At 46.7% G+C, this 128758-nt stretch overlaps 3 protein-coding genes and 1 long non-coding RNA gene across 13 annotated transcripts; 1 reads left to right on the top strand and 3 right to left on the bottom strand.

The window, feature by feature from the left end:
- Positions 1-19907: 19907 nt before the first annotated feature.
- On the bottom strand, positions 19908-40076 carry uckl1b (uridine-cytidine kinase 1-like 1b). Of its 5 annotated transcripts, none has more exons than XM_072701798.1 (15): positions 39955-40076; positions 35076-35269; positions 34646-34752; positions 33533-33703; positions 33111-33182; positions 32828-33017; positions 32359-32420; positions 30863-30879; positions 26974-27072; positions 24572-24665; positions 24136-24198; positions 23529-23651; positions 23138-23245; positions 22240-22396; positions 19908-21286 (listed from the first exon to the last, which is right to left on the bottom strand). In XM_072701798.1, exons 1-15 carry the CDS (start codon positions 40029-40031, stop codon positions 21207-21209), a joined length of 1614 nt encoding a protein of 537 aa, XP_072557899.1. In that variant the 5' UTR covers positions 40032-40076; the 3' UTR covers positions 19908-21206. The 5 variants fall into 5 exon arrangements, with proteins under 5 accessions (XP_072557899.1, XP_072557898.1, XP_072557901.1 ...); XM_072701797.1 differs by lacking the exon at positions 30863-30879 and adding an exon at positions 29479-29498; XM_072701800.1 differs by lacking the exon at positions 39955-40076 and adding an exon at positions 37133-39929.
- Positions 40077-40591: 515 nt separating this feature from the next.
- On the bottom strand, positions 40592-68835 carry znf512b (zinc finger protein 512B). 5 transcript variants are annotated; one of them, XM_023798904.2, is made up of 18 exons: positions 68544-68834; positions 67849-67993; positions 63838-63960; positions 56022-56101; positions 55628-55756; positions 55171-55343; positions 54866-55074; positions 54196-54267; positions 52273-52404; positions 51519-51643; positions 50979-51071; positions 47657-47758; positions 46603-46791; positions 45851-46147; positions 45671-45772; positions 45499-45561; positions 45300-45398; positions 40592-44566 (listed from the first exon to the last, which is right to left on the bottom strand). In XM_023798904.2, the coding sequence occupies exons 3-18, from the start codon at positions 63956-63958 to the stop codon at positions 44282-44284; spliced, it is 2271 nt and encodes a 756-aa protein (XP_023654672.2). In that variant the 5' UTR covers positions 63959-63960; positions 67849-67993; positions 68544-68834; the 3' UTR covers positions 40592-44281. The 5 variants fall into 5 exon arrangements, with proteins under 5 accessions (XP_023654672.2, XP_023654675.2, XP_023654670.2 ...); XM_023798907.2 differs by having other exon boundaries at positions 47657-47755; XM_023798902.2 differs by having other exon boundaries at positions 45671-46147; positions 68544-68835.
- A 5897-nt stretch (positions 68836-74732) lies between these two features.
- Positions 74733-116936, bottom strand: samd10b (sterile alpha motif domain containing 10b). 2 transcript variants are annotated; one of them, XM_023798787.2, is made up of 5 exons: positions 116748-116936; positions 97994-98178; positions 87543-87676; positions 83675-83815; positions 74733-77106 (listed from the first exon to the last, which is right to left on the bottom strand). In XM_023798787.2, the coding sequence occupies exons 1-4, from the start codon at positions 116758-116760 to the stop codon at positions 83695-83697; spliced, it is 453 nt and encodes a 150-aa protein (XP_023654555.1). In that variant the 5' UTR covers positions 116761-116936; the 3' UTR covers positions 74733-77106; positions 83675-83694. The 2 variants fall into 2 exon arrangements, with proteins under 2 accessions (XP_023654555.1, XP_023654554.1); XM_023798786.2 differs by having other exon boundaries at positions 87508-87676; positions 116748-116933.
- Positions 95642-114373, top strand: LOC111837038 (uncharacterized). The gene is made up of 4 exons (XR_002836553.2): positions 95642-95766; positions 112077-112154; positions 113843-113952; positions 114105-114373. It is a non-coding gene; the product is annotated as an uncharacterized lncRNA (long non-coding RNA).
- Positions 116937-128758: the final 11822 nt, after the last annotated feature.

Raw genomic sequence — 128758 nt, 5'->3', positions numbered from 1 at the left:
AATGCTGTTCAGCCCCCAACCTTTAATCTTATTAAGACTTTTCAAGGTTTTGTTCTGCAGCTGCAGATAAAAAACGGACCTTGTGTTTTCGTTTTATTTTATTTTCGTCCCAACTGGCCGAGGTCTCTGTCCCTGGCTGCCTCATCTAGCGCGAACTCCTGAAAAACTGGAAAGGACACCGGCTTGGTACCCAGCGTGGGGTAAGATGTGAGCTCAGGGGAGGGAAGACTGGGGAAGGGGGTGGGTGGGGGCTTGTGTGGCGTGCTCACGAGATGAACTGCTTTTCCTGATAAATTGAGGTCCGCATGCAGGTGGCACTGAAAAATTAGCTATTTAGGACGATGCAAAAATAAATTACAGGCAGGCAGTACTGTATACATGTGGTTAAGAAGGGAAACAGCCGCTGGCGGGGGTTTGAGCATGACGACTGCTTCCACTTGCAGGGTGACGTTCTGCAAGTGCATCATGGGGGCGGAGCCTCGTACACGACCAGGAAGAGCAGCCGACACAAGCAGTCAGACGTTAATAAAGAGGGCAGCTTTCTGTCATTGTGTCTCCTTCTCAGCATCCGGCCGCGGTGCACGTGGATGTCGGACGGGGGGGGGGGGGGGGGGGGGGCGACGTACGGTAATGATAGCGGGCGCGATGAAGGCCGATGTCCCTTTTCCACTGTAACCCAGGCGACCTGAGTCATCATTTTTCTTGAAAAAGGAAAAAGAAAGAGAGAAAAGGAGATGGACTTGGGAGCCCCCCCCCCCTCCCCCACACAGCATTACACACCTCTGATAAGCTCGGACCCACAGCAATTCAGCTTGGGCTGGACGTGCAGAGTCGCTGTCTTACTCCCCAGGTCTGTGACGTGAAACTTTTGTACTGCTGGCATTTTGTTGAACAAATCTGGTATTATGTAGCGGAGTGGGGGGTTTGGGGAGCGGGGGGTAGTCGTCGCCCCCTTCTTGGCCTCAGAGAGAGCTCCCCTGTCACATGCTGTTTTATCGTCACGCCCACCGCTACTGCCGCTCCCATCCCACGATGCCTTGCGGCCTTCTGGAGAATTCCCACAGACTGCTTCCTCCGTACAGGCAGGGCCCCTCTTGCAAAACTCTGCGGGATGATTCTCCTGGCGTCGATTTGCCCATAAACCCTGTTTCCTCACCCGAAACAACGTAATTTACTGTATAAGGTTTAAAAAAGGGAAAAAAAAAAAAAGTTCCCCTATAGTTGTGATGGAAAACACCCCAAAGCGTGCTAACAGACCGCCCCGCCCCTGAGGCCTAAACCTTGCGTTTGAGGGTCAGCCCCCTCCATTCTGCACTCCGGGTCGGAACACTATGCCTCTTGTTTTAACGACGTGTTGGGAAAACCACCGGGATGCCAACTCAAAATAACGCTTTATATTCTGCGTGACTTATGGCAGGGGGCCTCTCCCGGTGTGGTATTAAATGGGGAAGAGGAGGTCCTCTCGGCCGATTTACCCTGTGGTGACAATGGGGAACCAAAAGTATTACACGGCTGTGGCCTTCACCCCCCCCATCAGCTGATATCAAACGCTGCACTGGGGAGGAGAACCAGAGCTCAGCCGTAACGCTTCTGACCGGAGAAATGCTTCTTGCTTTGAATTCTCCAGCACTGTGTGTGAGAGAACCTCCTACCCCAGAAAAGAGCAGCACAGCACAGGCACAAGAACGGCTGCTACCTGCTCGGTACTGAATGTGCAGCCAGATGCTTGATCTGTAAAGACGGCATCGCGGGGTGATCTCTGGACAGCTACGAAAAGGCCCCACAACTTGCACAAGGATGCCCAGGAAATGGGTCTTAAAGTACACAGAGAAAGGGCTTATAATCTGAAGGAATCTATTTCCCCATTTTGGTATTTTGATATCATACACAAGAGAACAGCAGAATGGCATTATGGGACATAGAAATTCAGCATCTGCCCTAGAAGGCCAGCTGCAAGAAAAATCAGTGCATTAAGACACGAAGAGCACAAAGAGACTAAAAGATGGTAAAGATCCATAATTATATACCCATATAGTCAGAAGTGAGGGTTTTCTTATAATCAGCTTCAGCTATATGATGCATGTGGCGAAACACTAAGGTGAAAAATTGTTTTCGTATACAGACTTTCCTTGGGTTACGATGGGGTTACGTTCCGATAAACCTGTCGTAAGGAGAAAAAATTCCATACCGACCCTAACAAACATCATAGCCTAGCCTAGCCTAACTTAAACCTGCTTAGAACACTTACATTAGCCTACAGCTGGACAAAACCATTAACACAAAGGGAGAATATTTTATTAAATAAGGTATAATGAACTGAAAATGAAAACCATCGTAAGACAAGTGTATGTGTATATATATATACAGTATATGTGTGTACATATATATATATATATAAATGTGTGTGTGTGTATATATATACATGCATATATATATATATAAATGTGTGTGTGTGTGTGTATATATATATATATATATATATATATAGAGAGAGAGAGAGAGGGAGAGAGTGTTATGGTCATTGGCAGCAAGGCTGCACAGGCCTTAAGGAAATGTATAATACATACATATATGTGTATATATGTATGTATGTGTGTGGGCATATGTAAATATATATACATATACAAGCACACACACAGAAATTTGCATAGAAAATTGCCATCTATTCTATTTGCCATCTCAAACCTTATTTGGCACATAAGCATCTGCAGGAGAGCATGTGCACAGGGGAGTAGGAGATGGATAATGTGAGTGGAACAGTGTGTCCTTGTGGATGGCGTGTCACCTGTGGAAGGGGCAGCTCACGCGCATCCAGTGGACTGGGAGTCGAGGCCGCATTCGGCCCCACGATGAAACGAGGGAGATTCTGGACCGAGGGCGCGGAAGATTCCGGGACGCTTGTCGTCGGTGGTGCGCCTGTCCGCCTTTGCTCTCGAACCTCCGAGGCCCAGGGGCGAACCAGCCAGAAATACCCCCGAGTGTACCTCGGGGGGGGGGGGGGTGTGGCAGACAGCGGGAGCTGAGGCACCCCTGCATGGCAGAGTCAGTAGGGGTTGGACGTTAGTCGTCCAATAGAGTTATGGTCACTGGCAGTGAGCTGCAGAAGCCTTAAGGAAAATAAACGCGGATTGTCACAATTCAGCTCTGGTATGGCACATTAAAAATAACTACCCAGCTAGGAAATTTACACCTTCCAATGTTTCCATGACAGTGAACACAGGGGGTAGAAGCTAGTGCAGCACAGCTTGGTAGGGCAGTCTTGAACGGACCGTACCTACAAAGCCTAGTAGGGTTCGGTAGCTACCCAACACTTGTCAAGGCAGGTCAGGCTGGGACATGAGGCAGAAACGCTGTCACAGCGGTTAATTTCTCTCGCATTTATGGGGCGGATAGACAACGGACACGTGAGTCGGTTTCTGCAAGCTGTCGGATTCATGGATTAACCTTCACGAGCTCCCGTTTTTAACCAGCTAGTAATCCTCGCCTTGCAGTCGGAGACGGCACAGCGGCGACTAGAACTCTGGTGTCGACAAACGCGATAATTTCTTTGACGAAGCAGCGCTTCCCGTCCTTCTGATAATCTGCCCGAGACAAAGAATCGAGCGTAGGAGGCAGAGACGCGGGCGGATAGTCAGGCAGCGCTGCGAGCCAGCTTCGACCAACCCACAGCCAGACGCCGAGCTAGAAATGGCAGAAAGCAAAGCCGATGGTTAGTAGATGCAAAAAAGCTTCGCTAAAGCCAAATGTTTGAGAGAGAAGCTCTGTCACGCACGAGGTGAGACTGTGAGGTCGTCGCTGGCCAGATGTCCGAGGCGGTGCAGAAAAAACGTACAAGAGCCGCTAGCTTTTACAGTTCAAACGTACAGCGCAGAGCATTTGTTAGGATTTATCCAGTTTGACAGCTAGAACCAACCATGGGGTTGCAGCAGAGCTGTTCCTTCAGCTGAGAGGCTGAGCACGCTTCCACAGATTTGGTGAGAAACGGGAAAGAAGCGAAACTCGCAGGATTAGCCTGTGATTACTCCCCATGTACCTCTTGGGCAGGGCTGTTCAACTCACGGTCCTCGAGGTCCGAGTCCTGCTGATTTTCCAGCCCCCCTTCACCTGTCAGCCAGGTGTGAAGCCTCTGACCAATCAGAATCAGTAATTATTGAACTAACTACCTGGGAGAACTGAAAACAAGGCCTGGATTTGGAATCGAGGGCCTGAGTTGAATAGCCCGACTCTAGGGTGTCACCTCTGTAAAAGGTTCCGCCAGCCTACTCCAGGGTACCAACTTTTGGTCACAACATCTGAGGAAGATCTTCTATAACACAGTGATGCCGCCGGAGTATCTTGCATATATATGAACGAGATGAGTTATCGTTAAATTTAGCAGCTGCCGTATAGAAATCCCAAGCATGTCAGATTTCACTTGGCATTGTTAAGTCACCGTTTCTGATAATCGTCTGACTGACTGTCTTGTGACTCAGTCGCCCTGTTTTGTGTTCGCCGCTGGGGAGACACAGCCAAGGTGTCAACGTGCTTCTCAGATTTCTCACCATTTGAACTAGAGGCCTACTGAGATGGGCGAGAAGATGATGGACCTTTAATAGCACAGCAGATGCCAGATATGATGGAAGCATGGGGAGGGAAAGGTGAAGCTGGAGCACGACGCTTCATGGCTGGTCAACTGGTAGTGCTGGTACTCGTTGGTTATAAGCTGAATTATCCATCCATCTATCTATCTATCATCCATCTACCTATCCATCCATCCATCCATGCAGAATCCACAGTACCCAGGGGTGGGTTTGTTGTTTTTTGGGCCCCCATTAATAAAGGCCCCTTTGCTCCTGTTGTGCAGTGACCATTAGTGGCCAACAGGGGGCCCCCACGTAAATGTGTGTTTTGAGTGGTGGAAAGCACCCCCACTGGGAGTAGCTGGAAAAAAAACCTGTGCAATGCAGGGGGGAGGGGGGGGGACACGGAATATATGCAAAGTGGGGGCAAGGTTCGAACTGGTGACCTTTGATCTGCATGGAGCTGGGTGGGAGCCTCAGCGTGCGGTGGAGTGAGACGCGCGGCGGAGTGAGACGCGCGGCGTCACGCCTGCATATGGAGTGATATCTCGGGCGTGGGCCAGGTTCTGAGTTTCAGGACTGGGCCGCCTGGCCATCTGTGGAGCGTGTTTGTAGCTGTGAATCCTACAAATTGTCTATGGAATAAAAGGCATGTTGTGGACGACACCTGTTCACATGCATCTTCACGCAGAATAAATTCAGCAAAAAACCCAGAGACACATTGCTGCTCGACTTTTTAAAATCGCCGTATCATTAAAATGTGACCTTTTTTTTTTCCTTTCGATTTAGCAATTAATAAAAACCAATAGCCAACTTCCAGCTCTTCAGTGGGTTCTGCCCAGGTCCATCTACCTCTGGATTCTGCAGAAGCTCCTTCTGAAGGTGTGTCATGTGACTCCAAGTCCATCTGCAAGGCGACGTACCCAAAAACGATCGCCGGCAGCCGATGTTATTTTGGAACATCGTGAGGACTCATTCTGAAGGACGAACTCTGCCAGGATTTGAGAAATTCGCAAAAGTTTACCTGAACAACATTGCGATTTTCCGGAAGTGATGCAAGTGGCGTTTTTCCAGTTAGCAGCCGTGGTGGCTGGTGATTTTTAAAATGAAGGAAGCACACGAGTCGGCATTTAGCAGTATGACAGTAAAAGGTCTTATTTAATCGGCCAACTACTTTTATGTAAATTCTACTTTTCTGTAAGAAATTATCTATAATCCTGTTACACGTCCTTCTCAAGCAATTTGACCATTTTAAGCATACAAACAGCTTAGTTAGTGAGCTGACTGCTAAAAATCACTGAAATTTCACTGAAAATTAAACAAGGAATCAAACTCAAAAGTCACTGATAACGATAAATCACAATGATAACAATATTTGCAAATGGCAGTGGCCAAAGTTGACATATGAAATGTTGAACTATCACTCTGGGCTGCAGTGAAATGCTTCTGTGGCCCCTGCGTGCGACAGAATGACTGAATGACGCGAGGCAACAGCGTGTGTTACGTGTCAGTCATGAGCATTAATGTTATTGGTGGTTTATCCTGTCATGCCGAGACGTCTCCCAATCACTATGGCGGGAAGGATGGCTTCCACGCGGGTTTAAAATATCTACTGTCCAATCAACATTGGCTAAAAAAAAAAAGGCTATGGATGAAGCTGTCATAGACTCCCAGTGAAGCTCGGCATTCATGCGGGTTCTGCCTAACCGTCATTGGGGCATATTCACCAATAGGCTTTTGTCTTATTCTCCATAGAAACAAAGCATATGTGAATCTTCTATAGACTTCCAGAGAAGCGGCGTGTCAGTGGGGGTCCTTGGGCTTCATTCATCCAAGGTTTTAGGGGGAAATTAACGCATATTAACGTTTTCGAAAGCTACTCCCGGTGAAATGATCAGTGCTGTGGTTCAATTAGTGAGCTAGATTACACTTTTAATCACAAAATAAAATGCATTTACCTTGACACATTGACTAATTAAATTCTTTTTGGCAATTTTGTGGGGGGAAGCCCAGTGTCCCATGTAGTCTTATAGCAATGGCTTGTGGGTAGCGAAACAGAACGGAGAAGGGGGGGGGGGAGGTTGTTTCTTGGGGCCCCACTCATAAAGTCACTTTGGGCATGGCTGTAAATTACAGAGGGGATGGAAGGGTTGTAACCCCCCCCCCCAGTAATCAAAACCAGCCAGTACAACCCCCCCCAAAAAAAACATGTTTCCCCCTAAATGGGTGGAGACTTTTGTTAGTTACGCCCTTGACTCTGGGCCCCCTGTCCCACCTCATATGTTTCAGAAAGTAAACAAATACCTTGCGAGTGCAGTCAGTAGATGGTAGCATCTCTCAAATAAGGAAGGTGTTTATTTAACGTGTTTAGCGTAGTGACTTTGTGGCAAATGCGCGGTACTAATGACCAACGCTGCAGTGAATCAGCAACGAGGGAGCACCACTCTCACATCCTAGGCACTGGTCAGCCCGCACCGGCGAGGTGGAACCCATGTCACCCTCTCTGTCACACCAATGGCCGGCAAGCCAGCGAGTGCTTCCCACACCTAGACTGCGTGGTGCCACGAGCCGCCTCGGACCCGTTACCGTGCGCGGCGGCATCGGCGGCAGGAGGCTCGGACAAAAGCACAGATCTCAGGACTAAAAGGACAAGAACATTTGCTGTGAAGCTCAGAAAGTTTGCTTCACCTTATAGTCAAGAGCGATGCCTGAGGAGCAGGCCTACAGGAGAGGGAGGAGCAGGCCTACAGGAGAGGAGGAGCAGGCCTACAGGAGAGGAGGAGCAGGCCTACAGGAGAGGGAGGAGCAGGCCTACAGCAGAGGAGGAGCAGGCCTACAGCAGAGGGAGGAGCAGGCCTACAGGAGAGGAGGAGCAGGACTACAGCAGAGGGAGGAGCAGGCCTACAGCAGAGAGAGGAGCAGGCCTACAGCACTCTCGCCGTCAGGGGCAGCAGAACGTCTTGTTTTGATCTCAGGAATTGTTGAGACTATTTTTAAGATAGTGAGAGAATTTGCTAATCTGGTGCTAACTGCCAACTAAGACTGAACTAGGACTGTATTGTTGCTGCGGGAACCAGGGTGTGATCAGTAGGTTGTTAACTATATCCAGAAGGAAGGGAATGTTCTGTAACAAAAACCCCTTCACCACCTTAATCAATAAAGCTTGGGTCAAATACAGGGGCGGGGCCAAAGGCTCCAGCCGAAAGCTGATTGGTCCACACAGTGTCGCCTGTCATTCACTTATTCAAATCATATCATTGGATAATGACAAGGTTGGTTCCTTTATATCAGTGTTTCCCAATCCAGTCCTCGGGGACTCACAGACATTCCACGTTTTTGCTCCCTCCCAGGGAGCTCGGAAGGAGCAAAAACGTGGACCGGCTGTGGGTCCCCAAGGACCGGATTGGGAAACACTGTTGTATATGAATTAAGGCTCCTCTTATGCCCCCAACCTTAAAAATTCAATCGCCCTTGAATGAGGTACCTTTGGTAACCGGACCAAGATATAAGGGACAAACTCCGAAAACACAAAGTAGTGCTCACTTTACACACCAGGTGTTACAACATCCTCGGTGCTGCTCCAGACACGGCTAAACGGTTCCAGAAATCGTGTGTGAGCAGATGCAAGCAAACGTGATATTTAGCTCATGTCATGGCTAAAAACGAACGGCGGCGGCACCGTAATGAGAGAGTGCCCGGAATGTTCTCGGGTGACAAATCCACTGAGGGGCAGGAGCACGTGACGTTTTAGGAGCTGATCATTTAAGCATTTCCTGCGCGGTGTGAGCCGCTCGATCTGGAACACAGAGGCTGATATGCCTCACGCATAATTGGGGGCTTATTTGTCTTTACGGGGAGCAATTGGCCTGGAAGATCCATCCATTCCTGCCCTGGCGGCTGCAGAGAGGCCACCCTTCATCTAACTCAGGGTCATGGTGAGTCTGGCACCAATACCAGGGGACACGTGAGGAGTGGGGACGCCCAGAATGGGGTGCCCATCCATCGCAGGACGCGGACTCGCACGCCAGATGCAATTTGACTGATTTAGAGGCATTGTTTCACACACACATACACACACAGACACAGACACAGACACAGACACAGAGCTGGCAGGGGGTGGGCATTGAACCCACAGCCCTGGAGGTGTTAGGCTACTGCGCTACCCACTGTGCACCCCCCCCCCCCCACCGCCGCCGCCTGGCGAAAGATCAGATCCCAAAAATAACATTTCTCTGCTCCTTCAGCCAGTCCCAAGGAAGAAAAACTGGGTGATAAAAATCTCTACTTATTTATTCATCTTACTGTACGTCTCCATGGAGATTAACAATCAAATATATATATATAAGCGTAGATCTGTTTATATCTGACTGCAACAATCGTCAGCTGTAGCTGCAGGGTAATTTCCATGTGAAATCGGAGGGACTTTTTCATTTACTACTGATGGTGGTAAATAATTAACGGCACAATGGGCACGTTTGGCTATAGACAAAATTCCGCCGAATTTCACCAGCTATTGTTGCACAAGGCCACAGACGCCACTTCGTGAGTAAGAATCACAAAATCACATGTGAATAAAAGCGGAGTGCGGATGACAGTATTATGGAAGTCACCCTGTTATCTTGTCTTTGTTGTTTGTTAAAAATCCCAGGAAACCCTACGCTGTCTGAAAAGTCCCCATCGTGACCGGCACCCCTCCGTACCTCGCTCCCAGACGGCCTGGAGTGTGTGTTCTCTCTGGGGTCATCTCGCCAACGGCTCCACTCATAATCACCACTGGGATTTGGTGAACTTTACACCAGAAGCTGACCAGAATAGCTAAAACAGCACTTTTTTTTAAAAAATGTATTATAATTCTTCATCACATTTACCTAGTTTAAGATCAATAAAATGCTTATCCCAACTCATCAGTGACAGACTGTCATGGTGAAGTGTCCGGAAATGACAGCGATAAACGATTTCGGCTGGGCACCCCGGGTGCTGTGGAATCACGGGTGTGAGACTTGGGCTCACCACCAGCAGTCAGAGTGTGTGGTACTTTCTAACACGTATCGGGCCGGGGGGGGTTGGCACAAGGCCAGGATATCACAGGGGGTGTGAGAGAGAGTGCGTCCATGGCAGGGCCATCACCACAATCACACCACAGCTGAGTGTCTGAAGGGGGGGCTTGGAGGGGTAGAGGAACTGGGAGAGCGACTTTGGGTAAGAATGGGGGCTGGTGTGAGTAGGGTTAGGGTAGCCCAGCTGCAGGAGGGTTGGGGGGGCTCTAATGGCTGCGGCGGCTGGGGTTGGGGGGCTAATGAGAGAGCACCAGGAGCAGCAGTTATCGTCGGGGGGATGAGACCAGGCAGACACATTGCCATCATAGAGCAGTGCATTCTGGGACATGGTGTTTGCCAGGAACGGCTTCCGATGATTTACAAACACAAACTGTGACCACGATCAGTCGTGGTCTGACTGACAACCTACGCATAGCTCGTTAACCCTGGGCAATTAGCTTAACCGGAAAATGGCACAAGCATCAGTCATGGTCCCACCCCGACCTAGACTACCATCCCAGTGTTCGGGCCTGACGTACTTCCCGCTATGGGTCACCAAGTATCCCCCCTCCCTTCTCTTCACCTCCCCCGCTGGCCCACCGTACTGCCCGTAACTCCTGCCTCTCCTTCCTCGGAGCATTGGGGAGTTACTCAAACAATGGAGCCGCAAAAAACCAGACCCTTACCGCCATCCGCATGCTCTCTGCCTCTTTTGTTTCTTACATGCTCTACATTATAATAGTTTAAATATATGAAATGTATTTATATAAATTACAATATTTGAACATGGTCTCTGTACCTCTGGGGCAGTGTTTCCTAATCCAGTCCTTGGGGACCCACAGTCAGTGCATGTTTTTGCTCCCACCCAGGAAGTCCACATTTTTGCTCCTACTAGGAGCTGGAAGGGGGCAAAAATGTGGACCGATTGTGGGTAACCGAGGACTGGATTGGGAAACACTGCTCTATGGTGACGATACCAAGGTGGGAGGTAAAGCCCAACACTCACAGCCCCCGTACTGTTTGTCCAACGTGACCTCTCTGGGGTCAGAGGTCAGACACAGAGAGTGGTAAACATTCAATTTCCTGAAGTCTCTTTTGCTGTTAAACTGATGAATAGTCTGCCGTGTCTTTGTCAACCTTCGAATACCACACCTCTCACAAGGTGAATGAGACACAGGCATGCGGGGAGAACTGCTTTTTGTTCCATTTTCTAAAGGTGTTTTTTTTTTTGTACAAAACTTGATCCGCAAGCTACAGTCAGTCTTCAGGCCCCCTTTATCGCTGCCCGTTTTCTGACGGTGGCAATTTGTTTGTTTTTTTTTTCAGGGTGAGATTTGAAAGAGACGGGGGCCCAAGGACACAGGAGAAGTGAAGAAACAGAAGCAGAACTGGTGGTTAAACTGCCCGCCCCCCAGTCTCGAGCGTCATCCAGATGGCCTTTGGTCCTGTACGGCAGCCGAGCCCCCCCTGTCCTCGAAGGCCGGAGTCAGTGCTCATCATTAAAACCAAACCTCCTCCACACCCTTCTGCCCATTCCCCACAACCCCCCCCCCCCCCTGCTAAACGGCCACTTGCTTTCAAAACGTTTTTTTTTTCTCTCTGCCAAACCTCACCGTGAAGGGGCCGATTCGCCACGTGAAGTTACATGTGGACGGTGGTCTTGTCTGGAAGATGACCACGACTCGAAAATAAAGAGAACTGTGTGGGACTGTGTAGGACTTACCCCCCCACAAAGGGGCTTTCTGAACCTACTTTCTCATTTCCTTTATTTTTTTAAATGTTATAAAAACACATTTTTTCGGTACTGATGACCCGCAGCATGTTTTGGGGAGCAGGGGGCGGCGAGGCCTGAAAGAGGGGTGGCTAACAGCTAAGGAACGTTTGTAAACATGCGACTCCACACTGCCTCCCACTGGCTGGTAATGCGCTAATGCTCTTTTTTTCCCCCCCTATCTGAGGACAGCTAAGCTTCCTGATCCAGCCCCCCTCTCCAGCAATCCCACAGTTACTATAAAAGGTGCTGTACATCAGCTAGAGTCAAAACCTATATTTCAGTGGCCTTAGACTCAGAAAGAAAAGTGTGTGTGGGGGGGGGGGAGGACTCCCTCTAGACCTCCAGATCGGAGAGGAATTGAAGATTATAATTAGCTGGAAGGAGGAGGAGGCACGGCAGAAGGCTGAGAGATTCATTAGAGCTGTGTGGGGGTGCGCTGGCGCCGGGGAGGGGGGGCAGGGTGTGGCATACAGTCAGCACATAGACAGGAAACGAGAAAATGGGGAAGTTACCCACCCCCACTGAGTCCTGCACATCTCAGGAACGGCCTCACGATCGTGGAGTGAACCCCCCGGGTGTGGTGACCTCAGCAAGGCAGATGATCACAAAGCTCCAGGCAGTGCGGGTGGGCAGCCTAGCTGACCCCCCCCCCCCCCCCCACTCTCTAGAAGCATGCTCCTGCCCTCCTGCACCCCGCAATAGCCGCTGCGCTCTTTTGTTCAGGGTTTGCGTGAGCGCGTGCGAGGGAGGGAGGGAGGACACTGAACCAGCCTGCTGCTCTGATGTGCCCCCCCCCACCCCGCCCCCCAGAAGCCAAGGTCTGCTCTCTGTCCTATTATCTGTCATTCAGCGCCGAGTCTCGCTTACGGACTGCGTTTCGAACAGCTTGGGCAGAAATCTTTAGGGATATGGCAGAGGTCAAATGTTATTTCTGTTCTCTTCAGGCTCTGAACTGGTTCCACTTCTATGCTTCCCTGAAATATGATATTCATTCCATAGTTGTATGCAAACACACACACACACACGCGCGCACACACACACAACGTTGTAATGTATGGTATACACACAGATCGTTTTGTGAAATACGATGGTTACATGTTCATTAAGAAATAACGCTTGAGATAAAAGGTTTCAGATGGCGTTAAGAAATTGTGACATGTACAAATGAACACCAAGAAGTACGAAAACGCTTTAATTTCTCACGGACTTTTCATGCGCAGGTCCGATGGCTTTGATTCGGCTGTTTTGCCAGCAAAGTGGGACATGGCGGCGCTGGTCGGAACCGCACTGTAACCCAGCGTTACCCGCTGTGATGATCATCAACTGCCGACCGCAGGAATAAGATCCACCCGGGGGAAGATGCAAATCCATCACAGCTCCGGCAATTTAGAGAAGCAAAATGCATGTCTTTGGATACAGAATTCCGGTAGTAACTCCCCATTCCTGCAAGGTTGAGACACAGCATTTGCCATTGACATATTTACATGTAAACATAAATGGCGAATTCTTAGACAACGTGCCGCCGATGTGCGTAACATTATTGCGCAAATGATTACTCTTAATTCTAGGCGCCTTCAATCACGGGAATTTGTGAACAAGCACAACTTCCTTAGTTACACTTGAGATTACACTACAGAGATGTACTAAAAGTGCGCTTGACAACCAAAGGAGCTGTAAAAAAAAAACGACGTAACATTATGCAAGCAATACAGAACACAAATTAACACGTTATGAATGAATTACCGCAAGTGTTTAAAACTGCACCTCGTCTACAGTTCGTGTAACAAAATCGGTAACGTAACATGCACTGTATTTCTCAACGATGAACATTCGAACGGCCTGTTGCTTCCCAGAACTCGTCATACTTTTCTTTGGAAGCTGCGCCCTCTAGTGGTGAAAATTATAGGGCGCTCCCAAGCGGGAGTAGGCGCAGTGGCTAAAGCGTTCTAAGTTCAATGCTCCATACGTCATGCAACTTGAACCCTGCACCACTGTTACGCCCCCTCTAAATACAATTTTTTAAAAATCAATCTATAATATTGTTACCTAATTCATATGTTTAGCTTTAACTTTGCCCGGTAAAATGGCAATTACATATTTATCTATCTCCCAACCTCTTTTACTGTCTAGGGGAGCAGAGCATATTCCAGGCGGCATAGGGCACAAGACTGGGGTAAAGCGCGTACTGGATGCCAGTCCAACGTAAGGCCCACACAGTCTGTGGGCAAATACCAAGGAGTCGAGCTGCATGTCTTTGGATTGGGGGTAGAAACCGGAGTAGGCCTACCCAGAGGAACGCCGGGCGTTATGGAAGGATGATGCACATGGAATGGAGGCTTAAATCAAACCCCCCCACAGTAGGGGGGTGAGGTTACACCGCCAGCGATTAAATATTGATAAATTAAACACAGGTTAATGCCGGACCCCTGTACTGCATAAGCAGGCGTAGAAGGTGATTGGATGAGATGTAGATTAAAATTCGGTTTGTTCCGTCAGCCTAAATCATTTTGAGAAATAGTTGTGTTAATTGTTCACTTTTGTCTTTTGATCAACCCTCCTGTTTAGTAATCATTGACGACTTCAGTCCAATCTCACAGGGAAGAGTAGCTGTGCGACTGCAGCAGGCAGTAAAGGCTTAACATCAAACGGTGAAACGTGCACTACTAAGGTACGTTATATGAAAGAAGAAAAATCCCCCCCCCCCACACTTAAAATAGATATGTAGGGTTACCTTCTGAAAAGCAGGTAGCCAGTTGCAAGTGTGACACATTTTTTTGTGGACTATTTCCGTGTTCAGTTCAAGAGCGGTTTTAGCATGGTTAACACATTAAGTGAGACAATGAAATGTTTATTAAAGTCACTGAAATGCTTTAACATCAGCGGAAGTAGGAGTAACAGCAGCATTACTAATACTATTACTACTAATCATAATAATAACAGCTATGTATTAAAACAAGTGCTTGTTAAGGATTTGCATCATAATGTCATACGTGCAGGATTCCTATACCAAGCCGTTGTCTTGGAAACTGATTTTCTCCAGTGGCACATTGCGGATTATAAAGGGCTTGCGTCTGCCCGGCGTCTGCGTGCTTCCGCCTGTGATTATGCGCTTCGTCGCTGTAAAATACAACCTGCAGCAGCACACCACGCAATTCCGACGTGCCCCCCTCCCTACCGCGTAACAGGTTCTTGTACAGATTTACAGTTGTGTACATAAGTCATCGAAAAAGTGATGACTGGGGGAGGATCTGAGAACCCAAGGCCTGTTCAGTTGGACTCGGACACATCAGACGTATTCACACATTCCTCAGTGTCTTGCCTATGATCATCTACTTGTCAGGTTAGCACTTGAGTCATGTGTGATATTACTTAGATTGGTGCTCGTCTCCTAGGTAACATTGCCTTTCCCTCTCTTAGACAATGACAGACCATCCGGTACTGACTGCTAATGGTCTATGGGGGGAGGCAAAATTCCAGATGAAAAATGCAGACCAATAAATGACCTTATTTAGCACTCATAGGACAAATATTTAGCAGTCTTGAGGTCAAGTGTCATTTTGCCTCTTTGTCACCAGATCACTGACCACAAACTAGACGCTCAAACTGAAGCAAAACGGCAACAGTCCACTGGTTATCTTTTGCGGAAATGATTTTGACAATTGGGACATTTGAAGGTGTAAAGCCTTTTAATGGTGTTTTTGAGAAGTTCAACAAACACAGATGAAAATCTTGCTGCTCCTGACTTACGCAAGTTTTTTTCCTCCCCAATTATTCCCGTGTATATCTCCAGAACCATCTGTCAGTATGATCCCGAGGCCAACCTCAATGCAGCATTTGCCAGAACAGCGACAGCAAGCCTAACAATGCGACAGAGCACAGCAAACGGCGCCTAGGAGCCAAAATGGCAGCCATACGGCTACCATGTTACAGTCACAAAAATATACTTCACTACACAGATACATTTTATATAATACATTTTTAATAACAAACACACAACTGGCTTCACTTGGGGAATGGTCAAAATCCTTCCAGTCGCTTGTCAGGCAGTCGGGAGATGGTTACCCTTTGGTTTGAACGAGACAGCGATTCTTGGGCTGACGAACCTGAGATTGACCTCCTATTGTACCATTCTCAGGATGGACAGTCCTGAAATCGCTGCTCAGAGGCGCCAAAACAAACCGCATCTGGTAGCTACTTCTCGTGGTGATTAAAGATAGTATCGCGGTATTAAACAGGTATCACTGCAGAGCGCGTTCGAACACGCGTGCCGGACATTTCCTGTGGCAGATGATTAACGGCAAAATATGAGAGCCGTCAAACATTACAAGAGAAGACCGTTAAAAAAACCAGCATCAAAAACGAACAAAATGCCAAATGCAGGCCTATATTAATTTGGATAAGATGCCGTAGTTCAGATATTGAGGTTTATGTAAAAATTTTATTAAAACTGTGTTGCCATGGTTTCTAATAATACCTCTGTTTTCTTAATTACAATATTTTTATATGATTTTATTTGTAGTAACATATGTATAGCAGAGCGTGATTTACTGCATCACTCCATGGTGTGTTCCTGAGGTTTTATATTACCTCTAAGATGATTTTCTTAGATTCTTAGATTGACAATATGAAACGGTGTATTAAAAGATAAACACTACGGGGCTATAATTATGAATCACCATGAAATAAGAGCATACTCTTTCCGGTTTAATTAATTGCATTTGGGTTTGTAGCACAATGGAGAAAACACAATGCAATTTTTTACCGGTCATCTTACAATCGCTGCTTCTCTTAGGAGACACAGGCACACTCCTAAAACTATTGTTTATGTAACCATAATAGCCAATATTTGTTCAATTATAATAACAAACATATTTTGTTATTGTGAAAAGTGGGATTACTATTTTGATTAAAAATACAATCATGTGAGTCATGCAAGTTTCTGTTCGATGTGTGTACTATAATTAAGATTTTGGAATAGTGGAATAATGTGATTATTTTATGTGACTTACAAGTATATTTTAATTGACATAAATAGACCGGATGACTGTTCAAAAATAAAAGCAAAAAAAAAAAAATTTGTACTCTGGGTTTTTTTTTTTTTTTGCAAAGTTCTGTCTTACTTAAAATTTTGTGATGAAACACGTGTATTTAAGACAAATATCCTAAAAGGGATTTTCAGTGCTTACTTTTATGTGACCTGAAAAACAGACAACCAGTTAACATCACACAACATCTTAGTGCTTTTATGAATATCCAGGCCGTTGGAGATTGTCAGAGCCGAGACTTGGTCCATGGTTAAGGAGAACATTCCGGCGACTGAAAATCAATCCGAGGCACGTTACATCATGAGGTTTGCATATTGTAGCCAGTGCTGTTGTTCATTTTAATCTATACATACTGTTTTGTTTTATCCCATTCAAATAGCTGGAAGTTTTAAATCATTACTTTGTAGGAAACAGCATTTTGCATGAAGTGATTCCTTCAACATCTTTGCCGAAAGCCAGGTTCCTTTTTCTAATACGCAAACCCGTTAAAACCCGTTATGTAAATATGCTTCCTTTAACAATACAGGTGTAAAGATATTGGCGGTAAAGACATACAGTGTCTGTCTGTAAGTGTGCAACACTGTAACTGTGTGACGGTGATGTAGTGTGACTCGTGACAGTCTAAGTCTGTACACATGCTGATGATGTGTTCTGGACACGTTGCAGGAAGAACTAAAGCAAAGATGAAATATCCTTACTCTTAAAAATATACAACCACTAACCCTCATGAACTTTAAAAAGAGACCATTAACTTATTTTAAATGATAAATAGTTAAAAAAATACTCTCCCACAAGCATCGCAGCCTACCTCAGGACATCAGAAGGACTGGGAGGGACTGCAGCCTGGTCTTCAGGAGAGACGTCTACGTCTGGGAGTAGGGTGGACAGCCAGGATAGTGCTCTCGCCCGCGGCGGCCCCTTGTCGACAGAGCGCCACAGAGTGCGTGCGGCGTCAGTCAACGCCTCTCCTCGTCCGTGTGCCTCCGGCTCGCGCGCTCTGCTCTTCCTGTTTGTCAGTTGTACTGGCTTGTGGTAAACTTTCCATGACACCCTAGATTTACCCACCAGAGTATCACGCTCATTCATGGCTGGACCAATCACAGGCCTTGGAGTTACTATATTGCTCTCCTACTTGGCCACACGGCGCTCCGAGGGTACCTTCGAGGACGGTGACAAATGGCCGAGAGATTGCGTTCTTTTGAGTTATTAAGCTACCTTAATTAAATTTCTGAAAATCTGAAGATTATAGACCTTTATGGAGTTATGGGTTTGCCCTTTAAAATCAATACAACAGTAAATGTTCATACTGGTAATCTATGTTACTGGATGTAAATTAGCGATTTCAAATTATTACATAAAAATGAAGACCAAGGAATAAGAACTCGTAGGCTTCAGATGATTTCCTCACAAAATTATAGTTAGTATGTCACACCATAAACACGAACCATTTAGAGTCACGAGTTTTTAAATCCATAATTAGCCAGCCAGGGTACCATATACTTTCTGAATTCTGAGATTTTATTTTTTGTAGATCCACAGCAATGTCCAAGCGTGTTTTCAGGTAGCCAGATGTCTTGCACAGGCATGCAGAAGTCTTACTGCAGGAATCGGCAGCCTCATTGGATAAAAAGAAAAACTTCCTCAGACTCCTAGAAAATCTCTGCATAAAAGACAGCAATGGGGAGGGGGGGAGGGGGGGGGTTAATGTTTCTATGATCCTCTCAATCATGAACCAGGTCAAAGCAGCCTGACAAAGTTTGTTAATAATGGAAAAATGATCAAAGATGTCAGAGCCGGTTTCCATGCTATGAGAACCACAATATCCTTCCTGTAGTCTTTAGCTGTGTTGAGCATGTGTGATGGCAGCATCGCCACCAAAGAACTGACAGATAAGATCTGCCTGCAGTGGTGTCGAGAAACAGGCTTTGGTGGAATTTGCTGTGCTTTGGCTATCGTGACCTCGGAGCGCAGTCTGCCTGACACAGCAGAGCGTGTGTGGAAAGGCTGGTCACTAAGCCTTACGAACCCCCTCCATGTTCATGCTCTTCCTTCCAATAACAACTTGTAAACCCATCATCCTTTACTGGATAAGCTGTTGGAAAACGGACGGATAGATGGAGGATCTGTAAGGAGAAATTTACTACTGACGGTATTTGCTGACGGTCATCTGCTTGCTGTGGAAACAGACTTGTCTGGCATACAGAGTGCCCATCAACCCGAAAGATCAGCGCCAGCCACGAGAGGGGTAGTCACAAGCTGGGTTTCGGGCCGTGGTGACACAAGAGCCGCTATCTGGGTCGGTGAGGTTGGGGCCAGCAGCAGTGGGTGACGCCCGATAATGCGGACACCCTGCCGTTAGCTATGGAAGCAGCCGCTAGTGTGAAAACCGGGGGATGGGTTTAAGCTGGACGGGCACAGTTACAGGGCAGGGTTCAATGAATCTTATTTAAAAATTAAAAACACAAGGCAAAAGTGAAGGAGTGAGACAGCCATTGACGTTATTTGCCAGTCCATCTTCTTGGGACTTGATCATTTTCCATTATAGTCACAAAGGTCCTGCGTTTGTGATATTAGCGATTTGCTAACGCAACGTCGACGTACAGAACGTGCTCGGTGTGAGGGTTTCTCGTTGCAGGAAATAGAACCTCCCGCCATTCAAAATGAAAGTGATGATGGAAAATATCAAGGCTAAATCAGAAAAAAAAAACGTAGAACAGATGTAATGATTATTACACGGCACAGCGTCCAGCTGACGCATGTTTTAATAATTCTGCAGATCTCGTGCATGAAGCATTGCACGAGACGCTGAAACCCAGGTGCAATTCTGCACACTTACAGAATATTTAATGCAATTATTTTGTCAGATTGGCAGTGAGATCACATTTCTGGTCAAAACAAAACGAGGTAAGATTGGGGGGGGCTCCCCAGAAGTCCCATAATTATTGAAATATCATTAAGCGTCGGAAGTGCTGGGGCACGTCTGTTGAATTTCCTCTCCGGCACTTTTTCCGCCTGTTCGTTTATTGTGCAGTTATTTCCATTAAGCGGTTTAGAGTATATAAAAACGGGAGGGAATAAATGATAAAACATGCTACAAACATGGCAGAGCTCCTCCTGCAACACGGCAAATTAAATAGCGTGATGTTAAAGATCTAATACATTACAATACATAGGCCTACAGTATATCATCACAAATACGTGTGACATTAGGGGACTACAACGTGTCAGAGACTATCCGGTAATTTCTGGTACGATTAAGACCCACCCCTGCACCCTCATTATTTAATTAGCAAAACCAACTGCTTAAGAGAGTTGTCTGGTTTTTCCGAGTAGGATTTCTGCTGGGTCCAGGCCATTGCTTCCCGGTGTTTAATTGTTATTTGGAGTGAACCGAAATACGTCCGTAAGACAGGACTGTGGCTTGACACATATGAATGGAAAATCAGAGGACCTTCACTAAAGGTCCTTTACAAACAAACAAACAGCCATAGACAACTGTGTGATCATTTTAATGCAAAATAATTCGCAAGCAACAAATAAATAAACACGCATCAATAAATATGCACTTGAGCATCAGAAACGCAGACATGAAAGGATGCGAGACATAAAAAGAGATTCCGTGAAGTAGTACGCAAATCCGTGGGCAGCATCTAGATAAAAGAATTTTCCGATTGACCTTACAAGCCCACCCCATATTTGGTAAATATAGTGCAACAGAGATTTGAGAAGAACAGGTTCAGGTCAGCTATCTGCATGCAGAGAAAGAATAATGCACAACAGAAAAGAAAAAAAAAAGCTTTTTCTTAATATAACATAAGCAAACCAATGGTGCTTTTGGGGAAAATCACAAAAGCAAAGCTTTTTTGCATGAGTGATTGTCTTTATATTTTATGCACTGAAGCAGAACAGGACCAGCAAAACGCAACCCGACAGTTCGGTTGTCGATTGACCGTCGGCGTGTCGCCGGGATCGAGACTCTGAGGTAGCAAGGCGACCTTGTCTTCCTCACTCCAGATCACAAAACCCACGGCAGATCAACAAAAGCGAACATTCACACACCATTCAAAACAGACTTGTGTAAGATAAACAGAACTATCCAATGAAGGGTACCTGGAGTCATTCCCGCGGTTCGATTCCTTAAACACTGACATGTTTTAGGCGGATTGATTTTGTATGTGTCCGGGGAAATTGCAATAAATATGTTTGATCTTCCCGAGAAAAACTGTTAAAAAAAGATGACTACCTCTGATCCAAGTACTAGTTTGGTCAGTTTAGTAAACAAAAAGGTTTAAAACACACTCACACCCACGTACTTTCCGAAGCGGTGGTCCTTGAACGCAGTAGTAGTTGCAACTTTCAGCATTTGTTATAAGGTTTTTTTTTTTTCCTTTTTAACCTAAGCACATCTTTCACACAATGGCACAATAAAACGAAACTAAATACGAAAGTGAGACCTGTCAGATGTCAAGGTGTCAGGAAAGGGGATTAATAAATGATTCTTCCTTATAAGGCCGTATTTCTCAGCTTTAAGGAGGACATTTCAACCAGTTGAAAACATTTTAACAAAGCATACATATTTCAGAAATATGTACCCAAAAACAATTCTTCACAATTTTTTGTAATAAAACCAAAATATATGTACGTTTGCCATATTTATATAATGTACAGTTTAAGCAGTAACACTGCCCATGTGTTGCCTTGAATCGAAACCAAGGGTCTGGTCCTTCACACAGTTCCCACTAGTACCAGTGAAGGCAGGCTGTCCCAGTCTGTCCCTGTCCTGCTCCTCTTTTCAGGAACTGGGCTCCTCCATCTCCTCGTCGCTCCAGTTCAGCGGGGCGTCTGTGCCGAAGTAACGGTCCCCAAAATTTCCTTTTGGAATAATAAAAAAAAAAGACAATGTATATGAGAAAATGAATATTTCCGGCCATAGCTAGGCAGTTCGCTGCCACGCGCGTGTGGGAGTTAAGCCCTGCAGCTCCCAGCGTGAAGCTCCTGTCCGCACAATCCTCCTGATGGTCAACGCTGTACTTTGCTGTGCCATCCTGTGTCCCGCTGTGACCCCCCTCCCATGTTGGGGGGGTTTAAAATCGAACGCACACCCAACACGCCCATAAAAGCATTAGGAAGTGTTACAACTGCTGAAGGCAAGAGAGAAAATAAAACAAAGCAGCGAATAAGTTTGTTTTATGTCTTTCCAAATCGCAACCTTGTATGCTGTTTTAAAGAAAAACACGGCGCTCACACAGTACTGTGCAAAAGTCTCAACCACCTGGGAACATTAGAAATGGAAGATTAGGTTTGGTACCATGACTGTGCAGCTCTAGTCATCCAACAAGATACCAGAAACAATGAGAAATTGCTATTATTCTATTACTATTTACTATTATTTTTGATTTATTTACTATTTATTTATTAACTATTTATTATTAATATTTATTTATTACTACTTACTATTTATTATTTATTTACTTACTAATATTAATGGTTTTAAATCAAATATTTTCCTTTACTTATATATTAAGCAGATACTTCTGTCCAAAACAAATGTACGAACGAGGCAGGTTGTACGTCTTAGGGGTCCACGTACCGCCCAGATAGTTTTATGACTTTTGCACAGTATAAAAAGGAAAAAAAAAAGTAAAACACATAGAAGAATCCGGTCCTCAGGGACCCACAGACGGTCCATGTTTTTGCTCCCTCCCAGGTCCCGGTAGGCAAAAATCTAGCAGGGAGGGAGCAAAAATGTGGACTGTCTGCGAGTCCCTGTGGACCGGATTGGGAAACACTGATTCAAAGATATGAATCCTCTGGGCCACACTCACCGATACCGGGGATTATGTGGAAGAGGTCGTTGACCTTCTTGTCGACGGCGGTGGTGATGATCTTGACCGAAGGGAAGGCGTAGGCCACCGAATGCACCCCCATCTCCGCCATCAGCAGAGAGACCAGCTGGATCTTATCCTCCTGCACGTCGTGGTCCTGCAGAGAAGACCGGGGATGCAGATAAAGCCAGATCATGTGTCTATGGAACTTTCTCACTCTCACGGGCCTAGCAAGCACTCAGAAGAGAGCTCCAGTGAGAAGGCACCATTAGAATCGTAGGCTGTCTGTTACTAATCAGGTAATTTAAGATGAGCGATAAGGTCACTGCTTTGCCTCTGTTTTCCATTAGTCAGTGATCTACTCTGCTTTGCCGAATACTAACCAGCTACACAGCTAACTGGCTGAGTCTCACAGAACCAGTGGTAAAACAAGCGCCTGATTTAGCAACATTTTTCACCAGCTCTTCCACCGTAAAGCCTGTTCCATAGCCTGCTGCTACGATCTTCTTGTAGTATGCTAGCTCTGTAATGCCAGGCAGACACAGATTATTCTGCAGGGTCTGCATAGGAGCAATAGGAGCTGGGCTGTGAGAGAAATTTTATAATTTTATGAACAACATAGAGCTACGGGTGTGATAGTATTATTATTGTTATAGTATTGCTAGTATTGCATAAATTCTTAGTAAAATACATAAATAAATAATATATATGATAATATATATGTGAGGCAGATAATGTTGCGTTATAATCAATTTAATGGATACTGATATGTATACATTGAGAAAACTTCCCTGAATCTTCATAAAACTTCAAGCGGCGTTGTGAGTTGAGAAAAAAAAAAAGAAGACAGGAGAGAGAGAGAGAGAGAGAGAAAGAGAGAGAGAGAGAGAGAGCCTACCAGCAGGACGCGTACAGCCATCATGGCCGCCGCTCCCGTGGACACGGTGCAGTCCATCAGGATCACGTGGTCCTCGCTGATGTCTTTGGGAAGGCGGAGGTAGTGTAGCTGGGGGGGGGGGAGAAGGGGGGAGGGGTCAGTGGCACAGGTGGGGACCGGAACTACAGTTTGGCTTTTGCGGCCCAATCAGACGTGTTCATCACCCCATTGGAGGAGGACTGACACCAAGCTTTCCAGCTGGAGCTGATTTTGTCTCCAGTCTCAGCTTCTTAGGAAATAACGTAACAGTCAAATAGCTAAATTTTCATATTTAAAATGAGCAACGCAGCATTTGGGCCGGTGATCCAGAAACACTCCCGAGTTCAGTTTCCGGGTGGGTTCAGCTAGGCACCTCTGGTTCTCCTGTGTCTTGGTTGGTCTGGATGAGGATCTTGCCGATGCGGACGTCCTTGCACACCGCCCGGAGCGCGGGCTCCATAGTCTCTCCCGCACGCAGGATGGAGACTCCTGTGATCTGGAGAACGGAGAGAGAGAGAGGATGGAGCGGAATCAGACAAGAGCACCAATACACGCCGTCCAGGGTGCGAGGGGGACGTAGAGGGCGTGGTGACGGGGAGAGGCCGACGCTTCCTACATGATTTCAGGTCCAGCTCCAGATTTATTACCACAATCACAGAATTATTCAGCAGGCTAAGTCTCTGTTCGAGCCTCGGCTGTGGAAGAACAATCACACTCCCCTGGGCCTTGAGCAAAGGCCCCTAATCCCCAGCTCCAGAGACACCGCATGATGGTTGACCCTGTGCTGTGACCCCCCAGCTATGGAGAGCAAGATGGGCCAGGTGAAGAGAAGCATTCCGGTGAACCTGAACCTGCACTCGTACTTGTGCAAACGGCAAATAAAGGATTTATCAATTTTTATTTTGTTTCTCATTCAGCTATCCGGAGTCCGAACGACATAAATGAAAAGCGAGGGGATGTGTGATGCTCAGGACACTCACCCTCTTCCCGTGGAAAGTCTTCCCTTCGTAGTCGTGTCCCTGGGGGGTCTTGACGACGTGGGGCTGGAGGGTGCAGAGGTAGGGATGCCGTAACACAATGGGGGCAGCCGTATTGATGCACGCGGGCCACAGGTCAGAGGAAAATAAAACACAAACCTTTCCATTAAATTGCAGAAGGTCATGCCTGCAACCCAATTTACACCCTACTTTGAATGTAACCTAGAAGCGCAGCGTCGTGGAGCAGGATATTCAGACCTCCACGCCAGCGCCGGTTTCTATAATAAGATCTCACACCGCAATGAGTGTCTGGGCCCAATCTCTTTCGGCGGGTTACAAAGTTTCCATGCCGGCGGATGGGCTGCAGTTTACAGCCTTACTCTCACGCCAGCTCACACGCACACACTCACACCCACGCACACAACCACGCACGGCCTACCTGGGAAGGCAGGAAGGACAGGGCGTGTTCGATGAGCATGCGCATCAGCCTCTTCGAGTAGAAGATGAATTCATCCCGGGTGGTGTCCTTATTCCTGCCCACGGGACGAGAGCGAGTGGAAAGTTTGATGCCCGCCACCAAAAGCAGCTCCTGTCATAGACGACCTGCCTGTCTTGGTAACTCCTAAAGGATCCTAAAATGCAGACTTTGTGGTTTCCTGAATAGTGACCCGGCTCAAAATATTCAGTGATAAGAAGATACCTTCACTGTCACGGACAAGTCTGTACGCACACACACACACACACACACACACACACACACACACACACACAGACACACACACACTCACACTAGCTCTAGAAAAAATTAAGAGATCACTCTTGTTAAATCCTGGTTTAATCCTGGTTCTGCTGGCAGAAGGCTACACTGCAAGGCAGGCTGCTTCCAGGCTTAAATTTCTAGGACAGCAGTACACAAGAACATGGTGAAACAGAACACTCTGGGAATGACCAAAAACCAGCCAGGTAGAGGGAGAAAGTGACTTTCTAATGACATAGATGACCGTTAACTTATCTGAGAATTTCTCATGAATCGTAGAATCACCTCAAGTGACCTTCAAATGGAATGGGAAACATTAAGTGCAGGTGTGAGGTGCCCTGCTAGGACAGTTCATATCAGGCTCCTAGAAGCAGGACTGAAGTCCCATAAAGCAAGGAAGAAGCCCTTCATAAATGAGAAGCAGAGAACAGCCAGGTTGGAGTTTGCAAAAAATGTGTATTTTACACAGAAGCATATCCATAAACTGAGAAGTGAAGGAAACTACAAACTGTGCTGTGGTCTCTGTAAGAATGTGTGTGTGTATATATTACACACAGACACACACACTATATTCCCAAAAGTATTGGGACACCTGCCTTTTCACACACGAGTGAACTTTAATGACATCCCATTCTTAATACATAGGCTTTAATATGAGGTGGTCCACCCTTTGCAGCTATAACAGCTTCAGCTCTTCTGGGAAGGCTGTCCACAAGGTTTGGGAGTGTGTTTATGGGAACTTTTGACCATTCTTCCAGGAGAGCATTTGTGAGGTCAGGCACTGATATTGGACAGGAAGGCCTGGCTCTCAGTCTCCGCTCTAATTCACCCCAAAGGTGTTCAATTGGGTTGAGGTCAGGGCTCTGTGCAGGTCAGTCAAGCTCCTCCACACCAGACTTGCTCATCCATGTCCTTATGGACCTTTCTTTGTGTGATGGTGCGCAGTCATGTTGGAACAGGAAGGGGCCATCCCCAAACTGATCCCACAAAGTTGGGAGCATGAAATTGTCCAAAATGGCTCCAAATGCTGCAGCATTGAGTTCCTTTCACTGGAACTAAGGGGCCAAGCCCAACCCCTGAAAAACAGCCCCACACCATAATCCCCCCCTCCACCAAACTTTACACTTGAGACAATGCAGTCAGGCAAGTACCGTTCTCCTGGCAACCGCCAAACCCAGACTCGTCCATCGGATTGCCAGACAGAGAAGCGTGATTCATCACTCCAGAGAACACATCTCCACTGCTCTAGAGTCCAGTGGCGGCGGCTTTACACCACTGCATCCGGAGCTTTGCACTGCACTTGGTGATGTAAGGCTTGGATGCAGCTGCTCAGCACGCACTGTTCTTAAACTAGTCTGAAGGCCACATGAAGTTTGGAGGTCTGTAGCTATTGACGTCTGCGCACTGTTCACCTCAGCATGCGTTGTCCCCACTCTGTGATTTTACATGGCCTATTGCTTCATGGCTGAGTTGCTGTTGTTCCCAATTACTTCCACTTTGTTATAATACCACTAAGAGTTGACCGTGGAATATTTAGTAGTGAGGAAATTTCACAAATGGACTTATTGCACAGGTGGCATCCTATCATGGTACCACGCTTGAATTCACTGAGCTCTGAGTGACACATTCTTTTGCAAATGTTTGTAGAAGCAGTCTGCATGCCGAGGTGCTTGGTTTTATACACGTGTGGCTATGGAAGTGATTGGAACACCTGAATTCAATGATTTGGAGGGGTGTCCCAATGCTTTTGACAATATAGTGTATATAGATACACACACACACACACACACACACACACACACATACACGCACGCACGCATAAATACATACACACTACAGAATACAGTGGGTCATGTGACCTGAAAGGGGGAGGCTGAGACATGGGGGCCGATGAAGGAGGACCCCCAGCGGGGCTCCACAGCAGGCTGGATGCGGAAGAGGAGGGCACAACCGACAGGTGAGAGCCAGAGAACGGGGGAGGGATTTGTGTTGGACAGTGAGCATCGGTGTGTGTGTGTGTGTGTGTGTGTGTGTGTGTGTGTGTGTGTGTGTGTGTGGGGGGGGGGGGGGGGGGGTTCACTGACCTGATGATGGTGTGCATGCCCCGGACCTGGGGGGTGCTCTCCAGTACACTGAGGGTCTCAGGGAGGGGCTGGGCTTGGTGGGCCGAAGCAAGGGCTGCCCTGTAACCATAACGACCACGAAGGGCAGGGACGATCAGAGTCCGAGAGAGAGAGAGAGCGAGAGAGAGAGACAGCGAGCAGCACAAATCTCACACACCCAAAGGGGGCATAATCTCTATCTGCCCCTGTGCATGCATGTCAGTAACAGTGGCTGCCGTCTGGCACACCCATTCCCAGTGCGCACGGATGGGGTGTGGCGGATCAACGCCGGAACAGACAAGCCGGAGAGAAAGAACAGCAATCAGCAGGCAGGAGGAGTGGAAAGGAGCGTTAGTCTGATTTCGACACTAAATGGGGGTCTGCCCTAGCCAAAAGCGTGCCTTTAAACCCTTACACGAATGACAGTACCTCCTTCAGGATTTCATCAGGGATGTGTGAAAGCTTTTTGTTCTGTTTGACCCCAATTCTTCACTGTTGAGCAGTGGGTACTACGGGGTCCCAATCAGGGCCAAAATTGTGAGAAATGTGCGCTAGCAACAGTGAAAACACTAACAGAAGAATTATTGCAAAGCAGCTTCCAGCCATCACCGATATAACACAGAAGGAGGCTGAACTGGTTTAGGGTTCTACAAGGAAACATAAGCAAAGCTTAATCACGAAATGATTTTCCAACTATCACCACTTATTCAGCAAAGGATCGCGGTGTTACTACCAATGTATCAGTAATAAATTTTGCTAACCGACACTTTATGTTTATAGGCTGCCTCTCGGAGCTAAACACGCCACGTCTATTAAAATGAGTAATGGCTAATTTGGCATTAGCAGGAAACCGCACATTTATGCCAGTATTTTTTATAAACTACAAAACTATTTTTTATCTACCCGTTTCCTCGTTAATAACATTATTTGTTTGTTTTAAGGTAATCGACACGACGCATGCGGTCTGAATAAATAGACGAACGTTTAACACATAACTGTGACAATTTTCTTTACTAGCTATACATTTTTAACGTTATCACTACGTTTAAATGTTGCCAAAAACGATAGAGGGTCAATAAAATAAAAATTCGAAGAAGTTCGTTCTTTCAACAGGCCTACGCATTTCGCAAAAAAATAACCTAACAAGACTGACCCGACGATGGATGGAAGGGTGGATAATTTATTGATCTCTAAGTAAATGTAATTAATTCATCGGAAATATATTACAAGGTAGGCCTATTCATAAGCAAATAAACGACCACAAAATGAATATGAACACCTAAAATTAACAAGTGAGTGTTTATACGTGAGGGGAGTGAGGTGTTATAAGAGAAATGCACGCAGCTCCGCCACTAAAGCTTAATGCAGTCAGTCCGGTTCCGTTCCTGATGAACCTAACTTTCATCGAAATCGGGTACTAAAATACACATACCCAATAGGAAAAATAGGGTTAGGGGAACGCGACTATAAAACTTATTAACTTATGCCAAACAAAATTATTTAAATAAAAGCCGTGATACCGGTAGCTAATATTGTAATTATATGCGTTTAAAATAGGAAATAATACGTAAATATGCAAAAATCAATACGCAAAATCAATATCATAAACATATCCCATGGGTCTTACGAGTCTCACTTCACCCGAACATGAGGAGCAGAAATACAAGAGATTGCGGTCACTGAAGGCAATATGGCTCCAGTCTATATGAAAAGCAAATGTATAAGTGAATTTAAAAAAATGTTGCTGTGTTTGTATATGATAATTTGTCAAATATTTTTAGAATCCAAAACTTTGACCTGTGCAATGCGTGGATGCACAAAAAGTTTGATTCTTTTAGACGTGAAAAGCGGTTCAAACGATTCACTGAAAAGAACCGGTTCAAAAACGATTCGTTCAGGAATGGGACACCACTACCATTCACGTGGATAGCTGTTCTGCGTGTCTATTGGTATGACCCTATCGCTTTGTAGTTCGCCTAGTGCTATTCTTGCAAACTGAAAATCGCGCAGATACAAAAGCAATTCAGTGTCGCACTGTAGCAGGACTGACCGTATATGCGCTTATGTCGTGTTGGTCATAGGCGCATTAATGTGAGAGTATCATAAGTATTATACGTATTTAATGGTGTTCAAAGCACAGTGATTTTCTATGATTGCCTTATTAAAACCTAACTTCATTATATTACTACTCGGCTAAGTTAATTTTTCTGAAACTGACATCGTTAGTTTCTAACTTCTGCGTTTTTAGGGCATCCATACGCAGCATTTAACCCTTCGGTACCGGTATAAATCTGGATATCGTGCTTGTTTACGGAACGTATAAAACATTATAAAAGCTTCCATTTGACTGAATGTCGAACACGCAAGTCCTGAAGAGTTATGCGGTCTTTAGACGGAATCAATGCGCCAAAACCACACTTCAAATCAAAAATCATGAATTAAGCTTTCTGTCACACATAAACATAAATCGTATGCAAAGGTCCTCACATATCCCAGCGCAGCTTCCTCTATGGAGAGAAGGGTTGACGGAAACATTGGCAGAATCGTGGAGGGAGAAAAGAAACACAAAACGAACGAACAAACAAACAAAAAGGAAAACAGGCACATTACACCAGATGAATGATAATATAGATGTTTCACCATGCAAGGCAGCCCAGACTGTTGAATTTGCATTCATCACTGCCTGTCGATTAAATGCGTTGAAAGCATAGAAGTGGGTGGAGGGGAAAGTCCCGTCGGACTCGAGCTCACACATCAGATACCCAGGCTGAGCCAGTCACATTGTAGCGGGGGAAAAGGCGCTCGCGGGCGGCGTGATGAATGCACAGCCGCAGTCTGGGCTGCCGCTAAGCCCCGTTCACATCCTGTGTCTAAAAAGCCGTGTGGTCGCGACGGGCTTACCTAATGGAAAAAACAAAAACACCCGGCCCTTTTCACTTTTGACTGGGGTGGATACTGGAAAGTTAATCGTAAGTGAGACACTCGTCTTACAATGGCGTAAAAGGTACATCCGGGGGGAAGAAAGGTGCCACAGTCGGATATTTTTAGACACAAAATGCATGAAGAGGAGCGGAGCGGCTGCATGGTGATTTGATTGAATTTTATTTATATAGGAAAGGGATTTTTAAGTGTCAAACAGCCTGCTGCAATCAGTGTTAAGTTCATTTACCAGAACTGCCCTCACATCAACTTATAACAATAATAATAATAATTATTATTATTAATCCCCAAATATGCCCACTGTTTGTAATCACACTTTATTTGTTCACTTAGGAGACTTTTCTAAAATTCTGTACTTTTGAGAAAGCAGGGTGAGACCGTCCTTAGAACACCTGGGGGTTAAGGGCCCGGCTCAGGGGCCCAGCAGTGAAACCACTTTGCCGACCCTGTCAGAAAAATTACTAATTTATACTGTAGAGGGTAAAATTACCTGTGACTGGGGCTGTACCCTCAAAGGTCTGCCAATTGTACCTTAGCTGTAGGTAAATGTACCTTTTAAGGTACAGAAATGGACTCGGGGAAACATTTCTGTACCATCGGGGTACATTAATGCTGTTTTGTACTTTGGGGAAGAAAACTGTATCAGGGCTGTACCCTTTTTTTCTGACAGTGTGGGATTTAAACCAGCGACCTTCTGATGTCAGGCACAGCATCTAAACACACTGAGCCACACACCTCCCTCAGTTGCTTTGGGCTCTCGAATTTGGGCTGAATATAAGGGGAACAAAAGCACCGCAGCTTGGAGGGACGTGCAAATCTGTGGCTGTTCGGTGGAATCGAGCCTGGGGGAGGTGGGGCGGTGCAGCAGACTGGCCGACCGAGGGAGGCGGCGGCGGGAGCGGCAGAGTGGTAAAAGGGTGAGTTACTGTACCTGACGCTGAGCTCACGCTGCGTGGACACAGTGAGAGCAGTCCAGGTAAGGCAAGGCCAAAGGCAGGCACACGGGAGATACAACAAAACAGGTGAACCTCCATTCCCATCCATTAGTGCACACAGGAAGCGATGAACACGCATTAGGTGGCACTTTGGATGTGAATATAATGTCATCTGGCGTCTTGTATTAAGCCGGCTGGATTTTTTTCCTTACGCACTAAATATACTTCACATCAAATAGTCATTAAATCTTCCAGACATTTCACAAATGAAGTCCCTCACTGGTCCATAATTATTACTTATGTGACCACGCATTAGTAGTAGATGGTCCCTAGCCCTGGTCTATTATCATCTGGGCTCCTGGTTTAATAAACGTGGAACAGCCCCTGCTGTAATGAAACAAAGCAAATAACTATGCAGACAGAGGCTGTTCAGTTGAGCCTCTCCTCCACTAGAGGGCAGAAGCACACCAGCAAGTAGCATTTGAGGCTTAATTTTGGGTGGGGAAGGAGAGCGAATTTTTATAACATTATGCAATTGCGTACTGTGAAAGGGAAACAACACAACTCCTGAATGGAGATGGGGGAGGGAGCTCAAACACCTGAATATAGTATGAAATACGATCTTCGTCCATATAAATTTCTAGTGCCACCACTTCCTGGAAAACAATGGTAATGACACTGTGTTGGTAATCGAGTGATTCATAAGAGATTTTTCGATCTAACCGCCACTATTTACTGCCAGAAATGCAACTAAATCCAGCCGCTCTCCGAGACACAAATTGAGAACAGAGCAGTGCAGAAGATACGGCATCTGTCTTTAATCGAAATGTTACATCGATCTTGGTTTGCTTGTATGGTTTGGAAAGCAGACTTCACACATGCAAAGCATGCATGTTTCACCACCCAACACGTCATGCAGGCAAACGGCATGCAAACTTCGTTCAGTCTGCGAAAGCCGCCCGTCTTTCAGTGTCACGGTCACCTCTTTGGCCAGAGGCTGCTACTTATTTAGCTACAAGGTAAGCAGGTAGAATCCCCTGAACCTCTCTCGGACTAAATATTGCCTGTGTTAAGAAAGTCACACACAATCAAAGCTTTGAGACCTCATGTCAATAAACAAAAGCCCTAGATTTGGAGAAAGTTCTACGAGGTTAGTGTTCTGCTACAATCAAGAATGGCGGTCACATGCCCTGATGTATCTCAAGATGCATTTGCATAAGACCTGTGAGCTGAGGACCAGCTCACGAAGCACATAACTATACACAAACACTTGGCTGTAGCACTAAATCAAACCCTTCATTTGCCATTTGAATGCTTACAGATTTATTTAGTGACTATCTGAAGGCTCAAAATGTAAACAATTCACCTTTTTCAAAATCCAAAACAGCCCAGACTTGATTTAACACAACAGCCTGCATTCCCCACCCCAGTGGGCACCGCCCCCCCCCCCCCCCCCCCCACCACAAAGAAGCAGAAAAACGCTCTCACTCACTTCTTCCAGTTGGCTGTGCACGTGCTGGACAATCAGGTCGATGGCAACCATGTTGCCCCCACCTGGGAAGAAAGGGCAGGGAGGTAAACTCGAGACCCATCGGTCCGTCGGGATGCTTGAAATAATCTCTCTGATGAAGATTTACCTCCCATTGAATTGAGCTAACAAATAATTAGCCTAGCGATAGCACCTGATCAGTCAGCACCAACAGGGTGACCCATGTGCAGTGATCCTACTGACTGGAAGATGATAGGGCATTATTATTATTAATGTATATTTTGCACAATTTGCATCCCCTTCACTGTCTCTGTTACTGGTCTGTTTATTTGGTGAAATACAGTGATTCTGAATCTCTCTATCCTATGATATCATGACAATGTGCCTGAAAACGGCTGAAAGATGCAGTCAGGAAGCCCATGATCATGATCTCAGGACGGGCGTAGGGGTGCGGCAGCCGAGGGAGCCTCACCGCGGGGCACCACGATGTCTGCCAGGCGCATGGTGGGCTCGATGTACTGCTCGAAGGCCGGCTTCACGAACTTGTTGTACTGCTTGATGACGCCGTCGATGTCGCGGCCGCGCTCCGTGATGTCACGGCGCAGCCGGCGTACCAGTCGGATGTCCGAATCGGTGTCCACGAAGATCTTCATGTCAAGGAGCTGGGGGGAAGGGTGGCGGGAATTTCGGCGTTCCGGGTTACGTAGGTGATGGGAATGCGGAGCGAGGGGGTGCAGGGGATGGAAGAACCTTACCTTCAGGAGCTCTTTATCTGCAAAGGACATGATCCCCTCGAAGATGATCACGCTGGCTCCATATACCGTTTTCTAGAAAGTGGGAGAAAGAGAAGAGATGGAAGAATTACAGCATTTGTAAGTCTCCAAAGATAGAAACAAATATTACTTTATGTCAATGAAGTTTCATACATGTTCAGGTAAAAACATATTTTAATGTTCCCATGATTTGCTGACTAAAGCTGCATGTTCTATATATTGTATATTACCTGTAAATTTGGTTAATTATACCTTCTGAGAACTGAAACCAAATGTCACATGGTCCTTTTCCTCAGAGGAACCGTGTGATGATGTTGCTGTAGCAACGGCAAACAAAGCCCGGCCATGCGCTTGCGAGCGTGCAAGCTGCTAGAGGTGGCTACCGGCGGCTTCGGGGGCCTCACCCACTCCTTCTGCCGTCCGTGCATGGTGAAGTCGTACACGGGGATCTTCACGCTCTTCCCCTGCTTCAGCTTGCGCAGCGTCGCCACCAGGAGGTCAAAGTCGAACGCGTCTGGATGGTCGAAGTTGTAGTCATTGCTGGCGGCTAAGGCCTGCTGCTCCTTGGTGAGAACCTGTGGTGGACGGTGGTGGAGGAGCCCTGAAAAGAGTCAGCGTCTGTACCGCCAAGACCCAGAGGTACATCTTCTCCCCAGGAAGGTCAGCTGAAGTTAGCAGGACTAAATTTAGGCGTGATCAGGACACTCTGACCCCTTTCTGCGTCAAGCCGAGTGGTTGCTGTTTACACCTATACCAGGGCATTTGGCAACCTCTTCTTTACTTCCCTGCCCCCCACCTGCAATTGGCCAATCAAAGGGGCTTTATAATTAACAGTGTAATGAAAATCCTGCAGCACCTGGCAGGGCCATAGACTGGAGTTTGATGACTGAGACTGTGTCAACTAGGCTTTGGCACTGGGCGAGCTTATTTACTGACACAAACGGGACTGTAGGCCTCCCCAGTCACCAGAACACAAGGTTGCTCTGGGAATGCCCTGCTTGGCCACTGTTGAGAGTCATGTTGTAAGTCATGGGGTTTTCAGGGGAAACTGCAAAAATAAAATGCTTAGGCCATTGACAGAGAAGAACTGTTGCTATGACGACTTTCAAAGGACCCTGACCACAATCTACAACAAGACACCTCAGCCCGCAGGAAAATGTCAAATCAGCCAAACACAGCTGCTGGAACATTGTGTAATGGCAAGTGTGGCTAAATGATAGGGTTTCTGTGATGACACCCCACCCCCAGACTCATGCATATCATTCAGGAATCCCATTATCTTCCCCTCCCCAAGAGACGACACTATAAATTTGGGGGTTTTAAACAGGCCAGGAATGTCTGGGTGACCTGGTTTTTGGGAAGGAGAAGAACGGGGGAAGGCCACATCAAATGATCAGATCTGCCAGCTCCCAACAGGCTGATGTTATCCTGAGGAGAACCTCTATATCTTGGGAGGGCCATTCAGTTCGGCTCCCTTCCTGCCCTGCCCCACATGCAAGCATCCTTGTCAGCCTTGCCTTATAGAAGGAGTCCATGGACAGAAGTACCACCCAGGGCACGTCCAGAGCTTCGATGATCTTCCGGGCCACTGTGGTCTTCCCAGAGGCACTACCGCCGCACAGCCCTTTGATGGAGCAGCGAGAGAACCGGGGTCAAGGTAGTCTAAGCAACGTTCACGGGCAACCGGTCTACGAGCGCCAGTGGGGTAAATGGTTAAGGAGCGCCAAGGGGCACACATCCGAGAAGCGCCAGCGAGCAAACGGGAAATGTTTCGGGCACAGTCACACGTTGATCTCCACCATATACTGTGTTAGCAAGCTTTTATTCATCCATACTGGAAAATAAATGGACAGCTGGATGTGTCACCACCAGCAGAGTATCAATGTCTGTGTCCGGGCAGTAACACTAATGCACGCCCACACAATTGGAGGCACTGGCTTGACCTACCAATGACGAAGGCTTCCTTGGACTGCGTGCCATGCTCGTTGTACCAGGGCGGCCGTCCCGCTGTGTAGATCGTCCGCTTGCTGGTCCGCAGGAGGGGGGGCTCAGACTTGCACTGGCTGGTAGTGCGTTTCCGTGGGGACAGGCCCGTGCTGACGGGGGGCAAGAGCCTGTCTAAGGAATCCTCACTGCTGCCGCTGGAAAAGACAGAGACCGCATCAGGTGCCCGTCTCACTGTGAAGGCGCCCGTCTCACTGTGAAGGCGCCCGTCTCACTGTGAAGGCCGACACCTCAGTCACATGGCCTCTCCGGCTCAGTTGGGTCTTCCTCATCTATGAGCTGCCCATTGTACCGCTTTAACCCTCAGGTTTAAGGTTTGAACACCTAGTGCAATGTAGGACATGCAGCTCCTCCCTATGTACTCGGTGGATCTAAATATACTTATCTGGTTTTAATGAGTACTAGAGTAATAGAGGGAGGAAAAAGCTTAGGATGTACGGTTCCTATTCAAGGGTAGTTTCCTGCCTTAAAACAGATTTTGAAGAATGGGACACCAGTCCATGTTTTTATCCCAATAACTCAGCAATAAAGTAGTTCACTGCACCTACAATGTGGCAAAGTGTAACTACTGTTCAAAACGTCTATGATTCAGACAGAAAAAGAGTCACCAAAAAAAAAAAAAAAAAAACAACCCATCAGCATTTGCATCCATGGGAAGCCCTTCCCAAATCTCAATGTCTGGTCAGGTCAGCTGACTAAAAGAGGGCATGGAATTTGCATGCACAGGACAGTCATGTGAGGCTGATGTCTGAACTCCCGACACACGGCAAGATACAGCAGTTAATGATCTTAGGAATGAACAACAGGTTAGCAAGAAAGAGCTATCGTGCAGACTGGAGAAATCTTGTCGAAGTAACTAAAATTTGAAACAAAACAATCTGCCACTCCAGACTAAGCTGGAGCCCTCGACACTTAGCCGCAGCAGAAGAATCAATCAAGACAACCAAATTAATCGATGGAACGACAACAATATATGAAGGGGATCATTAATAATTAAAAAGGTACATTAGCCACTACAGACCATATTAATGCTTTCATTAATGCTGCAGTTCAGAGACCCAAAGTCCACACAGAAGTCGCCAAGCTTTATGGAATCACTTAATGTACCACACACAGAACAGGGAAAACCAAAGAAAATGGAACGATGGACACCTACAACTGTAAGACCCTGGAACTCCACACTTCCGAAAATGTTGACCAGACAAAGCGGGACATGTTTAGAGAAGGTTCCTGGGTCTGCTCCAGCAGCAGAATGCACTCTCTGAGACTAGCGCTGCGCAATTATACTCTGCCCCCCCTTGCCTCAGCCTGATTACTTTAGTGCCCCTAAATACCTGCAGGAGTCTTGCTCAAAGGTCAAAGGTTAACAGAGCCTCTCCTATCTCAGACTAGACTGATTGGTCAGTGCTGAAGACAAAGGGTGAGGGGGGGGCCTTGAGAGGAGACACTCAAACTAAAACTGTGCATTCAGCAAATGTTCAGCAGGGCGTAGCTGGGAGAACGATTAGCCTGCATGCCGCAGCTTGCCGACAAGTCTGTCCAGTTCAGAGGGACATTGTGACACCGATTCTACAGCGCAGCACGACAATGCTAAATGATGACAGTGTGCTGGACAAAACACCAAGCAATACAAAAGTAATAAGTAAAAACAGACATATTCAGTTGAAGACATTCACCTTTATATAGCGCCTTTCACAACACAGCTGCCCCATGGGACTTGACAACAGTTGGAGGCAATACATTGTCACATCATTTAAACAAAGTGGTGTATGAAACAGATATATGAAGTGTGACTGGTACTACTACTACTTACCATAATAAAAAATAACAGCAGTAGTAATAATATCAGGCAAAAAAAAAAGTGTTTTACAGTTAAAAATGTTATTCCTTTAATTAAAAAAAAATCTACTTAAAACAACAAAGAGGCCTGACAGCTGTAGCCTTCGGTAAGAGATGCAAACGGCCAAAGGAAGCGAGCAGGCGGGGGTGGGGGGGCTTACCTGCCGTCCGAGCGCAGCGCCCAGCAGCCAGATATCCGTGCCCCGGAGTATGCCGGAAGGCTGTTCATGATCAGCGGCTGGCAGGCGATCAGCGCCCGAGAGCCCGGGTGAGTAATGTGATGCACTGCACAGATACGACGACTGCACCGAGAGCCCCTCCCCTCCCCCGGCACGGGGAAGACGGAGAGGGAGACCTGAACCGAAACTATGCCTGGATTTGCAGCTCTAAGAGGAAACTTTCAGTTTCCTGGTGATGCCATCACAGGCAGAGCGAGAAATGAAAGCATGGCGGGATCTCTGTCGCCGTGGCGGCCAGCGGACAGAAAGAGACAAGCGTGCCTGCGGACTCTGTTTGTTAGGTGTTATTAATAGCGGGTTGTTCGTAAGCGACCCTCCCCTCCACTCCCAGTGACACGCGCAGACACACACACGTGGGCGTGCACACACACATACACGCAAGGCACGAGTCTCTGGCTGATCCCATTTTCACACTGTCCAGTCATCTGTCTGTGACATTCAGTGTGACAGTGGTTCATTAAGGTGGCCGCGGCGGGGCAGGGCGGGACACAGACTGTCTGGATGTGAAGTCCCCCCCCAACTCCAAACACAATAAAAAGGGTTTGTATCACGGTTTGTCCATTTCCCAGTTGGGAAACACGCGCAGAGTAAGAAAAACCAAAACACACATAAGAATCATGCTCAGAAAGGCAGGCTGGGCCGAGGCGGCGTTGCCAATGGCAACACGCATCAAGGGACGCAAGGAAGAGAGGAAAATACAGCTCTGCTGTCTCATGCCACTGTCCCCCGACACCTCCCCAAATCCCATCAAAGGGACAAGTGGCCATAAATATCATGATGAAACAACTCCACCCCCCAGTGGGGTTAGTCTCAGCACAACACCTCCAGGACAGGCTTGAGGGTAGGTGAATCACTGGGTGCCCTAACAGACAGTGTACAATATAATCATCCCCATTCCTGCCAAGGGCTCTGCAGACGCTTGACCGCACACGAGATTTCACCTCAGTGTCTGGCAAAGCAAAGGCACGTGTCCAAAATTACTGCAGGCTGGGGTGTCGATTAACAAACCACAGTGGCAGGATACCTCAGGCCTGTCGAAGGCATGCAGAAAAATAACCCATAATCTATTTAAAAAAAATTAAATGCAAAAAACCAGGAATACAAATAGTCATCACTGAAAGTGTCCCAGAGGTCAGTTAAAGATTAAAACCAACATAAATAAGATCATAAAATCATCAAACTCATTCATGCCGCACTGCACTGAAACTGGCATTATGCAACAGTCAGTGCTGACAGGTTTTACAGCAGCTGTGCACATAGGTGTCAGATTCAGGCTCCCAAAATAGGACTTAGAAGCCAGTTTGTGCTTCATTCACCTCAGTTAAACGGACACTCTCGTCCAATGTGGATTACTTTTATCATGTGGATCATTACTTTTAAGGTAATCGCAATGCTCTTTACCAGGTATCCCCAATACACCGGACGAACAACATTTCCACTGAAGACTACGCAAGTGCCCTTTAAAGCAGAATTTGCACATGGACCTAGAGGTTTTGTGGACTCCTGGTTAATTTCACTGAAAGCTATAAAATGATCACTGTCCTACCTTATTAGAGGTTAGTATGGAATTAACACTTCAGCAAACTGGTCAAACTGTGCCCAGTCCCCCTGATTCACACTGTCTTTAATTTAGCACTTTATACCTTGTGAAAGCCCCTCTTATCACTTGCTGTCTGTATGTTGCACCGTGGTCCTGGGGGAATGTTATTTGTGTCACTGTTCACCAATATACGGATGGTGCGACAGTAAAGACCACTTGACTTGAAACTGGCATTTAACACCGCTGCACTTTATTTACTTTAATTGTTATAGATGTACATAGAAGTGCATACTTAGGCTTGGCGTTTTTTGCCGAGTAAATACTATTCGGTGTTTATTTCTGGAAGATTACGGTACTTATAATATAGTAAAAACCACACTCTGACCAAGCATGGACGACCAACTTAATCAGAGAAGTGTTCTAAACATATCCACAATATACTAGTAATAGTAGTTTTGTAGGATTTTATGGAGGGGAAAAAGGCGATAAAAGATCAAATTTTATCACGAGCCCCTGGATATGTACTAACATCACTTAATCACGTGTGCAAGACAACTGCAGCCCGGCAGCTAGACGCGCTCCCGATCTCCGTGCCCGCGCCTGGCAGCTTAGGGAAGCGTTCATTTGTGTTGCTGCGTCCTCTTGTGGCACAGCAGTTAGCGAGAAAGTGTGGGGCGTTTCGCAAAGTTTATCCAAGTACCACAAGGCTAGTACCTCTTTCTAAAAATAAATAAATTATATAAAAGGTCGCTTTTGTATTAAAAGCGGTTCTGAAGTGTGTTCTGCCACAAGGTTCGGTCCGGCAGTGACGAGCCACACAGTGCACGTCGCTTCCCCACGACCTTTCTGGAGCAAGGAGGCTGTATTTGGGTTTGGGTCGTAACATTACAGGCAGCTTATTTCTCGTATGTGATGGGTAAGGAAAAAGCCGGACCGCGGGAAAAGACCTGCCGCCGGATGGTGCATTTTTAGAAAGCCATGTCACTTTGTTGATGGATGATTTTACATTTGGGAAGCCGCAGATTCCGCTCGCGATCGGCGAATGTCGCGTGGCACATCGCCACCACGTTTCACCGGCGCTTCCTGCCTGGCGCCGTTCGGTCTCACCGTTACCACGTTCAAACCGGGCGCGCGTCATTTGTGAATTTCGCAAGTTAAATTCCTGCACCGCCGCCCCATCGTTTGGCAATAAGGCGGGACTCACCTATCAGACCGAGAGGAAGTCTTCTCCACACGCTCCATCTCGGCGGAGGCTATCCCTTCCGCGAACACAGCAGACATAGCTGTCCTCCTTTCCTGACAATCAGCTGTCACGGCCACCCCCGATGCATGCCGGGAGATGCAGTCCTATCAGCCGTTGGGGCTACCCGCGATGCATGCCGGGGGATGTAGTTCAACTATCAGCTGTCGGGGCCACGCGCCCGGCTGGAAGATGCAGTTCCACAGATGGTAGGCTATGTAAATTATGACTATTTTCGGTGAATTAATCCTGTTGAGTTAATTCACCTTAAACAATCGGTCACTAACTTGTTCGCTCCTGCCTGTTATATTTGGTGACAAATCGTAGACAGACAACACGAATTTATTTCATTCAAACATGAGAATGCCCTCACTGATATTCATACCTCATTTATAATTCTTAACAATTAATAACGGTATAATTTAATTATAATTCAATAAAATTAAACAATATGGTGCTATTAATAACACAGGTAACTTAGATATAACTAGACTATAATATGAATTACAATATAATTTGAGTGCCAAACCAATGCGGTACTTTTTAATGTTCGTTAATGCTAGTTCTGCGAAAATTGTCAAAATATGCAACTGCAAAAAGATGCAACACAGTCAACGTTTTTATTAATTATATGAAGAGTACCGATGCACATACAACAATCTGTAAAATATTCCTTATATATTAATGGTCTGAATATTCCCCATATTGAACAGCCTCAGGTAGGATGAATGACAGAGAAATAAACCCTTAAATCGATATACTCTGTGGACCCAGGCTACGTCAAAGCTGCACGTTTGTAAATCTTGCAGATTCATTCTTTATTGGTTATATGATCTATATCGATCGTAACAGTTTCTTTTAAAGGATCGTCTTTGTTTATATATATAACTTTAATCGGAAACAAAATGTCCGGGACAAAAAAAATAAAATAGAAAACCTAAAACGGAGGCTACCGAGGTTGTCTTCAATCACAGAGTCCGGGTCCTCAGGCGCACCAGCGACAGTAATTCAAGCGTATTTCATAGGATAGTAAATGAACAAGACATAAACAGCCCCTTTCCCCGCTATACTTCACTTAAGAATAATAATAATAAAAAAACATTTTATGTGGATATCTGAATGGACAGTGAGTGGTAAAATAATGCAGCTGATAGACAGGGGGTACAATTTAACAAATGAATAAACGTCCAACATGCTTGACAGTGTAAAGATTAAAGCGCCCGGCCGGGGGTAATCCGCCCTCCTGTACCATGCCTCTCTTTCTTATTTTTGGCTTCACTGAAAACCAACGCATAATATACATATTGCTGTATCTCTAAGGTTAATATTACAGTTTCATGCTTCGCAATGTGCGCCACACGTGGCTTAGGGAAGACGCGTTGTTTAGGCTGAAGCTCTCAGAGAAGTACAGTCCAACGTAAATCATCATCAATCACATTGAAAAAGGCCAGTAAGTAAACGAAGACGATGCACATAAACCCAACAGCGCGATGCTACTTCGAGAAGTACAATTTACAAAAACAGGAAAGCTTTTTAAATGATTCCTCTTACCATTCGCACTTGATAGACAGTAAGGAAAATGAATGAGAAGGTCTAGCTAACCTACTTCAGCTCCTGCCTGTCAAAACTCAACCCAGCTAAGGTCAGCTAAGTAGGTGGATTAAAAGATTAACAAGGCTACACTACAAGGATCATATAAATGTAATAATTACGCTTTCGGTTACGGAATATGACAACTTCAAATCATCCGATCACCCATCACAATGCTGGATAACAAAGTAGATGCTAAAATCGACGCGACTTTAAAGGTGTCAGGCCTACAGGAAGGTAACAATCCAACTTTAAATCCAGTTTTAATCTTCGATAAAGCTACATAGTAAGTGACTGGTGGGTGGGAGTCTAGGACCCAAAATATATTTCTCTCTTTTTTTAATACTACAGGATAAACAAGGTTTAAAGATAACATATTTACAGGGCTTGATCATTTTAAACTGCATCTCCGTGTTCAACCAGCTTCCTAAACGCTTCTGTAATGTCATTCTTCGTAAGAAGAGTGATATATAATCAAATCATATATATTCTAAGTGTTCATCTATGAAATATGTCCACAAGACATGTGCTTCGGTCAAGACCAGTTGTGTCATACATTGTACTTAGTGTCACAACATTTTTTGTTTTTTAAATTTTAATCTGAAAGGTTATAAAAGTATTATTTTTTTCTTTGTTATGGCTTTTCATGAAAATGACAGCCTTTTTAAAGATTCAAAGAAACAATTAGGGGGACAAACCCCAGCCTGGCCACACCTCAAGCTGTTGGTCAGTAACTTTAGGGATACGCGCCGTCCTGAACACGGAAATGAACTAACTCCACCAATGTTCATGAGGTGAATGCCGAACACAGCATTAAAGTGCATCTTATAACTGCTCGTCACAGCCAGGGAGAAGCACTACACACAGCGCCTACCTACAAGTCCGAAGAAACGTCCGAACCTGAAACACATCGCGAGGATTTTAACCAAGGGTAGTGATGGGCAAAAGAAGCTTCCTGAACCATTTGCTGTATTTTTTTTACCCCACTAGATGGCGCTCTTGGTTTGCATTGGGACATGCTTTGAGCCCTTTTATGAACAGAGAGCGCCATCTAGTGGTGTCAGAAAATACAGCAAACGATTCATGAAGCCTCATTTGCCCATCACTATCCAGTGGTGCTTTAATGCACAGGCTTTACTAGGCAGAAGCCCAGGGGGCTTCCAGTAAATTGGTGCCTCTGACTAATGTTAATGTGCCTCTGACTGTAACCCCTTTGATTGGTATCATTGGTGTTGATGTTCTGTGTACTGAATGAATGTTCCAACCTGAAAATGCCGGAAGTAATTCTCTACCTTCCCACTGGAGGCTCTGTATCCAAATACTCTTAGCAAATGCCAAATCCACTACAGGTCCTGCAATAACAACCTTCAAATGTGTTATATGGGGTTTGTTCTCATTTAACTACTCCAATGCTATATATGGAGGAGAGAGAAGATACCGTCAGAAAATCTTGTTGCAAGTTCAGATATAATTACATTTCACTCTATGATGAAAATAAGCTAATTTTAACTTATTCATTGTGCGTTTAATTTAATTAATTGATGTTTGAGAAACTATGTTTCAATATTGTAAATATCCAGTAACAACAATTCTAAGAATTTTAAAATAAATTTTAATAATTATTACTGCTAGTAATCATATATTAGTTATCATTTAAGACTTTTAACTTTAAAGATTTTAAGTTTTGGAAGATAAAATTTCATTTTAAAAGTACTTTTCGAAAGGCCTTATCCTTTGGAAGGATGACTTGTGCAAAAATAATTTTTAACTAATCCAATTATTTAATATGGATTTATTTCCTTATACAAACCTATTATCTACACCTGCTGTATTTCACTTAGGTGTCATTTGTGGGATCAACTCCCTAATAGAGAAATGATCAATATTTCTTCAGTTGAAATAATAAATCTAATTAAAAAAAGACAATAGCATTTTCTCATTTTCTGTGCAGATAACTCCAGGACTTAAAGTCTTAACCACATTCAAGCTTCAAAGCTATAGCTATTGAACTACCATTTAGACACAAAGGATGTGTGTAAATCGATCACAGCTTAAGTGTCCACACTTTGTGCTGACATGAAAAAAAAAGACATATCACATTGTTGCTATCCCGAATGCTATCCGCTATCTCGCGATCTCCAGGGACAACACATGCCTCGATATTCAGCTGCCAGAGTTAAACAGAAGTAGACAGCAACAAGGACACAAGAGATGAAAGGTGGAATCGAACACACGCAAACAGCTTGAACCCTCCTGTCACAGAAACAAAACCACTGCTTATACGAGGATGTAAATTTAGCTTAGTTTAACTAGCTCCTCTGAAAGACAAAACATGGAACTATTCTGTAGACAGGTATCATCAAGATAAATATTTCAAATACACTGAAGTATTACTGCTTAAAAAAAAAGTTTATATAAAAGGGTTTTTTTTTGACTGGCTACAATTTACCCCTTTTGTGAGTAATGTAAGAATTTAAATAAGGCCTAGGAATGAAATGGAAAAAAGAGTATTATATATATATCAGTAGACACTGTATATATTTTTATATGTAAGGTTAAAATCACTAGGTCAATTTGAAGTTAATGTAAGAGCAAATTCCCCCCCCTTTGCTTCTGTCCTAAAGTAAGTTTCCTGGGAGCCGCGTTGGGCAGCGTGTGGATGGTCTGCCGTGTGGCTGTGGTGTTACAATTTACTTGGTGCTCAGCACCTTTTTGGATGTGGCCCGTCTCCTGGTACGGGGGGAAACGTCTCTGTTTTGCCCCCCCCCCCCGCCGACGCAGCGGGGGTGGGGTTCAGGCTCTGAGTCTCTGACGGGACGGGTTCCTCCGCGTCCTTCTGGGTGGTGCTGGGTGGCCGTTCCTTGGGCTTGCGGCCCCTCTTCTTCCCCCCGCCCGCGCCGCCGCCCTGGGGGTCTGTCTTCAGGCCGTTCTGAGGCTCCTTCCTCTTTATGCTGGCCGTCTCGTGGCTGGCCGCCCGGAACCAGTTCTGCAGGCCGGATACGAGAAAAGGATGAAGGCAGCGTGATGAGAAGAAGGCTGTTGGACAAGTCGCTGCCACAAGGGGTGCTGTGTGGCTCAAGCGGGTTAAGACACTATGCCTGTCATCTAAATGTCTGCCGGTTCAAATCTCAGGTTTGGCTGAGTGACGTCACCGTAGAGTTCTTGAGCAAGGCCCTTAACCCCCAACTTCTGACCCGGGTCTCTCAAACCTCGCTTTGGATAAAAGTGTCGACTAAACAAATTAAATGCAAAGCTCTCCTTAAAATTCAAGGCAAAAAACTGCACCAACAAAAAAAAAAAACAGGATTAAGAGATATGATGAAATGTTCCCAGTGTTTTCTTCATTAATCCTTGAAGTGTCTCTTAGGAGCTCCAGAGATGCTCAGAGCAGGAGATAGAACATAGAATCGGTAACAACAGCAAGGAGCTACACTAAGGCAGCCAATCAAGGTGAAGGGAGACACTGATACAACAGCTGAGCTGCTGCTCTCGCTGTAAACAACCTGCTTGGAGAATCTGGGCGGCATTGAAATTAAGCTGCTGATTAAATCACCCCTGACTTTCCAAACACGTGGGTAGCTCCTTCCACCCAGACCTGAGGTACTGATGTTAGATTTAACTGCCCCATTTGAGCAGCAGGCAGCCAACCGGAGGTTCAGGTCTGATCCAAGTGGGGCCTGCTGTTGTACCCTTGGGTAGGACATACTGGAGGTGCGTACCTGAGAGTGAGTCTTGTTTATGTGGTATTTCACGCCGCTCTCTGAGCTGAACTCCTTCTGGCACAGCAGACACCGGTATTTTCCCGCTGTGCCATTGCCCTGCAAGGGGAGGAATGACATCTTTAGCTGACCCGTGGCGTCCTAGCAAACGTATCCGAGGAGGAGCGATGCGGGAAATGCGTCTGACGGAAGGTCATACCTTGTTGCAGTTCGCTAAATGAGCCTTGAGTCCCGACACGCTGGAGTACACCGCCTCACAGCTCTGCGACGGATTGAGAGAACGTGAGGGCGCATTGTCACGGCAACGCGCGTCGCGGCAACGGGTGTCAGAGCCGAGCGTGTCCTCGGAAAGCTGAGGAGAACGGCCTTACTGAGTTTGGGCAACAGATGAAGCCCTTCTCCTTGACCTCGTTCTTCCAGTTATCCAGTAGCCGGGGGCTGAATTTTGGAAGTCCGGGGCGTGTGTAGTTAAGCTGAGGAGGAAAGCGACGCAGTGAAATGAAGCACTGTGATACACGCCGCTTTGGTGTGACGTCCGGGATACTCCTCACCCTCTTGCTGTCAGGGACGAGGTCATCCTTGTTGCGCCGTTTCGCTCCCCATTCCTTGGTGAGCTCGTCCTCGGCGATCTCCTGGAGGTGGAAGACTGCCACCTGGGCGGAGCGTCGTCTCACCCTCCCACTCGGGGTCCTCTCAAAGTCCTCCTCCAAGTTCAGCTCCTCCTCCTGCTCCTGCTTGTCCTGCGTCTCCCCCGTCTCCCCTGTGGCCCGTTCCTCCTTCCTCACCAGTCGCGCGTCTTTCCCGAGGACGCCCGGGTTCCGTGTCACTGGCAGGTCCTCCGCTTTTAGCTGCACAAGGGGAAAAGCTCAGCAGCGTCACCCGCAGGACAGCGGCGGTCACCCAATCTCTGAAAGCCCAAAAGGTTGGCAAAATTAGCCAATGAGGGAAATCGTTACTACCGATTTAGTCAATGAGGATGATTGTTATTGCGAAGTTAGCTGTGAGAAAACAAAACAGCAGAGTCATGCAGAGTGGCAGTGGGTTACATCAGTTATTTGATGTGGGAAGTTATTATAATTACAAGGAAAACAGTAATGAAAGCAAATGTATTACAAATTTGTGAAAAAACTTGACAAGCTACCCTGAGGATTCGCAGCTTGCATAAATAAACACTCTGAACTGCTGTGTTCCAAAAAATACAAGACAGTTATGCAACCAAACTATGTTAGCAGTTACAGAACGACTCTACGGCAGTGGAGCAAAGACAGTGCCACCCTTGACAGATAAATGCTCTCTCCGTTACCGTGGGACTGGTGGCAGGTGTGGCGGCGTGCTCGGAGCGTAGGTGATAGTCCCGGCCCGCTTTGGACCGGTAGGTTTTGTCGCAGTGCTGGCACTTGAAGACCGGCTTGTCGGCCTCAGATAGCTCCTTGCCGCAGCGCTTTTGGTGGTACTGGTAGCCCATGAGGCTACAGAAGTGAGCAGAGCAGCCCTGCATGGGAGGACAGCCAGAGGCGTCGGCGTGAGGGTCCCCACCGGACAGGCTTTCATCCAGCCTGCCTATGCTTCATTTACACAGAGGCTAATAAATCATCCGCTGCTTTTATTTCTCATTTACTCATGCAATTTCCTTCAGGATTAATAAAGCATCCATCCAATGATTAATGATTTAATGTTCTACTGATTGTGCTGCTGCAAGAGAAACAGGAAAGAAAAAGTCATATTGTAGATCCTCAAAAGCAGAGGTGTGTTTATAGAAGTAAGACAGGGAGAAAAAGAGAGGGAGAGGGGAGGGGGAGATGGGGGGAAGAAGGGAGATGGAGGAAGGGAGAGACAAAGCAAGATGCAGAGAAGGGAAAGGGGACAGAGTGACAATGAGGGATGGAGAATGAAGAGAGAGGCTGGCAGAGAGGGGACAGAGGCATGGGGAGAGAGGAGAAGAAAGGCAGATTGAGGGAGAGAGTAAAGGAAGGAAGGAAAGAAAAAAGAAGGGGGACAGTGTGAGAAGGGGAAAGAAATGAGGAGAGAGGAAGAGAATGGCTGACAAAGATAAGAGGAGAGAGGCAGGCAGAGGGAGAGTTAGAGAGAGAGGAAGGCAGAAAGAGAGGCAGACAGGGAGAAGCAGACAGAGAAACAGAGGCAGAGAGGGGAAAGAGTCAGGCAGAAGGAGAGGCGGGTATAAGCAGAGGCAGACAGAGGAGAGAGACAGGTAAAAAGGCAGGCAGAGGGAGAAACAGAGACAGGCAGGCAGAGGGAGAGTTAGAGAGAGAGGAAGGCAGAAAGAGAGGCAGACAGGGAAAAGCAGGCAGAGAAACAGAGGCAGAGAGAGGCAGGCAGGCAGAAGGAGAGGCTCCTACTTGCACGGGGCACTTGAGCCTGCCCATCTGCTTGAGGACCCTGCGCAGCCTGTCCCGCTCTTCTTGCTCGTCACCAGCCTGGCCTTCACCTCCCGAGGGCTGCTGGGGGGAGAGGAGCACAGCTGCACAGCGTCCCAAGTTACTGCCACCCCCCCCCCCCCACCCAAAGCATGCCACCCTCCCTGCCAGACAAACATGAAGCCTTCGGGGGAAATACACAAACAAAAATATGTCCAAATAAACTACCCAACTGATGCTTTTCATGGGGAAAAATGGCTTGATACTATAGATGTATCAGATTCAATTAAATGAATGAAATCTCCATAAATAGACAGTGACCAAGTGTGGCTTCCCGCAGGAATCATGTGTCTCACTAACTAGGCATCCTTGGTACAGATATAAAACACCGAAGAGTTCAAGGTCTAAAGTGAATTCATGGCCAGAGACAGCAGGCCTGCACAGATATCTGACTGCAGCTCTGCGTCAAGGAACAATGTGATCTGGCTGCCTGCAGCCCCCGTGAGAAGGTCTGCATGTTCCTGAGGGACACTCTCTAGAGATCCCCAGCTTTAATGAGTCCTCTTGTTTCAGTGTAAAGCCTGCTAAAATGGCGAGTGATGTCTTGGGTTAATTTACCCCAGTTATTGTACAGGTCCACCCCACTGCAGTAAGTGAGCTCTACGCTTTCCCTTCAAGTCCAGATGCGTCGCTAAAAGTCTTTGAGACTCAGGCGGCCTTGCTTGGTCATTCATGATTTATAATGCTTTTATGACAGAGGTGCATTATTCAGTGTCCAAATAAAGCACAACATGCTGCTGGTGTGTAGATGGGTGACCATGAGAATGCTGTATTGTCAGGCTAGCACAGGAAGCTACGATGCTAATACGGTACCGCTTTACTAATGCAGGGGTGGCGCACAGCTGGGCTAACACAGGAAAGGCCCAACTGCAGGGCTAAAGCAGGGACGCCATATCACTGGGTTAACACAGGTAAGCTGTGGCACTAAGCTAACGCAGGAAGGCTGTATTGCTGTGCTAACACTGTGCCACTGGGCTAACACCATATCGCTGGGCTAATGCAAGGAGGCCATACTGCTGGGCTAACGCTGGGACGCCATACTGATATGCTAATGCCGTATTGTTGGGCTAATGCAGAGATGCTGCACCACTATGCTAACACAGTTCCAGTAATTCAGGGACACTGTACCGCTGTGCTATCACCATACTGTTGGGCTAATACAGGGATGGCACACAACTGGGCTAACACAGGAAGGCGGCACTGCTCAGCTAATGCAGGAACGTTGTACCACTGGGCTAACGTAGGAACGCTGTACCGCTAAGCCAGGGGTCGGCAACCCGCGTCTCGTGAGCCACGTGCGGCTCTTTGAGCACGAGGCTGCGGCTCCTCTCATAACGATAGCCGCATTCACATTTTCATGCCTTAACTTATAATGATAATACTTTAGGAAATATGAATAATTTATTTATGGGTTAATATTATTATTTTTCATTTAGATATTTCTTTAGCTATATCTGAATGAGGCAGTCCGTCGCGCGGTTCTGTGATGTCTTAATCTTCCTCAAAGTCATTCTCTACGATGAGATTACGTGGTATGCTTTCCGGAGTTTTCTTCAGTGTCTGAGATTGGATGTAGGCTTCAAAGTTTATTGGGATTCCTAATTCTTTCATATACTGTTCATAGTAAATCCTCACCACGCCTTCCCAGATCTCTGTAAAATTATTATATTTTCTCCGATTTACATATTATAGCCAGCTGAGTTTGGAGCAGTGAGTACGTTTTGCGCTGCTCGGTCAGCAAAGTTACAAGTAGTGAAGTGGAGAGAGTAAAGGCCAAAGGACTTTACTAATAAAGAAGCGATGAGGGTGAAGATTATTGCTACAGAATTGAACAATATTGTATTAGACACTTTTGCGCTGTTACGCGTCCAAGTAATTTAAAACTGAGAGCCCTCCAAAACTGTTTTTATTTATTTTTTGTAAGTACTTTTTGTTTTTATGTTAAATGCATAGGCCTATATGTATATACCGATATTGCATTAAAAATTGTATCTCAAACCCTCTTCTCTATCCATTGCGGCTCTTGGGTTAGACATTTAGGATGAAGTGGCTCTTTGATTTAAAAAAGTTGCTGACTTTTGTGCTAAGCTAACAGGTAAGGTAAACTAAGGTAAACTGTAGTGCTGGGTTAACGCAGGGTTGCTATACCGCTAAGCTAACAGAGGTAAACTGTAGTGCTGGGTTAACGCAGGGTTGGTGTACCGCTAAGCTAACAGAGGTAAACTGTAGTGCTGGGTTAACGCAGGAACACCTGGGAAAATCAAATGGTTGGACAGAGCCTGTCTGCTTGTCAAGTCTGACGTAATGCATGACGTAAAACTATTTCAGGGGTCAAACCAGCCATAGTGATGGAACCAGTAACATTATGGTGACAAGGAGGCTAAACTCCATTAATTTAAGTTGAAAAGATAAGGTGAAAAAGGGGTTCAGTTCCTTTAATCCAAACAGAGAGTTGAGTGTAGCTGGTATATATACAGTAGGTGCTGACTAGGTACATCATTTTCAGTTCGGCTCTCACACGAATGAACACATTTTTTGAAACGGGTGGAATATAAATTCATAAGTACTGGGAAACATTCACATTCAACATTCAACAGGGGACACGTTATGTTAATTGTGTCTGTGAGATGGTTATGGCTAATCTTGGTTACATCCAGTCATAATCGGCAGTTTGGAACATTTCGGTTTCCCAATAAGTTATACCGACATTGGAGAGAGATTGGCTAAAAGCAAGAATGTATGTCTGTCAGCTCCGTCACACTGAACTTAAGTATGTCGCTGAAAACATATCTAATGTAACTCATCGGGGTGCATGAACAACCAGAGCAGAGCAGAAACAATCTCTCCGTGGCATTTAAGCAAATTCAGCTATCTCAGAACAACTTCAGTTTGCCCTGCTGTACCGAAATTGCAGCGAACCGTGAACCCAATATCAAGATTTGCACTGAACTGTGAAATTTTGTGTTCCGTTACACCCCTAATACTAAACTTGAAAAAACTGCAAAACATGGCTGTTCACACAGCCACTTCATCTTTTCTTTCTCATTGCATGGAGAGCGGCATAAGGACAATTCTTTAGTTTTTTTTCTTTTAGATCGATTTAAAACACTGAGGCACACAACAGTGTGACATATTAGCCTGCACCTGTGCTGGCCCTGGAAATAGTACTGTCACGTGATTAAAACGTCACGACTTAAGCGGATAGCTGTGCAAACACGTAGCCTGCGCTGCTCACCAGCATTACCTGGCTGTTGTGCTCCGCCATGGTGTGATAGTTGAGTCCCGCCTTCGACCTGAACTGCTTCTGGCACTGCTGACACCTGAGGGCGTCCTGGAGCTTCGGAGAGACGACAGGCACAGGAGTAGCGGGGCCTCCCTGTGGCAGGGCTGCGCCGCACGTGGCAGCGCCCCACGACAAGAGCGTGTGGCCAATGGCAGCCTCGACTCAATGACCAAACATCAAATTTGTCACTTTGCAGAGAGTCGTTAAATACGCTCGGATTGGCTCAATAAAACAAAGCAATTAAGTCCACAGCAGTGATGCTGCAGGCTGGGTTATATCATCTTTTACCACCATCCAATCAATGGGAAGTGCTTAATGAGTCCCTGCTCTGTGAAAGCGGCCCTGGGAGAGCCAAGCTAATTACATGAATCATCCACTAACCCAGAATGCTTTGTGCCTTGAACTGTAAACAACTGTACTGAACACTAGGAACAAACAAGCCCCAACGCTGATATGTACCACAAAGCAAGCAGTGTCAGTGAGATGGACGTGTGTGCGCACCTTCTGACAGATCTCCATATGCTTCCTGAGACCCAGAACCGTCTTCCTGGTCACCAGGGAGCAGGTGGGACAGACCACCTCCCCCCGCTCCGAAATGGCGTGCTGCCACTGCACTTCAGGGCTCCCTGGGAAATGAAGCACCAAGGTCAGCGTGGCAACGATGACAGCCGCCACCCCCCAACCTTCACACTTGGTTTGGCCCTTTGGGAGATTTGGTGGCCTAGACATGCCTGAAGGCTTCTATCATACCAGTAATGCTGCAGATGAATTACTGACAGGAAGTAGACAGACAGACAGGGAAGTATACAGTGGGGAGAGAGAGTTAGCATTCAATACTAACAGCAAGTAGATAAACGGAAAGTATACTGTGAGGAGAGACAATTAGAATTCAATAAAATAGTGACAGGAAGTAGACAAATAAACAGGAAGTATACAGTGAGGAGAGTCTGAATCAATAGATAAACAGGAAGTATACAGTGAGGAGAGTCTGAATCAATAGATAAACAGGAAGTATACAGTGAGGAGAGTCTGAATCAATAGATAAACAGGAAGTATACAGTGAGGAGAGTCTGAATCAATAGATAAACAGGAAGTATACAGTGAGGAGAGTCTGAATCAATAGATAAACAGGAAGTATACAATGAGGAGAGTCTGAATCAATAGATAAACAGGAAGTATACAGTGAGGAGAGTCTGACTCAATAGATAAACAGGAGACAGAGAGAAGGAAGAGAGCTGACTGTTTTCGTTTTTACCCGAACATGGAGGTGATGTCTCCTTCTTGGGTACCAGAGTCTGGGTTTTCCTAACAGGCTCCTCATTAAACGCCCCCCCATCTGGCCTCTTGCAACGTCCAGACTTGAGCTTCTCCTCGACTTTGTTTATCCCTGCAGAGGAGGGCACGACACACCCACGTCATGTGGCCGCGTCGGCAGTGCCCCCCCCCCCCCCCGTGATCTTGGCATCCTTTGGCTGCTGCTCATTTAACCGTCTAACACGGGAACCGGTGAGGCGAGGTGCGAGTTCACATTTTCTGCAGCGAGAACGAAAACAAAGAACTGAAACAGGCTGGCAGACACTGGTCTGACTGGTTCCTAACCAGCCCAGTATCTGATAATTACCAGTTTCAGGTGCGATTCAGTTAAACAACAACAAAAAAAAAATAGTTTTACTGAGAATAACGCACATTAACTGCTTTAAGATTTTAAAAAATAAATAATGATTCCTTTTTAAATACTGGTGGGGCGTCTACACAGCTTCCTGAGAAGCATTCTGTCCATCCTGCTTCTGCGTGTGTGAGAGAGGAACACGGTAATGTTCACGTGTGTAGCCATGTCGCAGTGCGTGGTGAGGATGGCAGTGTGCCACGGCGATTCCAGTGAGCCGCCGCCCCGACGCGGCTGACAAACGCGGCCCAAACCATGTCTGTGCGGCAGGAGGAAATTAAACACCTCAGTAATTGCTATATTAAAAAAGGAACTGCAATTATACGCAATCAACCAATGTAGAAAACGGAGGGAGGGAAGGGGTATTGCTAATATGTGGAATAATAGGCCTTGTTTGTGGACAGAAGGAACCTGCCCCCCCCCAAAACCAGCACTCCTATGACACCCATCACCTAAACACGCTGTCGGAGTGCAGCTGACACCTGTCACCTCAACACACTGATGCCGTACAAGTGACTCCTGTCACCTAAACACGCTGTCGGAGTACAACTGACACCTGTCACCTCAACACACTGATGACGTACAAGTGACACCTATCACCTAAACACGCTGACAGCATACAACTGATATCCATCACCTAAACACACAGACGGAGTACAGCTGACACCCTTCACCTAAACCCGCTGACAGGGTACAAATAAAGCAGCTCACAGTAAGACACTGGAAGGCAATATTATGGACATCATTGATAACATGAGGATGACATTGAGCAATAATTCTGAAGACCTTTCATTTTATGTTGAACACAAGACCTTCAATAGCTTAAAACAGTTTATGCACAGTGAATGATAATTATGAATCTTTACCCAAATAAAATATATAAAAACACTGAAAAATATGAAAAGGTTTGCTTTACTATGTAATTTCAATTATTCTTTCTCTACTCATAGTACCAGGTTGGTGTTTAAAATGCTGAAAAAGCTACAGCTGCAAATTACATTGTTAGTGGACATGATCTTTAAAATAATATTCTGTCAACATTTTCAATTTGCACAAAATGATCACAGCAATGAAATTTCATTCTGAGTGAGCCATTAACACTGACACAGGTAGCAATTTAGGCAATTTACACGCCAATCCACAATTTCAGAGGTGGGAACATTTGTGAAGTCACAAAAAAGGAAATCAAAAAATTCCAACATGACATGTTCCTATTGCGACACTTCGGCATTAAGCGAAGACATGTGAGGCAAATGAAAACGATCACATGGTAACCCAGAGTCAGGGGCATGTACAGGGGGTTGGACCATAGGGGCATTCATCCCAACTGAAAGCTGATTGGTCCATGGAGTGTCCCCACCCCTGTCACTCACCAATTCAAACATAACATTGGTTAATGATAATGTTGGCCTCTCTGTATGAATTATGGCCCCTCTTATGCCCTCCACTATAAAAAATTCTAGATCCACCCCAGCATGGAGGATTCTGGGACATGAACCCGCAGATACCTACCTTTCAGACCAAAAGTTCCAGAAATCGATGGCTGCTCCCCGGTGAACTTCTTTGGGGTTTTTTGTTTCCTCCCTGGCTCGAGTGGAAAATGGGAAATTAAAGAAAAGGTCAACCACCTGTGTGAGGAAGCCCCCCCACCACCGTGACACCGCGACAGACTCGGTCCTGCGATCTGTCTGCTCTGTCACACCTCAGTCAGGCTCTCACCGCCCACAGCCAAACAATATGCACAATTTATGACTTTTGCTTTAGATTCTTCGGAATTAGGAGAAGCACACGTGTCATTCTGTCTGATCTTAAGACCTTGCTGATAGATTTTTGAGGAAGCAGGATCAGACAGTCCCTAGAGTAACTGGGAATTAAGCGCCTTGATCACGGGCCCAAAAGTGACATTGGTCTGTTGAAGCTGGGATTTGAACCAGTGACCTTCTGATCATGGGCACAGTGTCCTACCTGCTGAGCCACACAGCGCCCCCTCTGGCTCTCCGTTAGGGATGTTTTGTAAGGACACGTTAATATAACACAGACAGTGATGATGGTAATTGAAGTCATATGTTTTATGCATGGTTCACGGCCTACAGGTCTGAGTGCACGTGTGTATGTGGCCACAAGGGGGCGGTTCCGAGACCCCTGCTTGGCCCAACCACCTTCCGAGGTGTTGTAATCTTACTGTGCTTTGTTCTCTCCGGATCCTCCTCGGGAAAGGGCGGGGGCAGGCTGCCGCCGTCACTCTCGCTCCCCCCCTCTGAGGAAGCTGCCTGGCGAGCGGCGTGAGGTTTCCGGTCGGCGACGGGCGCGGCGCACGCGCCGTTCTGTGACAGCTGCAGGGCCTCCTTCTTCACCTTGGCGACAGGGGCTGCTGCCGCATTCTCCGCCGGCCTAGCACAGATCCGACGCCATGACGCTTGCGGCCACCGGGGGAGCCATAACAAACCCAGCAGATAAAAGCAGGGGTTTGGAGGGGAGTATATTCACCTCTTTTTGACTGCGGCCTTGGCTGACCCCTTCGGCAACTTGCTCTCGTCCTTGGGCTCCTGGGACACCCTCTCAGGGTGATTCCAGACCTTGTGCTTCTGCAAGCGCACCTTGGACGCGAAGGCCGCCTCACAGTATGGACAGCTATGGCTCAGCTTCTCCGCCAGAGTCGCCTGAAGGACCAGAAAAGCCAGGGAGAGGGTCAGGGGACAAAGAACTGGAGGAAAAGCACCTTGCCGGAGGTACGAGAGCCACCAGAGCTCTATCTAGAGCAGGGTTTCTCAACCCGGTCCTCGGGGACCACCAGACGGTCCATGTTTTTGCTCTCTCCCAATTCCCTGCCAATTGGGAGAGAGCAAAAACGTGGACCGTCTGGTGGTCCCCGAGGACCGGGTTGAGAAACCTTGATCTAGAGTGAAGAAGAGTATCCACTTGCCCTGTAGGTGGCAGCACTCACCCCCTGGCAGCGCTGGTAGTGGTACTTGAGCCCGTAGATGCTGGGGAACTCCAGCCAGCAGCCAGGGCTGGGACACTTCACTCTGGAGCGGCACTTGAAGTCCTCCTTCCACTGAACCATCATGGCAGCCTGGGAGACAGAAGCGATAGCGACATGAGGGGAGACCCCAAAGCCTTGTGGGTCTTCCTCGGGCGGGTTCCCACACGGGCCAGGCCACGCACCCAGCCTCATCCTGAAACGCAGCCAGAGGCCTCTTGGGACTCTCCTCCATCACGATGCTTAATCATCTCACGGCACTGTGGGGACAGGCTGAGCTTTCTCTGTCTCCATCGTGCGGCCACTTACCCGTTTTGCCCCCCCCCAGGAATGTTAGGTGCTCCAGGAAACGGCTTACCGGAATGCTCCTCAGCTCATGGATCTCCACTCGTGGACGGCCCTTCTTCTTCCCTTCCGCTCGCTCGTTACAGGCAAAGCCTGCAGAATGGAATGATGATCAGTCCTCCTGGCAGATGATCACCACCGTGATCAAATCCCCATGATGAATAATCAACATAGTGGCCAATCCCAACTGTGATCAATCCTCACGTTGATAAATCCCCTCATTGATCAGTCGACTTAGTGGTCGATCCCAACTATAATCAACCCATGCGGTGACCAACCCAAATTGTTATCAATCCCCATAAAAACCACCCAAAAAGAGTTTTCAGGATGACAGTCCAGGCCAAGGTGAACACAGGATATGAGGCCAGATATGAAGACGAGGGAAAACAACTGGGAATGAATCAGTTTGTTAAGCGTTGTGAGATTTCTGATATTTTTATGAAATTCAACCAATCAGAACAGTCTTCAGAATTTTTGGGATACTCAACAAAGGGACGTATTAACAGAAAAATAAGACAGAGAAGCAGAATTTTTATTTGAAATTCTGCTAAAAGTCACATTTTATCACATATTTGGAAACAATGTATGGAAATGGTTTCTGCATATTGTACATCAGATCATAGAACACAGAGCTGAAATCTAAAATATGAACTAGATTGCTGGACTTACTAAGATATCAGCTTTGACACTGTGCTGTCTAGACCCTGACAAATCTGACACAGTATTGAGTACTGACTCTAGACCCTCACAGATCTGACACAGTACTGAGTACTCTTGTACCTGGGCATTCATCAGAAGCTCAGCATAGCTACACTTACGCCCAGTCGATGTCTTGTCAGCCATAATGTGCTATTTACCTCATTTTGAACAAAAGCACCAGCTAATAAATGTAAATGAATTCACTAATTTGACACAGTATTGAGTACTCAGTGTACATCCTAACAGATTTGACACAGTACTGAGCACTAACTACTAACCTTCAGCTCAGAGTTCAGTTTTTACCCAGTACCAAGTAATCACCCAAAACTAAATACTCATGAGTGTAATGTAACATAACAATATGGGCCAATTTTTACACATGTACATAACTGAATTTCAATTCTAGTACATAAAGCCCCCCCCCCCCACACTGCTAAACACTGCTATTTTAAAAGTCTAGGAAATTGACGGCATGCTGAGAACCAAAGGCTTCCCAAGGGGCATGAGGATTCCTTCACTGAGTCACTCCGTGCATTGATCTGAGCTCCCCTTAAGTCACTGTCATTCCTGTTAGCTTTTGTTTTTTCTACCTTTGTGATGCTCTGTAAAACACGCTCTCCTCATTTATAACAAAGGCCGCTCTCGGGGCCGTCACAGAGCTCCAGGCGTCGCCCGCGGTACAGCTGCTGTCTGCCACCACTTCGCTCGACGCGTCTCCCGGTCGTTTCCCTTCCTGAATTAATGACCATGTTTGGAAGGTCCCGATTAATGAATCTCCATAGAAACCATAGAATGAACGGCTGGGATCCGGATCCACATTTCCGTTCACTTTCCGTCCGTTATCATTGTTCTTTACCCTCCCCTGCTCGGTCCGATCCAACGGCAAAAAATGGCTATCCTCTGTTTCGTGAAATGAGTTTTAGCCGCCATGTGGCAAAGACAGTAAACACCGGCTCTACACAAAGTTAGGAATTGGAATCGTTTGCTTTGTTTACTCCAAAACAGGGAGTGTAACTTTAAACCCCCCCCCCTCATAACCCAAAAGAAAACAACCCTGCTGGAAAGCATTTGATACACCCCCCCCTCCCCCCTCAGAAAGCATTTGATACATCCCCCCCCCGCACATTCACCTCTCACCAGTCCAGCTGGGCCTCTTTTCTCACAGCTCTTGATTAAGTAAATCAGAGCCAGGTGGGCATCTGTAACCTGGGGAACCGGCTCGCTGTCCCTATCGACTTAGTCCTCCGTGTGCTGGTACCGCCTCCCACTGGTTCCCTGGAGGAACAGCAGATGTTATCAGCCCCAGCTGTCCCCTTCCCGCAACTGCGGCCTGGATTAGAAGCGTGGAAATGTACCGGCCACACGTGGCGCTGTCCGTCGAACTGCCCTCTTCACCGGCCCCCCGGGGCGCCAGCAGGGGCTGGGGTCACGCCTCGATCTTTTTATCGTAAATCAGTAAAAAGGCGACTAGTGTTCAGGGAACCAAACATGACGCCTCTAAGTGACGACCTGCAGATTGTGTCTATAAAACGTTGGCGATTGACCCACATGAGGTAGGAAGGACTTTGATGCATCGCGTCAGTCCCGGTTCCCCGGCGTAACAGGCAGAAACCGCACTCCTCCAGCATGGTGTCAGCATCACCATCTCTCCTCTCTTTAACGAGGACGGGCTTCCTCGTTAGCGCAATCTCCCATCACGCTCGACGTCCCTACACCCGCTCTCTCACAGCGCTTGGGGAGGGGGGGGGGGGGGGGGGGGCTTGCCAACTGGCTACGATTTAATTAGCTGTCAGCGGGTCTTCATGGTTCAGCCCCTTAAGGTCCGGGCTTCACGGTTCCGGCGTGTTCTATTTCTGGTAAGATGACCTCCTGGAAGGTGATTCCCATGGATCAGAATTCCTGGGGCTTTCCTAGGTGCCCATAAATAAATAAATAACCTAAATGACCTAAAGATACAGGTTCCTGCCAGGTCCAGGAGAAGACGTGTTTCATATGATAGACAGGTTGTCCCCAGTAGAAGAAGCTGCCATCCTGTATCTCTGAATCACTCTAACAGGCCCGTGACGACATGGGACACACACTGCAGCCGCCTTCCTGCAATCGCTGTGTAATCTTTCAATTTGTGGTGCCACCTACCTCCATCTCATGAGCTTGTGTGAGGCAGACAGCGATACTTCTCTTATGTTCTCTTACGGAGTAGCGTATGACATCGCTACACGGGTTCAGGGAGGTGAGACGGAATGAAACGAACAGGCAAACGACCTGATAATGTGACTGGATGCCAGAGGGAATGATTCAATCCCTGCAGATCGTCCCCCTAATCCCACGCCGACCCACAAGCGGGTGGTTTAGCCTGTCATCAGATTTCACCGCTAAATTAATCGGGATGTCTCTGCGTTGGCACCTGTTCCGGGGGCCCTGTCCCACCCCCACCTCACTCTTCGAACATTTCGTCACACCGTTCCGCGTGAGGCTGGGGGCATTTTTCGGACCCTCCAGACGCGGCTGCTGGCGAGACCGTCATTAATTCATCCCATGTGCCGTTTGTGTTGCTATGGGAATGAGACCCAGTTCTCTAACCACCACACACACACACACACACACACACACACACACACAAACACACACACAGAGGTTTGTAATTATATCTTTGCGGGGACAACTCTAATCCCAACATGAGGACCTTAACCCCTACCCAGCCCTAATGTTAACCATAAATAACCAAACAAAATTTGGCATTTTTAGTTTTTTGATTGCATTCACAGATCTTTGTGGGGACCTGAACAAGATTAATTAAAATAATAGGTTTTTATGACATTGTGGGCAATATTTGGTCCTCACAATGTACTATAAACATCATCCACAATCTCTCTCTCTCTCTCTCTCTCTCACACACACACACACACATTAAATTGGCCTTCCTATCTAAATGGGGACCGTCCATTCATTTCTATGGGAAAAAACCTAATTCCAATCACGACACCCTTAACCTCCCCTAACCGTAACCATAAGTAACCAACCCAAATACAAGACTTCTGGCATTTTTACTTTTTTGATTGCATTCACAGATATTTATAAAACTGAGGTTGTCCAAATGGGGACCTCAAAAGATGTCCCCAGAAGTAGGGAAATTTCAGGTTTTACTATACTTTGGGGACAATTTTGTCCTCAAATGTGATCTATGCAAACCCACACACTCACACACACTCACACACACACACACACACTGCTGCTATTCTCCTCCCCCTCCATCTCAAGCTACAGCTGCACATTGTTCATTTTCTATTGGACCAGCTCCAAGCAAAAGGGGAGGGGGGGGGGGGTGCCAAAAAAAGGGGCAAGCCCCCACAGCCCAGGCGCTGCTCCTCCGTGTCGGTGATACAGTGACCCCCACTGCCGCTGCTCGGAGAGGCAGCTTCCCGTGCTGTTTACGCTCGTCTGTGGCGACGGGCCACGAGTGACCTCAGACGCTATAACCCCCCCCCCCCCCCCAACCAGGCTGCCTGCCCCATTAACAGGAATGATACTGTACTCACAAAAAACAAGGATACTTTTCCCACATTAATCTGATCCCTTTCAGTAAACAGCCGACATATATAAATAAACACTTCATTCTGTGCGAGTTTAACCTCCATTAAACCACGTCAAACACACACGGAGGCCCGTGTCTTCCATTCTATCTGTGTACGTGAAGCCTTCTGCATCCTCATCAGGCAGTTCATTGCTTGTGGTGAAGAAACTGGTCAGCTAAGACAAATTCTACGTTAGACACTTTCTGTCTTGTGGCGCCACTGGGATACGATCGCTTCATGGTCGCATATATAGTTAAATTTAGCAAGCGAGTCGGGAGATGGTTGCTAGCTAGTTGATTAGCAGAACATGCTGCTTCAGCATCTCCTAAATAAGGGACATGTTTATTTAATATTTAGTGTAGTGACTGTTTGTGGTCAACAGGGGGCCCCCAAACAAACGCATGTTTTGAGTGGTGGTAAAGACCACCGCTGGGATTTGTGCCCAATGCCTGTAATCCTGGGGAAGACGGTCTCCTGCATAGACAGTGGTTTTGTCTACCTCTATAAGGCAGGTTGATAAACGACTACACACGTCGTGCCCTTTGACCCCGCAGAGGTAAGCAGCCACAGGCCTCGTTTCTGGTGGGAATCCCGGCAGGTGTCTGTGATGTGCCTCACACCAGTGACTCCCATAGTGGCCTGGGAACTGGGTCGTGATGGTGAGGCGGCCAGGGGGGGGGGTCAGCTCTGGGGTTCATCCAGAAGTTCTGGGCAAGTATTATATCTATTATTTTAGAAGATGGATGGGGTGACATTTATTATTTTTAATGGACGGTGTCACAGTAACTACCGTGTTGAAGAGACCGGCAAATTCTAGGGATTCTGGGTAATGAACCAAGCAGCCGACCACCACGTAACGCACTGATCCTTGACAGCGAGACAGTCTATCTCTGAACAGATCTGTGTGCAACCCATCCAGCCCCCCCTCCGCGGAATTATGGGAGGGAGGCGCAGTCCTTGGCGGAGCCCGGGTCAGCCCCCAAATCCAGTCTCTATGCCTCTGCGTCCCTCAGCTTGTGTCATGGCCTTTTTTCCCAGCACAGGAAGCCCACTGCCCCAGATGCTCCCTGACACGTTCCAGTTCCGCCCTTGAGGTTCTGAAGGCCCTTATCAGCCCTTACGGGGACCCCCCCATTGTCCCTGGATACCAATGCACCCCCAGCTGGTGTCTATTACCAGTACTAGGGGAGAATAAATGGCAGTTTACACATCCCTCGCTTCGACATCCCATAATAACCTTCGCTTTCGCCTCCGAGGGAGCATAAACCAGACGTCACCTGGAAACAAGGCAACGGATTTGACCAAACGCGTACGGCAACAAGTTACCTACAGATATTTAGCGCCAGAATGTGTGGGAAATCAGCCTTTTATCCAAAATGGATTACGACAATCCTGTGGGATCCCGCAGGCCGAAAACGGATCACATTACTGCGTGAAAAAACAACTCAAGATCCTTCCTCCAATTCCCTGGCAAAGGCACTCGTGACTGGAAGGCCGTGTAAATGTTAGCTTTTGTCTTTAGGAAGCATTACTGCTGCTCAAAAGATGTAGAGCCCAGACTGACTGGGGGGTGGAGGGGGGAGATGGAAATATGCTTTCAAGAGATGGGGAAAGTAAGCACTTGGGCCAGGAGGTGGTGGTGGTGGTGGTGGGGGGGGGGGACGTTCCTACGACGTAAATGTTTCTGGCCCCTGGCAAACGGGAGGTGAGAACCAGCCACTGTGTTTTATCAAATCAAAATGATTAAGTATTTTCAAAACAAACAAAGAATGGGATAAACCAGCGAGGAGGTGTGGGGGGGGGTTGTTATTAAGGGGCTTCCTTTGAAATTCAGCAGGGGGGAAACCCAGACACAACGAAGCCCTGGAACAAGTAAGTCGGGCCGAAAAGGCCAAGTGGCGAATGGGGGCTTTATGTTGGGCTCCTGTGATTCTATTGAGGCACTTTCAGACTTGGGATACGAGACGGATGAGTGGGGGGTGGAACCCAGGTGGAAGGAGTTGTGTGTCATGGGGCCCCGGTGAAGTAATTTTGTCCCGGGTCCAGGAATTATGGGAAGGGGTCTGGGGAGGACAAAGTTAGAGGGGGTGTAGGTGAGGGTGGGGGGCGTCTATCGAAACATCCAGGCTGAAGCTCCCTGACGTTCTGAGGTTCTGCTCCCATCAAGCCGGCTGTTTTTGCTCTCGTGAATAAATTACACCCCTAAGCCCCTTAAAGCATCAAAATCACCTCGATTATCTCATTCCTTGTAAAACTAAATTGTTCATAAAGGATCAGACCCTCGAGGTTCTGGCCGCTTCGCCAGGAGACCGCATGTTCAGCGAAACGATTTGGGCCGGAGGCCACAGGCCGCGTGGCTCCCGTTTGCTCAAAGACCAGATTCAGATTCGGGCGCGAAAACAAATGGCCACTTTGTTGGGGAGCAAAAACAAATGCATGGAACCTGGAGCAATCGGCAAACGAAAAACGGAAACGAAGGAGCGTAATGCCATGAATGAGTCCCAGGCAAACGGGAGGACTCACATGGGGAAGATATCCCTAGACCCCAAACGCTGCCCCCCCCCCCCAATCCGGTTCCCACAGCCGCTCCACCCTGATTTTATAGGTCCCACAGTGAAGAATTATCAAATTTATTTATCCTCATTCCGATGGAATCCGACTCACATTCTCCTTGTCTTCGATTCTTGGCACAACTGAAATTAAAAACACATTCCCCCCCTCCCTAAGAGAGAGAGAGAGAGAGAGAGAGAGAGAGAGAGAGAGTGGCTTCTTACGCCCCCCAATGCAATGACAAGCGCACCCTTCAATTAGCCACTGGGTGTAGATTAGCGTACGCCTCTTTGACGGTGCCGGTAGCTCGTTAGCGCCGGGTGATAGCAGCTAGTCTTACAGCTAGCGGAGAGCGAACCAACGTGCGGATCTGGTAAATGACATCAGCTAGCCTGGACGTGAACATTGGTGGGAGGGGGGAAGTAACTTAAGTCCAGCTAAACTGAGTAACCCCACCCTAAGAGGAAAAAAAATGAGCTGAAACCCTTGGCTGAAAGCCTCACGTAAATTTAAGCAATTATCCAAAGGACTGCAGTGTCAAGGTTTTTAATTACTATTTATTTTCTTATTAAGCAGAAGGTCCCTTGGTTTCCGCGGAACAGCTTTCACGCCCAGATCTCAGGAATTCACCTGCCATGCGAATCCAGCTCCAGCCGGAAATGCCGCTTCACCCACCCCCCCCCCCGTCTAATCGGTTTATCAGTTCTGGATATTTAAAAGTTACAATAAAATACATTTACACATGTTTTTATAGATGATGTCACCAGCGATGCTGGGTTTAACTGCTCAGCTGAGTGTGATAATAATTTTCCGCTTCCTGCGAAGCTCCCATCTCTGTAGTCTTTTCCTTTTTCTCTGGGGGGGGGCGGGGGGGCTTGAACGGTACTGACTATTGCTCCGAGCGTCGAGAATCAGGGACCAGAAGTGCACAGCATGGTGAGGTTCCTGCCCGGTCGCGCTCTGCTCGACAGCGACTGTGGATGATGGGACATCACAGGCCTGACTCACTGTGCCTGCCGTCTGCTGCGTCCGCTGTCCTGGCCGTCTCGGGCTGGTGGGGCGGCTTCACTGGCCGGCCCTTGTTTGTACCCAGGGTCAGCTTCCCCAGGGTCCCACTGGAAGTCTCCATACCTGCGGGTTACATGTGTGGGAGATGGATCATACAGCTGAACGCCACCCCCCCCGGGGCAAACCCGCGGGGTCCCGGAAACAATGACACTCAGCTGTCAAATCCCTCCTCAGCCACCTGGCTAAACATCACAAGCAGATTAATTTTATATGTATACAGCTGGAGGGCAGTGAGCGTCCGCAGTTATAAATTCGCACGTGGGGGTAGTCTGGTCTCCCCGTGTTCTGTGGGTTTCTTCTGGTAGCTGAGCTGACTGGTGTCCCTGCGTCCCGTGTGTGCGTCCTCTGAAATACACTGGCACCCCATCCATGGTGTCCCCTATTCCCCCCCACCCAGCCACCCACCCACCTGGTGGGAATAGGCTTCAGAATCACCGTGTCCCTGTATTGGATACACAGTTCGCAGAGGGATATATTATATGATATATTAAATATTCCAGTTCTGTGTGTCTTTACGTGTGTATTACCAAAATTTGTGATTTCTTGCATTTTCCAGCAATGTTACTCAAATACCTCAATTAAAGGGGCTGGGGAATATTTTCCAGCTTATTAGCATTTTGAATTTTCCACTTGCTTCCTGACAGCTCACTCATTAAAAATGCGGTACCATAAACAAACGTGACCAATGACTGACCCCGCATAAACAGGTGCCTCTATACCGAGGAATATAGGAGTTTTGTGGAGTGGGCGGAGCTTTATTTGTGTTATGGACGTACACTGTACACTGTATGAAATTGCAGTGCTGCAGGGCACGGATGGGAAGGTCAATGTGATGACCAGGGATAGAGGCTCGCAGCCCACAGGTTAAGGAAAGTTTAAATCCTGCTGGGGCCCCTGATCAAACAGCATTAACAGCTTTTAATTAAAGCATCAACTACAATGATGTGAGCACAAACAAAGCAGCAGCAGCACTATTAATAATAACAACGGATAATAATCCATAAATCTTCCATAGCTGTTTAACCAACAGAGCAGTGTTTCCCAATCCGGTCCTCAGGGTCCCACAGCTGGTCCATCCTGTCCGAGCTCCCTGTCAGACAGTCCACATTTTTGGCAGCTGGGAGGAAGCAGAAATGTGGACCGTCTGTGGGTGCCCAAGGACCGGGTTGGGAAACGCTGCAGTAGAGGGTCACAGTGAGACTGAGGACTGTCCCATGAAGCACAGGGAAAAAGACAGGGAAACCCTGGATGGGGGATCAGTCCAACACAGGACGATACATATGTCCATTGCACATAATTCAGGAGCACCAGTTCAGCTAAACTGCACATTATAGGAAGATGCGGCAGTTCCTGAAATAGACCACACAAACACAGGATGATCAAGCAAACTCCACATCAAGACAGGAAGAACATGCAAACTCCACACCAACTCAGGAAGATCATGCAAACTCCACACAAACACAGGATGATCAAGCAAACTCAACACAAACACAGGAAGATCATGTAAACTCCACACCAACACATGGACATCATGTAAACTCTGCACCAACACAGGAAGATCAAGCAAAATCCACATCAGCACAGGAACATCATGTAAACTCCACACAAACACAGGATGATCAAGCAAACTCCACACAAACACAGGATGATCAAGCAAACTCCACACAAACACAGGGAGATCATGTAAACTCCACACAAACACAGGGACATCATGTAAACTCCACACCAACACAAGAAGATCAAGCAAAATCCACACCAATACAGGATGCTCATGTAAAGTCAACACCAACACGAAAAGATCAAACCAACTCCACACCACCACTGAAAGATCACACAAATTCAACAACGACATGGGAAGACCATGCAAACTCCACATCAACACAAAAAGATCATGCAGAAACGATTGGGCACAGCTGGTTGTTTTTTTAACAAACTATATTGTGTAGGCTGTCCATTTATGAAATAAAATATTCAACATCCAACTGTGTTTGGTGTTAATTCAAATTCTTCTGCACAGTAAATAATGAACAGTATTATCTGGTCAAACAAACATGATGATCACACATCTACTGTGTAGACTCGACCAGAAGCTTCTCTCAGTGATGATCCCTCCAAACAAACTTAAAAGAACCAACAGTCATTGTTTTTATTCCAAGCATTTACATGGGTCATTTTCTTTCTTTGCCGCACATTTTTCGCGGTACCATTTCATACCTAAAAATACAGATGTCCTCATTCATACAATTACTGAACAATCTGGGCGAATCACCACTACATAAGGGAAGCAGCTGCTGAATCAGGCCCTCTGCTCCTGGCCGCACAGGAGACCCTGAAATGAGGTACGCTCAACAGCACCCCAAACCTGGTCCAAATGTAGCCAGTGAACTTCCACTAAAGTTTCCTGGAAGGAGACCGGAAAAATTCCACATATTCGGCAAGAGCAGAGATAAAAAGCAGAGGAATTCCAGAGGAAGACTACGCCTTTGAGAGCTATATGCTGCTATGTATCTTAGAGTGTTCTCTGCAGCAAACTGTATATATGGGCAATCATTGTACTATTTTACATACTGCAAAAGCTGGTAATCACTGTTTATGCTGATACACATCATTACTGCTTGATATTTGTCAATCAATATATTGGCCCATTTGTACACCATACAAATTAGGGCAAACATGACTGTAATTATCATCCGTGTTATTATTGTTCACAACTGAATATTTCACAACTTGATTGAGGTAATTATTGAGTAGCTAAGGTGCCATCATTTTTAAATATTCACTCTGCGTTATGAATTTAAACAAGTTTTATGACTGTTATCCCCGATACAAGAGCATCCATTCAGCTGAAACACACCAACGTACATTCAGCTCAAAGATTCCATTATTCTGATGAATTATAATGCGTTATGATAACCGTTCCTTTGGGTTTAACCAACGTGGTCCGTACAGATTTTTATTCTTTAACTCTGAAGTCACATGGAAAACCAAAATGCCACGATAAGTACATAAATGTATACGAAAAATTAACTTGAAGATCAAAAATCTCGACTTTTCAGACATGCTGCATGCACATACTATTTCATGATTACAGATATAAGTTGCGTAGATGTATTTTCTTAGCTGCAACAAACGAAGAGAGTAGAGGTACATGAAGCGTTGCAAAAAAACAAAAACCTTCCCAAACTACAACCCACCCACCCCCCCATTCCAACAGCCAGTCCCCGCTCAGTATCCCCAAGGCACTGGGAGGGGGTTTCGAGTCCCGCACTCTTGGACATTCCGCCCGCTGACCGGAGCGCTGGGAAGGAGGGGTTGGGCCACGTTCCCATCACCGGGAACACGCACGCTGTCGGACCCCGAACTAAAAAAAAACACCCGCTTGGATCACGGCCGCGGACACCACGGTGGACCCGAGCGCCGCCTGGAAAACGTCCAGCACCAGCCTGCAGACGGACCGGGCACCGAACGCAGGCCCCGCGCTCGGCAAACACGCACCGGACGGCGGCTACGGCGTCTAGACACACCGGAGCGGAAACACAGGAAAACTGGGACAATCAGCAAAGAACACAAACGTACACGCGGCACAGCCTAAATTAATGACATATATATGATCCAGGATACGCGACTTAGGGTTATTTTTTTCTGGTCATGAGTTTTGTTTATCTGTATATACTTATATCTTAGTAAGTATGATTTTAATTTTTTTAATTTATGCAGCTTTGACCAGAATCCTAAGAATACCTAAGACTTAGTTAAAATGATTAATGTTGCTGATATTAGTAGTGGTAGTAATAGTAATATTAAACCTAATAAATTTTATCTTTACTGTTACAGTGATCCTGACAACAATAAGGACAACAATAATAGTAATGACGGTAATTATGACGTTAATAATAGCGTTAATCATAAGAGGTGAGTTGAGACGTGTCGCAATGGGAAGACCACACCTACCTAGGGTCCGAGTCACCTACGCTGGCGGGGCAGCCCGGGTGTCTGGGGTCACCCACGTGGGGTCGGTCAGGCGGTGCTGCGCTGCGTGTCTGCCGCTCCTACATGGCGATCACACCTGCCGGCGATGCGCACAGACGGGCAGCCCCTGATCAGGATCCGGGGGAGGAGAAGGAGGAGGAGGAAGAGGAGGAGGAGGAGGAGGGGGGAAGGAAGGAAGAAGAGGGGGAAAGGGGGGATGCAAATGAAAATAACCTCAACACTTTCACCTTTTTTTCCTTCGACCGCCTCCTGTCTCGTCCCTTCATTAATATGTAACCCACGAGGTCCTTGTTTAACCTCGACAGCCTCATTAAAATCGACCTAAAGCGAAAATAAATAAATAATAATATTTTTAAAAGACGACTGCTTCCAAAGAGAGGGTAATGTCGGATCCTTAAAGAGAATTAAAAAAAAAAAACCATACACAAGAAGCTTTTATAAACACTGAAGCAAAATGGCGACTTTAATACGAAGGAGGAGTAAAAAAAAAAAGCCCTGCGCTTTACCCAGCTAAAGGGAGTCAGAAAAATATGTTTAGTGCAGTAATTTCGACAGCGTTAACACAGTTGGCTGGAGTAAAAGAAAAGGCGACGGAGGAAAAAATAATGGGGCGGCCACGGACGCTTTCGCTCTGGGCGCCGTCCGCGTTTTCTTACCTCTGGATTATCGCTGCTTTTCGGAGCGATAATATCTCGGCGACCGCGTACAGTATACAGTAATGTGTGTCGGGTCATGCGCGATCCGCTCTCCCTTTGACAGCTCTAACTACAGTCTGGAGTCAACTTGCAAACTCTCGCGTTATTTTTTATTATTTTTTTTAATTCCCCACCATGCAAATTCATATTTCTGTTTAAAAAAATAAATAAAAGAATTAAATAAACCAATGCAAGAACTAGCCGTTTGGTGCGACTCAGCCGACGCACTACCGTGCAGTCATGACGAAAAAAAGGAGGGGGGGGGGGGGTGTATGGCCGCATATCACGGAATAAGCCACGGCTGGCTTTTATCGCTGTGTATGTATGTGAGTGTGTAATTTTTTTGTTGTTGTAGCTGTAAATCCATCGTTTCGCCTCACTAGAGTCCTGCAGGCTGTAAATGAGATGGGTCGCCGAAAATGATGTTTATTGTAGTTTTGCCTGCGTCCCTCTTCACGGCGCCCCCGTTTCCCGAAGCCTCCCACTACAGAAACCGATTTGTATTGTGTTCGAAATGTGATTTGGGTTATGCCTTTAATTCCCAAAAATGTGCAGATGCCGATAAATAAAGATCAAGTAAACAACTGGTTACCAATCAGATTTATAAACAAGTTGAAAGTGCACATTAATGTTTTTTTATTCATGTCTCAGTTTTATAATAAAAATTTATTATGGCATTGTAGCAATTCATGCTGGTAGCAAATTTATAATTCTGGTAATAACTTTTGTAAACTCTTATCTAACCTGAGGTGCGCTTCCATGGATGCATCTACTTACTTACGTCTTCTTTAAAGAACTTAATAAATTACACCGATTAATCCCGTGCTTGTGGACCTGGTGTATTTTGAAAGAGAATCAAATGTTTCGGTAATGGTTTAATCCATCAATTTTTTTTTATTACAAAAGAAGTCCAGAAGATGGCAGTATGTACTCATTAGTTTCAGTAATAAGAGGATTCCCTGTCTTTAGTCTGTTCATTCATCCATCCATCTTCCATATTCTGGAAATGATCATGGGATATTTCATACATGACTGGAAATTGACAAAAAAAAAAGTTAATTAATTATCTTTCATCATTTGACATCACCTCACAAACCATTCAACTATGGCGTAAGATCGTGCTTAAATTTACCGACCCTAGGTGATCTTCCTTTAACCGAACATCGGATACTTCCAAGGATCTGTTCATTGTTGGAGATATGTCACCCATAATTGTGATGGCAGATTATTTCCCCACTTCTCATCCAAGCAGGGGTCCCCATACTGGATAATCATACATTTTCGTGAGACATCCCCCAGACCCCATCGCGTGCTCCCACTCCGGATATTCACAAAGTGCGAACGCGCATTGTCAAATTAAAGCTATAGGCCTATATGCGGTTACTTTAAGAAGCCGGATTTAAAGAGCTGTGGTTTAGTTTCCTTCGGATCCGCGGCGAAATATTACACCATTGCTTCATAGTGTCAAACAGTTTATATCCCGGGATGACCTCTACCGTATTAACCTTGAAATAGCTGCTTACCTTCAACATAGTTATAACGCTTTTAAAATTCGCTATGGTGCAATATTAACAGCTGTTGGAAGTCATTTAAATTTTCATTCACAAAGGTGTGTGCTAAGCAATTATGGAAATAAAATGGTCCCATTTTCTCAGAAAGTATTATCTTTTATTGTTTAGCAAATTAATACCTTTGCTGGAGCGTGCTGCTGTCGAGCCACGTGGACCTTGGATTTACAAGCCTGCCACCTGCTGCCCAATTGTGCAAGGAGTCTGGAAATTTGCTTTGTTATATTAAAGGAAACGGTGAGTTATAGATTGGATAGAGAACAGCAACAGTAATAGCCATTCTAGGATAAAATAACCGCTAAAATATCAGCAATGGGATGCCGTGCGCGGTAATACTGTGGTCGCTACCTAGCTAGCTGAAGATCAGCGTCCCCTGCGAGTTGCCATGACACCCGGTCCTTTCCGTGACGTTCACCCACCGTTCCCCACCTGAATCTTGGACTTTGGGGTCTAGTGTGTGAAAGTTCCATTTAGCGTCAGATCAAGTATCATAGTGTATTTCAGTGAGTTACTGCTATATGATGCCAACTATCCACCTATCTTATCCTGCTTAGGGGCACCTCGGGGCTGTTCCGCAAAGCAGAATTTCCCAGGTAGCCGGGTAACTTAAGACAAATGTGAAAACTGTCCAATAGGAGGAGAGGTAAGTAACATTTCTATTGGACAATCCGTACATATGGTTTAAATTACTTGCTTAATGAAAAAATGCTGCTATGTGGAATACTGCCCCAGCGCATGTGTCAGGCAGCGCGGGGCCCAAGGACGGATATCCTGGGCAGGACATAATGCCATATTCATAATGCTTTCTCTGATTGATTCTGCCAGTCAGGGTCCATCATCAAGTCTGAGAATACGCTTCTCTATAAAAAGCTTAATTCCTGTAAACAACTTGCAAAAATTAATGGGGACTGACATCTAATGTTTTTTTTGCCTGCATATTCTATCTAAACCAACATTTACTGCCTCCTCTTATAAAGATTGATTGTTTATACAAGCAAATTTAATTCAGTGGTTTTTAATGGTCGCAACTGTAGGACTTCGTGAAGCCTGAGCCTGTAGGGTCCATGCAGGGACATTAGCGTGACCCTTGTGCCGCCTGTAGAGAATCGGCTGACCTTGTCTGTCACCTTGCAGGCTGGAGAGCTGGGAGCATCATTAGCTTGGGTCTGTGCAGGTCAGCTGGCTGCAGCGTTAAGTGATTTTCACTTTTTTGGGAAACATTAAACCCATACGCCTAGTTTACCAAGGGCAAAATAAATCACCCAGGTAGCAAGGTACCTGTCCATCTCTTCAGAAGTGTTCAGACATGTGTTTGCGTATATGTATACCTGAAGAGCTCAGGATATGTGTATCGGGATGGGGCTTGATAAAAATGAATACGAGTAGAATTTAAATTGACTGTCGGCACAATAAAATAGCACCAATGAATTCCGCAGGTGTGCTTTCAAATTCATCTTAAAGGAAAGGGGATAAATAATTTGGTTTTAATCTCAATGACAATTTAGTGCCTTTTTGTCATGGAGTCTGTGCAGTGACCGTATGGCCTAGTGGACGAGGTGTCTGAGTTTGAATCTGAAGGCTGAAGGTATAAGTTCTCTGACGGTCAGTTGTGGAGATGGTCTGTGACTCAGTGGGTTAGAGCACTGTGGCTGTGGTTAGTAATTCCTGGGTGGGCAGAATGGTTTCAGCAGCAGACCCTTGAGTAAGGCCCTTAACCCCTAACTGAAGAGCAAATCTCTGTCTGTAATAATAGATACTTTTATGGATCCCCATGGGGGAGTTTGTCTTTTTACACCTCCCTCTTCATAGAGTAAGCTGTCTGTGAAGGACAGCCACCTGTTGGGACACCCAGGGAGCTGGGGGTTAAGGGCCTTGCTCAAGGACCCACAGACATGCTGAAGCTGGATTTGAACCAGTGACCTTCTGATTACAGGCACAGCCCACTGAGCCACATGCTGCTCTATAGCACACGTCTTTGAGATCATTTCGGTAGACTTGCAACAAAAGTTCCTCAATACTTTATATGAGGACTGAATGAGTCTTGGTTTCCAGAACTTTGACATGATGAAGGAGCCTGATTTTAGGTCACTGGTGGTCTCATCTCAAAAACAACAACAACAAAAAGAAAAACGGACTGAGCGAGTTTTGGAAAATTGTTCTTTAATTGCCTTAGAGACTGGCTGACCCCGCCCTCTCAGTTTTACACCATTTTAGATAAAAGCATCTGCTAAATTAATAAAATGTAAATGTACATTTATCATCACAAAAGGCAGCATGCGGATAATCCTACAGTTATCTTTCCTGTCTACACTAGGAGGAGCCATTGCATCAGGCTTCTCCAGGACCTGAGCACCAGTTGGGCTGTTGTCTGCTCTGAAGGGTCTCTAGTATTTATTTCCCATAATCCTCGGACTGTTTATGGAATAGACTGATGATTGGTGGCAGTGAAGCAGGACAGCTGGGGGATGCTGCTGCAGTGAAAAATCATAAACTGTCAATGTCCATGTATTGGGAAGTTATGAAATTATTATCTGCTCGTCCATCTTCCATAACTGCTTATCCAGTACAGTGTCACTGTGTGCCTGGAGACTGTCCCAGGAAAAACCGAGCCAAAGGCGGGCAAAGCCCTGGATGGGATGCCAGTCCATTGCTGGGCCGAGCCTCTCACTTGTGAGAGTTTTACTTACACAAAAATGTTCTGAGGGCAGAATGAAAAATGATTGTTTCAGAGAGATAGCAAATCAGATTATAGAAGAGGTGGGTCCAAGCAACTAGAAGAGGCGGGACCAAGACATTTGATTTGTTGCTCCTGTCTGCTCTAGTTGCTTGGACCCACCTCCTCTGCAATCTGATTGGTAATCTCAATGAACCAATCATTTTTATTTCTGCCCTCAGACCATTTTTGAGTTAGTAAAACTCCCATGAGCTATACTCTCACACATGTTATGGGATATTTAGTCATAACAATTCGTCTAACCACATGGTTTTGGGAGATGGATGGATAGCAAGAATTAAGCGACTTCAAAAAATATAAACATTGACAGTTTCCTGCCATTTTGGCTGGCTGTGATTTGCTAAGGAGAATGTCTGTTGCTAAGATACAGCGATACACAATCGCATAAACACAGAGGGAGCGAGGCGGCGGTGGAGTAGTGTGGGGCTGTGACTACAGCTGCGGGGGAAAGCGTTTTTGGAGCAATATAAAAACAGACATAAAAAGGGTCCATTCTTAATTCAGGTCAACTGCTGGTACCACGTCAAGGTCACAGAATGTTTCATTGTGGGTGAATTCGAAACTTCAGAGCTGTCGATCTTATAGGAATTTTATCAATGTGTATTCTTGTTACTAATGCAGAACTTTGTCAGAAGGAAATTTGGGGGTTTACGGAAGGGTCTGTATCTTCTTTCCTTTTGTGAACAATTCAGCTTTTTCTTATCTTACTTATTAACAATTTTTTGGTTGAATGTTCAAATGGAATTATAGAATGGAAGAGATGGAAATGAAGAGGCACACTTGGCTGAATGCTTATTGGAATAAAACACTGGAACACCCACCCTGATCTCCCAAAAGAGGGTGCAGAGCATTACTGACATGCTGGATGGGGCCAGTTGCAGCACATGCTTCAGGCTTTACTGTTGGGGCTTTGGGCAGTTAGTTCAATTGTGGAGAGATTATGTGTCATTCTTACTGAACAGAGTCTTTATATCTAATGTGAGGCTGTCCTGCTTGCTGCGTGACACTAATGGTAAGTAGAGTGCCTCATCCACTTCCCAGAGCTATTTATCTAGTCCAGGGTCACCGAGAGCCTGGAGTCGACCCTACACCGTTGCACGAGACGTGCATAAAGCTATTTAGAGATTCCGGTGTTCACTAACCACAATTTAAGGGCAAATTTTCAAAGCTCACTCAGTCCACAGGATACCTTTTGAATGTAGATTCTGTGGATTTGCTTGAAAATCCAGTTTGAAGGAAAGGGGGGGATTAATGATTTTGTTTTAATCACAGTGTTTCAATTTAGTACTTTTCAGGGGTGTGGTCTAAAGGATACAGTGTCTGACTTTGGATCAGAGGGGTTAGGGTTTGAGTCCCTTCATGGTCAGTTTTGGAGGTGGTGTGGTTTAGGACAATATACTTGTGATGAGATGGTTACTGGGTCAAATTTCAGGATTGGCACAGAGTGTTATCACCATTGGACCCCTAAGTATGGCCCTTAACCCCCAGTTGAAGGGCCAATTTCCAACCTTTTCAGAAAAAGGTTCAGATTTTGTGAATTTTGGAAATACAACAAAGATTCTTCTTTGGATAACATGAGGAGTGAGTGAGTTGTTTCCCAAACTTATGAGGAGGAAGCCGGATCTTAGGTCATTTATCTCAAGGAGAATACAAGATGGACGGAGTGAGTTTCGGAAACTTTCTCCTCACGCACTGATTTGTTGTGGGAATCAAGCCCACAGTTAACTGTAGCGCCACCTACTGAGGTATTTGGTTGCAAATTATACAAAACAAACAAAAAAAATGGTAAGGATAACATATATATCTGGATTGGATTTTATAAAAAAAAAAAGACAATAGATCTTTATTCCACAATGTTAATATTAATATCTGTACAGCTGGTAATTACATATTCAAATACATTGCATACAGTCATTACAAATGAACGATGTGTTTATTGACCGAGACACGAAACATGGTTGTTTATAACAGTCAGGCGGTCTGACATCCAGACGATTCGAGTCTGAGGAGGTCTGTAGTGATCGAGGCAGGACCGACAGCGAAACGCCGCGGTCCAGGTGATGGGTCTGTGGATAGAAGAAACCCAGATTCGAAAGCCTGTTCCTGCAGTCGTCTTGTGACACGGTTTAACATGGAGAGCGGATAACACAATCTAAACCGCGTATATTTGGTAATAGACACATGTTGGTCTAGGTCAGTGGTCGCCAACCGGTCGTTCGCGATCGATCAACGAGACATTTGTAGTCGATCGTGATGCAACTTCCACCCGCCCCCCCAAAAACATACCGAGGCCCTCCAGTCGGTGAAATATTCCATACTCCATTCAGTAGCTCACTGGAGAATTGCCTCCGTAAGAGTAGCTTTCATTGTATAAAAGATTGGAGACCACTGCTCTAGACTGATCACGTACTGCAGGTGATTTGTTGTGATTTTTACCTCAAAGGACAATCGCCTTAAAAACACCATTCGCCCATTTTGCAAAGCTGACAGTCTCTCTTTCATATTTTAATCACGTTGGCCATAGACACCGCCATTCCCGAAAACTCAGACAACGCTGGAACACGGAAAGACGCACATCTGTGTATAAATAATCTAAGTGTGTCATCCTCTGGCAGACGGTCATTGCATAAATGCATTCGATTTTAGACTTTCACAACCAGTTCATTCGTAAATGCCTTTTACGGAGGTCTCTTACAAAATGAAAACGTACAATATGTATTTCAGCTGTTTATCTCATTATGTGGAATGTACAGAAGTTCATTGTAAGATGATCAATGAGAGTAACTTTTAAATATTCTACTTGTCTTCTTGCCCAACTTTCCATCCATCTTCTAAATTTTATTAAATTCAATATATATATTCCACCCATTTATGCTGCTGCATTACTTATTGTCTACACACATTGCACTATGTATATAAACCCCTGTGTCCAGCCCCTGTGTTTCACACTGTCCTGTGTTTTGAACTTTAAGTCCTGTTAAACCCTGCAATTGTCTCTTGCTGTATGTACTGTATGTCACACTGTATGTGGTTCTGGGGGAATGATATTACATGTCATTATATACCTGTATATGTATGACAATTATGTCCACTTGAGTTATTTTGACTTACGCTTATAGCACAGGACACAAAGGTGGGGTACCGAAATCCAAACTCTCTTTTTTTGTATTTTTAATCTACAGCCTACACGACCACATTGCACGAAAAGATATTTTCGTTGAGTTTGAGCAAAGCCGTGAAAGCTGAAACTTTAATGAACAGATTGAGTAATGACTGGGTCTCAAAGACAGGAAGTCGTGGAGTGAAGTAAGAGCAGATGCTAATCATTCTGTTGTGTGGAAAGTAAAAGCTCTGAATAAAATGTACTCATGTCAGCGAGATCGGCAGCCGTTAAGAAGAGCGGTAAAACCTACACCTGCTTAATTATTGCTCGAGTAGGCAAGGAGGAGCCAAAATCGATGGTAAATGTAAATGAAGCTGCTTGGTGGGTCTAGATGAGCCATGGAGAAAAAAGCGCGTAAGAAACCCGAACTTTGAGAGGTAAAACTCCATACTAATGTGTAGGTACGATGCATTTGTTAGCAGCCACATTCAGTCGAGTCGGCACAGTCAGATTTTATGTAAAGTCTGTGCCAGGAAAACAAAAAAAAAAACAAAATAAAGGACATCGCGGAAACAAACATTCAGCGCGGACATTCAAAGGTGATTGGTTGCCAGTTTGCCACATGACAGGAACTAACCAATTAGTCGGGAAGTGTGTGGCTAATTCTAGGAGCCTCGCCAGGCTACGTTAACACAATTACAGAAACATACTAACTATGGAGATGCACGCAAGCTCTGCTCTGGCTGTCAAGGTCCTCAGACACACATTGGATTTCAATGACGTGCCGTTTAGGTACGAATAGTCATGTGAGCAGTCCTGAGCAATGGCCAGAGTCACTGAAATCGTTCCCTCATTTTGAATTTCATGTTGTATCAGTATATTACAGTATGAGACCGATATTTAAACACAGTGTTATCCTCTAAAACCAGAAAAACTGAATTTTTTTTTGGATTAGGTTTCTAGCTGGCTAAAGGTAGCAGGTTCCGGTCCGCTCGGAGATGCAGGTTCTTCCGTTCACGTATCCGGGTCATACAGTCCCTCCCAGAGCAATCAGGAGTCCGTTTTGTCTGAGAAGGCTGCCGTACGGATAGATGAGCTAGGGAGGGTTTCCAAAGGAGGCTGAAAAAGATGAAGGAGACACAGGATGCATGATTAAAGGAAACAGAAATGAAGTGATTGAAAAATACCATGTCCTTCCTTAAGAGTATTTTTAGGGCTGGTCTGAATAATGTGCAGATCATTTGACCTCTCTCCTGCGGCTGCACTCGTCTGATGAAGTTAAACCACGTGAAATCTGCAGGCCTGCTTCACAAAGACCCCGCCCCTCCTGTTAATCTGCCCGGCGACCGTCCCAAACGAATCCCAAACGAGGACATTAGATGGCTTGTTTAGGAGATCTGCAGAGCAAATCATAGACTGTAACACTTCTATCTGAGATACAGAAAACATGACATCCGTCTTATTAAGTGAGACCTAGAAACATCCTTAAACTGAATAAATAACATAATGCTGTCTTCTTTTAAAGAGCCTGAAATGCATTTCACTCAATAAACACTTCATGACTGTGGATCTAGACAAACGTCTTCCCGTTCCTCCTCGTCTCACCTGTTCCGCTTGTCTTACCACCATCTGCTGTAGGAATCACTTTCTCAGGCCTCACTGACATACGGAGGCAAGACATCAGACCCTGAAACCGGCCCAGTTTTGGCGGAATGATGCCCCAGTGTTTCTTTGGGGATTTCTGTGAGTTTTAAGGTCCATGTTCAGCAAGTTTTCTTGCAGTGGTCTTTGCTATCAGTTACGTGAAGAACGATGAGGAATCTAAGAATCCTGCCCGACAACAATCAATGCTAGAAAATTCCGTAAGTACTGGATTTATCAGTGAAAGAAAACGGAGGACGAGCAAATCCAGATGTTATAGTGCACCTGTCCGGTGAGGTGTGATGGGGAGGTTACCAAGACGACCGGCCCCTCCTCTTGGCCTTGCCAAAATCGGACAGTGCTATGCTCGTTCATCCAGGCTGTCGAAGACCTGCTGTCAGAGTCTGGCACATTCTACCATTGTCTGGATTGTTATTTTTGACATTGAACAAACGTGGTGTCTGTCAATGCACTGTGAAGGCTAATTTATATCGGCAGATCTTGGAAATTAATTACAGAATGATGGGGGGGAGGGTGGAGTTGAGAGCCCTCTGTCACAATCTGCTTAGGGGACTCATCCATCCTGGGGGACATTTTAAACGAACCGGGGACTGTCTGGAGTGGGGGACTGTTTCTTGCAAATTTTTAGTGAAATGTCAGTTCCCTGGGCCGGTCGATTTGTGCTCCGCACAGTTCAAGAATCGCAAAACGGGTGCTAAATTCGCAAGGTAGCAAAATGTCAGGGCGTGGTTAAGACAGCCTTGGGTAGATGCTGCTAGCAAGTCGGGGGGGGGGGGGGGGGGGCAGTCCCTGTGTCTTCACCCCGCGCTTTGAAGAACACCGCAGAGGTGCAAAGGAGCGGAGCAGATGGCGTATTCACCCCCTCCAAGGGAAACACTAAGTCTTCTGATGGAATGGTGAGCAAAAGATTAAGATGAACAAACAAGCGCAGAAACCATCAAAGAAACCAAACAGACGATGCACATCTCCCCGGGTGACCGCCACAGCTCCACACGGCCGCCGCTTATTAGTGCCAAACGTGGAAATTAACAATCGTTAATGAATGAAAATCCCAGATCCAATCTTGTATTCTGCATTCTCTGTATATGATGTGCAATCCTCCACATCCAGTGCCAAGAACAGAGAGATAATATTGCCATAAATGCTGAAAATTTGTTTATTTACTACTAATTCAAATAAGGTGCCACATCACGCATCAATTCTACAAAAGCATCTATCTCTAAAATGAGTTATAGGAAACATACCGTCTGCTCTAGCCGGATAGATACTTTCTTTTCACTTTCATTTTGTTCGGTGTTTTCGCTCTGTGTTATAGAGCTTGATATTGAAGTAAGAGTATGGTCTAGCTTTAGGTTACGATGGTGACATCACAGCCGGAATTAAAAAAGTTCATTCGCTGCTACCCCGGCGTTGGTTTCCAGGCAACCGCCACCGAGCCTCAGCCTCGCGGAATCGGGGCCGCGAGTCGCTTTTGTTTTGCTGGCCGACCGTGGGGATGACCTACTGATTTATGGATTCGCCAGGGGCTTCCTGCTGTCCCACGGTGCTGAAAGGCCTTGTCGCAGGAAGCCAGTCCAGCGACTTCAGAAACTGTCCCAGTTGGGGGGAGGAAGGGAGTGGGGGGGGGGGGGTGGATGATTGCCTCCAAAATGGCAATATATCAGGTAATGGGTCAGGTAAGCGGCACGACACGCTCCGCCATAGTCCTTCAAATATGATTTTCACCACGAGGCCCCGGCCTCGGCCAGATTCGATCCAGGGAACGATAAATTACAGGAGTGCCCCGCCCATGGGGGCTGCTGTGGAGTACTTCCAGGAGAGACACAGCCCCGTCTGGTTCCCTTGTTGCCTTAAAGGCGCCACACACTTGCGTTCTGCGCTATCCTGACACGCACAACGCTCTGTGCAATCTGAGCAGGTTTATCTAGGACCCTGGGGACGCCGCGACACCTTGGGCTTTCAGAGTCACAGCTGTGGGTTTTAGCCGCCAAAAAGCATCGGCTGGACAGGAGGGGGGTTCTTGCTGGTCCAGCAGCATCCTCATGCTATGGAGATGCTTCCACTGTGCCAGGATGGGGGCCCAAGGGAGGCAATAAAGGTCAGTGAAAGGTCAGCAATGGTCATGCTAAAGTATCCAGCAACTCAGTCCTGAAGTATCGGGGGGTGGGGGGCGCGTAACACTGAGACATCAGCTCTTGGAGAGGCTGAATCTTGGACTGCAAAGGCTCCGTCACAGCTGGCAGGACAGCCGAGGCCCATGGGAGGCCAGGAGTTAGCCGCCACTCGCTAATGATGCTAAGAGGACCTGGCTGCCAGAAGGACTGCAGGAGCCACAGTGACCCTGATCTGCATAAGCGCTTGTGGAGGATTGATAGTTCATGAGTCAAAGTGGTTTCCGTGGGGCGAAATGAAGATTTATTTTCCATTTGCAGAAGATCAGGTGCTTTGGAGTATGTTAGCTTCCATTGATTCCATCAGGCTCTCCTTTGAGACATACATAGAGGTGAAAGTGAGGCTTCGGGTCTAAGCCCAGGGTCAGCCATTCATCTGGAGACCTTGCTGAGCATGGAATTGAAACCGACTACCTTCCGATAACAGGCATAGAGGCCTAACCTCCTGGACTACACACAATCCCCTGAGCAACAGCCCCTCAGTTAACAGCTGAGAATTCACGCACAGACTTTGCCGTTAAGCAGTGTATACGGTGAATAGAGCATTTGATCACGCTGCACATCACGTCACCTAATGATCGCCGGTGCTACCTGGTTCTGCAGACATGCGCTGCATTGGTGGGTTGTGAAGATTTGCCCTCAGCAAACAGGAAGACGGCGGCTTCACATCCTGCCTGCTCCAAGATGGCTGCCGGCTGTTTAACGCATTCTAAATCTGACTTCTGTTTGATTCATGCCCGGCGATGCCGGCACTCAAATTTAACGCCATGCTTTAACTGCTCGGCACGTTCCGGTAAAACTCACCGATGCTAACGTTTTATTGGGCACCCTCGACGACACCCGTCAGCAGAGGTGTAATTAAATTTACCGCTAATAGTGTGGTTGCTACGTGTCAGCATTTATCTTCATATTTATAATAATTATTTTTTTTCAAATGATTTCTGCTGGTTACATTCATTTTCATTAATACAACACGTCCTTCCTCGCAAAGTGTATAATTTCACGCTCGTGGTCATTTGGAAGGAAATGTAGCATCCAATTATGAGTGTGGATTATAATTTAGCTGTTCAGGCCGTGTCTAATGTCACACGTGTAACTGCTGAGATTATGGTAATGTCGTGTGATATCGAGCGACCTAAGGACACCTCTGGGTTCCTTCTTCCTCTCATGGGGCTCGAGACACAGCAGAAGATGCGACACTCCACAGCCATGTGACGGCTGCAAATGGTTGGAGCAGATATGCGGAAATCCAAGCCGGGCAGCAACTGGACACCCAGGGCACGAGCAGATGTTTGTGAGAGTAAAATGCTGACTACATTGGTATCACAATACTAAATGCTTGCAGTTATATTTTTAAATGTAGCAGCATTAAGCATAAAGTGATATTTAGCTAGTGGGGGACCCACTAGTGTTACTATATACTTAATATTCAAAAAATTCGGAGTCACGTAAAATAAGTTTTTTTTTTAATTCACTAATTATTAGCTACATTTAATTTTATCCAAAGCAATGGGCATTTTTTGAGAAAGCAGGATCAGAGAGTCCCTGAGGAAATTTGGATGAATTATTGAATGAATGTTACATTTATATAGTGTTTTTCAACACACCCAAAGCACTTTACCGAACCAATACGGAGCCACTTCAACCACCACCACTGTCTAGCACCCACCTGGGTGCTCTAGTACGCTCACCAAATAGCAGCAAAGGTGGTGAGGGGGCAGGAGACAATTCACTGGGGAATTGGGACCCCCACAGACCACAGGAGAGGCACCCCTGTCGGCCACACTAACACCCCTTCCAGGGTTTAAGGGCCCAACAGTAAAATCAATCAACTGACTATGGGATTGGAACCGACAACCTTCCGATTATAAGCGCAACGTCGTAACCCACTGAGCCGCACCATGCCCCCAGCAGGCTCCTCTATGGGAAACTTGACTATTGTTCCCATTTATCTTTCAACTGCTCATCCACTACTGGGTCAAAATTCGGGCGGTGGGTTGGAGCCTATCCCCAGAAGCACAAGGTGCTTGGGATGGGCGTCCATCACGGGACACAAACACACACAATGTGCATGGATGCCAGTTCACCTGACAGCATGTTTTTGGACTGTACTGAGGATCCAGGATGCCTAGAGGACGCGCATGCAACACGGAGAGAACACGCACACACGCGCAAACTCCACACACATCACGCGGCACGTGAGCCATGATAATATGGTAAAATTCATGTATTATTTCACAGAATGAATCGTTATCTAAATGTCTAGTCATTTTGAAGCCGTGACTCTTCTCATAAAGCCAAGGTTAATTTAAACAGCCGGCTTTGTGCTCTATTAACAGAAAAAAAAATACCAGAGAGTCTTTAACGTGAAATGGAAATGGCTCAGTCGCGATGGAGCGAAAAAATTTTGTGCGTGATGGAAAAATGTTTTGGTCCGTGGCGACCACACGGACCTATCGCAATGGCGGGTCCAGCATCAGCCAGGGCTAATATAAGCACCATATGTCTCTGGGATCGCGGCTCCATCCTGGAGAATTACTTATGCTTCAGTCAATTAAGACTGGGACGGAGAAGAGAAGCTGGACAAGAAGCAGCAGAAAATATTGCCCCTCCGTAGCATACAGGGACTTAGGGAAGGAAGATTATACACATGAAATGTGTGATTCAAAATCTCTTCAATATCTAAACTAGTGTTTTCCCATCTGGTCCTCAGGGACCCACAGATAGTCCATATTTTTGCTCCTTCCCAGCTCGCTAGGGAGCAAAAATGTGGACCGGCTGTGGGTCACCGGGGACCGGATTGGGAAACACTGCTCTAAACCAATGCATTTTACAGGTCACATTCATTGAATCTTCAGTCCAAAAGGGATTGACATAATTTTCTTAAATTTAGGACCAAATTAGACATGACTGTTTAAGCTCCTAAAAAAATACAAATAAAAAAATAATGACAAATCCAGCGACAGGGGATAAGCCGACTTCATAGCAGCTCGGTGAAGAATGCGCTGACGGATCACGGTGATGATCCGAGACGATCTCATCCCCGTCCGAGAGCTTCCAATTCCCCAGAATCTCAGGTGTTTCGCCCGGAGACTCAATTATCCGGCTCTATCTGGGAGTCAAGGCCTGTTGAACTGTTAAATTAAATTTGCCCCACACTATTAACAGAAGCCCCGCAGTGTTTAAACGGCCCCCACTCACGTTCACCGTACTCCGGGGGCACACTATCTCGTGTGAAATCCTGTCCTCCGATTTTGTTCTGCCCCCCCCCTCCCCCCACTTGTAAGGTGGCTCTGGAGAGACTCTGAAATTTGAGCAGAGTTAGGGCAGAGGACTCATCCTTCAGTGCAGACACCACAGACTGTGACACTCTGACCCCCTGGGTAATTTCTTCCCAGCATCTGAGAAAGGGGGTGTGGCCATCTGGGGTCATGTGACCGGGGTCGTTTGCGCTGACTTCAATTAACATGTTAATTAATCTGTTCGTCCGTGACCCAGCACAATTCTTGGCTCCCATTTCAACTCCATAAAAGCACGGCGTGAGGTCGCTTTGTAGGTTCGAGTGAGAAACAAAGTCGGCTCTTAAGTTAACGAGCCCTTGGTTTGACCGGGCGGTATCGTCATTTGTTCTGTTATCGTGCGGATCAGTTTGAGAACGGGATCAGATGCCTTGGGTTTCATCTAGCAAAAGGATGTTAAATGACCTCATTCTAATGGATAATATCTGGACCCATTTTTCTATCCTCCGCAGTTCAGCGACATGTCAGACAAAGAGTCCATTAATTCATCAGCCGCTTGGCATGTTTGTAAACGAGAAGCGTGGCGTGTTCCGGGCATGTCCGTCAGACCCGTACCTCGGCTGAGCAGCTGCAGGTTACGGACCTCCTCTCGAACCTGCAGCTGGAGCACCTGCTGCAGCACTTCCTGCCTCAGGGCCTCCTGCGCGATGCCCATGCGCTCCAGCTTCTCCGCGTTCAGCCTCAGCAGTGCCCGTCCTTTGCCGGAGTAGGTGGGGGGGGCAAGGAGGTTGGAAGAGATGGAGAGAGAGGAGGACAGGAGGAGGGGATGGAATGGGGAAGAAACAAAGATTACTCAGCAGAAAGGTGCCCTTAGAGGCAGCTTGCTTTTTCCGGAATTTTCCGGAAGTTTTCACTGCACTCCCTTCACGCCCGTTTCCTGCCAAAATGCCCATTCTGGCCGTGTCACCTGACTGATGCACTGCATGCCGAAATGACAGGAGGAGAAGACCTTACCGCCAATCAGGGGATCGATCGCGGGTGTGGGAAGTGGGAAGTGCTTCCTGTTACCCTCCTGTCTATGCGTCTCGTTTGCATACAAACAAAAGACATTCCTGCCTGGTTAAATGTTTACCCTCGACGCGCGTCCTTCAGGGGCAGTGAGCAGGGCAGGAATTCATCATAGCTGTGCCTTGCTGTTCTGAGGGCCCCATCATAATTAGAGATATAAATCACCCCTTTCCCCATAAATCTCCCCCCACACTGTCTCATCCCCACAGAATAAACAACCACGAGAAACAGGTATGTGCTTTCTTACATGCTCATACCATCCATCATAATTTGCTCGGGCTTGCGATCCCGGATCACGTGACGCGAGAGAGGTTAACGGCGGCTTGTTAGATCATAAATATCATGTGACCTCGGTCCCGCGGCCGTGCGGAAGGAAGCCGCAGCCGTTCGACTCATAAAATATAAATAACTCTAATAAAGTGCCAACTATGATTTTTATCTTGTGGGATGTTGGCGGGTCAGGTGATTAATATTTAATAGGTTTGGCTTCCTGGGCGAGGGGCCGCTAGATCCGGGCTTGACGGGAACAGCCCCGGAGCCGGATTCGGAGGAGCGCTCATTACAGAGAGCAGAAGAGCGGCCGGAGAGGCGGGAGGCCGGGGGGGGGGGTAGTGGTGCGATCGGGATAGAGACATCTTAAAGGGGGTGAGGGGGGGGGTGTCGGTGTTACGTGAGCGAGTCTGATGGCTGCCAGCAACACAGAGCATGGGTAGAGAGGACGAACGCAGACACAAAGCCAGCCTCAGATCCCAGGACTGTCAGACAAGTCTGACCGGACATGTGAAAAAAAGGCCTTTATTCCCGCTGACGACAGCGAAGCGCCCCCCCCCCCCCCCCCACCCTGCTGCGAGATGCTGAAGCCCACTGAGGAGAGATGGCTCCCCTTTCCCGCAGCCCTGCCCCCCCCCCAGGGCCAAAGACACATGGATCCATTGCCCGCCTCCTGCTTGTGGTTCTGGTTCTGGTCAGAGGGATCTTTGGACTGGCAGTCTCTGACCTACATCCTGCTAGCTGGTCTGTATGATCCTTGGGGTATTTTCGGGGGGGGGGGGGGGGGGGCTTACTTTACCAACCGGAATGAACGCTGGGATGCTGGTGCCCTCCCCCGACACAAAATGCTTTCATAAGCATCAAGGTTACCTTGGATAACAGATTTGTCTATATTCGCCCTAAGGACGCATCCGGGGGTTCAGTTTCGTTCCACTTTAATCTGCTTTTCATCCCAAGCAACTGCTGTTATACTGTATGGTGCATGTATTCTGTATTTCTACCTTCCTTTTGTGGTTGGCCTATGAATGCCTTGCACAGAGTCCCCCCCCCCTCAGACTTAGGAAGATCAAATGTTGTCTGTGGTCCCTCCTTGACTGATCCACCCCCTATATGCTGCATATTGTCAAGCATTCGGTGAAGATGTGTTTATAAGCATCTAAATGCTTGGCGGTGTGGCCCCAGCCCTACCATTAGCCATCAGGACCCCCTGGACAGCCCCTCCCCGGCCCCCTGTGTCCTGGGACGACTTCGCCCTTGATCTCCCATGTACGATTAGTGGGGAGATGAAAAGGCCTTCGATCGATTCCCCTTGGGTTTGGCTTAATTTGCCTGGTAATGACTGCTGCAGATAGCGGGAGCCTTGCTATCGAGAACTTGGCGCGCTCCGGCTCCCGTGAGGACAAAAGGCGTCGGTTCGGCTACGGATTTATCATTGGCAGCAAAGGACGCGATCCATTCCGACCCCAAGGTGATCCGTTGGTCTTTACTTTTTTCGCTGTGGATTTCGTTGACCGCTAGCGTTTCTTGTGTTACCACGTTAACTGTCTGACCCGTTATTAAATATAGGAGGCTGTTAAAAACTACCATACGACCGTTAAGAAAAGAATGTGTTTTTCAACTGAAACTACAAGGAGCTGGAATCAGAAGAGAAACAGCTACACCCCTGTTGAGAGGGGAAGTGACCCTGTGAAGCAATCTGTTCCCTTCCAGCGCCCCTGAAAGAAATCCGTCTCTTTTTATAGCTAGAATCAGCCCTGTCTTGTGCTGTCCGTTGCACCCCCATGGTTATAATACCTCAGTGGAAGTCAGAGTCCATCCTGGGGGGTGAAGGGCCAAAAGGAGAGGAGGGGAGGGGGGCAGGTTTCTGGAACAGGCTTGGGGGGTGTGTATTGACACAACCGGGCTCTGTGCTACCACTCAGAGTCGAGGAGGTTTTTTTGTGCCGGATTAAAAAGGCACATTCAATTTGGCAGGAATTAAACAAGCCGAGACGGCCGGGCTTGGAAACGCCGAATGGGCTGCATCGCGTTTCAAATTAAGCCCTGGAGCGAAAGACCGAACTAATCAAACGCAGAGTGACCGATGGCATGCCAAGGCAGAGCTGAAGATCCCAGAGACCGCTCTGCTCAATTTGGGCATGCTCAAAATGAAATCTAAATGCGGGAAAGGGAGAATTAAAAAGCTTATATAAGGCTAAAAAATGCATTTTAACTGCATTTTTAAATCACGTATTGATCCATGTTAATCGATTCTTTATGGTTGGTGGGCAGAGATTCAATTTCAAAGCAAATTACAAAAAATAAATAAAAATTCTAAAAGTGTAATAACATGCTTAATGAACGTTTGAGATTAATTTTACTTTGATAGTCTCACAAGTCACACAAGAATCTGCAAGATGCATTTCACTTATTCCAAAACAATTCCACCTAGAAATGTCATCAAGCCCAGTCAGACCCAGAATCACTCAAGTCAGAACTCCAGATGCGAGGCCATGAATCTACTTCTTTGAACGGACAGAATGCCCAAGGAGAGAAAAGTTTTTTCCCTCATAAATGGTAATTATTTCTCGCATTATTATTCAGAACAAGCTACTTCTGTTTTGCCAATGAATGGTTTTACCATCTTAGTGTAAAAGATTTCGATGTAAACCATTTATTAAATCCCTCAGTTCAAACATGGGGCTTAGCCAGAACTAAAAACATTTTTTTAGTTCAAACACAGCCGCTCCCAAATCCCTTTTCAGCTTCGGTAAGCGGTGACTCTCAGGGGAAACGCAATCCTGCCGTAACCACAGATAACCGGCACCGCTTCCCACACGGATCTTTGCTGGAACTTTCCACGTTGCTCCTGTACATCACTGCCAGGAAAAATGAGGGGTGCCCCCCCCTGCCTCAGACTAGCCCAAGGAAGGCTAGAGAAATGGCTTCAGTGGGATGAATTATGTGATGAGATTAGTTACGGCTCCCGTAATTGGGCATTATGGAGAGGGTCAGAAGTGTAAGGCCGTCAGTGATTTGTCAGAAGTGTGATTAAGCCCCGTGACACCCTGACCCACCCAAGACACTCCTCCGAGATGGCCCCAACGGCAAGGGGGAGGGGGGCGTCGCTACCTGTGATGGCGTGGTGCGAGAAGGCCTCGACGTACGTCAGGTAGTTGTGTGGACAGTGTTTCTTCAACCACTTGCAAACATCATGCTGGGTCCACAGCACCACCGGCTTGGACAGGCTGGAGAGCGTGGGGCTGGTGTGGTACACGGCGTAGGCCTCCCCTGGGCGCATCTGGGGAGGGGGGGAGAGGCGGACTCGTGATGCTGCGGTGCGAGCCGTAACCTAGCAACCGTCACGTGCAGTAGATGGCAAACAAAGCCTCGACTTCGGTGTCCGTGACGCTGTCATCAGGCACGTGGAGCGTCCCCCAGATCTCAGCCGGTACACATTTACGGAAAAATACACACAACTGTCTCTCAGCCAGCTGCCATTCTGAGGAATCGGCCACATCACGCTTCACTGCAGATGACCTGGGGGGGGGGGGGGCTGTTTGTGTGTGTGCGTGTGGGGCGGGGGGGGCTGTCGTCTGACTCTGTTGTCAGTGGGGTCGGGTCACTGCAGCTCTGCCCCAAATTGTGGTGCCGTCAAGACCTAAAGTCACTGTCTTGTTCTTCCATTTCACAGCAACAGATGAAAGGCCACCACCATCATCATCATCATCATCATCATCAGCGTCATCATCACCAGCGTCATCATCACCAAAATTTAATAACAATAATAATAATGATGGCGTGCTTGCAAAATGAATTATACATCACTTTAATGAATTCCCTCTGATGTGTTATAATTGCCTGTATGTGCCACTATACTAAACCAGCACAGCTGGTGTTTAAAAAGCCCTGAACTGAAAAAAAACTGTCAGATACAGTTAAAATGAAATAAATAATAAACATTTCAAATTTCCGGTCAGGATAGTATTTCTTCTGCAGTTAGTAGAATGTTACTACAACAGCAGGTCCCATCCCCTAACAGTACAACAGCAGGTCCCATCCCCTAACAGTACAACAGCAGGTCCCATCCCCTAACAGTACAACAGCAGGTCCCATCCTCTAACAATACAACAGCAGGTCATATCCTCTAACAGTACAACAACAGGTCCCGTTCTCTAACAGTACAACAGCAGGTCATATCCTCTAACAGTACAAGAGCAGGTCCCGTCCTGTAACAGTACAACAGCACATCATATCCTCTAACAGTATAACAGCAGTCCCATCCTCTAACAGTACAACAGCACATCATATCCTCTAACAGTATAACAGTAGGTCCCATCCTCTAACCGAACAACAGCAGGTCAGTTCCTCTAACAGAACACCAGCAGGTCAATCCTCTAACAGAACAACAGCAGGTCCCATCCTCTAATAGTGCAACACTGCCTAACAGTACAATAGCAGGTCAAATCCTCTAACAGCAGGTCTATACCTGTAGCAGTACATCAGCAGGTCATATCCTCAAACAGAACAGCCTAATGGCTGAAGGTGCAGTCATTCACCTCACCAACCTCCCTAAACCCCAACCAGCCCCCCCCCCGCTCCCCTGAGCAGTCAGGCCCAGTTTTCAACTCTGACAAAAGCTGCTGGCAGAATACTAACGTGATGTGGCATGCGGTCATGCGTGATCCATCCCGGGACGATGCCCCTTCGGACCATGAGGTCATCGCTGCAGAAAGCACATATTGTGTGTGTTCCGGCCTGTGAGGCCAAGTGGGTCAGTCACACATATACACATATATACACATATATACACATATATACACATATATACAGTATATATATCTATACAGAAAGGCTCCTATTCTAAAATTTCATGAGGATCATAGCTGGAGTGCTGATAGGGATGAAAATCCATTTGAGGATCAGACTGATTTGAACGTGTTCTGTATATGGGGGGGGGGGGGTAAAAGAGCTGCGAAGCCAAAAAAAAAAGCGTTTGATGAGGTGAGGAGCTGGACAGGGCCTGGGAAAGCAATTAGTGTCCAGCGGACAGGGAGCTTGGAAGTGGGGTGGGGGAGACAGTCAACGGAGGTGGTGAAATTAGAAAAGACTTTCTCGGCAAACACCTGGACAGCCGCCCGCTTGTCTTTGCCCTTGAACGGCCATCCAGCCTGTTTTTGGAGGGTTTCCTCACTTGTTAGCGTCAAGCCGCTAATGTGTCCTCAGGGGGCACCTGGCCTGTTTAAAGAGCGGCACAGGGGCTCGTCGTGACTGACAAATTCAATGGTGCCGACAGCAGGGGGCGACCTTGGGGAACGCCGCCACAAAATTCAATCATTTCAATAATCGCTCCCCTCTTCGCTACCCACGTTCTCCAAGTGCTGAAGTCTGGCCCGTGATCCTCTGGCCTAGTGTGGCCTGTCAGCCTCAAAAGAAACATGAGAACAAGCATGTTGCTCCAGTTTAACATGCACCGAGCCCCCACCCACACCTTCCATATGCTATGATGTGAGACGCTCGGGCGGGCTCTCAGAACGGCATGCCAAAGTGCCCGGCCATCCGTAATGAGCTTAAAGTGGCAAAACAAAAGGGATTTAGTTCGCTCTGCTCCGTAATTATTTCCGGATGCGCAGAAATGCATTAAGACGGCAGCGGGCTCCGCTTGTAACCACGGAAACGGCGCACTATGACACGAGAGCGTCGCGGTGCTGCCAAAAGGCGGCGTACAGTGTGTGACTGTATCGGGGGGGTGGAGACCCCGTGGGCAGTGTCAGGGACCCGTGTGGAGTCCGCATGCTCTCCCCACGAAGCACGGGATTCCTCTGGGGGATCCAGCAGTATACTTTAGCGGAAGGAGCCATACTGCCCATCGCACTTTACTCTGCCATACTTCCTGTTTCAGCCAGTTCTTTTATTTATACTAAGTTTATTCTATTGCCTTGCGCCCCTAGCCTCCAGCATAGGCTCCGGACCCCCCACCACCCTGAATAGGATAAGCGGTTACAGAAAATGGATGGATGAATGTTTATTTTATATTATATCTTATTCAGCCATATTTTTTCAGCTATTTCTTCTGTTTATTTCACGTTTCTTCCATAATTACCTACCTCTGCAGTTCCCAGTCATACACCTGCCATGACGTTTGGTGAGTACCTTGCTGTACACAATGAATCCCTGTCACATGTTACTGACTGGATGGCATAGGTCAGAATTCACACGTATTACTGCACAAAAGGCAGATGAAGTAACTTGAGTCTTGAAGTTTTGGTGAATGGGTGACTCCAAAATGCTCTGGTCATGTGACTGTGTATGTGCCGCAGGGACGGGATTGTTCTTTCTGGGTCCCCACTCAAGGTATATTATGCCCTTCCCAGTGTATGGACTGTTTGCGGCCAATAGGGGGCTCCCAAACAGCAGGGGCATTAAATTAATTTCTACTCTATAAGCATACTCCTGGCAAAGTCATTTTAACACCCTGCAGTGTATCACAAACACTCCCTGACAGTGTTCATTTAACACCCTGCAGTGTTACACAAACACACTCCCAGTGTTGAACATCTCTGACTCTGCTCACTAGATATTTATTCAATTAAATACTGATCCTGCCCACACCCCCGCCGATCCCTTTGCATGGTTTTATCAGCTCAGTATCCAACCCGACTCTATTTCACAGGCCGTAAGTGTGGAGTCATGCGTGGGCAAACGACACCGTAATGAAGCACGTTGAGTTAGCGTCACCCGGGCGTCAGCTGGGCTCCTAATGGAATCTCCGGCCCACTGAGGCGGGTGCCGTTGCGTCTGATGAGCCCAGGTCCTCATACATCATCTCCCTGACTGCTTTTCTTTCAAACCCTTAGAACTAAACTAATTTTACAATGTGTCCCACGGCAGAACACCGGTGGTACCCGCGTCCAAAACCAAAGATTTCGCTTTGAATTTTTTTAATATGCCTGGGGGGGATTAAAAACATCAATGTTTGGGTTAAAAAGATGTTTTTTTAGTGCATCTGAAAGTGAACCTAGGAGCTGAAGACTGGTGGAATGTGCTCAGGCTTGGTGCTAACAAGCCAGTGAGACACTAAGCAACTTAAGCAGAGAGCAGGGGGGCAGTTCGAGGGTCTCTGGGGGTGAGTGGAGGCTGATGGTATCACTGGCAGGGGCGATTCCAGGGTTTTCTAAAGAGAGGGAATAAAAGGGGCCATAATTCATACAGAGGAACCAAACTTATCAGTAGCCAATTATATGTCTTGCCTCAGTGACTGACAAGGGAGGGGACACTCTGGGAGCCAATCAGCTTTCATCTGGGGCCAATGCCTCTGTAGCCCCGCCCCTGTATACTGTTCACTGAAATTATAATGTATATGGAACGGGGAGCACAGTACGTTAACATGAGGAGAGAGGACAAAGCTGGCGCAGTGAGGCAGGCCATGAAATTTAATGTGAGACAGAGGAGGGGCCAACAAGGGTGGAAATGTGAAGGGAGGTAGAGGAATGAGGCAGAGGAAGGAGCGGAGGTTTCCCGGAGGTGTCAGCGCCTCACAGACCCCCCCCCCCCCCATGACTAATGGCTTTATCAGCGGACCCAGATGAAGGGAAAATGGACCCGGCAGGCAGCACGACGGACACCTCCCTCCCCCCTGCTCCCCTGACCATTGACCATCCATCACACGTCGCTGGGATGGTGCCGCTTTCACCCTCAAACCTAACACTCTGCTCCCCGCATCCAGATGGGGGCTTGTTTGGGAACACGGTCCAAATGAAGCCCCTCTGCTCCTCAACACGAAACAGAAGCACCATTACTGCATATTGTGATTTTCCGTTATTGCTATGGACTACCTTGATTAACAGATGCACTTAAGAATCAGTACTTTGGGGTGTGATGCTCAAGGGGGCAATGGTAGACCCCCCCCCCTCCCCCGGGCCCCCCGTCTTCCTGTTCTGATTTCAGAAGTCAAAAATCCACAAGAGCAAATGCTTATTTATGGGTGTGATTAGGAATTAATTAGACTCTGCCTTCCCGGGAAATAGATGCGTTAATGAGTAAGCAGAAACAAAAGCACTGTAAATCCTAATCATAAAGCAGTGTGACTTTAATTTGCCGCCTGACGAGTGGCCATTTTATTTTCAGTGATTCATCACTCTGAGGCAGGAGGTCACCTGAGCAGAGATGACCTGCCTCATGATCTGTGTTCATAGTACTCAGCATGTAGAAGGCCGGTCAGACCTGCAGTCCTGGCCAGTGATGCTCTCTGATGTCCTCCTGTTTTGGTTTATTTCCGACAGACAGACAGACAGACAGACAGACAGACAGACAGACAGACAGACAGACAGACAGACAGACAGACAGACAGACAGACAGACAGACAGACAGACAGACAGACAGACAGACAGACAGACAGATAGATAGATAGATAGATAGATAGATAGATAGATAGATAGATAGATAGATAGATAGATAGATAGATAGATAGATAGATAGATTGGATGGATGGATGGATGGATGGATGGATGGATGGATGGATGGATGGATGGATGGATGGATGGATGGATGGATAGATAGATAGATAGATAGATAGATAGATAGATAGATAGATAGATGACTCCCTTGTGTCTCCAGCATGGGATCAAGGTGGCAGCTGGACAGTCCGGGGGCTTGTTAAAATTCCACCCCCATCCCCAAATACCACATGCTCTGGGGGCCTCAGATGGCACGCTCGCCTGTCTCTGTTCACCCCCCTCCCACCTCCGCCAGGCCATCAATATTGATCAAAGGCAATCAGCCAATTAGCAGAGGAGCCTTCAGACAAACTGCACGTCTGTTCACCAGCACAGCCAACGTCAGGCAGCTTGGGTACAGGCTGGCTGCCCTCCCCCCCGACATGCTGAGCGCTGAATCATTCATACACACGCGACTTGCTCTCTCATTCAAGGTTACCACTCATGTACCTCAGCTTAGAGAAACTATTAATGGCGGTAATTTCAACAGACTCACTGTTTTTATCAGTCATCAAATTTTAATGTACTGTAAGACACTGTTGGACAGCAATATATTCAAAGAGATTTGGTACCTAGCAGATGTATATCAAATTTGGAGTAGAAGTACACAATTCCTGTAATTTCCAAAGATGTTTACATGTACATTTCAGTTATGAGGGTTTAGGTCGTATGTGGAGTGATGTGTTTTACTGACCTGGTGCCAAACCTCATTACGTGATTAAAAGCAGCCTGATGGGCTTTGAGTTTGCTAATCCCTGAGTTTCAAAATATTTTCTTTATTTTTTTTGTAGAAGATGAGGTAATGACCTGCCAAGTTAATGAGGAAGCTACCAAACAGACCAAAGGCCACCCTCCACGGCCTGCCACCTTTGCAATTTAAATGGCGGCTGCAAGGTAACTAGCACCTTCTCCTGAATGCAAACTCACAGATTCTACTAGAAGCAGCTTGTACTGTAACCACCCACTAACATTCGAAGGGTGTGTGGCGTACTCCGTCCATGCCGATTTCATGACAACAACTTCACTGCCAATTCAACACTGGGGAAGTGTTTGTGTAACACTACTGGGTGTTAAACAGACACTGCCGGTGAGTGTTTGTGTTAAATAGAAACTGCTGGGAGAATGTTCATGTAACACTGTTGGGTGTTAAATGGGGAGTATGTGTGTTATTGTGCTGGGTGTGAAATGAACACTGGAAGGGAGTGTATGTGTTACACTGCTGGGTTTGCGGTGGTCTGTGGACTTTGGACAGGCACATTAAACCCCTGTTTACATGTTACGGTCAGTAAAACATGATTAGGTGACTTTCTTGAGCTCATTTAATGCCAGCCTGCATCGGAAACTTCTGGCAAAGCAGCTTTGTTTCTGTCCCCAGACTTATATTCCATAAACAGGGAGGTAAGACACGGTACGTATTACACTCTAACACAACTCTGACAAATATAGAAGTCCTGTTTGTTGTTCTTTGAATTAATCCCAGCGTAAATTAAGAAGTCGGGGTATCCGAGCTCTGATCCTATTGTAGGAAGCCATGTTTCTCTATTACTGCTGTTTTCTGAATCATATTAGCAGGTTCAGAGCATGTGAATTACTCACAGCTGTTCCACACATACCCAGGGTAGGTCTGCTGGACTGAAGACAGCAGGATAAAGGCCTGATAAAGGATCAAACAAACTGCATATCTATCCATCCATCCATCCATCCATCTATCCCTCCATTCATAACCACCTATCCAGAATAGGGTGGTGAAAGGCCTGAAGACTGTATCAGGAAACACAGCTCACACTCACTCATTCACACACACACACACACACACACACACACACACACACACACACAAACGCATTCACACTAAGAGCATTTTTTTGAGATTTCAGATCATCTGAGTAGTGTGTTTTTGGAAGAAACCCAGAGGGATTCTGGGAAAACAGGCAGACTCCACACAGGTGCAGTGCCAGCCACACAGCTAGTCACTGAATCATCACAAATAGGAGTAAATTAATTACTACACTTCCCATAACCCTGAATGGTCTCTCACACACATATAGCTTTTTAAATATTTGACTTTAATTTAGTCACTGAAGAACAATACCAAGCTGAAACCTACCCAACATAAATGCCTCCTAAACAGACCATTGATCTGGGGAAGAAAGAGAACAGAGTGATGCATAAGGCAACCTATAGTGATTGGTACTTGGTTCAAGGGAGCGGAAATTTATGGATATAATGTAAGGGACAGCACTGCTCATTGCCGCAAATGTCCGTAAGCCACTGTTTTCAGATAAGCGGCATTTCACACATGCCATAAAACTCCATCCATTTAAAGGGCAGTTTATTTTTAGCATAAAAGCCCGCAGAGTGAAAATGTTAAACAATAAACGATTCTTTTAGGACAACATGTACCCCAAGCACTTAGCCCCTTTTTTTAAAAAGCGAAGGGGGTAATGACACAGCGTTCATTTTCTCCAGCACACGGTCCTGACTGACGGCAGGAAATTGTATTACATGCGCTGTGAAATCGCATTTGTTTTCCAAATGATGCCACCAAATACAGCCCCCCTCATATTTTTGGAACGTTTACTGGGAAAACTTGGGGTTTCTCAGTCCCCAGTTTTCGGCCCCATCACACAGATCCCTGAAATTCCTTCTTGTAAATGTTTTTTTTTAAGCGTTTATTTACAACGTTGATTTTAAATCCCTCATTGGTAATGCTTATACAGGCGTCCCCTTTTTTTGTTTCCTAATCCTCGCTTTTCCCATCAATCCTGGGCGCTACAAAAACGTGAGAAATCGCGAGGAATAACGGGGCATTTATTCCATATGAATGCGCTGCGGGATTTCGGTGAAATTGCCAAGAGCTGCCTGACATCCGTACGCCAGGAAGGGGAAAAAACAAGTAAGTTTTGATTACTTGCTGAGAGAAAATGCGCATTATTCGGCAGAGATGGCAAACACGATGAAGTACATGAGGCTTTGGTGGAGTTCTCCCTTGTAGGACACTCACAACCTCAGGGGTTCACATCCTTCTAGAAGTCTCTTCAGAAACAAAGCGATCACTCAGTAAACACTACTTAAGCGGTTTCAAATCAAAATCAGCCTTTTTTCCGCTAAAATGAAATAAACAGGGATCTGGTCAATGATGAAAGATCCGCCCATTCACTTCATTATTTAAGAGTAAAACGCACAGACTCGCCTGCGTGACCCTCTCGCTAATTTCGGCCATTATGTCTGGATTTTAGTTCACCCCTATTTCTGGCCGGATATCTATAATTATAAGCTAATTGTGTTGATATGCTAATCGGCAGCCGATACAATCGCTATTAAGCATTAAATGACCGAACGTCGGATTATCCCTCTAAGAGATATGGGAAATGCTTTAGCGCAGGTGCTGAAGGCCTGCTGGGAATGCCAGAATTCCCTGGCACATTCCCACGTAAACCCTGCCATGAATACAGACATACAACGTTTGCAGTTTGCAGTTATCATTGTGGAGTATGCACTTAACGCACTGCAAGGAGACCAGGGATTTTATGAGATCATCGGTAGACATTATAATCATTTAGGGTTGGGTCTGGATATTATTGCTGTGCGTATAATAAATGGAAGTTTTCAGAAAAAGATGATCTCATAAAAACAAAAAATATCATAACAAATAACAATGGTAGGCATGAATGATAGGGAAAATGATAAATATGGATAAGATTTAGCTATGCTTATTTGCGGATGGCAAAAAGGTGTGACGTTTTGTTATTATTGTGGACTGGGTTGGGGCATGAATTTGTAAATGTGGGCAGAATATAGATTAATGGGGGACAGGCAGGAGGGGAGAGTCTTTGAGACAGATAGGAGGGGAGAGCCTCAGACAGACAGACAGGAGGAGAGACTGACAGACAGACAGACAGGAGGGGAGAGTCTCAGGGACAGACAGGAGGAGAGACTGAGAGACAGACAGACAGGAGGGGAGAGTCTCAGGGACAGACAGACAGACAGGAGGAGAGACTGAGAGACAGACAGATAGGAGGGGAGAGTCTCAGGGACAGACAGACAGACAGGAGGAGAGACTGAGAGACAGACAGACAGGAGGGGAGAGTCTCAGGGACAGACAGACAGACAGGAGGGGAGAGTCTCAGGGACAGACAGGCAGGCAGGCAGACAGACAGGAGGGGAGAGTCTCAGGGACAGACAGACAGACAGGAGGAGAGACTGAGAGACAGACAGACAGGAGGGGAGAGTCTCAGGGACAGACAGACAAACAGGAGGAGAGACTGAGAGACAGACAGACAGGAGGGGAGAGTCTCAGGGACAGACAGACAGACAAACAGGAGGAGAGACTGAGAGACAGACAGACAGGAGGGGAGAGTCTCAGGGACAGACAGACAGACAGGAGGAGAGACTGAGAGACAGACAGACAGGAGGGGAGAGTCTCAGGGACAGACAGACAGACAGGAGGAGAGACTGAGAGACAGACAGACAGGAGGGGAGAGTCTCAGGGACAGACAGACAGACAAACAGGAGGAGAGACTGAGAGACAGACAGACAGGAGGGGAGAGTCTCAGGGACAGACAGGCAGGCAGACAGACAGGAGGGGAGAGTCTCAGGGACAGACAGACAGACAGGAGGAGAGACTGAGAGACAGACAGACAGGAGGGGAGAGTCTCAGGGACAGACAGACAGACAAACAGGAGGAGAGACTGAGAGACAGACAGACAGGAGGGGAGAGTCTCAGGGACAGACAGACAGACAGACAGGAGGAGAGACTGAGAGACAGACAGGAGGGGAGAGTCACAGGGACAGACAGGCAGGCAGACAGACAGGAGGGGAGAGTCTCAGGGACAGACAGACAGACAGACAGGAGGAGAGACTGAGAGACAGACAAACAGGAGGGGAGAGTCTCAGGGACAGACAGACAGACAGGAGGAGAGACTGAGAGACAGACAGGAGGGGAGAGTCTCAGGGACAGACAGACAGACAGGAGGGGAGAGTCTCAGGGACAGACAGGCAGGCAGACAGACAGACAGGAGGGGAGAGTCTCAGGGACAGACAGACAGACAGGAGGAGAGACTGAGAGACAGACAGACAGACAGACAGACAGACAGGAGCTCTCTCGATGGACAGCATCCTACCTGCAGGGCCTCTGTTCCCGGCTGTTGTAGCAGCTTCACTGTGCGCCCCCCCGCCATCTTCTGGCCCCGCCCATCATGCCAGGTCAGGCTGCCGGCCGTCTTGCGGGGCAGCTGGTAGTTCAGATCCTCTGCTGACACCGTGTGTTCCAGCCCACTGCCACGGCAGAAGCTGAAACTGGAAGCAGCTGTGGGAAGCAGGAGAAGCCCCGTCAGACGTTGAAGTTGGGATACTTTAAAATCTCTCCAGAATGCCTAAAAAAAGGCCAAATGAAAGGAGAGACTTCCCATAAATATGCATATTTAAGAGCAATCTCCATTTGATTATACTCACTGTTGATATGTGTATGATCATCGAAACTGCTAATCATTGAGAATCCCGAGAATTCCCGGCTAATCTGTTCATGAATATTAATAGGGAGCGACCTTTGCCAAAATTCCTCAGCAGGGATTGGGATTTTTTCCCCTAGCGGTGACAGGAAGGAGGGTGGATTGCCAGATCTAGTTACCGGTGAAGAAAAAGCTTGGATCGGTACCCTGACATGCCGGTCTTTTTGCCAGATGGGTGCCGGCCATTAACACGCACACAGTGACTGCCGTCAGCAGAGCACAAGCCGGGCATCATGGGAAAAAAGGGCGGAAGTCCCAGAACCCAACCGAAATCCAGACAGAATCAAACGTTGTTGAAACGTTCTTTGATTTCTAAGATGTACCTTCAGTCACAGTGAATCAGAAAGCTTCTGTACGGTCCCCCCACCCCCACACTTTATTCACACGTTTGACTGACAGATGCTTGGATGTGAGATAGAGATAAAAAGTCCCACACAGGCTGCAGGGACACCTAGAACGACTGTGCTAATCTTCCCCCTCACGGGGCGTGCTATCCGAAAGAGCAGCGAAAATAGGAGTGTTCCCCTCACGATGTGCATTGGGGGTGGGGGGGGGGGGATGCAGAGGGGGAATCCAGGCTGCAAAGTGGAAACCAGTCTGGCCTGGTTTGCTTTCCCTGTTATTTTGTAGCCAGACTGGTTACACATACAGCCTGTCCCACCTTAACTCGCTCAGCAAGAGCACTTCCCGAGATAAACACAGCACATGGCCACAACCCTATACTGTATGTCATGTTTAAGTGTCATGGATATTTATATACTCTTTATTACTGTTTCTTGCACGATGACCAATGAGATCGATATTTCTAATCTTTGCGTATGACACATGGATCATATAGCTGAAGATTACCACAGAGATTCTTTCACTTGACGTTTGTAGTTAGGATGCTCCAGTATGCTTCTGTATACCAGAACGCCGGTATATTCCGCCTCTCCATTCAGATTAGGAATGACTTTGAGTGACATTTGAATAAGGGTGGATTACTTCGGCATTTTGATTACTTAAGGTCTGCTAGTGTTCAGCCTTATCAGGGCAGTTGTGGCTCAGTGGGATTGGATGCTATGCTGGGACTTGGAAGGTCGCTGGTTTGAATCTCCTAGACCTTCTTAGCCCTTGAACCACACCCTTAACCACTTGTTGCTGTCTGACACCATCTGCTAAGTAGATGGAATGTGTCTGAGCTCTGATACATTTAAGGATGTGTGGGTTCTGTCTCCTGTTCCTTCCATGGATCTCCTAAGCGATTCCTGAGCTGACATCATGGACCACCCCCTCCTTTTCCCAGCGTCCTTTGTCCCTTCTCTGACAATCCTCTCCCCACTGCTCACTTCTGCTGTCTGCATCCACCAAGTACATCTCAGTGGATAAAGATGTACATGCACCCCTAATGATGGGGCTTTGTGGGGGGGGTGTCGGCTCAGAGGAGCTCCTGTTCTTCTCGTGGTTTCTTTGGTGAGGATTTACTCCTCAGCGGGGCCCTCTCGTGTAAGACCAGTCGACCGGCATTACCAACGTGATTACCAGAACACAAAGCACCCGGCAAGAGAGAAATCTTTAAATGGTGGGTGCCTTGACACTGCCACATATTGGGAGTTATAAATGGAGCAGGGGCTCAATAAATGCTGCATTAACTGCTTCTCATAAAAAAGGAAAGCAGATCCCACAACAGGGCGAAGCGGTAATGCGGCCATCTCCATAAAAGGTCTCCTCTTCCTTTCAGAGATTTTACAGGAAATCCTTTACAAGGAACCGATTCTGGATAGGCACCCTGGACCTGAAATCTTGGCCCGGTCAGCCACAAGGGGCACGGGGTGGTACAGTGGACGGCTGGACATGCTTGGTTCTGACGGAGGACACTATCCGTGGGATGGTGAAGATGGTTGAAGAACGATGGCGCGCTTTGTCGCCCTCCTCTGATAAGGTTGAATCAGCCTCCCCATGGCGATCTTACAGATCCCTGATCTCTGACAAATGATACATCGTTTATGCAACGAGACCGCAGAGAGTGCGCATCACTCCTGGTGAGGACTAAAAGAGCCTAATAGTGCCAAACACCACGGTCGGAAGAGTGTAACAGCGAAAAAGAAGTGATTCAAATCTAACCTTTACTTGATTTATTTAGTATATTTTTCCAAAACAATGTGCAATTTTAAGAAAGAATGGTCAGACAGTTTACTGGAGCAACTGGAATTAAGGGCCTTGCTCAGGGGTCCAATGATGACATCACTCTGCTGACCCTGGGAATTGAAACAACATCCTTCCTATTACAAGCACAGCATCACTGAGTCACACACTGCCCCCTAACTGAGACTCTTCCACTCAGCCCTTGTACAGGTCTATATTGTGACAGGCATTGATCTATATTGTGATAGGTACTAGTCTGTATTGAAACAGGCACTGGTCTGTAATGTGACAGGTATTGGTCTGTAATGTGACAGGTACTGGTCTGTAATGTGACAGGTACTGGTCTGTAATGTAACAGGTACTGGTTTGTAATGTGACAGGTACTGGTCTGTATTGTGACAGGCGCTGATCTGTATTGATTGAAACCTGATCAACATAATTGACCCAGGTTTACCAAGCTGATTAGTCTATTAAAGTCCCAAGTATTTGGATTAAAGAACTAGTTCAACACTCCAGATGGTGAAGTCAGTAAAGCAGCAGGTTCTGATAAGGTAGAAATTAAACTACTGGTAACACAGAGGGGAAAGTGGAGAAAGTTCTCCTTGTTTCCTGCTTGATAACAGGAAGTGGAACAGCACTGTGAAAAATGCAATTCTGTCTCTTCTTAAAATTTCTATCTTTAAGAAAGTAAAATTCATATAAAAACTGGCAGAAGTAACTGTGAACGCCCTTTATCCCTGACCGAGTCAAAATCTGTCCATCTCTTCTAGATTAAATGTGCATCTCCGTCAGAAGTCGTATTAAATGGTTCATCTAGTTTAAAGCCCACTTTCTGGCCGTTACTTCAAAGTCGCCTCTACAAGTGGACTAATTTTGGTCTTATCAAAAGATCATTACTTCTTGGGTCTGCATATAACTGGCAGTCCGGTTTAGTTACACCTCCCTCTGGTGCACAGGCGTCGCCCGAGGAAAGGGACACTTCCCCTTTAAGAGGGAGGCGGCCATCTGCCCAAACAAAACAAACAATAAAAGGAGAGATTCCTCAAATGTGGCTCGATCCAACAGCAGGTATGTGAAAAGAAAACATCACTTTATGCCAACAAATGAGTGGAGTGACTCACTAACAGCCCCAGTCAGCTGATTTTCCCTCTTGGGCACCCCCCCCCCCCCACACACACACAAACACACACATTGTCCTTTGCAGACGCTGTAGCTGAATTTTTACAAATAATCTGCACTGAGGCAATACTACATTTTGCCTTGGTGCTTCTTTCCTAACAGGCGCTAATGTGAGTTGATGCGCTTATCGGTGGGTTAGGATGCTGTGCCTGTGATTGGAAGGTTGTGGGTTCAAATCCCTGGGTTGGCAGAGTGGTGTCGCAATTGGGCCCTCGAACAAGGCCCTTAACCCTCAGTTGCACCAGGGTGTGCTTGGTCCTGCTTTCTCGATTGTACGTTGCTTTACTGATCTGCATGCATGCAATCTCACTGCTGGAGTCAATCTCACCCATCCGCCTTCCGAACACTTATCAGGCTCCTGGGAGGGTGTGGAGCCCATCCCAGGATGGAGTGCACCCTGGAAGGGATGCTGCGCTATCACAGAGACAGTGCCTAACTGCATGTCTTTGGACACCAGGAAACCCCACATGACATGGGGTGAACATGCAAACTCCAAACGCAGAGAGAAAAGACAGGATTCGAACCCCTCACCCTGGAGGTGTGAGAGAACGGAGCCACCATGTCAGCAATGAATCTTATATGTAGTACAAATTTAATAATGAATGCATGTAGGTCTTTTAGTACTATCACTTATGGTATAAGTATATGGCTTATAATTCTTCAGGGTAAGACGGATCTCTCAGTAAGGCAGCTCAGGTTACACGCTTCACTCTAAGGTACAACAGCAACCCGCTGTGCAATCGATCCTCCATTTATCTGACATTCGGACACATAGATCTCAGCTTCTGAGCCAAAGACAGCTGGTCTGCATCCCCAGTAAGGGCTGGGTTTGGAAAGACACTTATGTGCTCCGTGGGAAGGTCATTACAAACAGGTGAAGAACCATTTTTTACTGTATATGCAGCAAGCCACCTTCTCTGTACCCCTTCAGAAGGCTTTGCGAAGCCTTTGTTCAAAGCGGCTTTTTTCAAACTGCTTTTCTGCTGAGCCTCCACTTGCATGGTTATAAAGCGCTTGAGTTCAGTTAAGCATTAAATCCTTGCCTTCTGTTAAACAACCACTGGGGTTAATTGTGGAACAAGGCCAAAGTCCGTCTCTTCGGAAAAGGGGAAACTCCCATCCTTGCTCAAGAATATTATTTAATATTTCTCTCCCACTGATGTGCTCAGGCTAGGACTGCCTGCAAATTGCCACGGAGAATCATGTGTGGCCTATTTTCTACAATGGGGAAAAAAAATATAAAGTTATCTAATTTCAAAATGACAATGAGGAGAGTTGAGCCAATGGGGAGAGCTAAGACAATGGGGATAGCCCAGCCAATGGGGAGAGCTAAGACAATGGAGAGAGTTAAGCCAATGGGGAAAGCTAAAGCAATGGGGATAGCTGAACCAATGGGGAAAGCTGAGCCAATTGGGATAACTAAGACAAGGGGATAGCCCAGCTAATGGGGAGAGCTAAGACAATGGGGATTGCCTAGCCAATGGGGATAGCTGAAATAATGGGGAGAGCTAAGACATTGGGGATAGCCCAGCCAATGGGGAGAGCTAAGACAATGGAGATTGCCTAGCCAATGGGAATAGCTGAAATAATGGGGAGAGCTAAATGAGTACAACTGAGTGAACAGGAAGAGCTGAGCCTACTGAGACAGCTAAGACAATGGAGGGAGATCTGAGCCAATGGGGCCAGCTGAGACAAGGGGGAGATTCAAGCCACTGGGAACAACTAAGACAAACCAGACAGTTGAGCTGACTGAACTAACTAAGCCAAATGGAGACAGCCGTGCCAATGGGAAGATCTGAGCCAATGGGGACAGCTGAGACAAGGGGGAGATCCGAGCCAATGGGGAGAGCTGAGACAATAGGGAGATCTAAGCCAAAGAGGAGAGTTGAGACAAAGTGGAGATCTGAGCCAATAAGGATAGTTGAGACAAGGTGTGAGAGCTGATCCTCACATATATGCATATATCAAAGTCTCTGGTCAGGATAGCTAATAGAGCCACCTGATTGGGGCTGGTCAGTGATCTTCATGCAGGGATTAGGGTGCTTTCTAAGGGCAGTAGTGATGGATAGGAGGTGGGCTGGAGAGGGAACAAGCAATAGAGATAGAATAGAAATCTGGAAGAAAAGTGAACATGCAGCAAGTAGCCCCGGGTAAAGCAGACGGCGGCTCCATGCTAAAGTCCAGGCCCCTTCTGCAAAGGCCAGCTGCTGACTGCAGGCCGGGAGACGACGGGAAACCCGCCCCCATTACCGCGATTATTTCTGGCTCCTGTGAGAGGCGAAAGCTGACCCCCTCGGAGAGCTGCAATGTCACCGTTGGTGCAAACTATCGATTCACATGTACGACCAGGAACGTACATTCCCAGGACAGTAGCGCCCTCCCTATGCCCTACGGCGGGTGGGGGGGGGGGGGGGCTGACGACCCCGGGATGCCCGCTCGCTGTTCCGCGGCTCTCAGGCTGCCACGCCTCCGTGCTTCGTGGGAGAATAACCTTCACTTTCTCTGCCCGCTGGCTGTTCTCCACCGTCAACGTGCCGGAGGCTGACGTGCCAGAAAGGATTGCACCGCGCTGGCGGCCGAAGCACAGGAGCCGTCGGAAAAAAAACCAAACGGCAGTGGGGAGGTGGCACGGGTGATCTCATCGCTGTGGGGGCCGAGGTGACAGTGGCGCTTATGAACGCGTTAGAATCATTAAACCGAGCCAATTTCCACTGAAAATTAGTGCCTCCTCATACGTGTTTTTACGGTTCGTTTTTCAACGTCTGCTTCAGAAATGTTGGCCCTCTCGCCACGTCTTCAGATCAAGCCCCCTCCACGGTCGTCTTACAGATGCCTGTCCCAGGTATCTATGGAAGTCAAGCTGTTCCAGCCAGAATGAACATCTCCAAATGAGACTTACTCCATATTGTATCATGCACAGGAGCTGAGGCTTCAGAGATGGACGGCGTAGGTGCAAGCACCCCATTAATTCAGACACCCTGAGGTGCAGGGGAAGGGGGTGTACCATTTATGGGCACCGGGAGGTCGTGTGTTTGAAATGCCAGGCGGAATGCCTGGGGATGCTTCTAAGTGTGACTCCGGTTCCCACGGAAACCAAAATAGCCCCCAACGCAATTCCACAGAGGCCGCCTTTCAAACAGCCCCGCCTCTTCCTGTGACTCCAGGCAGCCCACCTGAACACAGTCAACACAGCAACCTGAGCATTAATTACACCCTGAATTTAACTTTCGGGCAGCGTGTGGGACAAGCCGCTCGCTTCTCCCCCTTCCTGTCGTCATTATTCATACGCGTACCGGGCTAATTCTGCATATTTAATATGGCTCAGATTCTTCTAAAACTTTGACAGCTTTCATTTGAGAAATCAGCTCACTGACTAAACATAAATCAAAAATGAAAACATTTAGCTGTAATTGTAAATATGATTATTTCCCCACATCCGTACTGATTAGGAACTAATGTGAGATAATATAAGATTTTGCCATAAAGAGGAATGTGACTGGTCTTGACTATGGGTCTGTAAAGAGGGGCGAGTTTGTTTTTTCTGGGGCCCCATGCAAAAAGTCACTTGCCCCCCCCAACCCCCACTTCCCTAGTGTAGTGACTGTTTGCAGCCACCGCTGTCTGTAAAGGCTCCAAGGGAGCCTGTGGATTAGAGAGAGCAACCCAAAGCTTCTTTATTTAACAGATGCTGATGCAGGACAAAACTCTGTGTGATCAGAATGGCTCAGATGTCACCTGACCAGGAGTCCCAGTGGCTCATATTGCTGCATTCCTTTAGAGGTAAACATCGGTCCCTTTCTCCCGCTGCACCTGGGCTGTGATGGACATATCGCAAGGTTGTGCCCTACAGAGTGGGTCTCCTGAAAGGAGAGGCCGTCAGACCAACCCGATACGTCCGTATTAGCTGCTCCTTCAGAAGAGGCCACATCCCATTGGATGTTCTTCAGTGTTGTCATCAAACCAGCCCATCTGCTAATTAGCACATCTCTCATATCGGAGTAGAAAATTTTTTTTTTTGGTTCTGGTGATCTGTCACCTGTTTTGGATTCTGAGTTGTATTTCTTCACACTAATAGACCTTGAAGGAATGTTGGAGGAGATCTGGCCATTCATCCATCCATCCATTGGTCTTCTACCCACTTTTCCTGGTCAAGGTTCCAGGCTCCATAGCAGCATAGAACCCATGCTGGATGGGATGTGAGGCTTACATGTAGATCAAGGTAGACATTGCTGTTCCCTGTCATCCAGCTCTATTCTCTCAGCCGTCTGTGGCCATGGTTACTGAGAACTTTCCAAAACCATTAAACCACATCAAGGAAGCATGTGTTAAGCTCAAATTAGCACTGACTCATCCGTCACTGACAATCAGCGCAAATTACCGGACGGTGAGCGATGAGGGATGCTGGGGAACAGCAAGGGGAGCGATAAGGGTCCTCTCTGGGGCTCCCCGCTCCAGCGAGATGCAGCCCCCTGGCACGCGAAACAGCCACGATGTCACAATGTCTGCCATCGTCATGGCGCCGGTGTCAAGCTATCAAGCCACCGGGTCCAAAGCAAGACAGAAAAACACATCGGGAGGAAGAGAAGGAGGGTTCAAGGATGGATAAAAATACCCGGCACAGGGGCATCTTCGAGGAGACAGAGTGTGCTCGTTCACAGGGTGGAGGGGTGGGGGGGTTGAGGTTAGCATTCTGCTGAGAAACGCCCTTCCTCCGGGGCGGCGATAAGGAGCAGGGAGGCAGATGGTACGGCCGGGCTCAGCGGATCCCCAGCCACAGTGACCGGAGAGTCACACGCCCCTGACCGTCGCTCCGTGTGCCAAGTCACCCCACCCACGTTCCCTCAGCACCGTCCCCGTTAAACCTGTCGCCACCCTGCCGTCCTGTCGATCCAGTGCCGCTGATCCGAGCAGCACCACATAACGGATCTCATCCTTCAGTCCTGAAAAGGGCAGCGATTCCCCAAAGCGCCGTCAGGATTTTGGGAAAAACCGCGACAAGGGGGTACCGTTATGAATTAGTATAATTACTTGCCCCCCCCCCCCCCCCGCCACAGTGCCACTGATGATCAACGTGACAGTGACATTACTGCCCAATTAGGGATTTGTTTACAACAGACAACATTGACTAGCAAGCAAAATGAACATCAAATCCAAGACGTCTGAGTCCAAAACTCAAACAGAGGCTTAAGTTCACCAGCTGTCATTGCCATCTAACATTGCCAATCCGAGGAGCATTTATAACAAAAGCCCCGCCCCACATCATTCCATTATCCAATAAATAATCAGACCTAATTAATAATTCATGATTTTAAATGCCCCTCGTGTACCACAGTGCCCCATTGCCCGTAATGTATTATAGCCCAGCGGCTCTGTTATTTAAACAGAGAAACACTCATTAATCCTCTGAATCAATAAGATTCATAAAACCCTTAGCACCACCCCACAGCCTATTGAACGTGCACAAGCCCAGTCGACTTCCCGGTGACTCTTATAAACACTCTAAAATTTAACAAATAAAAATTCTGCTGTGAAGATGTTTGTTTCACCCTGCACCTCATGCAATGTTTATTAGATCAAACATGCTTACGATTCGAAGTAGGAATGTTCTGAAATGGTTCTCTGTCAAATGGTTTCAGTTATACACTGGCTAGCCTGCAGATCAGGTATAAAAATTTAATTTGCTTAGTATTTACAATGTCAAATTAGTTAATAATCGCTTTTGGGGTATGTAATTATTAAGTATATAACCTGAAATTTCCTTCTGGATTAATGAAGTATCCATCCATCTATCTAATACAGGTATCCATCGACTTACACCTGGGTTACACTCTGGAAATGATGATGTAAATAATTCCAGGTTTGGAGCAGTTCTGGGTTTTATATTTTATGAAGGCTCTTAAGGGACCTTGGACACAAGTACGATCGGATGTTTTTCGACAGGATATAAGTCGAAGGATGACTTCGATGTGCTTCATCTCCTTCTTACTCTGGTACAGAAATATATTCATGTGTTTAAAATGGCTGCGCCGTACACACAAAGGGGCCCTTTTCATGAATCTGTTTTCCTTTAATATCCGCTTGGTGAGTTTGAATCCATGCAGGGCTGGGCCCACCTCCATCACAGTCAGACTCCCCCCCCCCCCCCCGGTCCCCCCCAAGCTCTCGGGTACCGGATCCCTTGTCACGGCCCCCGTGTGGCATGGAGCGGACCGGATGGTTAAACAAATTCAAGCGCGTGTCTCGTCCCCCCTCTACAAAGCCGCCTCTCTCCCCCCCCCCCCCCCCCGGCTCTCCCCCTCCCCCTCCGGCTCTCTTCGCTGCGCCTTAATTGCCGTGCCACCTGTGCAGAGCGTGCTCTGTGTGCCTTAGCCCCATTCGCCTGACAGCTCAGCCAATTACCTTGACGGCTCGCTGCCAGTCAGGCCTCCCAGGTAACACGTAGCCCCCCCCAACGTTTACAACACAGGGGGGATCAAAATACAATATCCGCACCTGGCTGGTGGAGGGCGCACACCAGGCCCATATGCACCCCCCAAAATCAGTCTGCGTATGGGGCCGCCCTCTGAATCAGACTTAACCACCCACTGCAAAGAACCAAAACAAAACAAAAAAGCGACGTGTAAGCGGCTCACCTGAACCACTCTGTGATGCCGCCAGCGTTTCAAACTCGCACCTCCTCCAGCTAAACGCCTTTTTAGTTTGACAGCGGTTTGACAATAAAGCCCATAATGTGATGGAGCAGAGGCACGATGCGCAGGAAATGCGTCGGCACGGCTGCTGGGCGGCTGCAGAGAACGCCCCCCTTGTTTATCGTCACTTTGATCAGGCCTCGGAAAGCGCCGGCCTGGCGCTTGCCGTTAGAGAAGCCGCTTCTTCTGCAATAATAGAGACGCTGGCAGGTGGACTGGCCAGACGTCTCTCTGGCTGTGTGCCAGGACTCGGTGGCCCACCCACTGTAGCAAGGTGCTACAGTGGGTGGAGCCATATAAATGTGGGCGTGGTCAGATGGAACCACAGGCAGGACAAATTGCTCAGGGGGTGTGGCCAAGCTGCTCTGAATGGCTGGCCTTGTTTTACACTCACCTCACAGTCTGTCCACTCCCACACACCCTTGAATAAGGAAAACCATAACAACTATTTCTCAAAGATACACCTCAAATATACTCCTCAAATACACTCCTCAAATGTACTCCTCAAATACACTCCTCAAATACACTCCTCAAATATACTCTTCAAATACATTCCTCAAATATACTCTTCAAATACACTCCTCAAGTATACTCTTCAAATACACTCTGCATGTATACTCTTCAACTGTACCCCCTAAGTATACCCCTTTAAGCCTTTTAGTAATTAATTTAAGCATCCGCATAATGAGGAACTCAAACAGAGTCAATCTTATTGATTTTTGCTCTAAATAAACGATGCTAATTAAAAGCTTGTGGAGATCCAGCACTAATTAATCTGAGACGCGACTTTCATTATTTTTTCAATAAATGCACAAAAATCTGCCATTTTCTCTGACTTTTCTCAGAACCAAAACAATCCCACAATACTACTGCCTTTTATGATGGCACATTTGGTCGAATCGTGCCGTACATACTGATAAGAGCAAACAGTAGCATACATTTCCGTTTGAACTATTTTTGCTTTGTTAAGCCATGTTATATGAACCAAGATATATATGCTTACTTTATATATTGCTAATAAATATCTATTTTTGACGAAGACATTCAAAAATTTAATCTGTTTTCTTACGGCAGGTTATGTAGTTTTATAAATCAAGATGTCATGCCAAAATTTTACACCAAAGCTAAGAGAAAGCAGTAACCCCCCCCGCCCCACCTCCCCCCCTCCAGTTGTAATGGTGATGGTGAATGGGATCCAGTACCCTTCATGATCAGATCCAGCCGCCGCTCCTTCTCTGCGGCCTGTGTAATCAGTGCCCTGTTTTGTTCCCCTGAATTCCGGCTCATTCTAATCCCCAAACCTGTAATCTCATTCCCTGTCATCGCTTCTGCCATTCAGTTGCCCCCTCCCCCACTAGTGAAATAAGTCCCTCATTTCTGTTTGTATCACAATCACCGAACCTTGTGCCAGTATGACCCTGACAAGGTAAACTTTTATAAATAAACTTTGTCATCTTATTCTGTGGGTGACCACTACAGCTCAGTAGGTGGCGCTGTTGCTTCACACATCCATGGTTAGGGGTCAGAAACCCACCTCTGCTGACTGTGTCTTCATGCTCTCCCTGGGCTAAGCAGGATTTCCTGCCCTGCAGCCCAGAGTCAAGCAGTTGGGCTAACTGGTGTCTCTAAATTGCCTGTAGTGTATGATGGATGGATGGATGGATGGAAACATCCCCCATTGCTCTTCTGTAGAGGCTGTGCTTTCCATCCCATTTATCCTAAATACTCTCGTATCTTTCCTGGAGTTCACATCCAGCTTTGCTTAGGGGGTGCCGCAGGACATGCTTGACCAGTCACTATAGAGCCAGCTGGAAAATCCGCCCCTAATCCCCAGTTATAGTCCATGTCTGGGGTGCAATCAGCCAGAGAGGAGGCCCCCCGAGAGGCCGACAGCATCCAGCAGGCCGGCCCCTGCCCATCACGGGCGCTGGGGTACCTCCTGGCATGCTGAAGATTAGCTTCAAACAAAACCCTTTTTGTGTCCGCTGTCTCAAAGGTGTTGTTTCGGATTACGGAGAGAATGACGAGAGCTACAGAAGATGAGGTGAGGTCGTCATGCATCTCCTCTCGGGCTCGTCCAGAGCGATTCAAAAAAAGGAAACACTGCGAGAAAGTGAAACAATTTGGGGTTTAAAAGTACTTGGAGGGAATCTGGGAGGAAGAACATGACATTTCAGGTGTTTGATGTTGCACCTCTAGTTAAGGCTAGTCAAGGGCCAATGAGGACCAATTCAACTAAACATAACTCTAACAGGCAGGGCCAAGTCAAGGGTGAAGACTGGGCAGTAATGTCTTCCTCAATATTCTGCCAAAATATCTCCAGGATCAAGGTATAACAGCTTCCAGGAAGTCACAAAGAAGTCTACCTGACTAACTAGCTGAGGTCAGCGATTGGCTACCCAATTATAAGGACAATTAGCAGAAATGGAATGCAATGCAGAGCAGTGTAACAGAAACCAGAGCTCACTGAGAAGGACAGGAATGCTTGTCTGTTTCTTAAAAGCCACCTGAATGTTTCCGGAATAATGATGTGCCGTCGAATGAGTCCACAGTGAGGTTCTTTTGCTGACACGAGCCCCATTGTGTCTGGTGAAACCCAAACATTGCATTCTGCACTAAGAACTTCATTCCACTGTGCAATCATGGTGACACATGTCATGGTTTGGACATCTTCTACAGCGTCGGACCACAAAAGCTTGAAGAAACCATATATTCTGCTCCACAGCACAAAAAAACAAAGACTGCAGGAGGACACCAAGCCTGTCTGGGAGCAGAAAGCTGGTGTTCGGCTGGGTCAGCAAGACGAGACATAACGTCTACGTCTGAATCGCAGAGGAACAAGAAGATATTCTGGCCTGGTCAACACCCAGACTCTGTGTGGCCCAAAATGAGCAGTTGGTGCTTGAAAACCCAGAAATGTCACTGAGTTTTAAGCACCACAGGGCCAAAATTCCCCCAAGGTATTCTGCCAGACTGATTGATAATTACAGCAGTTGCTTGTGGCTGCAGAACGTTGTTTAACCAGTTGTGGAGTGTGAGTGAGCGGTGACCATTTCCACAGTGCCTCCTGGGTGTTGCACTGAAAATTAAGTTTAATTGTATTAAATTATCTCAAATAGTATCAAATCTCATTACTTCATCACTTAGGTTCTGTTTCATGAAGTTTTTGTTGAAGATGTGATAGTATTCAATTAGGGTGAAAGTGCGATAACATGGAAATATCCATAAAGGGGTGAAATTATTTTTATGGTATTGAAATTGATGAAAGATAATAATGTCACTACTGGTGTAATATCAAATAAATATCCAAACTTAGGCAAACTGCTAAATGCAAGATACTGTGCAGTAATACAGTGATGTTTGACTATTTATGAGCCAGATGAAAAGGCTGCTGTGTGTGATATTCAGAGCCAGAGTAGGTGGACTTTTATGTGTAACCCAGGCATTAGATCCCACACATGGGTGAAGAGCAGGGAGTCGGCGATGGATTGTTAAGATGAGCCAGCCTTGTTGATCTGTAGGCAGCATCGGCAACATTCTCTCCTCCAAAGAGCGTCTATGTTTAGAGGAACAGATGAGGCCATGATATGAACACTTGGCATTGCTGAACCTCAGCTTCCTTCAATAGTCTGCTCTTGACGTGGCCGTAAAGGGATCCCACCTGATTAACTCTGACAAATCTCCCCTTTCTCTACTGGCCCTAGGGTCGCATAGAAGAGAACATACCACTGAGAGGGTTTACCCAACACGACGGCAAGGACAGCATGTCAGCATAACATTCTGTAAGTATTTCGAGCAGACTTCAGGATAAGTCCGGCCAATATGGTCCACAGGCAGCAGATGCGCGAGTCGTCACAGAGTTCAACACTGGCAATTAGCCTCTCTGATCAAGAAGACGGAAATATCCCCCTTGGCGGGAAAACAGACGCGGCTTGGCGCGGCAAGGTGTTCGGCGTGTGATCTGAGTTTAAAGCCCACCAGACCATCTGTTAACGGGAGCTCTTCAGAGAGGCGATGCTATCTGACAACTTGGAGATCCGACTTCCCCTATCGCTCCGACGGGGAACGTCCCTCTGCTGCACAACTCGGGAAGCTGTGATTGGCAGTTGCTATTTTTAGGAGACAGGAGTAGGACACGAACGGTGAGGTATTCGTCGTGGAAACGGTGAGAAGAGTGAACCGGACCGACATCTCTTGTTCGGCGAACTGACGTTTGGTGTCATCAACAGCGTGTAAACAAGGACTAGCTGATAACAATGGTGTGAATGCACAGTATAATTACCGTACTTAAGCGCAGTTTAACGACTGTGAAAAATGTATCTCAGGGGCTTCATGCACCCTGGATTTTAATTATCTGACGCATCTACGTTAGATTTGTTTGAGTGAGGGATACGTGCATCATGTCGGAATTCATTTCAACAAGAGACGCACTCTCAACGTGAACTCCCAGGTTAACGAGAAATTGTTCTACTTGCTATTTACTCATAGTGAGGTATTACGAAACATCCGGAAACGGCCTCGTCTCGTAATTGAGATGGTTTGGCTAAGAGGACAGGCCGTGAGCAGTCAAAGGGCTCTGCGCTCACAGAAGTGGCAACTTCTCGCACCAACTTTACGAGACGGCTCTCGGCCGCGAAAGAGCCTCTTCTTAGCCTATCTCTCAACACCGGGGGCTGGAATATGTTAAGCAGTACCAAAACATATTGATGCCCTAAAATAGAATTATGGGAGAGGTGGGGGGGTGGTTTATTTTTAGGTCACCGTGACGGGATCTTTCTGAGCTGAACATGTACCGTAGGCCATCAGCTTCCGACTGATGGAAGAACCCAAAAAATTGGGCCGTGAAGATGCCGGCCTCAATGTTTTCTTCCGTGTTCCTGCTATCGGGGGGGGGGTTGGACACTGGTCTGTGCCCCGACCAACGTGCAGGAGGTGGGAGGAGGGGCCATTCTGACCTGGCAAAGGTCGGCAAAGGACAAGAAAGAAACCAATGCGGATGGCAGGAACACGGACAGGGAGCTGGCACGTTGACGGCGTTCTCTCACACCATTACCCGAGTCTCGGCGAGGGCTAATGCCACAGCGAAAGGCTGCCAGGGCCGGTTATGCGGGCCGTCGCTCTCCTGAGGGCGGGAGCCCTCGCGCTCTTCTGAGCTCCCGGGAAATGGCCGCCACTCTTGCCGTGCCTAATTTTGCCTCCTCTCCCGGCCCAAATTGGACCCCGGAGCCAGAGGGCCAGCAGCTCACCGGGAATGGCCCGGCCGCGATTTCAGGAGTACAGCGAGACACAGATCTAGTTTGGCCAGGAAATGCGTTTCACGGGGAGAGTACAGAGGTCACGCAGTCCTACAGCATGAAACACGGTCACAGATGTCCTATATTCATATGTTTATATATGCATTTAGACTTATACGTGTGTGTGCTTGTGTGTGTGTGTGTGTACATATATATATATATATATATATCTCCAGTGTCAGCCCTCATGCCCTGGCTGCCCCCAGGACAGGCTCCAGGCTCCCCAGGATTCTGAACTGGCTAAGTAGTTACAGAAGACGGATGGACAGATGGATGCTTATTACAGGTAATGTGTGCGGCCCAGTTTATTCCTGACTTTTATGCTGCTATTTCTGCTGTCCAGGAACAGTAGCCAGCGCTACACCATGCACATTAAGCATTTGTGAAGATTTCCGGGTGTATAAATCACTATGAGGTTAATGGCTCCATTTTATTCAGGTTTCTGTTCACCTGTAATGAGTCAGAAGAGAGGCGTCAGAGGGGCCAGCACGTCTGGAGCCGCGGCGCAGCGCTGTAGAGTGACACACAGGGGGCGCTGCTGTCACTCACTCTATATCCCAGTGGGAGGGAAGGGGGGTGCGATTCACAAATAGCCTGACAGCCGACCTGACACTGATGCTGTTCCGCCCCCAGTCACTCCAGAGGGGTAAGATGACGAGAAGGGCGGTCTAGAGATCCAAGGCAAAAATGAATCCTGTCTTGCAAAGACAAAGGGCCTTAAGATGTGGGGGGGGGGGGGGGGGGATGAGTGGGGGGGGGCAGAGCCTGTAAAGTAAATCTCCTCACTGTGAGAGCAGCATTGTCTAGCGCTGCCCGGGGGGGGGACAGAGGCGCTGACATAGTGTTTTCGGTTGAGGTGGCAGCACTTCCGTGGGAGTGATGGGGAGGCGGGGGGGGATTTAAAATCCCAGCATGGACTCATGGGGGGGGGGGGGGTGCCTTCCCACTGAGACAGAGTCATATTTCAGGGCTGTTCTGGGCCACCTTTTGGCACTGTCACCAAATGGCTGGTCGTTTATGGGGGGGGGGGAAGCACAGAGAGTTCCTTAGCCAGACCTGGTGAACCGATCACAGGGTTAGTACCATCAGAGCGTGGCAAGGTCACTCTAGATATATTCCTTCAGGAGATTTTAGGGGGCCACATATCTCCTGTGAGTGGCAATGGCACAATTTAACATGACTGATAAGTGCACATTGAGTGTGTATAAAGGACAAATTAACAACACTATTATGGGTAGCCTAAATGCGACTGACTGCAGCATCTTCTCTCAGTGGCTAAAGTCTCCTGCAATTGGATGCACACTCTATCCAGAATGTCCCCTGCCCTGTGCCCCGTGCCTGCGACTGACAGGATTCAAAGTGCAGCGACGTCAGCGGGAACCGAGGCGGCCGATGCGTGCCGGACGGAGCCCCGTGGCCGCGCTGGCCGGCTCGCCGCAGCCCGCTGGGCTCGCTTACGCCCTGCCCGCCGCGTGAAAAAGGGACACTTAAACGCAGCTGAGCTCTCAGCGTCGCAGCTGGGCCGCGCTGTCACCCCACGCTGCCGTTGGGGAAGGAAAGAGAGCTTTTTAAAAGCAAATAAAAAGGTCAGGTTTCGGGGATGAAAAGCGGGTCCGCGCTTCACTGGCTTGCAAAAATGCAGCCTGTGTTTCACATTAGAAAATTGTTTTAAAGCGCCATTGATTTTGAACACACGGAGACAGAAAAACAACATGAGCTACCCAATCGCTCAAGGAAACATTTTTAACATTTTAGGATATCATATATGAATATATCATGAAAGGTATGACGGAAATAATTGATTAGCATTGCAGTTCATTTATTTATTGAAGGGTTTCGTTACCTGTAAATCGGAGTTGAAAATACCAATTTTTATGTTGCTTATTGTTCAACAAGCCTTTTACATAAACTTCTGTAAGGTCCCGTGCTTCGTATCTAAACCATAGGTACCACCACACCACCCACGGAGGTGATCATAAATATAAACCTCATATACTGTATGTGAAGACACGTAAATATGTCCCTGTGCTGTTTATAATATCTTTGTAACAGTATTATATTGTACCCTGCTTTCCATTCAGTTTGTCACATTGTACCTTTGTTCCAAGGTTGCACCCAACACTAGCAAACTGGACACGAATACGTGTCTATTTCGTAGCAAATATTGTAAGTGAATGATGTTAGCCTATTTAAAGCAAAGATGGGCGTTTTTTAAATTAAAATGCTACATAAGAAATGTTACAATGTTACGTTAGACTGACAGCCCCAGCGGGGCGGTTGCACGCGCCGCTTTCCATTTCAGCACCACTTACTCAGAAGACGCTGATCGGAAGCCGCAGTTCTATTTTGCTTTTCCCGGCATTACATCGCTTCTGTATTCCCGATACCTAGACATTTCCGTCCGTCTCTTAAGTCTCTGACACTTTCACCGAATTTACCAGCTTTAGGCATAAAGACTTTGTGGTCGTTCCGGCTCGGCAACGATCAAAGTCGGGCAAAACTAAAAAAATAAAAAAATTAAAACGTTGTCTGGCAAAATTATGACTAACCAACTTCTAGCCACGCACAGACTGTGCACTGTGGTGCTTAAATTCCTGGGTCACGATGAACGGTAAGAAATGCTGACAGTAAAGCGTCCCCAACATAAGCAATGATACCGCGCGGGTCCAACGCTGACAATATGAAAAATGTCCCAGCTGGATGTTATTTTAAAATCTGCATGACAGCAAAATTTAATAACTTTCTAGGGTTGCTATTAAACTACAACTGATCCAATATCCCGACTGATTCTGCCATATAATTACATATTCAAGCCTTTGTATGTTCCATTGTGACAAACCATAGGTTACAGAGCACAGTCTACCGAGGGCTGCATCATTATTGTGACTGCTGCTGTTGTAATGTAACTGTTGTAATATAACTAACACACGCGATCTGTTTTATAATTATTATTTTCTTATCGTTATTTATTTCTTCACTTGGCATTGCCATGCGGCGTCGCCTTAACGTCCATTTCCCACCAGCATTTCCTGAATTTTTTTTTTGTCCGATAAATAAGCGATTAAGGAAACATGCCCTTACCGTCCACAGCCATGGAGGGTGCGAGAGGGGATCCGTCAGCGGTCGCCTTCAGAAACGGCCCCCCATGCTTGCGAGGTGCAACCCGGCGGCGTTCAAAGCGACCCGACGCTCCACGAACTGGGCTGTGCGAAACTGACTTACTAGCGACTCCTCTCCGCCCGGATCGCTGTCATCTGGGGGAGAGGGGGATGAGGGGGAAGGGGGGCGAGCTGCCGGAAACGCGGCGCCTTCAATCCCCTCCCCTGTATACCTTGATCGCCCGAACCGCTGCCGGGCGGGCAGAGATACGGCGTCCTGCGGCGTGCTCACCGTGTAAATGTGTGGGGCAGAGGTGTCGTCATGTAATCTGTATTGACATTATGAAATTGTCTTACAAATAATAAAACACCTCCCAACTAATAATTAATTTTGTAATAATGTAATAGAAGTAATTGATTTGATTTAGAGACATCTTAATTGCCGATAATAACACATAAAATGCGTAATTATATGCCTCGAAATCAAATTAATCACATATTTTCCTGGATAATTTGACCCATTTAGGTAAGGCGGATGTTTCCTGAAGCAATTTGGGTTAAATATTTAGCTTAGAGATTTTATCCATATTTGACATTTGGCCAAATTGCAATATTAACTAATATTCAAAGTGAATGGACTTGCCTTATAAAATCCAGGGCTGGTCAATCCTATAGGTGACATAGGCGGCTGCCTAGGGCGCCAACGTCCGAGGGGGTGCCGACTTGCCAGCCAATTTGCCTCAAATGGGGGGCGTCAGTGAAGATGCTCACCTAGGGCACCACCTCAGCTTGGACCGGTGCTACTCTTATATTATTAATATCCATCCTGTTTCATAACCACTTACCCAGTATGGAGCTACAGTCAGTCTGGAGCTCGTCCCAGGAAACACATGGCAATGGGCAGGGGACTCCCTGGATGGGGCGCCAGTCCATTGCAGGGGTCACTGCTACACTGAGGGACTTTTCTGAGACACCGTATAACCTGTCTGTGCCTTTTTCCACATTTGGGGAGGAAATATGAGGACCCAGAAGGAATCGGCACATGGGGAGGACATGCAAAATCTGCACGCAGAAAGACTGTCGATTCAGCAACAAAAGAACAGTACGTGAAATATAATGACACTAAAGGTGGAAATACAGTGTTATACCACTGAGGTTTGCCACCTTAAGTGTTTCAGATTTAATTCTACGGAAGTGTGCGGAGAGATTTCATTACTGCTCATCATTATCCTGTGGATTTCCTTCACCATCCAATGATGTGCTTTACGTGAACTGGTCTGTGAATGAGAAGATAAACATCACTGGCCTTAGAGGAAAATCGATATAACGGTGAGCAGTGGTGGGATTTGAACCCACACCCCCAGGACAGCTGGAATCTAACTCCAGCACCTGAGACCACTCGACCACAGCTAGCGTCTCCCCATGGATGCCACCCTAGCTGCTGATCCTTTCATGCCCTCTCCTTCTCAGCATAGTCTCCCGTGAGCCAGCATTAGAGAAACAAGCAAAATAGATTTCTTGGTTCTGAATGGTCAGGAGGTAATTGCATTAATGTATTATATGATTCTAACATCTCTCAGCCTCCTGTGAAACTAGCAACTTTAGAATTAAAGGGTTCAAATGTTTCCTGGGTATTCAGGCCAACTGACTGGGCATAATAGGTCTCCTTTATTCAGTGTCTCAGAAAATTCAGGTATTATAGAAAAGCCCTTTCACTCACCCTGCCTGCTGAATGGGGTGTTGGGTCCACTTATCATCCAGTGCGTCAGTCATTTCGCTTTTGTTCAGTCTGTTTGGTCCAGAGTGTTTGGGAGACCAGGACCCAGACACGGGGCGTTACATCCCGGTGACTGCGTAGGGAGAGAAGGGGGTAACACGCAACACGACGGAGGGGAAAGGAAGGTGAACAAAACGCAGTGTGAAAGCGACATATACAGTATGGCCCGATTTATTGCCACCTATAGGACATTTACAGCATATTTACAATATTTTGTAATATTGTAGATATGCTGTAACTATCCCCCAGCCCAAGTGGATTGCAGGCGGCGTCAAAGAAAATAATAACAGTGCAAAAGAAGCTTTCTTCTCTAAAGTTTAAATTCTTCTATTCAGCTAACTGACTTCAGGAAAAGAAAAGGAAGGAAAACCAGACTGACTGTCTACCTGAAGATAAAACACAGAGGCAGTACCCGCCTCTAGTCTAGTGTGGTTACACATCTAACTTCTGGCAATGTGCCGGCGTGGATCTGACCACAGAAGGGCAAATTTTATCCTGACCCCAAACCCAGACAACAGGTATAAATATCTAAGGAACTTTCTTGAATAAAAGCTGCACCCATGCAGGTCAGTCTAAATACATGTGCGCACAGAGCACAGATAATCACAGAGCATAGATGAGCATAGATAATCACAGAGTACAGATGTGCATAGATATGCACAGAGCGGCAAGGCAAGGGGGTGCTGTAAGTTTTTTTTGTCTGTAGCTGGTTGATGTCATCCTGGGGGTGGGGCCAGAAGTAATTAACCAACCCAGGTCCTCGGTGCTCAGGACACAGGTGTGCCGAAGCTTACCAGGAGGGGATGATCGTAACAACGGGCGCACGCACATACTCCCTATTTACCGAACCAAAGTCTGTAACCGGGGTCACCTTCCTTTGTCTGACCAGACAAGAGCAAAGAAGACTTTGAGATACAGGGAAGATACAGGGAAGATACAGGCCTCGTGACATGGTGAACCAGCCTAAAACCGGAACACCTAGGATCCTAAGAAATCTCACAAGGATTTTTTGTGATTGATATTTTTTCTAGTATTGAGATTGTCTACTGATGTATGAAGAATAGTTGTTACGTGATAATCGGCTGCACCTATGTGCATTTACCTTCAGCTCGTGCGTTTGGTGTTTACAGAGGACGACACAAAGCCTTTAGGTTTGAAGCGCTCAGTGTCCGTGCTGGCGAACATCCCGCCATGAGGACGGTATGCACAGCTGGCTCTCTGGTACCCAAAATGCCAACTGGCCAGCGCTGCATAATCAGGGCTATTTTTGGACATTCGGAGAAAGCCGGTTATCAGCTGTGATGCTTGATCCGGGCTGGGGACCCGCACAAGGCAAAATGAGCAGAAAAGACAGCCATTAAGAACAGCACACAATCAAAGCCGGCTCTGAAGTCTTCAGAAAGGGAGTTGTTTCTTTGAGGTCAAGTACTGGAAAACAGCCCCGACAACTGCTTGTTCTTTGTACTTTAAACAGCACCTTTTTTTTTGTTCTAGCCCTGGGATGCATAACAGGGACGGCATGAAACATTCAGCTAATGGTTATGTCCACCGCAGTTACAGTCCAACGTGACAAAGATGTCCCCGGTTTCATAAACTAGCAGGAAAAAAACCTGAAGCTCTTTGATGTGCATTGAGACCAACAGGCAGGCTTGTTACTATCTATCTATCTGTCTGTCTGTCTGTCTGTCTAATCTGATCATCCTAGTTGTTTAGCTTTTATTTTTCATGAAGTTGTTCCTGTGGATTATCCCATGTTCTGAAATCAGCATGAACACATGCACAGTTGCGTGATTGTTTATTAACAATGAATCCTGCTCCTCTGCGATGTGTTGGCGCCCCAACAGAGTTGTTTTCTGCCTTGCATCTGTAATCTCTGGGATAGGCTCCGGACGCCCGCGACCCTGAATAGCATAGCGGTTATAGGAAATGGATGGATGAATGGATGGATGGATTGCTTTGCTGGTGGCAGAGTCGCTTATCTGAGGTGATCCATATGGCTGTGGCTATCCTGGTATCCTTCAAAGACTGGTCAACCCATCGGGTTTATGGCTGATTGGGAAGTTCTTCATTCTCCAGTAAGATAACGACCCAAAAGTGAACTTCCACATTGTGCAGGAAGTATCAAGTGAAGAAGAAAAGTGAAAGAGACACTGTAAGTAATAATCAGGCCTGTCCAGGCATCAACCGCACAGAACATGTACAGTCAAAGCAAAGCAACCAGCAAGCACCTTGCACATCTGGCAATTGCTGAGGAAGAGCTGGGAAACCCCATCAATCGATTTCCTGCCAAAACTTGTTAGCCAATTGTCACATGTCTGTGAAGATGTTTTCCAGATGAATGGCAACTATTCTGGGAAATCCGTGAGTTAGAGACAATTTCAGTATTCTTGAGTACTTCTTATGTTTTATATTTTGTTAACCTACAGAGGAAGTTAGACACAACATCAGAGACTGATAAAACGGCATGGAACTGGTGAACCGCTCTGGCATATTTGATTAAATTTTTAAACGTTTCTAAGTAACGTTCAGAAGACTACAATGGACCTCAATTTAAAGTTCCAAAAAACATCAATCCATTTATCCGTTCATTTTGCCATGAGCGCTTTTCCCAGTTCAGGGTGAGCAGCTATTACAGAAACGCACTGCAGGACGGAAGCTGACAAGACGCCCAGTCAGAAATCTCATAAGTGGGAGAGAGCAGGGGGAGGCAGGCTGCTTTAATTTCAGTTTTATCTGAGGCATTGATTAGCACTAATAGTCCTTAAGGAAAGAAGGTCACTCAATATCAGGGCCCTCGTTCAGTGGGCGTCTGATAAATGGAGAGGCGATTCAGGCATCGAGTTAACTTTCAGAAGCGCTGCTGACTTACAAGAGGAGTCAGCTATGTAGGGCACTGGGGTGTGGTGTATGGCTGAGTGGGCTAGGCCTATGTGTTTGAGAGCGGGAGGTTGTTGGTTTGAGACCCATCCTCTGCATAAGAGACACATCTTTGTTGGGTGTTTGAACAAGTCCCATAACCTCCCAAAAAGGTGCAGCTGTATAAGTTAACGACAGGTGAGTGCAGAGATCATTGCATGACTTTGCCTCGCCCCAGGGCGTCCATCTTGGCTTTGTTCTTCACGTCATGTGCACCAGAACACATTCTTCAGAGCCATTCTCGCTCTTACTCTGTTATTAACCTTTTCTGATTACTACCTGTTTGGAGGAGACCATTGTAAAAAACGTTTAAACGTGTTTTCAGCAGACTCCCTTGTAGTACTGTTACCGGAATCTCAGTTAGAGGCACGGAGGCTCTCTGCGAAATGCGCAGGCCTTTTGTAGCACCAAAGCCTTCATCTGCCTCCATTTCCAGCCGTCCTTCCCTGCGGCCTGCAGATTATTTCCCTTTTCACCTCCACAGCTTATTTTCGCTGTGGTCTACCATGCTGTCCAGGGTGTGTCACGTGACAAAGGGCGTAAATATCCTCGCCTTGTGTATCACCCTGACAAACTGAGAATTAGCGCTAATCGCGTCAACGGATGTTCTGCTCCTATCGCCATGGTGATGCTGCCGTTAAACACCCGGCCTGAGAGAGAGGTCCCACGGTCCATGCTGGTGATGGAGGCCGCTGATGGAGCACTGAACCTTGGGCGACGAAAACGCATCAGACTGGATTTATAAGGGTTAGGAGCCGTCGCTGCTATTGCTGCCTGTTTCTACACGTCTCCGCTTGCCGAGGCTCAGATTTTACAGCTCAGGTCGAAACTCGGTCCCGAGGCTCGTCAGCCGCTGATGGAGTCGATCCAAGGTGACTGATGAGCACTAGCGCGCCGAAATACTGCTGGGGGGCTCACGGCGCGTTTTATGTGCAAAGAGCCGTCTCGCGCTCCATCGCTAATGCGTCGTAGCAGGAGTAGGGGTTGCTGCGGACATCTGGACGTAACGCATCTTTCAAAAACGAGTCTATTAAACCAAACAATAAAAAGTAGCTAAATCAGGGCAAATTATGGCTGCAGAAGCTGCTTTTTTGTTTATTATCATTCCAGCAGCAGGGTGTCAGAATTAGTAATAATTAGTCCATAACAAATAACGTAGTTAAAGACATGACAAGTATCCCAGGTCACAGATTATCTCCTGTGCATTATAACTAATTAAAATTACATTATATTATGCGACATTTCCTCTTGTGGCCGTTATCCGTGTAATTTAATGCCATTACCATGACAACATCCCATGGAGCGACTGGCACAATCGATTTTGTCATCTGTTGAGTGGCAAACACATGAAAGAAAAGTATAAACATGAAGAAGCCTGCGAGCGACGACGGTGACGTGGGTTTGGATCTGAACGTTGGACGAGGCTTCCCCAGACGTCCCCGCCACCTTCCGGAACGTTCTCCGGGCGGGCCGCGTTCATGAAACCCATTCATTTGGCGAGAGGTGACAGAATCCATTTCAAAGATATATCCGTCTGCCGCCACCGCAGCCGCCCCTTGTGTTCGGCACGGGGGGGATCATGCTGAGAGAAGTCTGCGTTGGCATTCCGGTCACACGCTGGCTGAGGCGGCCTCTACGCAGGCAGCCTGGTTTAATTGTGCCTCACTCCCGGCCTGGAACAGGAACGCTGCTCGTCGGAAAACCGAGCGGAGGCGTGCTGCTCAACCGACGTCCAGCCCAGATCCTTCAGAGGCGATTCCCCTACAGCACTTCTTAGAAATACATCTTTTCGGATAATTTCGGTGTAAGATGAAGCTATGGGAGACAGACTAAGGGGCTCTCGAATTAATGTGTCTTCACATCGAAGCGGAAAGGACGCAGAGACGGGTCGAGAGCAGCGCCGAATCCCCGATAATGAACGTGCGCTCCGGGCGGGTCATGCAACGGCGAGCAGAATTAAATTAAGCGCCGTCTCTGTACATCAATTCCCCGGCTAATACTGAACCATCAGATTTCATTTCACACCTTTAAATTGCATTGGATGTAAACAGAGCAGTGAATTTTACAGCTTAATTTTTAAAAAACAAATTAAAGTTTAACTGGTTTTGTTCATCATTGCTTTGAGTATGGGACGCTGAAGTATCCTGATTTTGAATATGTTCAAATATTCTACCCTATTCTACATTGTCAGTCTGTGGTCATGGACGTCCATGGGGGAGGGGGGCAGGTTTAGCTTGATTTGAGTCCTGGACCTCCTGGTACTGGTTCTGGGCTCAATCTGACCCAGTACAGTAGGGGCTCCCAACTCGCAATCCACAGCAAGTATTTCAGTCAGCTGTGGAAGGATGTATGTTCAAACTTATTAAATCTGTCCCACTAACTGAGCACCCTTGGTTGTCCAAAAGTTGGGAGTAACAGTCAGAATCAGAATCAAAAATATAAGGAATTCCTCTTAGTGCAGGTGTCACCATAATGTCAATCAAATAAAAAGCATAGAAAAACATATACAGAACACAATATAAAATATATACAAAAGATATATAAAAACATAAACTATAAGCAAGAAAACTGCAAATAAAAGGAAGTGCAGAGGTGGATAGTTCAGGTCCGGAAAGCAAAAATCCAGACCAGGATTTTGTTTCAACCAACCAGCTGAGTACTCTGTGACTGTGACTTTGTATACTCAACTGGTTGGTTGAAACAAAATCTTGGTCTGGATTTTTACTTTCTGGAACTGAAATATCTACCTCTGGTAAAAAGTTAAAATACATCTGTGCATATGTGTACTGACTGCAATGGTGGACCTAGGAGAGGTTCCTACTCAAAGGGATCATGGCATGGTATGGGATCGACAGTAGTAGTGTGCATTACAATGCATGTACTAAAGTGTGTATGCAGGTACAGGATAAAAGGCTTAAACATGGATGGATGGATGGATTTGGAGAGGAAGTCCACTCAGTGTCAAGTGGGTGGTTATCTGGGAAGATAGAGAATGGGGGCGTGGCCATCTCAGCAGGGAAGGTCAGCTGACCAAGGTTCTTCATATCAGTCAAATGTTCCTAATAATTCTAGACCCAAGAATCCCCATACAAACCCCAGAACCTCCATTTTTATTTTTGTTTCCCTTCCTGACCGAAAAGGATCTTGTTCTTCAGTCCGGTTCTCCAGTGTAGCCTGTGACCCTGTTCTGGCACGTTCCTTGTTGACCCTGGGGAGGAAAATCACATACAGAATAAACACACAACCTGACATTATCTGGTTCTGCCCACCATTGCTATTGGGCCGGTCCTCACAGTCCGCCTCCTCATTTCCATGGTATGGAGCCAAGCTTTGCTTAGATATCACATCCCACAAACCAGCGACAACTTAAAACAGGGTGAACATTTCAGGCTCATTCTGGCTTCCACCATGTGTGGAAGAATCAGAAAAACCTGTTTAGGTTCTTATTTCAATTAATTGTTCTACAAAACCATAGTAGATGATTACACCAAAGAACCAAAATATTATAATCACCCCTATTGACTGTCTTATAAAACCAGTGCGTGTCAAGGTCTGTGATATATTAAATGGTAAGCTAACATTCGGTACTTGTAGTTGATGTGTTGCCTGCAGAAGAAATGGACAGGGATAAGGATCTGAGTGGCTTCGACAAGGGCCACATCGTTATGGCCAGATGACTGGGTCAGAGCATCTCAGAAAAAGAAAGGCTTGTGGGGAGGTCATGGTCAGGCGTGATGAGAACCTACTGAGAGGAGAAAACCATGAACTGCTGAAAGGGGGTTGGACAGCTTAGGCTTTTCAATGCAAGATGTGAATGAAGGCTGTCCTGTCTGGCACAAATCGCAGGTCAGCAGAGTGATCCCACCATTGGGCCCTTGAGCAAGGCCCTTAACCCCAGGTGCTCCAGTTTCATGAGGTGGCCTCCTGGGATGCTTTTCCAACTGTCATGAAGGAGGAACCACATGTATGCCCAGCAATCATTGGCTGCTTTTCCTTCAATCTCTGGTCAAACTCCTCCAAAACCATTTCTACTGGTCAGGTGGCCAGGTCATGTGGTGTAACTCTACCACAGTCCTTTTTTTGCTTTACATGGTCATCATTTTTTGGCTCAATGCTATATAGCAGGGTTCCCCAGTTCTGGAGGGATTTCCCTGCACAGACACACCTACTACCCTGGTAAGTAGCTGATTATGGTGTATTTGAGCAGGGAAATCTGCAGATTGCATCAGATTCTGGTCCTCTGGGGGGGGACCGGCTGTATATGATATGCAATCGAGAAAACAGGGTCAGCTGGTGCTTGGAACAAGTGATGTCAAAGGCCTGAGGGTGAAACTACACTTCGAGCCTGGGGTTTGAACCAACAACCTTCTGTTTACAAGCAGATCATTCTGAGCCACAGACCACCCCGTTTATATAGCGGGTACATTTCAATACACATTTTCTGTCTATTCCAAAGGAGATCACTTTTGACCGCTGAATAATTGAATGGTGTAATTTTTTTGATGAATTTCAAGCAGGAACACAGAATCTAGTGCCAGGAGTCGGGGTCTAGTTATAGTCCCTTGTCATATGACATGTTAAAAGTGAATGGGTCTCTCTGAACAAAAAAAGAGAATTAATAGAGGCACCTGATAGCAAAAACATCCATCTTGTCAAAATAACGCTGGGCAATCTCCAATCCAAAATGACGCCAGTTTGGGGATGGTTCAGTCAATTATCTATGGGTCATTTGTCTGAGAAAAAAAAAACATGACAGAAGTCGCAGATACAAAATGGGAAAAATACATTTCTTTCTTAAAATTCAATTTAGTGGAGACTCTCTTCCAACCAGGCAGATTCAAGTATTGTGCTGTTCGATTTTTCCCCCCTGAATTTAGCTTTATAAGTTATTATTTTCAGTTTTGTTCACAAAAGAAGTAGAATAGTCAGAATGAAGACACACAAAAGTATACAGTTTATGGGAGAGGAGGCAGTTTATGTGACTTTAGAATACCTGGAAATTACCTGCAACTGCGAGTATCACCGTACACTTGATGACCTAAGATGTCCAACTGCTACCCTGTGACTTTAAGTTTTTGGTTAGCAGGAGCAAATGTCCAAAGATTTATTCATTTAACAGATGCTTTTATTCATAATATCATCCAGCTGATAAAGCAGGATCAGTCAGTCCTTGCAGCAATCTGAACCAACAACCTTCTGATCACACAGGTCCCAACCTTCTGATCCTCCACCTGTTCAATAAATGAGAGGAGGGATGTCACCCTCCTCTCTGTATACAGATTTTTATCAGCAACCTAGCACAGAAAGTGTGTGATATGTGCTCTGGTAATGTTCATGGTGATGTGCAGGATGACTATAGCATTCTAAGGACCATGGTGATGTGCAGGATGACTGTAGCATTCTAAGGACCATGGTGATCTGCAGGATGACTATAGCATTCTAAGGACCATGGTGATGTGCAGGATGACTATAGCATTCTAAGGACCATGGTGATGTGCAGGATGACTATAGCATTCTAAGGACCATGGTGATGTGCAGGATGACTATAGCATTCTAGGGACAATGGTGATGTGCAGGATGACTATAGCATTCTAAGGACCATGGTGATGTGCAGGATGACTATAGCATTCTAAGGACCATGGTGATGTGCAGGATGACTGTAGCATTCTAAGGACCATGGTGATGTGCAGGATGACTGTAGCATTCTAAGGACCATGGTGATCTGCAGGATGACTATAGCATTCTAAGGACCATGGTGATGTGCATGCTAACTGAAGTATGCTAATGACCACCATTTTGGGTCCATTTCCTTCTACAAAAATATGCTCTTTCAATATGGCTTAGAATAACACAAGGGGACATTTCAGCTGTGTACATCCCAACTTCTATATCCAGTATGAGCTCAGAGCCTATCCTAGGAAGCATGAGGGATGCAAGCCTATCACAGGACAGACACTCGCACACTATGGGTAACCAAGAGATAGTCTAGTGAGAAAATCCTAAGCATAGAACTTCCGTGGTGCTGCCTACAGAGACACCAAAGTTACATGGAAACCAGTGCGATCCCAGGTTTATACGGCAGGCTGTTGCTAAGATAATTGTACAGAGCTCTAGTATGAATACATCTGCAGGGCCCATCATACTGCTGGATTCGTTTGATGTCTCCGAGTTGCAAAGAGCCACGTGATTAGTCTTCGTTTGACCCGCAGGGTTCAGCCAGGTGCGACCACCTGCAGTGAGGAAAATGGCCATCAGGGGGCAGGAGCGTAGAACAGGAAGACATTTCTCCTGCTTTTTTTGTCCCATTACAGAAGGTACCGGCAAGCATGAAAAGCGGGAGCAATTTTGACTTTGGCAGTACTACATAAAAATCGATCAGTAGGAAAAATATTCTCCTCTTTTTGCTTCTTCTGATTGTCAATATTAATATTTTTAAAAACAATGTCACGGATGGGGAACTAGGCCGATTTTAGTGAGAGGCGTTTAATTATTTGTTAAATTATTATGCAAAATTATGTATAAACTTGCTAACACTTCAAAGTCTTTCACCGAACATTGCTTGCCTTAAACCAGTTTCTGCATGTGCGTAGGCATGTCTCAGAACGCCAACAACTTAAACTGGATTCTCCATAAGCAGGCCTATAGGTCTACAGCATCTATCATTTTTAAAATTAATTCGATATAAACTAAGGTTTGTGTCCGCCCAATAACAGCATTTTGTTCACGCACTTTGTAATAACCTGTTTATTCAAGCGCTTTATAATACCACCTTGCAACAGCACAAGAGCAAGGGAGAGCTTAATAAATCAGCGGCATTACCAATTGCCCCAAACATATTGTAACATCACTTAATAAGTTTAATAGCATTTTCGCATTGTAAAAGCTTTTCATAATAGCGTAATATAACTTTTTAACGGCAAGTTAACATTTACTGTCAAATGTTAGTGTGTGTTTTCATATCGAACCTTCACTGTGGCTGAAATGCATTTGCCTGACAGAGAAAGCAAAATAATTGGCAATTTTCTTACTCGCACTAGAAAAACAGGTCTGCTCGCTGACTCATTAAATCGACTGCCCTAATCAAAGGCTGGAAAGGGAAAGCTGGCTTTTTATTTTGAGCATTTTGTAGGCTTAAATGCTTACCTATTGTGAGCGTATATGCCTGTTAATAATTATTTGATCACGTCCGTCCCCTAAATTTTCAGAAAAGCAAAGAAGGCTGCTCTTTTCTGCAAACTGGAGGTAACTTTGGGGGATGTGGAACCGCGCAGACTTTGCAAATGGACCGCATTAAACACGAC

This window comes from Paramormyrops kingsleyae, chromosome 18, assembly GCF_048594095.1.
Source record: "Paramormyrops kingsleyae isolate MSU_618 chromosome 18, PKINGS_0.4, whole genome shotgun sequence".
Classification (NCBI taxonomy): domain Eukaryota; kingdom Metazoa; phylum Chordata; class Actinopteri; order Osteoglossiformes; family Mormyridae; genus Paramormyrops; species Paramormyrops kingsleyae.
Note: the sequence above shows the minus strand (reverse complement) of the source record. Positions and strands in the feature narration are given on the sequence as shown.

Bases quoted from the DNA above. Each gene is read 5' to 3' on its own strand.
- uckl1b (XM_072701797.1), bottom strand. From the start codon at position 40,031: ATGTCTGCTGTGTTCGCGGAAGGGATAGCCTCCGCCGAGATGGAGCGT. The intron at 34,753-35,075 runs GTAGGTCAAGCC...GCTCCATCAAAG, and splicing joins CAAGGAAGCCTTCGTCATTG to GGCTGTGCGGCGGTAGTGCC. The intron at 24,666-26,973 runs GTCAGTGAACCC...TCCCGTGGGCAG, and splicing joins GGCATGCACACCATCATCAG to GAATAAGGACACCACCCGGG.
- znf512b (XM_023798902.2), bottom strand. From the start codon at position 63,958: ATGGAGACTTCCAGTGGGACCCTGGGGAAGCTGACCCTGGGTACAAAC. The intron at 54,268-54,865 runs GTAAGATTACAA...CACTCGAGCCAG, and splicing joins TCCGGAGAGAACAAAGCACA to GGAGGAAACAAAAAACCCCA. The intron at 46,792-47,656 runs GTAGGAGCCTCT...CCTCCCATGCAG, and splicing joins GGCTCAAGTGCCCCGTGCAA to GGCTGCTCTGCTCACTTCTG.
- samd10b (XM_023798786.2), bottom strand. The intron at 87,677-97,993 runs GTAGGATGCTGT...CCCCCTCCCCAG, and splicing joins CGGGAACAGAGGCCCTGCAG to ATGCGCCCAGGGGAGGCCTA. The intron at 77,107-83,674 runs GTACGGGTCTGA...CATCTTTTTCAG, and splicing joins CCTGCAGCTGCTCAGCCGAG to CCTCCTTTGGAAACCCTCCC.